The 144,179-nt window shown below is 44.6% G+C and overlaps 3 protein-coding genes across 4 annotated transcripts; 2 read left to right on the plus strand and 1 right to left on the minus strand.

Moving 5' to 3' along the window:
- The first annotated feature begins 11,033 nt into the window (after window positions 1-11,033).
- On the plus strand, window positions 11,034-19,662 carry ELAC1 (elaC ribonuclease Z 1). The gene is made up of 3 exons (XM_033164599.1): window positions 11,034-11,219; window positions 14,754-15,221; window positions 18,997-19,662. Exons 1-3 carry the CDS (start codon window positions 11,063-11,065, stop codon window positions 19,479-19,481), a joined length of 1,110 nt encoding a protein of 369 aa, XP_033020490.1. The 5' UTR covers window positions 11,034-11,062; the 3' UTR covers window positions 19,482-19,662.
- A 2,417-nt stretch (window positions 19,663-22,079) lies between these two features.
- On the plus strand, window positions 22,080-48,636 carry SMAD4 (SMAD family member 4). 2 transcript variants are annotated; one of them, XM_033164830.1, is made up of 12 exons: window positions 22,080-22,320; window positions 34,960-35,281; window positions 35,575-35,749; window positions 37,306-37,335; window positions 38,968-39,183; window positions 41,910-42,029; window positions 42,156-42,269; window positions 42,874-42,924; window positions 43,310-43,487; window positions 43,864-44,032; window positions 46,132-46,270; window positions 47,393-48,636. In XM_033164830.1, the coding sequence occupies exons 2-12, from the start codon at window positions 35,033-35,035 to the stop codon at window positions 47,602-47,604; spliced, it is 1,653 nt and encodes a 550-aa protein (XP_033020721.1). In that variant the 5' UTR covers window positions 22,080-22,320; window positions 34,960-35,032; the 3' UTR covers window positions 47,605-48,636. The 2 variants fall into 2 exon arrangements, with proteins under 2 accessions (XP_033020721.1, XP_033020720.1); XM_033164829.1 differs by having other exon boundaries at window positions 22,081-22,320; window positions 43,304-43,487.
- A 9,257-nt stretch (window positions 48,637-57,893) lies between these two features.
- On the minus strand, window positions 57,894-85,268 carry MEX3C (mex-3 RNA binding family member C). The gene is made up of 2 exons (XM_033163665.1): window positions 84,985-85,268; window positions 57,894-61,368 (listed from the first exon to the last, which is right to left on the minus strand). The coding sequence occupies exons 1-2, from the start codon at window positions 85,178-85,180 to the stop codon at window positions 60,140-60,142; spliced, it is 1,425 nt and encodes a 474-aa protein (XP_033019556.1). The 5' UTR covers window positions 85,181-85,268; the 3' UTR covers window positions 57,894-60,139.
- Between the last annotated feature and the right edge of the window lie 58,911 nt (window positions 85,269-144,179).

A 144,179-nucleotide genomic window follows, 5' to 3' on the forward strand; every position in this document is an offset into this window, starting at 1 on the left:
GCCTGGCCTTTTGGCATGTACTGTTTTTTCCACTTGCACAGAACTTGTTTTTTTATGGAGAAAACATTCAAACATGCAACCTTCCAGTATCCTGGACAGGTACAGCGCAGAAAAGGTTTTACCTCTTGATCCTGCTGCATGCATAAACCGGGCCTTAAGCTGGCTACCAAATCTCTTCACCCCTTTTTGTACTCTGGTTGCCTATTTTATATGTGGCCTGATGGCCCTTGCAGTTGTCTGATGTGCTGAGCTTTGTGGCCTCAATTGGGCAATGTCAGATTTTAGGACGGGCTGCTAGCTTCCTTTGCAGGAAAACATGGTGAGTTGTCTGTTCTGAGCTTCGAGTAAACAACTTTACCCTTCTTAGCTCTGCTACCAAAAACAAAACGAAACGAAAAACAAAAACCCTTGCCAGCAAGCATGGTTTAAGAGTGCTTCCACATGGCAGTTTATTGCGAGGTCTGTGCTGTTCACAAATGCAGCACCCACACAATGTCACAATGCCCTCCCATATTATTTCCCCATTTAATACGAGTTTACCGTTTCTGCAGAAAATCCAGCAAGTAACACCCTCCTCGCAAAAATAAATAAGAAATAAATAGAAGTGGCTTAATTGCAGTGGGCTAAATTATGGGATGGCATTATGATGAGGATGGTGTTTCAGGGATGCAGGGGAAAAAAACTTTTATGTGTGAACAGCACAGAGTCCACAGTAAACTGTGTGTAAGTGACCCAAGTCTCTTCAATCTATACAAGGGGTGTGAGAACCTTTGACCCTCCAGATGTTGCTGAACTAGAACTCCTGTCATCTCTGGCCATTGGCCGTGCTCGCTGGGGCTGATGGGAGTTGGAGTCAGGCAACATCTGGAGGGCCATGGGTTCTCCACCCCGTGTGCTAGTGTTGGCTTCTACAGTGTCTCATGCAACTTTGGGTTTGCGACCAAGATACTTGTGAGGTATGCATTCTACCCATTTTGCCTTTTCAAAGTTTTTCTCTGCAGGGTGCTTACACTCCATAGCCCCAAATCCTGGGCCTCCAGTGCATCCTCAGAGCTCTGTCCCAATGGCATCAGCATCGGGGTGGCCTTCCCATTTCTGCATTTCAGCCTCCTGTACACGGCATTCCCAGCTCCCTTGGAAATTCTACATTGGAAAACACATACACTCCCAAGCTTTGGATTGGGGCATGCATTTAGGAATTAGCTTGAACTCGCTTTATTTTACAACGCAATAGCAAGAGTTGTTGGGTACATTGTGCCTCTTAAAACAAAGGGCAGTTTCAGTGTGAGCTTCCCCAGTGCTAAGCTGCATTTTGACCTGACCAGATGCAAGGGGTTGCATTTGGCATGCAACGTGGTCGGTGAGCAGTCCTGCATGGCTTCCACCCAACCGAACCGCCCTTAACTATAGATTGCAGAGATCCTCTGTGTGTACAGCTGTTGCAGAACTGATTTTTCATCTGATACACGTAACATTTAGCACAAAGTCTTATTTGATGCCTGGCTGTTTTTTTGTTTTGTTTTTTTTCTTAATCTCTCAAATGAGTTATTACCTAAAATTGTTCCCTGTGTTTACTATGGAGAAAGCGTCTTCCGATAAGCACCAGGCTACAGTAACTCTAGTTTTAAACAGACTTGGGAAATGGATTAGGTTCTGCAAAGTGGTTTTTCTTGGCCGCCTCATTTTATGTAGAAGCAACAATGAGATATTGGGGTTTATATCTGGCACTCCACACTCGCTGCCCTTAATGGCTCTTCTTCTTACCAAAAGGGATGGGAGACATTTGTGATGAAAGAAATTAAACCAATTGAGGTACATACGGGGTACATTTCTGAACAGATTTAATTTGAATGTTCTCAGCAGACTGATGAGCCTCTGGACAAGCATCACTTAGTACTGAACTTTAGGTTGGCATTATGCCAATGTCTTCTCTGCCATTTCCCCTACTTTCACCTCTTTGCATTATTTTATGTCTCCCAAGATGATTGCATGCTCATACAGCAGAGAGATTAATTTTTACACCAGCGAAGGTTGTGGTTGCAAAAGGCATAATTTACCGGCGTTTGCGCAAGCTCCAGTAAATTCATGGGAGTTGTGCAAGCCAGCTACTGTTCTTTGGGTAAAGTCTCGTGGATTTCACTGGGGTTTGTGGACTATTCCTGCAGCAGTGCTTATGCCACACTTCTCAACAGAAAGCAGAACAGAAAGGTCCTCTTCTCCCATCCACGCCCTCAAGGCTTTAAGAGCTGGACCATACATACGGTATATGAACAGCCCAGTGTGTCTTGGACACATAGAAAATTCAAAGGAGTATTTTAAGGGTGTTTTCCATGCTACGGTTTTAAGATGCAGGAACACTCGCATGGTTTGAAACTGTCTACCCATTGCCCTTCATAGGCATAGCTAGCTTAACGCAATTGGGCACATAATTTGTTAGATTCTAGAAGTAGTTGTGTGGTCAGACTTGGATCCAGGTACACAGGTATTTAGTCTGAGAGATGGTCCAGCTAATGTTTCCCTTCTCCCCATGTTGCCCTTGTAAGAACTGAGTTTACACAACCATCAGACTCGGGTGATGTATCTGTCGCTGGATTGCACCATCTTCAGACTCCAGGTGGGGATTGCGTTCTTAAATGTTCCCCAGAATAAAAAGCGAGAGAGAGAGAGCTGTGCACATGCGAAACTAACATGTCAAGGAGAAAGTTGGCTTGAACCAGCCTTCCCCTTATACTAGTTCTGCGATGTGCAGGAAGGTGTTTTAAAAACTAAAATAAAATTGCGGTATTTGGATATTTATTTGCGCCCCCCCCCCCAAGCATGAAGTGGTAGTCCGGGAGCAGGTGAATCTTGTGAGTTTGCTGAGCGTAGTTCAATTCTGATCCACTCGATCTTCCTCCTCCAGGGATGTGAGCCTGGGCTGCCTTCCATTCAAGTCAAGCCTTGACGAATACCATTTTTAAAAACAGTACAAGTAAAATAAAATGTGGAAAACAAGGCACTATAATTTAGCTGTGAGCGTACGTTTCTCTTGTCCGCTTGGCAAAAAAACAAACAAAAAAACAACGGGGTGTCAACAATGCTATTTAAAGTGTGTCCTAGTTGTAATGTCTTCTTTTTTTTTTGCACACAAAATAGTGTCACCTGGCACCTCTTTTAGAAGGGATTCCCCCTCCCCTTTGTTTGCCTTATTACATGGCTTCATCATTGCACTTCCCCACTTCCTAACCCTTGTTTTCATTTTTGCGACGTTTATTTATTCTGCAAGTCGTTTTTAACAAATCTGTTTTAATGATTGCTCTCGAGGCTTTGCGCACGAAGATTGCTTTCCCCCGAGTGCGACAAAAGGTTAAATGCCGCTTTAGAGGGACTGAAAGCAATTCTTCAGAAGAGGGTTCGTTATGTATTTGTACATTTTGTTAGCTTTGAAAGGCTTAGAATTCTTTTTTGAGAGGTGAAACTCGTGTTTGGAAAACTTGACTCAAGTCTCTCCTTAGCTGTTGGACTTCCAGTGTCAGTGAAGGAGCCGTTCACACAACCGCCTGAACCCATGATGTCCTTTTGGGTCTGCGTAACCGCTACTCTTTATTGAATTCAGCCCAGATCCACTTTAGGCACACGCCACCAGAAATGTGTCAGAAGCTACATTTTTGGAGATGTGCCGAAACCCAATGTGGTCTGAATTTAAAGTGAACATATGCATGTGTACACAATGATCTATACAACAGGAATTCCCTGTTGACTGCCATGTGCTGGTTGGGCTCCTGGATTTGTCCCTGAAACCATGTACTGTATACAGAAACAAGGGACAGTTTTCTTATGGCTCAAGTAGGAAAACCCTTTCATTTTTCTGGCTCCTCTGCATGAGGAATCCTGATGGGAAATAAGAAACCCCAACTCCCTCTGGTAGCCCAAAATGTCCCAAGTGGAGCACAGAAGTAAGGCAATTCTAGTTCCATCAGCTGGTGTGTCTTGTATAAATGCTGTTTGAGCTGTTTCTAAAGCAAATCAAACACCTATGTGGGATCAATTATTGCATAGTCAAAATACAAATCCTCAGGATGCAACCTTTTTCAGAATATAGTTTATTGCGAAGTAGTCTCTGCGGCTTAAAAATGAACAAACAAAATGTGGGTTTATTTTTCTCCTTTGGTAATATTGTAACTGTACTGAGATATGTGTTATGGTCTTCTATTTTCATAGTAAAAGCCGTCCCTTTTGCCTACGTTGTGTGTGTGTGAAACTATTGTTTTGCCAAGTTGCACGAGCCTTCGACTCACGCACAAGGGTGCCCTCCCCCTCTCTACTCATTCATTCATTGATGCAGCTTTCCTACATCATAGAAACGTAGCTGAAAGGGACCCCAAGGTCCATCTAGTCCAACCCCTTGCAACGCAGGAATATTAACTAAAGTATCCGTGACTAGTGGCCATCCATCCTCTGCTTAAAAAAACCTCTCAAGGACGGAGAGTCCACAACTTCCAAAGGAAGACTGTTCCACTGTCAAACAGCTCTTACCGTCAGAAAGTTCTCCTTTCTTGTAACATGAATCCATTGGTTTGGGGTCCTACCCTCCAGAGCAGGAGAAGACAAGCTTGCTCCATCTTGCATGGGACAGCCCTTAAGATATTTGAAGATGGCTATCATATCTCCTCTCAGATTACTCTCTTTCCAGGCTAAACATGCCCGATTCCCTCAAGCCTTCCTCATAAGGCCTGGTTTCCAGACCCATGATCATCTCAGTCGTCCTCCTCTGCACACGTTCCAGCTTGTCAATATCCTCCCAGCTTGTCGATATGCCTTTCAGTCATCCGGATAGTGGTGGTGCCACAGGGCAACTGCAACACTTATTGGCATCAGTGGACAGGACCGATCTGGAATGGGCGTCAGGAAGGCTCTACATATGACCCAGCTGATGCATGTGATAAGCTGCTTGTGGGTGATGCACCCGTCTTGTCCATGCAGAAGCAGGTCTCTGTGGCTTCCACAGGGTGGCCCCTACAAATAAAGCTATATATGTATTTGGATAATGATATCAACACTTGCATACCTACATACTAGACAAGCATATATGAAATGGCAGCTGTTTGCATATATAGTGATACGTTGTACCTTTTCTTTTTAATTCTTAAGTTTTCCAAAACAAAAACAAAAAAACAATTTATACAACATTTTCCAATTAGCATTCCGTTAATGTTCAACTTCCCCTCCACCCTTCCATGGTTTCCCCAAATTTCCTAACACTGCTGCATATTAAAATTATACTATGCCAGGCATGTCCAACAAGTAGATAGTGATCTACCGGTAGATCTCTGGACGTCTGTGGTAGATCACCGGCTCCCTCCAAAGAAGCTAAAAAACTTTGGCTCCCTTAAAAAAAGCTCAACTTCTTTGCCCTACACCCCTAAAATGACCTGAACCACCAAAAACAGGGCTTTCCTGGAGAGCCAGTGTGGTATAGTGGTTAAGAGCGGTAGACTCGTAATCTGGGGAACCGGGTTCGTGTCTCCGCTCCTCCACATGCAGCTGCTGGGTGACCTTGGGCTAGTCACACTTCTTTGAAGTCTCTCAGCCCCACTCACCTCACAGAGTGTGTGTTGTGGAGGAAAAAGGGAAAGGAGAATGTTAGCTGCTTTGAGACTCCTTCGGGTAGTGAAAAGTGGGTGGGATATCAAATCCAAACTCTTCTTCTTCTTTCCTTCCTAAAAAAAAAAAAGCTCAACATCGCTTTCCTCTTCCCTAAAGCTCAACAACTTTTACGTGAACCCCCCAAAACAGGGCTTTCCTTCCTAAAAAAAAGCTCAACAACTTTGGGGGTAGATCACCGCCAGTTTTTAACTCTGAGTAGATCACAGTCTCTTGGAAGTTGGCCACCCCTGTACTATGCCATCTCAACTCCAGCGTATTCTCCGTATAGGGGACGCAGGTGGCGTTGTGGTCTAAACCACTGAGCCTCTCTTGGGCTTGCTGATCAGAAGGTTGGAGGTTCAAAACCCCCCGCAACGCGGTGAGCTCCCATTGCTCTGTCCCAGCTCCTGCCAACCTAGCAGTTCGACAGCACACCAGTGCGAGTAAATAGGTACCGCTGTGGTGGGAAGGTAAAGCGCGATGAGCGCTGCAACCTCATAGTCGTCTTTGACTGGACTTAACTGTCCAGGGGTCCTTTACCTTCTCAGTGTGTACACTTTGCTGCTGTTCTTACTCGGAACCGCCTTGCGTTTTAACACGTTAACAAGAATTTTTAAGCAATCTACAAACATTTCCCAGTCCTTAAAAAACTATCTCACCTTGCTCTCTAATTCATCATCAGAAGAATCTTTATTTGCATCAGCCACTAGCCGTAACAATAAAATAAAAATGTACTGAAGATAGAGGTAAAAACTCTATCTTTTACATCAATAATCAAATCAGGTTTACATCAATAATCAAATAATAGATCTTATTCTAATTGTCCCTGCTAAAAAATTTGCATATTTCCCCCCCCCCTGTCACCTGATTATCTTGATGTAAAGGACACAGTAGCAATGGTTGAGCGACCTGGAATGGATAGTAGTAGAGGGGAAATAACCTCACTCCTCAAATCTTTATAACGAGTGCAAGCCAGAAACACACAAGCTGATTCAATACAGTACTGCCATCTCCACAGGGACATAACCGTTTTTCCAGTGGAGTTTTTTTTTTTTAATCGACCCTCGAGTATAGTCTGTATTTTGGAATTGCTAAATTTTGCAAATAGGGTGCCAACGTGTCAGAATGACTAGGTGGGAAATAACCATACCATGGACAAAATTTCCTTATGTGGCCAAATCATTCTGTCCCTCAGTACCATAGAGGCGCTGCCTGATTAAATTATTTGCTTTCCTGAATCCCAGTGTTGTTGAGAAGTGTAGTGGTGATTAAAACCAGAAAAGTAAAAATTGCTGCTTTGGGTTGACCATTTTAGTCCGAGCGCTCTCTAATTTTACTAGTTAAGCTTGCTAATTCAGCCTCTTCCATCCGTTTCAACTGCCGATCGTACCTTTTCTTTTTTATGCACTTTTTAATACCCTTTTCCATAAAACAATGAAATTAGAAGCGTTCCCTATTTCCAGCGCCATTTCACCTCCAGACTCGCCAGCAGCCGCATCCCAAATGCCAAAGCGGTTCCTTTTCTTCCTCTGCAGCGGCTCCTCCTCCTACCCCTGAATGGACTCAACCCCGGAACCTATTGCCTTTCCTATTTGCTCATGCTCACTTCCTGAGCATGCGGAATAGCCACCCATCTCGCAGGAGAAGCGCGCCTCTGAGCTTGCGAAGAGGGCAGTTCATTCCTCCGCTTCCGGATGCTTGCTTGCAAGGCTCCTTTTGGACCGAGGAAAGTCCGAATGAGCAAAACTGATTTTCAAGCAGGGAGGCTTGCTAGAGCCCCGAAAAACCCTCCTCTTTAAACAAAACGCCTCTTTTTTATTTTCTCTCTCCCTCGAGCCAGGAGGACTCCGAGCGAGAAAACCCCAGGTGCGTAGGACGAAAACAACAACAACATACCAAACGCCCCATGGAACTGTAAACGAGCTGCTTTTGCGCTCAGGAGCAAAATCAGGTGGCGAACTGCATCTCCCATGAGCCCCAGCAATGACTAGGGATGATGGGAATTGTAGTCCAAAGCTATGGGGGGGGGGATTCCCAGGTCGATGAATGCCGTCTGCAGATTGGCTGAGGTTCTATGCATGCGAGGAAAGGGTTAAAATGCATGCCACTGTTTGAATGAGTAGGGAGTTACTGTTTTTTTAATGCTCCGTCTTAAAACAAAAAAAACACACCCCTGCATTCTATGAGAAAGGAAAGCTTGACATGGAGCAGCCTGGTTCTAGCATTGATCAATGCTGGTTTTCTTCGTGCAGCGAGAGTTTCATGTCGAGTAGCGTTTGGGAGCAATGCAGTCTCCTTTCCCTCTTTTGCAATCTGAAGTGGCACAGGCCATTCCACCTGGGGAGACGCGCTTTTCTTGCAGATTGCTTGATTTAGTTTGGTTGGTTGCAGTGCCAGATTTCGTGTAAGGCAGGGGTGGACAGATCCCAAGAGACCCGCAGTCTATTCACAGAGTTAAAAACTGGCAGTGATCTAACCCCTTTTGGGGGGTTCAGGTCAAAGTTCTTGAGCTTTTTTTAGGGAGGAGGAGAGCCCCGTTTTTGCGGGGTTCAGGTAAAAGTTGAAAGTTGTTAAGCTTCTTTGGGGGAGCCAGCGATCTACTCGTGATCTACCACAGACGTCCAGTGATCTACTGGTAGATCACGATCTACCTGTTGGACATGCCTGGTATAAGGTAAACAAGCTATAGCTTAGGGCCCCACTCTCTTGGCCCCCCCTTTCACTATTAATATACTGTGCTTCTTCTTAATTGTATTTCAGTTCAACAATTACTTTGATGAAATGCAAATAGCTTTAGATACATATTAGGTCCATAAATTACTATATAGCATATACTCAACACAAAAAACAGCAACAATTTGTTGTTGACAGCTGGACATATAAAGGGACTCATTACCTTCAGTGGCTTAGGGCCTCATCAAACCTAAATCCGGCCCTGGTTGGTTGGTTGTGTTTCTGTATTGCTTTTCATTCAGATGGATCCCAAAGCAGCTTACATATAATAAATAGCAATAACCATAATAGAACACCACAAATCCAGCACAAATCATGTAAAATAATGAACAAACCATTAATAAAACCATTACTATTTATAAAACACTATTAACAAAGCAAAAACTAAAAAAAGAAGAAGCTGGAGATTCTGCACTTAGACCAGGGGTCAGCAAACTTTTTCAGCAGGGGGCCGGTCCACTGTCCCTCAGACCTTGTGGGGGGCCGGACTATATTTTGAAAAGAAATATTAACGAATTCCTATGCCCCACAAATAACCCAGAGATGCATTTTAAATAAAAGCACACATTCAACTCATGTAAAAACACCAGGCAGCCCCACAAATAACCCAGAGATGCATTTTAAATAAAAGGACACATTCTACTCATGTAAAAACATGCTGATTCCCGGACTGTCCGCGGGCCGGATTGAGAAGGCGATTGGGCCGCATCCGGGTCCCGGGCCTTAATTTGGGGACCCCTGACTTAGACAGAAAGAACCAGATGCACAAATGTAGGATGGAGGACACCTGGTTTACTAGCAGTACATGTGAAAAGGGTGTAGGGGTCTTGGTGGACCACAAGCTTAACAGTGAGTCAACAGTGTGATGCAGCAGCAAAAAGGCAAATGCTATTCTAGGCTGCATCAACAGAAGTATAGTGTCAAGGGAAGTAATAGTACTGCTGTATTTTGCCTTGGTCAGACCACACTTGGAATACTGTGTCCAGTTCTGGGCACCACAATTTAAGGAGGATATTGACAAGCTGGAATGTGTGCAAAGGAGGGCAACCAAGATGGTTAAGGGTCTGGAAAATTATAAGGAGCTGGGTATGTTTAGCCTGGGAAAGATGAGACTGAGAGGAGATATGATCGCCATCTTCAAATATCTTAAGGGCTGTCACATGGAGGAGGGAGCATGCTTGTTTTATTCTGCTCTGGAGGGTAGGACTCGAACCCATGGCTTCAAGTTGCAAGAAAGGAGTTTCCGACTAAACATCAGGAAGAATTTTATGACAGCTGTTTGACAATGGAACAGACTCCCACGAGAGGTGGTGGACTCTCCTTCTTTGGAGGTTTCTAAGCAGAGGTTGGGTGGCCATCTGTCATGGATGCTTTAGCTGAGATTCCTGCATTGCAGGGGGTTGGACTAGATGAGCCTCAGGGTCCCTTCAAACTCTTCCGTGATTCTGTGATAGGAGTAAACCTGAGCTCCATGGAATTTAGGAACCTAGGAAGACCCCTGCCGTATCAGACCAAAAGCAGCGGTTTCTTCTTACAGTAGCAAACCAGATGCCTATGGGAAACTCACAAGAACTGAGCACAGCTGGTGTTCAGAAGCAAATTCCTCCAACAGTGAAGGTAGAACGTAGCCATTATGGCTAGTAGCCACTGAAGGCCTTATCCTCCATGACTTTGTCTAATCGTCTTTGAAAGCCATCCAACTTGGCGGCCATCAGTCATTACCTACGGTATTTGGGAGCCCACTTCTTTTGTCTGCCTTAAATCTTGCAACATTCAGCTTTATTGGGTATTCAAGAATTCTGGTGTTTAGGCCTTTATGTCTTTGTTGTTGTTGTTCAGTCGTTCAGTCGTGTCCGACTCTTCATGACCCCATAGACCAAAGCACGCCAGGCACGCCTATCCTTCACTGCCTCTCGCAGTTTGGCCAAACTCATGTTAGTAGCTTCGAGAACACTGTCCAACCATCTTATCCTCTGTCGTCCCCTTCTCCTTGTGCCCTCCATCTTTCTCAACATCAGGGTCTTTTCCAGGGAGTCTTCTCTTCTCATGAGGTGGCCAAAGTACTGGAGCCTCAACTTCAGGATCTGCCCTTCCAGTGAGCACTCAGGGCCGATTTCCTTGAGAATGGATAGGTTTGATCTTCTTGCAGTCCATGGGACTCTCAAGAGTCTCCTCCAGCACCATAATTCAAAAGCATCAATTCTTCGGTGATCAGCCTTCTTGATGGTCCAGCTCTCACTTCCGTACATTACTACTGGGAAAACCATAGCTTTAACTATACGGACCTTTGTCGGCAAGGTGATGTCTTTGCTTTTTAAGATGCTGTCTAGGTTTGTCATTGCTTTTCTCCTAAGAAGCAGGCGTCTTCTAATTTCGTGACTGCTGTCACCCTCTGCAGTGATCATGGAACCCAAGAAAGTGAAATCTCTCACTGCCTCCATTTCTTCTCCTTCTATTTGCCAGGAGGTGATGGGACCAGTGGCCATGATCTTAGTTTTTTTGATGTTGAGTTTTTTTATGTTGAGCTTTATATATTAGTAAGTGTGCTTAGGATTGCAGCCTTATCCTTGCCAGTACATTTTGATGTCACATAGCTTTTCTCTTTATAATACGTAGTTTGTGATTGGGGCCAGAAAACCCAAAAGTACCGTAAATCCCATTTTTTAAGTGTCTCCACTAGGGTACCACGCTGATTCGGAGCAAAATGGCGATGGATGTTACTTTCCTGGGAACCGGGGCTGCATATCCATCTCCAATGAGAGGAGCCTCGGCTACGGTGGTCCGTTTTGAAGGAGAAAGCTGGTTGTTCGACTGTGGCGAGGGGACGCAAACCCAGTTCATGAAAAGTCATCTGAAAGCAGGTCAGTGCGCTCCATTGTCTCTCGAGTCAGATAGATGCCAACACCCTCTTTTCTAAAGTCGTTGGTAGAAGCTGGAACAGGGGTCAGCAAACTTTTTCAGCAGGGGGCCGGTCCACTGTCCCTCAGACCTTGTGGGGGGCCGGACTATAATTTGAAAAAAAAATGAACGAATTCCTATGCCCCACAAATAACCCAGAGATGCATTTTAAATAAAAGGACACATTCTACTCATGTAAAAACACCAGGCAGGCCCCACAAATAACTCAGAGATGCATTTTAAATAAAAGGACACATTCTACTCATGTAAAAACACCAGGCAGGCCCCACAAATAACTCAGGGATGCATTTTAAATAAAAGGACACATTCTACTCATGTAAAAACACCAGGCAGGCCCCACAAATAACCCAGAGATGCATTTTAAATAAAAGGACACATTCTACTCATGTAAAAACACCAGGCAGGCCCCACAAATAACCCAGAGATGCATTTTAAATAAAAGGACACATTCTACTCATGTAAAAACACCAGGCAGGCCCCACAAATAACCCAGAGATGCATTTTAAATAAAAGGACACATTCTACTCATGTAAAAACACCAGGCAGGCCCCACAAATAACCCAGAGATGCATTTTAAATAAAAGGACACATTCTACTCATGTAAAAACACCAGGCAGGCCCCACAAATAACCCAGAGATGCATTTTAAATAAAAGGACACATTCTACTCATGTAAAAACACACTGATTCCTGGACTGTCCGAAAATTGAGAAGGCTATTGGGCCACATCTGGCCTCCGGCCCTTAATTTGGGGACCCCTGAGCAAGAAGTTCTAGCCAAGCTGGCAGCTTTGAAAAAGTACCGTATTTTGCAGCGTATAAGACGACTGGGAGTATAAGACGACCCCCAACTTTTCCCATTAAAATATAGAGTTTGAGATATACTCGACTACAGATTCTCCACCTGGCGTATGAGACGACCCCCGACTTTTGAGAATATTTTCCTGGATTAAAAAGTAGTCTTATACGCCAGAATATACAGTATGTGTTTCCAGTTCTATGCATAAGGCTGCACTCCTATACACCAAGGTGTTGCCAATCGTTTATTCATTTGATGTTTTATTTCATATAATATTTATTGATTTTGTTAAGAAGGGCAAACATAACCAAGAATAGAATAAAATGAAGGATCTGAAGCAGGCTTCCTCAACCTCGGCCCTCCAGATGTTTTTGGCCTACAACTCCCATGACCCCTAGTGGTCAGGGATGATGGGAATTGTAGTCTCAAAACATCTGGAGGGCCGAGGTTGAGGAAGCCTGATGTAAAGTGCAAGCCATGAAGCATCACAATAATAAAATATTGACTCGTTCAGATATTCCTTTTGCAAATAATTATGTAAAAATAAAAGTATTCTCTGCCGCTGGGTTCTATCCTTTATTGAGGTCGCCAACCTTTTAATGCCGGTGGACAGCTAGGGCGAAATCCCAGGCCGTTCTGACGCTGTTCAGGCCACACTGCTCCCTGAATTTGCTCTGCACCCTCTTGTAGCAATTTTACCTGGCTGGGATTTCAGGTTTTGGGCAGGTGGGCATGGCTTGTCCAAAATGACCTCATTAGGCACGCAAGAAGGAGGTTCTTCGCTGCTGCTTTATGAGTGTAAGGGCAAAAACAGACACAATGCTAATCTGCTGACTTTAAAAAAAAGAAAAACCAACAAATTTAAACCAACTGTGGGGTGTAATATTTATTGCAGCAGCGGTACAGAGGGGAGAAAGGAGGTGTGACATTTTCCAAGCACTATTTTCCAGATCCAAATCGTTCCCACTCAGCTTCTGAATCTGCTGTACCAGGCATATATATTTTTCTCTACGGGACTCATAGTAGTGAGGAGCTGCAGTTGTGGGTTGTGTATGTGTTGATACCCTCCTTAACACAAGCACAGTGATACTGCAGTGGAATTGTTGTTTTTTCAATTTTTTTTTAAAGCTCGCTTTAGAGTCGTGGTTCTTTTAAGTGCCATTTTTTGCGGTTTTCTCACTCTTTGGGGCCATTTTTGTGCCTTTTTGCAGTTTAAATCGATTTATTTAATTATTTCGAGGTGCATAGATGTGGTCATGCGCGAGTCAAACTCCCGTAAGTGAGGATTTGCATCCTCAGAACTGTACAGTGATACGTCGGGTTACAAACACTTTGGCTTACAGACTCTGCTAACCTGGAAGTAGTACCTTGGGTTAAAAACTTTACCTCAAGATGAGAACAGAAATCGCGCAGTGGCAGTGGTAAGCCCCATTAGCTAAAGTGGTACCTCAGGTTAAGAACAGTTTCAGGTTAAGAACGGATCTCTGGAACGAATTAAGTTCATAACAAGAGGTACCACTGTAGTTTGCTAAGGGTTTTGGGGATCTTAACGCTGGGGGGGGGGAGATAAACTACAATTCCCAGGAGTCTTTTGGGGAAGTCATTTGATTTAAAAGTTTAGCATGTAGACCTTGACTCCTATAGCGACCCTGTAATAGATGGCAGAGTGAGAGAGCAGTGACTCTCACCACTCAATTGACTTGGAAATAATAATAATAATAATAATAATAATAATAAGAAGAAGAAGAAGAAGAAGAAGAAGAACATTTTTATTTACTGGTATACTTTACAGGTTTAAACATTACATTAATTTTACAAATCATTTTAACATTTCAAACTTGACTTCCTTCCCTCCTCTTTCTGCAGTTCGTTAAAGGTATTTTAAAAAAATACCTTATGCATATCCTAGTTCAGTTAGTTTGCTCATTTATTTATCTACCTTAAATATATACTCTTATGAAACCGCAGGTTATTACAATAATCCTGACAATGTTTTTATCTGTTTGCAATTTATCTGTAAATATTAAATAAACCATTTCCATTCTTTTATTAAAAGTTTGTTATCTTGATTTCTTATTCTTCCGGTAAGTTTTGCGATTTCTCCATATTCCATAAGTTTTTGTATCCATGCTTTCTTTGCTGGGAATTCTGCTTCTTTCCATTTTTGGGCGAGTAGCATTCTTGCTGCTGTAGTAGCATACATGAATAATTTTCTATCAGGGCTATCTTAAGCATATGCGGCGCCGGGGTGCAAAGATCCACCCGGCGGCCCCGCTCCCCGGTTGCCCAGTCTCAGGTGTGCAGGAGGGTGGAGCCGGCCAGCTGCTTCAGCGTCTCGCTGGCTCGGTCGCCCCCAAACTCACAGTGCAGAGCCGCCCGCAGAAGAAGAGCCCGCCACAATGCTCCGACCGAAGGGAGGGCTCTCCCCCAGACTCAACTCTCGGGCCCCGGACTCTTGGCCTGGCGCCCCTAAGAGCCTGGCGCCCGGGTGCCCCGCACCCATTGCGCCCATGGACAAGATGGCCCTGATTTCTATACCATTTAGGTAGCTCTGTCCCTATAATTCCCAAATTCATTGTATTTGTACTTCTCTGGTGTGAACTTCTGTTGTCTCCATGTGCTGTTTCCAACGAATGCCTCCTGAATTCTCTCATCTCAAATCCATTGTTGTGTTTTTAGGTAGGATTGCCAAGATCTTTATAACACACCTCCACGGGGATCACATCTTTGGCCTCCCTGGGCTTCTTTGTACGATCAGCCTCCAGAGTAGCCCTGCCGCAAACAAGCTGCCGGTTGAGATTTATGGACCTCTCGGGCTGAGGAGCTTCCTCTGCAGAACTTTGGAGCTTTCCCACTCACAGCTCACCTTCCCTTGGGTCGTTCACGAACTGGTGCCTACGCCAGACCAGTGCTCTGCAGAGGAATGGAAGGAGCTGTCTCTTGTGGGCGGAGACAAGGTCTCGTCTGAAGAGGCACCAGGAAAAACCCTTCGCCTGGACCCGGTAGAAGACTCGTACACCTTGGTGGACAACTCTCTGTTTGTGGTGAAGGCGTTTAGGCTGTTTCACCGCATACCTTCCTTCGGATTTGCCATGGAAGAGAAGCCACGGCCTGGCAAGCTCAACACCCAGAAGCTGAAGGAACTAGGTAATAATGGGCTTGCCTCTTTCGACCCTTAGGAAAACTGTCCTGTAGCGGGTGTTTTGAAGTTTGTCTTAAAACAGGGACAACTAACAGGAACCCTTTAGAGTTCGTGGATAGCAATTCCAAGCAGCCACTTCCAGCATGGCCAATGATCATGGATGATGGGAATCTAAACCTCTGAAGGGCACCCAGTGGTTACCTCTAGTCTTTTTTTTTTTAGTGAGACCTGCAACAGAAAGTTGCAGCGTGGAGGTTTCCTGTTCAGGGTGCCAGCCAGCCAGGCCCTTTTCTCAGTGTACTCCATTCCATTGCCCCCCCCCCTGCCCAGCAGACAGTGTTCTCTGGCCACTGAGCATGCTCAGTCCTCATTAGAATATTTTTTTTGGGGGGGGGTAAGATTGGCAAACTTTGCAATTTCCCTGGTTGTGCCCTTTTGTGTGTGGATGGTTCCTGTCTTGGCTACATAAGGATTGATACTGGAAGAATGATTTTGCTGTTAGCATACAGTCATACCTCGGGTTACAGACGCTTCGGGTTGCGCACCGCGCTGAACCCGGAAGCACCAGAACAGGTTACTTCCGGGTTTCGGCCTTCGCGCAGAAGCGCTAAATCGCTGCGGGTTGCGAATGCTGTGAGTTGCGAACGTGCCTCGCGCACGGATCACGTTTGCAACCCGAGCGTCCACTGTATAGGATACTCCTGATCATGTTAATCCAGTGGTCCAATCTACATTAGCACACACCATGCCAAATCCTGGTCAATGTACTAATATTCATTGGATCCCAGTCAAGGTTCGATTTTACCTCCAGCGGGCTGGGACAAAGCAGCTTGGTTGTACGGCTCAGCTAAGGCGCTAGAGTGCTCCCGATCCGCAGCTGATACATCCCTGGTGCTCCCCCCCGCCCAACTCATGGACAAAGGGGAGAGCATCGGGGATCCTTGGTGTGTCTCTGCCGGGGATGGGGAAGCCTCCCCACCCCTGGTGCTCCCCCCGCTTGTGTGAGAGCCAGCGCCGGGCTGGGGGCTCCTTTAATTGCTCTGCCGAGGGTAGCAGCAACCGCACACTTTTCAGCCAAGCAATTAAAGATGCAGAGGGAGGAACAAACTCGCTAACGCAGCTTTTCTCTCCCTCTGTGCAGTATGAGGGCAGAGTGGGGTAGCGGTTTCACTCAGTGGTATATCGCTGGTGAAACTGCCACCATTCCCGAGTCCCTCTGCTAGCAACGCTCGCTGGGGGATATCGCTAGCAGAGGGACTCAGGAGCAGGTGGCCGGTTTCACCAGCAATGTACCGGTGAATGAAGCCGACATCGCGGTCTGCTCCTGGGCGATATATCAATATACGGGTGGTACCTTGGTTCTCAAACTTAATCCGTTCCGGAAGTCCGTTCCAAAGCCAAAGCATTCAAAAACCAAGGCATGCTCTCCCATAGAAAGTAATGCAAAACAGATTAATCCGTTCCAGACTTTTTAAAACAACCCCTAAAATAGAAATTTAACATGAATTTTACTATCTATCGAGACCATCGATCCATAAAATGAAAGCAATAAACAACACACTGCAGTTACACAGTCAATCAAACAGTAGCTGAACTGGGTTCCACACAGTCACAAAAACAAAACAAAAAAAGAGCCACAAAAACACAAAATAAATAGCAAAAAACAGACTTCAGTGTAACACTCAAAATGGAAGTGTGACACTCAAATCGGAAGCATAACACTTAAAACCCAGGGGCCAAAAGCAGATTGTGTTTTTTATTTTACAAAGAGAAAAGGGGGTGTTGAAAGGACCCCGCTCAGCAGCTGACCAGCAAGAGATCGGGAGAGAGATAAGAGTCCCCACCCTCCTTTGTTGAATGTGCTGCAGAGGGAGGTTGTTTGTTTCCCCAGGACATGTGACTGGCTGATTAGATTATCTGTCTGGAAACAGTAGAAACTGCTCCCTTTCCTTAAGATTTTTCAGAAATGTGAGTTGAATCCCATAAAAATGGGGCTTTTCCTCTTTGCTTTTTTCCCCCTTTGCAAAAGGAGCTTTTCTTTTCCCCCTTTGCAAAAAAAGCTGCAAAACTTTTAGCTGATCCTCAAAAAAACCCAGGGCTTTTCCCTTTGCAAAAAAAGCTGCAAAACGTTTAGCTGATCCTCAAAAAAAACCAGGGCTTTTCTCTTTGCAAAAAAAGCTGCAAAACTTTTAGCTGATCCTCAAAAAAACCAGGGCTTTTAGGGGAGGAAAACCAGAAAAATATTTTTTTCCTTGTTTCCTCCTCTAAAAATGAGGTGCGCCCTATGGTCCAGTGCGTCCTATGGAGCGCAAAATACGGTGCTTCCGGGTTCACAGTGTTTGGGTTCCAAGTTGCTTGAGTACCAAGGCGTTTGAGAACCAAGGTACTACTGTATCAGCCAGGCCTCCTAGTAAACAATGGTTGTACTTAGCATTTACTTCCCCTGAATTGTAGGTCGATATTGTGCTGCTGGCAGAGGTAACCGCGAGAGATCTGAGCAGAGGGCATCCTGGTACACAGCGCCACCTCTTAGCCACTGCTGTACACTTGATGGATTCAAATTCCCAAGCCCCTCTGCTGATCGTCGTGAGCGCTGACGTCACACCGCAGCTCCTGAGTGTGACTAATAACTTTCCGAGCAGGGGAAACGGCTTGCTTTTACCCATAAAGGAGAGTGCTGTGGCACCGTAGGGAACAATTAATTTAGCGCAGTGCTTGTTGTGTGTGTGTCTTCAAAGCCATCGGCCTGCTCCATGTAATCGCCTTTGGTTTCATGTGGGATGTGCTTTTGAGGCCAGTCTTTGAGATGCCTGCACTCTTCTTTCCCTTTGCTGTTACAGACTAATGCACATCTTTCCCTCTTTTAGAGACGCAGGTAATGTTGGTTAATGATTGTGATCAAATCTGAAAACTTTTAATGCAGAAATCTATGGGGGGGGGGGTAAGAGCGGAGCTCCTTCCACCCCCACACCCCCCAAAAAGCATTTCAAAGTCGAGCATCCTTCATGTAACAGGGAAGGAAAAATCAGTGTTGCATAAGATTATACCTCTACCCTTTTTATTTTTCTACCAAGGCTAACCGAGAGCTATCTAATGCGAGGGGTTATAGTATTATGCTGACCTTGGTTGAAGCAATGCAAATGTCATATTGCAAGTATTAAAATATATCATCTATAGGGCAAATGTCATGGGGCAATGAATGCAGTGAGAAATGGTTGAAAATGAATCTGAATAGGATGGAACTTTTTCATGTGTAAAACTTGTTAGGCAACAGAAACAATTCAGTACCTAAGAATGGAAACCCTGCATGCACTTTATTCTAAACTCAGTATTTCCCCTGCATAAAACGTTAAATCATACAGACTTGGAAGGGACCCTGAGGATCATCTAGTCCAACCCCCCGCAATGCAGGAATATGCAACTGCCCCTTATGGGGATTGAACCTGCAACTTTGGAGTTATCAGCACCACACTCTAACCATCTGAGCTGTCCAGCTAAATGGTCTTTAGCAGTGGTCACTGATGCAAGGGAAGGAATGGTTATGGATCTGGGACGGATCATTGGATAGGTACCACCAGAGGAAAAAAAATATGCTGTAGAAAATGCCTGCATATAAAGTGCATTCATAAGGACTAGAAACTTGGTGGCATGGATGCGTGATTTTTTTTTTTTTAAATTACTGATTGCTCAAAAGTGTGTTTAAATTTTTGTTGCAAGCCGAGCTTCTTGAAAAATAGCTCGGTGCTGATAACTCCAAAGGACCTGTGCTTTAATTTCTAGGAGTTCCACCAGGCCCTATATATGGCAGACTGAAAGACGGGGCTACAGTTGTCCTGGAAAACGGTACAACCATCTTTCCTTCAGATGTCATGGAAGACCCACTTCCTGGGAGAAAAGTTTGCATTTTAGGAGACTGCTCTGGCACTGTAGGAGACGGAGCAGCAACCCTTTGTTATGGAGCCGATCTCTTGGTTCACGAAGCCACACTGGACGATGCCCAAGCAGACAAAGCGAAGGAGCACGGTCACAGCACCCCACAGGTGGCGGCGGAGTTTGCAAAGTTGTGCAAAGTGAAGAAACTGGTTCTGTCTCACTTCAGTCAGAGATACAAGCCCGCCGGTCAGACTGGTGAAGGAGATGTGGATGTCATGGAGCTGAAGAGGCAAGCCGAGCGGGTGTTGGATGGCCAAGAAGTGGTGTTAGCCGAGGATTTTATGACCATTGATATTCCAATGAGAAAAGTAACAATAGCACCACCAAATTAATTTGCTGATAGGCTGAACCTATAGCTATAGTTTGCTTCCAAATTAGTTTCTTAATGCCCAGTTGGAGGGGGGTTACGGACCTGATCCATTGGACTTACTTATGGGCACTTTTCCTACTTGAAAGACATCATCCTTGCTTTCCTTTTGACAAATATATTAATTAAATCATCAAAAGACTGGGCCAGCAAGCTTATTTTCTGCTGAAGGCATAATGAGCTGGCTTAGCCTTTGATCTAAGGCAAACCATTACAAATTTCAGTTTCCTAAACTAAGCATTCTTAAGAGTTATAATGCATATCTGTTGGAAATAGGTTTGGAGTGAAGGGCAATATGGGATGGAATTATAATGGGGAAAAGGTGGGTAGACCCTAGTGCAGCCTTTCTCAACCTTGGGTCCCCAGATGTTTTTGGCCTACAACTCCCATCATCCCTAGCTAGCAGGACCAGTGGTCAGGGATGATAGGAGTTGTAGGCCAAAAACATCTGAGGACCCAAGGTTGAGAAAGGCTGCCCTAGTGCCTGCAAGTGATATCAGACTCCATGATCCATCTGCCATAACACAGACCTGTGCAATGTGGCAAAATCATAAAACAGGAATCGGAAATATGCGCAGTCAGAGAACTCAAGTGCATGATCTCATCCACAGACTGCACATCAACTCACAAAACCATTGTTCATTTATTTCATAAAATTTATATTGCACTCAACTGTCAGAAACCTCAAAGCGGTTTGCAAAAAGAACGCTAAAATTATCAGTCAAAACTGTTAAGAACAACTATTTTTTACATTTTGAAACAATACATAATCAGTGATAAACTAAAAGCAGGTTAAACACACCCCCCGACATGATAGATATCTATCTACATAGGCTTGTATAAACAATTATTTTTTAGCAGGTGGCAGAAAGAGTACCGTGAAGGTGCCTGCCTCATGTCAGTAGGCTAGGAGTTCCAAAGTGCAGTACCACCATAATCAATTATCAATTTCTTACAAATGCAGTTTATTTGGCACCTGTGATAGTACCACAAGAACTGGTGTTCAAATTACTGCTTTGTGTTGCATGGAAAGGAATGCAGCAGAAGGCAACTCTGTGTTGGATGACCAAGCGTTGGGGCTTCGCTTTAGCTGCGGCAATGCTCCATGCTGCTTCAGCAGAAGCCGCTGCATAGAAGCGAGATGCACAAGGGATTTCGAAATGTGGTTCATCTCCTCTGCAGCTTCTAAAATGTCACAAAACTGGATATCTTTTACTTCCCTTTTTGTTTTTTTGGATCCAAGCGTATCCAGAGTTTAAAAATACTTCTGCCTCCCCTGAGATCCCATCCGAGCTCAGATGTCCATGATCTAATTTTAAACTTGGCACGCACATTAGGTATGAAGGCTGAATCTTTCCCATGTTCAAACAAAGAGGGCGTGGCTTGGGCCGAAGATCCCAACTGCTGCGCACATTCTCCCCTTTAAATAGCATAGCCTGGCTCGGCTTCCCCAGGGTTTCCTCCTGTTCAGTGTCCCAAGCCAAGTCAAATTTCCTGCAACTAATCACTGCGAGTTCAACACTTTCTCCCTGCAAGCAGGTCCCTGATCCAATTTGCAATTACTGCAAATCTAATCACATCCCAAATGCTAGGTGCTTTTATGGTTGGCGGGGCCAGGATTCTGAAATGTGGAAATCCCTGGACTTTGGCAACCAGCAACCAAGCCCAGCTTTTTACAGTTGGATTCTCTTGCCTTGTTGACCCAAGTTGAAGGTGGGCTTGTTTGAAAGGGGTCCTGAGGATCATCTAGTCGAGCCCCCTGCAATGCACGAATCTCAACTAGGTCACCTATGATTTATGGCCATTCAACCTCTGCTTGAAAATGTGTGTGTGCCCTAAGCCCAGCGCTGCTAACAGATCAAGGCTGGTAGCTGTCGCCTGGTAGCAAGCAGCAATCCAGTACCGCGTGCAGGCTGCAAACAATCCAGTACCGCGTGCAGGTTTTTTTAAAAAGCAAAATCGGCGGTATTTCCGGGAAGGAATGGACGCCTTCTCGCCAGCCAGCAATTTCAAGGCAAAGAAAGTTTAAAAAAAAAAAACGCCCGCCCGCCCGTTCTGTTCGCACGCTGACGACGCTCCTGAAAACAAAAAAAAACCCAACTCCCCTTTCCTCTCCTGGTTCCTGCGGTTATTACTCCGCGCCCGCCCGCATTCTTCTCCAAGGAGGAAAAAAAAACACCCTAAGCTAGGGCGCCGTCGCCTGGCTTGCCCTCGACTGAGCATGCGCGCTGTGTGCACGCTTGCGGGAGGTGGTGAAAGAGCAGTAGCAGAGGGTGGCCGGAGGCGGCGGCGCGACAGAGAGAAGCAGCAGCAAGTGCGGGAAGGCGGGGGGGGGGGGAGGAGAAGGGAAGAGAGAGAGAAAAAAACCCGGATATGGCGCATGCGCTCTACGGCGCCTGCCTGCCTGGCCGTGTCTGCAGCGGCAGCAGCAACAGCGCAAGCAGCGGCACCAACAACAACACCAGCCAGCCAGCGGCACGACGTAGGAGGTGGCGGCGGCGGCGGCGGCTGGAACGTTCCTCCCTCCTTCCCTCCCTCCTCCTCGCGCCTCGGCCCCCCCCCGTCTGCGCGCGCGTGCGCAGAGCGAGAGGCCGCGGCGCCCCTCAGGAAGCCTCCCCCCTCCCGGCTCGTCTCCCTCAGGGCCGCTGAGGAGGCGGGAAGGCGATCGCGAGGGGCGGCCGAAGAGGTGGGTTAGGGGCGCCCAGGAAGGCCCCTCACCGGCGGGCAGGCGGGCAGGCCGCGGCGGCGCCTCTGCTGCTGCTGCTGCTGCTGCCGCCCGACACGGGGTCCCGGCCGAGGCCCAGGTAACGCCCCCTCAGCCCCTTCTTCTTTTCTCCTCTCCGCCGCTCGGGCTTTTGTTTTGCTTGCTCGCTTTATTTACTACTACTCGGCCTTGAAGCTCCTGCCTGAGTTAAGAGGCGAGTAGTAGTAATCTATCTGTGTGTATAAACATTGCGAAGCTGTGATTGTAATAAATCTGCCGGGAGCAGAGAAGGAGAGACAATGGGAGTCGGGAAGGTCTGTTTTCCCTAACCCCCCCCCCCGGGACCCCCTTTACAAAAGGAAACTGTGCACGTTTACTCACTTCAGTTACTCCCGAGTAACTCCTGCCTGGGATGGGATTGAAGCCCGAGCAGTGGCTCTGGGCTGGGAGGGGGGCCTCTCTGTGGAAGCCCCCTGCAAATCCGCTTCGAGACTTCATTATTGTATATATATATATTGCCCCCTTGCGCGGCGTAAGAGTTCCAGTAGTGTTTCTTTCATCTGTTGCTCTTGCAGCGGAAGGCGAACCCCCCCCCCCAAATGATACCCTTTAAAGGCTTAACGGGACTAGTTGGTGGAATCGTGAAGTTTCGGGGGTGGTGTTCCTCCCGAAGGTCGTCTAGTCCAACCCCCTGCAATGGCATGAGTGGTTTTTGTTTTTTGCTTGTTTGCAACGGAGTGAGAACACTTGCCACAGTAAACCTGCAAGTTTTTTAAAGTACAGTATTGTAAAGCTTATGGTGACACCGTTGTGGCGAAAAGAACAAAGAGCTTAGTGGCACTGTAAAAACCTAAAAGAGATTTATTGTTTGCATGAGCATTTATGGAATACCGCCTGCATCATCGGATGCAGGGAAGAAAAACTGTTGCCACCTTACATCTGCTAAATCTCTCATGGGCCACAAGGCTGCTGTTTTTGAATTATTGCGGTTAACAGTCCTGTGGCACCTTGGAGACTAGCAGTCTTATTGTGATGAGTTCTGCATCTGATGAAGCAGGCTCTAGTCGTGAAAGCTCATGCCATTTTTATTAAAAAAAACAAACAAACAAACCCACCAGTTAGCCTTTAGTAGTAACCATAGTAATGAAGTGCCTTCTGCAATATGAGACAGTTATGTCTGTGGGTATTATAAAATGCATGGATACCTCTGTTAATTTTCATTTAAAGAATGAATTCTGAAAACTAAATTTAATAATTAGCTGTAATGCTTCATATGCTTCTGTGGGTTGCTATATACCGGTACCTCTACAGTAAGTTAATGAAGAAGTTGGCTATAACCTGTAGATATTCATGCTGCATTAAAACTTGATCTGAAAAGTTGCTCCTGAATGTCATGTTTAAAAATTCTGTTATTATGTCTTTCTGGATAATAGCCCCCATCCATATTTAAAATATGGAAGGAGATTACACACCCACAAGAGGTGAATTGGTGGGACGAGAGAGAGAGAGAGAGAAGCTTTGTAAAGCATGCTGTGATTTGCCTGAAAAAAAGTGATCTGGAAGTGAATAATACTGGCTGAATCAGTGGTAGTAAGTGGGAAGCATTTTGTACAATCAATATAAGAAGCTTGTCTTTGTCATACAAGATAAAAAATAAAAAAAATTCCTTCCAGTAGCACCTTGCTAGTGGAAAGATATTTTTTTAATTATTTTGTTTTGACTATGGCTGACCAACACGGCTACCTACCTGTAACTTTGTCATACAAGGATTGTGAAGTACTGAAATACAAGGTTATAGAAGCTATTCAGTTCTTTAGTAAGTGTCGGAAGAAGTTCTTTATGTTTCTTCACATGGTTATTAAAACACAAAGCCTGGTGTAAAAGTACTGTAGAAATGTGAGTCAGTGTTGGAGCTAGGTTCCAAATCTAGATTTAGCCTTGGGGGTATTGCTAGCTATTGCCTTTCAGCCTCAGTTTGTGAAAAGAAGGGTGGGTTATCTATTGACTTTAATCTTGGTAGCTCAGAGTTGTGTGCAAAAGAACTTCCCCAATGCACTGTGTTAAAACTAATCTTGCCTCATTGCATTGCTCAGAGGTATATAAACCACTGAGTTGTTTTATTACAATCAAGCGCTGTATACATTTTGTTAAGTAAATAAAAAATACTGCATAGTTAAAGTGCTCTATTATAAATGGCAACGAACTTATAATAGCTAACAAGATGTTTTTCCATCACATATTAAGTAGGAATGGATTTGCTGCAAATATTTATTCTACTGTTCATCTGTCAAGTAGGGATGCATGTCATCCATCCCATGCAATCACACACATTTTATCCTCTTTTTACCATCATTAATGTGGATTAAGAACATAAGAGCCTCCTGGATAAGGCTGGTCTCACAGTAGCCAACTCGATGCCTGTGGAAATCCACATGCAGGACCCCAGCACAAGAGCACTGAAGTTTCCAGCAACTTATATTCATAAGCATTACTGTCTCCTGCCATGAAGGTAGAGCATCGTCATCATGGCTAGTAGCCCTTGATAGTCTTATCACCCATGAATTTGTCTAATCCTCTTCTAAAGCCATGCAAGTTGGTGGCCATTGCTGCCTTCTGTGAGAACAAGTTCCATATGGACTGCATGACATGCTGATGCCACTTACGTTGGTGGAATGGGAAAAATCTATATGTAAAATAAGCTTAAACTCAGAAGCACAAAAAAAATATCACTGAGATAGATAGCAAGGATTAGAGCGAATGTGTTGAACATGTGTCATGATTAGTGTGTAGCCTTGGGTGCTGGCAGGTGTTGGAAGGGAGTGGGTTTGAAGTAATGTGGGATGATAACACATCCTTGAACAAGTCCAGCAAACAGGAGTTGAATAAAGCTATGAGCATTTTATGAGCAGACAGTATTCTGGGAATGAAGGCCAACTTCAGGCAACCAGGCATTGGAAAAGGTTAGATACTGTGACTGCCATTGAAAGGGTTGATGGTGTGGTGGTAGCATTCAGTGGGTGATAGAGCTGGATGGCTATTTCCAATAGACTTGGTGGCAGGGCTGGGTGATCTGTCGCTCTTCAAATGTTTTGTACCAGCGTTCCCATTATTTCTGACCATTAGCCACACTGACTAGGACTGATGGGAGTTCAGAGTTCAACAACATCTAGAGGGCCAGAGGCTAGCACCCATGCTTTATGGATACATTCTCTTTAGATAGCTTTCCCCACCACAATTAATGCACCAAGGATTGTTTTCATTGACATTAAAAAACTGATCAGTTGCTTGTATGCATCATTGACTGTGAGTCCACCAGCCTGTTAGGAGTGGGCTAAGTCAAGCTGTCTGAGTCAAATGATGATTTTCATTAGAAGCAAAAACTACTATCCAGTCTGAATAGGATGATCCCATTTCCTAGATATCAGAGAATATGGAAATCTTGTAGGCATCTTTCTTTTTGTCTGTGATTAGATTCCCTTGCTATAGCTACACTTAAGCAAATTATCCTAACTGTTAAGTTAATTCTGTACACTTTTAGCTACCCTTACCTTGCTGTTTTCTTTCAGATGATAAGGTGATCTTCCATTCAGTTGTGAATGGCTTTTTACTGGGACAAAACATTTGAGAGTGTTTCCAGTAAATTACAGCACTCTTTGACTCCTGACAATCCCTCCTCCCCCCAATCCTGCAATTACATCTTTTATTTTCTTTGTATTGTTAATGGATAGGATGTTCTGGTTAGTAACAGTATATAACATTTTAGTGTACTCATTTAATGTCATCTGAGTATTAGGGACACCTCTGACATTATAATCTCAATTCCTTTATAGAAACTTATTTATTTTCTCTTATTCCAAGCACTTTGCATGCTGCAAGCACTCTCGCTGCTCTCCAGCTCTGTTCTTCCATTCCCCCCCCCCCGCATTATGTGGGATTTCTCACGTTCTTAAACAGTGTCTTATTGCTAGCCAGAGTTAAGTGATTCCTTTTGATTATTCAAAGCTTATTTTGGTTTATTTGTTTGTTTTTGCTTCTGACAGAAGTATCCATTTATATGTCTTAAGTCTTTGCTGTCCATTATCTCATTATTTATGTTGCTGTGTTGAAATCTTTATCATAAGTTTTACTGTTTGTATATACGCCCCATTCATTATTCTTTTGTTTTGATGCTAAACCATGCTATCACACAATGTAATTTGATGCTACTTTTTAATCAACCCAGAGCTGTTGACCCATGGCTAAACATAGATTGTTATTTATTTGGTTTTTTCCCCTTTACTGTATTGTTATTAACATGGATTTCCCCTTGATAATCAAATTCATATTTTGAATTTCCATTATGCCATCAGGAAATCAAATGTGCATACAGAACAGCATCACATAGTAGACCCGAGTTCCCATTTAATTAACAGTTAGGTTTTACAGAATATAAAAATTAGCTTTTAAATCTATGAGTTTTGAGATTTTTTCAGTTTATGAATTCACTTTCTGGGACTGGTGTGCCTTCAGACATTAAGATACTTGTCTTAGTAATGATCATTGATGTAAGCGTTCTTGCACACACTGAAGGTCACCCTAACCTCACACAATCATCATAAATCCCAGCAGCATTCAAGGTCCTCCCAGATAACCCACCTACCTTTAGACTCTAAAGTTTAGATGGAAGGGGGCTGGCTACATGGAACAGAACCTTCTCAGTAGTTTCCACCTTACTGTAGGATGTGCTGTCATGATATCCACTTCTCTCTGAGCTTTCATATGATGGTTGTGGCTTCTTTGGCAAGCTTTTTTTTTACTGTATGCTACTTTTAGCTAATTATGTAAAAAAAATTTGAGAGTATTGTGTGGCTGTAAAGTGAGATGTAACTTCTTGATTTTTTAAATAAAAATGTCACAGATTTTTAACAAGGATAAAAGCCACATAACTTCTGGAGTGAATAAAAAGATCAAATGGAGTTGGGTGCTTAGTTGATGGTTGCAGTGTTTGGCACAGATAGACAAATGCTGCAGTCATATTTTCATGATCCTTTTATACAACCACATGAAGCATTTTTTGAAAAACAAATTCTTGCTACTTAAAGGTAACAAATTTTAATTGGTGACAAGAAGAGGAGGTCTTTTGAGGTAGAAAGGGGACCGTGAGAGGCACACCTACCGTAAGTCTACTTCTTGTAGAATGCGTTTCATTGAAGCAGATTTACATCAGTCAATGAATAATCTAAATGAGCCTTCCCCAGTCTGGTGCCGCCCACATATTTTGGACCACTGAATTGAGGATTATTACTGTTATTTTCATTTCTATCAGTCATTTTCCTCCAAAAGAGACCAGGGCAGGAAACAACAAAATTGTGAAAACAATATGAACATTTCAAAAAACATTGGCAATGGTTCTATTAGTCATGTGGGCATCTCAGCTACATGAAAAAAACCCCTCACATATTTCCAATTTACAAGCACTGGGTTTGTTGGAGAGGTGACCTGTCAAGCGGCTATTTACAAGCTTGGATTAGTTTGTACATTTGTATAGAATATTCCTGTTTGACTTAGCTTCTATTTCTTCAGTTTTGTATGTTCTAGAAGCTCCTGATTTTTATTTTTTTGTGCTGTCACCATTTTTATTGTGGGGTTTGTTTGTTTTTTTGCATTGTTGGCTGCCTTCAACTGTAAATAGGTGCAATATAAATTCTTCAATAAATACATTTTGTTATGTTTATTTACCTAGGTTTACAGAGGTTGTTAACTTGTAAAACTAGCTTTTTTGTTTATTTGACCGTGGTCAATATCAGATTAGGCTACAATCCCAACTACCGGTACATATGCTCAGAAGTAACATCCCATTGAATTCAGTGGAGTTTACTCCTAGGTAATTGGGTTTGGATTGCAGTCTTAGTCACTCTGTTGTGGGTGCCTTTGAGAGGAAGGAGGATGTATAATAATGATTATATTTCTTTGAGAATTGATCACTTTATATGCCAACTATGGGCTTATCTACACTTACCTTTCCTCTGCTCTTTCCAGGCACAATTTGTGATTTAAAGCTTTATCTCTGAGCCTTTTTTTATTCTTCTCCAGAGCTTTCCCCACAAAATCCTACTCTTTAAAGCTCAATAAGAGCAAGCATCAGTCGGTGCGACTGAAAAGAGTGGGTTTTTGTGGGGAAAGCTTGTGGGGGGCGGAACCATTCTGCTTTTGACATGGAGCATTATACCTCTGCCTAGAAACAGCGGGAGAAAAGGGAAGTGTGGATAAGCCCCATTACAGTCCAGTCATGTATAGATAGAGATAAATTTGGAAGGAAGCTCTGTTGAGTTTAATGGAATTTACTTCCAGGTAAGTGTGCATCTGCAGATAAACCTGAGAATTAAACGTGTCAGAAAGAGTTAAATGTGAGTGTGCATGTGTGCACACAAATAAAAAACAGGTAGATTAAAAAAAAGACTAAGCAAGCAAGCTTAAATATCAGGAATTCCTGCGCTGCTCTCCTATCATATTGTATTTTCAATATTAATAAAGCATATTTCACCCAGGTCAGTAAAAGGAAATGTATAAATATATGATGTTGCAGGATGAGGTAGTTATGCACCACTAGGTTAAAATTGGGGGGTTGTATCCAATGTTAGTCCTGTTCAGAGTTGATCCATTGAAAAGGCCTGACGAACTTAGTCCATTAAGTTTAATGGGTGCTAATTGCTTTCCTTTGATTGACTGGCAAGGGAATATATCCCCCCCCCCCCCGGAATAAAAATTAAGAACCTATTTTTATTTGCTGAGAAGGCGGTGGCGGTTGCTGCTGCTCTCAAAAACTAGATTAAAACTTCAGTAGCCTCTTGTTGATTCAAGTGCTTGAATGGTTCCATTAGACCAGTGGCGTGATGATCTTAAAAGCATTATTGCTCCGCACAGTTGCTGAATGATTCACCCCTAGCCTTGAAATTTGCTGTAGCTGGTGTCACTGATTGTGATTATTGAATTTGTGCCACGTTTTCAGCAGTTAAGTATCACAGCTGTGTACTAGATTATTGGTCTAGAAATGAGTTGAGGTCACAGCTTTGGTACATTAGATGGTTTAATGCATATCTTTTGAGATATGTATTTATTGTTTTACCTTATATTTCAGTAGCAGCACCACTCTAGTGTTGAATATTTTGGCTCTTAACATCCTTATTATTTTATCCAGAAAATCTTTGCACACAAAAGACAGAAGATGCCAATTCTAGGAATATGTTTTAAAACAGTCTATTTAGCATCATCTATGGGGGAATTAGGACACGGGTGGTGCTGTGGTCTAAACCACTGAGCCTAGGGCATGGTGATCGGAAGGTCGGTGGTTCGAATCCCCGCGACGGGGTGAGCTCCTGTTGCTCGGTCCCAGCTCCTGCCAACCTAGCAGTTCGAAAGCACATCAAAGTGCAAGTAGATAAATAGGTACCACTCCAGCGGGAAGGTAAACAGCATTTCCGTGCGCTACTCTGGTTTCACCAGAAGCGGCTTAATCATGCTGGCCACACGACCCGGAAAAACTGTCTGCGGACAAACATCGGCTCCCTCGGCCAGTAGTGCGAGATGAGCTCCACAACTAATTTCTGGAAATTTTGAAGCTCAGAAAAAAACGGAATTTTCGGGAAAATTGAAAAAAATACTGCATTAGCACTTCTTTTTTCTTTTCCAGATTGAAAGTCATTCTGTTTCTTTAGAAACATAAAATGTAACTATAGACAATTTTAATGGGCATAAAATTATCACAACTAGCATATTAAAAATATAGTTATCCAAACAATTATTACAAACAGAATTTACTTTTAAAAGAATATTTATTTGTATTTGTAACAAATGGAGCAACAATCTCCTGAACTGTTTACTAGTTTATGTGGAACAAAAAAAAACTCCACAAAACAATTTTTAAAAATCTAGAAGTAACAATTATTCATATTTCGTCTCTACAGTATTTAAAAAAAACATTCTCATAAAAAGAACTGAAGTAGGAAGTGGGACTAAGTTTCAATGAATGGGCATGAAATTTAATCAGAATCATTTTCTGAGATGTAATTAACTATATACTTTCAGGCCCTTTTTGTTGCTCTATATTTTCTTCCAGTGCTTTGAGGCCTAATGAAGAGGAACAAAACCAATGCATACCACACACATGCAAAAACAAAACTGAAACCTTTTTCTTTTCTGGTGACAACAGCACCTCCTAAAGGAAGAAATGTATCTTGTTCTTGCATTGGAGAGTTCAGTTTGTAACCTAGGACTTGCTTGTCCTCACAGAAATTAGAATAATCTGATCCCATACATATTTTTTAGAAATGATTTATAAAATATTTGAAACCCTTATCTTAAAATATTTTATTCATCATGTTAAAATAAAACATGCCATAATCTATTTTTTATTTTTCCAATTTTTCCAATTCAGAAAAAAACAACAAATAAGGCTTCAGGAAAAAAAACCAGTCCCCCCCCCCCGAATTTTTTCGGGTTTTTTCCAGGCCTTCACATCTCTATCCGCAACCCCAGAGTCGTTTGCGACTGGACTTAACTGTCAGGGGTCATTTCCCTTTTTTATGGGGGAGTTGGGTATGTTTAACCTGGAAAAGAGGAGACCGAAATATGATAGCGATCTTCAAATACAGTGGTACCTCGGGTTAAGAACTTAATTCGTTCTGGAGGTCTGTTCTTAACCTGAAACTGTTCTTAACCTGAGGTACCACTTTAGCTAATGGGGCCTACCGCTGCCGCCACAGCGCCGCGGCATGATTTCTGTTCTCATCCTGAAGCAAAGTTCTTAACCCGAGGTACTATTTCTGGGTTAGCGCTGCGGAGTCTGTAACCTGAAGCATCTGTAACCCGAGGTACCACTAGTTACGAACTTAATTCGTTCCCAAGGTCCGTTCTTAAACTGAAACTGTTCTTAACTAGAGGCGTGCTTTCGCTAATGGGGCTTGTTGCTGCTGCTGCACCGCCGTCACACGATTTCCATTCTCATCCTGGGGCAAAGTTCTCAACCCAAGGTAACTCTTCCAGGTTAGCGGAGTTTGTAACCTGAAGCGTTTGTAACCCGAGGTGTTTGTAACTCAAGGTACGACTGTATAAAATATTTCACATACATGTGGGTGTATTTTTGCTTCTCTAAACCACATGTGTCTGCCTGGGCAGAAGAAATACTGTGTATATCAGGCAAAGGCAAACTCGGCCCTCCAGATGTTTTGGGACTACAACTCCCATCATCCCTAGCTAACAGGACCAGTGGTCAGGGATGATGGGAATTGTAGTCTCAAAACATCTGGAGGGCTGAGTTTGCCTATGCCTGGTGTACATGATTAGAAAGAGGAAGAGTTAATGGCCTGGTTCTGGTCTTTATGAATCACATAGGGCAGCAGTGAGGAAACTGGTGCAGTTCCCATGTTGTACTTTCACTCCCATCAGCCCCTGCTGTCTTGGGCAGTGCTAAGAGGTACGGGAAACAATGAAACCCGGAGGGCCACAGTTGTACCCTAAGAAATATAGCCCAGAAAGCCAACTGAAGACTGGCTGAGTAAGTGTTGTGATAATGCATCCATCACATCAGTCCTCTTATAGTGATGATAAGCATGATTCCAACTCCCAAGACTAACAGTCAGGTCACTAAGCGATTCAGCAGGATGCCAATCAACATATTGGTCTGAGCTTCAGTTTGTCCATTTTGCATATTGAACCCGGGTCAGACTGTAGCTAGGAAGGGAAGAGGAGGAGCAAGGGTGGAGATCATTGTGCTGGGTAGGGTTGGTGGGAGATATGAGCCCAATGACATTTGGAGGGCCAACCCTGATGTAGGAGGAAAAGACTTGTGAATGTATCGGGTGCCTGAAGCAAGGAGGAAAACAAAGCAACCAACAGGAGAAGGGTGTTAAAGAGGGAAACATGTAGAGCAATGAGACCTGCAAACATGGAAGACAAGTTTGCACTTGTGTTGCCCCACCTTGCTACTTTCAAGTCTTATATTGCTCACAAATAGATGCAGTGGCAGCTTGAGGCCTCTAGCTATTCTTTATTAATGAAGTATATTATTAATTGGATGCCAGCCAGGGCTTGTGGAACAGATGTCACAGCAATCTAAGCTGAAGCACCTTGCATTTGGTGGCCACATCATGAGAAGCACTTTACATTTCCATGTTTCCGCTTGTGCCAAATGTATAATAATGGTTTTGTATCTGTCCTTATGAGGATGTGGGTGATAAGGAATTGGACCTGGTAGTGTAAGATTGATTAGGGTCTCTTGGCATGATGGATCCTGCCCATCCTTGATGAATCTGTCCCCACAAGACTACTGCACCCTTGCAATTAAGCATCAAGACTGAGGGGATGTGCATTTACTCACACATACCCGTCAACCCTGAGAGTAGATAATAGAGGTCCTTTGAGAAGAATAGGATACTGGAAGGACACCTGTAGATGGAGATTTTACATGCATGCTGTAGTTAAGCCATCTAGAATCACCACTAGCAGAGAACATTTTGCCTGTTGTCTTTTCTGTTGGAACTCTAATAATAATAATAATAATAATAATAATAATAATAATAATAATAATAATAATAATAAAGTGCACAGTTCTTCAACTTTGGGTTCCTAGCTCTGGACTCCAGCCCTGATAATTGCCAGGTAGTTTAGCCAATGATCAAGAGTGAAAGGAATTGTAGTCTAGCTGCATCTGGGGACCCAAAGTTCAAGAAGGTTGATGCAGGGGATTTTGGCTTTATGGATGTGCACCTTCTGAATCATGCGTGCCCCGGCACCACAAGGCAGCAAACGGCAGCAAATTAGGGCTATTCCATCAGTGACTGAGAGAAAAGCAAGCGGGTGGGATGTGTTAAGCTGAGAAACTAAAGCATTCAGCCCCAACCTGGGCTCTCCCGTTGTTGGACTGCAACTCTCCTTGTACATGACATTTGGCTTGCCAGCTGAGGTTGTTCATGGCTGTTCAGCAGCATCTAGAGGGAACCAGGAAGTGAAGGAATGAATTTCTAACTTTTAATTGACGCATCAGAACATCCTGTGATTTTTCACAGATCCCTGTTTATATTGTTTTCTTTGGCGTAAACACCAGCAAATAGAAGAGATGCTAAAGCAAGCTATGCAGTATCCGCAATGACATTTAAAGCATGCAAGGCATTATCTTTGCAATGCAGCTTACAAATGTTGTCTCTTAATTGTTCAAATACCCCTTTGGGACAGAAATATCCCGAGGAATGAAAAGAGGCAGCATGTTGCACCATAATAGCAATGTTAATTGGAAGAACTGCCATCTGCTTTGAATTCCTACGCCTCTGTTGAAAAGACATATTCCCATACCAAATCAGTGCATTGGTCAGCTCAAAGTGGCATTTTTGTGGGGACTACTTTAAGCCACACATGCATAAAATGTATTCTGATGATAGCTCTGTGATTCAACAGGACATTTGTGTGTTGCTAATGCTTTCTTGGAAGTGATTTTATAACTTCCTGGCTGCTCTGAATGTTAAATGTCAGTTTGTACAATAAGTCTTAATTGGAAAGAATTACAGCTACTCTGTTGACAGGGTATAGTGGATTGGATACAGACTAAATGCTCAGAGTAGACCCATTGAAATCAAAGGAACAAGTTATGACTAACTCAATTCTCATTTATTTCAGTGAGTCTGCTGTAAGTATGACTAAGTCTGGATGCAGCCCATTGTTGAGGCCATCCAGGACTTTCTGTTACCAGAGAGCGGAGTTGCACATGGACTTCCGCAAGGGGAAAGCCTATGTGCATAGGTTTCCATTAGAGATGGAATCCATCATGAAGCATGCCTAATATGTGAATACTGTGGAATAGAGTATGTAGGAGAAGCTGTATATCTTCAGGGGCAGAGCCAGGGGCATGGACTTGCACTCTGGTAATTGTGTGATGATACATGAAAATGCCTGTGTTATATTCTATTGCAAAAAGGGGTTAGTGTGTCCAGGAAACTTAAATATTGGTGCAGATGTGTATGTGTGTGGAATGCTTGGCACTTTTCCTTTGGACTGTTTCTCAAATCAGAATTGGCTTCCCCAGCTGCTTTCGTGTCTCTGTCTTTCCCCCTTTATAAAGAAAAGCAAAAATTGTGCATGAGGAAAACTTTGAACACTCCCTCTGCCCTGCTGCTTTGCCAGTTAGATTTGGACCCCCCCCCATCTCTGCTTTGGCATCGGTAAAGTATTAAAAAGCCAACATAATTTGGAAGACACTAAATGTATCCTCTGCTTTGATGTCTAGTGTGGCTCTTGAGAGCGGAACTAGACATTATAAAAATATGTGTGGTGATTACTGAAAATGATGGGCTCTTCCTCACCCCCTCACTCAATTTCTTACTGATACTAATTTTAAAAATGAGATAAACTTACATGCATGATTGGCTCCTATCAATGCAGCAATCCTATTACAGTGGTTACTTTTTGAAAAACAAAGTGCATAAAGGGTTAAACCAGATAGATCTGCTGAGCTACATTTTTGGGGCAGGGAACAGAATAAAACATTGTCAAATATGTATAGATAGTTGTGGGATGGCTGTTACATAGCTGCAGAAGAACAGGAGTATGCTTACTTCCTGTTGAATAATCGTCTCGAAAAATAGCTTGAACGCACTCAAATATTGCACATGGAAAAAACATGTTGATTTCTCATAACACGATACTTCCTGGTGGCCCAGACAGTAAACATTTTGTGGCCATTCTTGTGATGTTTGTGCTCTATTCCTTCTAGGTGCATGTTGGAGACAGTTCTTGGTCCACTGACTGGCAAGATTATTTGGTCTTGGAAGTAAAAGCTGTACCAAATGGACAATATGTCTATTACTAACACACCAACAAGTAATGATGCTTGTCTGAGCATTGTTCACAGTTTGATGTGCCATCGACAAGGAGGGGAGAGTGAAACATTTGCAAAGCGAGCAATCGAAAGCTTAGTAAAGAAACTGAAGGAGAAAAAAGATGAATTGGATTCTTTGATTACAGCCATAACTACAAATGGAGCTCATCCTAGCAAGTGTGTTACAATTCAGAGAACATTGGATGGAAGACTTCAGGTTGGTAGAAGCACATATGATACGTTAATGTCCTTACTCAGTGCACCAAGGTATGGGACATTTTGTAGCAGGGAGTGTAGTGGTACGAGAGCATAATTTGCTTTGTGTCATGGAAATCAATTTGGGGTTTATAAATGGGGTTGGTTCCTTGTGGTGGTATTCACAGGGTATAAAGTGTTGTGTTGCTACCGCTTAGTGACATTTGATTCTGATCCTTGTCATCCTTTGTGATTTTGTGGAGGACACTCTTTTCTATTCTCATTTGAAATTTTCATGATCTTCAATCTTTGTAGGTGGCTGGTCGTAAGGGTTTTCCTCATGTAATTTATGCACGGCTATGGAGGTGGCCTGATCTTCACAAAAACGAACTCAAACATGTCAAATATTGTCAGTATGCTTTTGACTTGAAGTGTGATAGTGTCTGCGTGAATCCATATCATTATGAGCGTGTTGTATCACCCGGCATTGGTAAGTATGTTCATACTGTATGTGGAGTTGCATTTCATTAATGTTTCATTAGGTTGAGTATTGCAGGTTCTTCATTCACCCGGCTCTCCTGTGCTTTTTCATGATACCTCATGTAGCCAGTTGATCATAGATTATATTGCAAAGCACCCTTGGGGCTGGACAAGGGCCCATCCCTCCAAAACCCAGTTGCATGTATTTATTTGCTTTTTGTAAGGGATGAAGGAATATACAGTTTTTTAGTCTATAGGTAAGCTGCTGCTTACCATGAATGCACCATGAATGCTGTGCTGGTAGAAGCAAGGTTGCAGCCCTCAGGTGCTCTGATCTTCACCTCTGTCACTTAAGCCAGGAGTTCTTTCTTTGTGCCTTTCCCTCAAAACAAAGTAACTTCAGCGCTTGGGGAGATCTGCTTGGGAGAACAGGCTTTCCTGACAGTGAAACAACCCAGACCTTTCCTTCCCACATCAGTGGGGATGCAGGCCAAATCTTACACCTGGGAGTGATGTTCTGTATTTCTCTGCTCTTAGGGAAATCAATAGGAGGAAAGGGTACAACAGCTGTGGGGTTAACATGAGTAGATAGTTCCTGCCTCTCTTTGGACAGGGTTATTTGAAATACCATATCACAGAGCAGTTGTCTTCACCATTTTCTGACCAGAGACCCAACCTAACATTCATCTGGTGACCCATATATGGATGGCCATATATTTGTATGGTGGTAGTCCAGCCACCTTAGATTAGGCCATGACCTGGAAGTAGGTCCTATGCTACCAGTTGATGTCCAGTGCCATAGAGGACCTTGGGAATTCTTCTTTGGCTTCGGTTACTGTGGTATTCTGGCATTTTTTTGTCCAGCTGTGTTTTAAGTTCCTCTAAGATGGGTTGGATGTTTTAAGTTCCTCTAAGATGGGTTGGATGAGAGTCTAAACACCAAAGGGGGGTGTCTTTCATGGTGGAGAGGAAGGGTTGGTTCCTTGTCCAGGTTTGGGGATCTGTTAGGGTTTTTATTATTATTATTAAAGCTACCACACTGACTGAGCAGGGAAGACCTTAATCATGTAATTTATTCATTAAATTCCCTTTATGAATTGCTTTCCATAGAAATCTCAAAATGATTTCACATGAAAAGCATCAGCTATAACAACAATTACACAATTTCCTATCTAAAAGCAATTATAACAATTCAAAAAAAAGGAAAACATTATAATGGAAAACATTATCATATATAAAAACAACTAAAACCTTTCCATGTTTAGAAACATTCCACATTTAACTCCAGTATTGGTGGTAGAGGGAAGTGAACAGGTAAGGAGACAGCTTTCCAGTTTGGTATAAAAGTTGTGATAGAAAGTTTTTTTAATGAGTATTTTAAGAGTAAAATTTCACTTCTCCAGTTTTCCACAAACATTGAAGGAATGTTTAATTGTGCTTCACTGACATAACAGTATGCCTGCAGTTATTTACCCACCTGTTTATAGGCTTTATAGATAGTAAAATATTAGTTTATTGGTATTTAAAACTGAATTAGTGACTTTATATGTTATTTTCTCTTTAAAGATCTTTCAGGATTGACACTGCAGAGTTCAGGTAAGGTATACGTGAAATCATATGAAGTATAAACAGCAATATCTCTTAAGGTGAATGCCTCTTCAATTTAAAGCATATGCAAAGCATTGCTAGGGAAATTACTTTGAGAATACTCAAGTTAACATCTTCCACTTGTGTATAGGCATGGTGCCGGGAAATAGTAAAATAATTTAATTCATACCTGGAAATGGAGGAAGAGAGATAGAGAATCCTTGTGGCTTGCTAGGAGACCCTCCCCAGAGTCCAAAGAGGACCGAGGACGAAAAGAAAGGTCCCCAGGGCTTTGTTTATGCTGCTCAGCCTCCCCACCTAACAGCTGATGTGCGGGGTAGTGCAGCAGTAGCTGCCACTTTCCTGCACTGCCTGCAGCCAGTCCCAGAGCTTCAATTCCAGTTGTGGATATTTTGGGTACAATATTTTTGATTTTTGGATCAAGCACGTCAGAGAGGGCATTTAAAGGGTGTTTAGAGGGTGTTCCCCATTTACGCAATTTTCACTTATGCGCAGGGGGCTCTGGAAGGTAACCCTTGTGTAAGTGGGGAGTTGCCTGTACTATGGGTCACACAAACATGTACAAACATGAGGGTAGAGAGAAAAGGGTTCTTAGGCTGGGGTCTACTGACATTTTACACCAATGATTTCAGTGCTACTGGATGTAGCTAACTAAATTAAATCAACTAAAGTTAATTTAGCAATCATAATAAGATATTGCATGTATCTAAAATGTTAAAATTCTACTTATATTTGTTCCATGTGTTCACTAACAGAAGATGATTAGGTGGGATATCTTCAACTCTTTTTCTGTGCAAAGTGTTGAAAACAAGCTCAGGAATTGTTGATGGTTTCTGCTGGGGAAGTGAAAATACCCCCCCCCCCAAAAAATGTGTAGGAAGTATGATCTGTGTTGTTTTGATTTTCTAAAGCAGTTGAAATTTTTAGGGGTTCCAAGCAGGCCCCAGAGATTTCTGATTTAATCCCTAGAGCACAAATGTGGGATGGATCGAAGGGATTAGGAGGCCCAACAAAATGGAGTGGAATAGGCATAGACAAGGCAAATAGGCTTTGATTTGAAAAGGATGTGAATTGCTTTGTTTGCTCACCTTTCCAAAACTACATACATAAAGCATAATACCAGTTCTGAATTTTAAGAGTTTTGGCCCCTAAAACGTTTTTGTTTAGAGAAGCCAACCCAGATACGTAGAATGCTGATGAGTGTTTTTGGTTTCTTGCTGGTCTTAATTGTTGAATGTTTCAAATAGTCACTTTTAAATACAATTTTATTGTTTTACTCGTTTGGTACACTGCTTTGAGGTTTTCTTTTACAGTCAAGTAGTGTATACATTTTATGAAATAAATAATTGGAGGGGGGGATACATCCCTAAAGGGGTTGCCTGTCCAACCTTATTTTGAATATCTCACCAAGCAGCTTACTTTATTACAGATCTGCCCTTATAGTTAGAAGACTTTCCCCAATTCACTTATCCTAAGTTTCTCTCCTTGTATTTTAAAACAGTATCTTCTCTTTCTAATCTGTGGATAATGTCAACAATTGATGTCCTTTCTGAGATTTTTTTTTAAGTGTATTCTTTCCCTTAATAATTTCTTGTAACTTAACCTTTTATCTTATCACAGCACCCTCAAGCATGTTGGTGAAAGATGAATATGTTCATGAATTTGAGGGGCAGACATCGCTGTCAACTGCTGAAGGCCATTCAGTTCAGACTATCCAACATCCGCCTAGTAACAGGGCATCTACTGAAACCTACAGCACCCCAGCCATGTTAGCTCCTTCAGAGTCTAGCACTACCAGCACCACCAACTTTCCCAACATTCCTGTCGCTTCCACAAGTAAGATAACTCTGTTTATTTTAAATATTACAAAACTTGTTTCAACTTCTTTAAAACTTGGCAAAATTAACTCCTATCACAAACTGGCGAGATTACAAATTAGAATCCTAATGTGGTTCAAAAAGCAACGCAAACCTTGATCTGCCGTATTGGAGGGGGTTTGGATGAGGTGGTGGTGCTCCTCCACCTGGCAGTGCTGGCACAGGAGCTTTTCCACTGGAGAACACCCCACGGCACCCGCCCAAATGGAAGCTACTTCCAGTGTTCTCCCTGCTGGTTGTTGCCAGTGGAACACACCAAAATGGGACATTGAGGGGGGTGGAGCCGGCTGTGCTGCTGTCACATGATGGTGGCCCATTCTGGCCTCTTCACTGTGTTAGCATGGGGGCTAGTGTAGCATACAGACATTTCCCCCCTCTTCTCTCCTTGCTTCCCTTCCACTCTGGTCAGTGTGAACTGCAGGACTGTGGGTGCAATAATGGTTGCACCACTCCTGTTAAGCCCCACTGCTGCTGGTCAGGGGTTTGGAATGCAGCCACAGTCTCAAATGACCTTATATGTTTTCTCCTCTTCACATCCTTGATTGATATTTTGTTATATTTCATTATTGATTTTACTGCAATTTAATTAGTGGGAAAATTTGATATGCTTTGTAATTATATGACATATGCTTCTTAAGTAACCCTTAAGCTGAGTAGGAATGTAAGTCTCGAAAGCTGCTATCATTTGATTCCTGGTGTTGTGCAAATGATTGGATTGAAGAAGATAATTTAGGAGCAGTGGAAACATGGCAATACTTACACACACACACATACACATACACACACACACACGCTCACGCTCACAACTGTATAGATTGTGTGAGTGCAGATTTGTTTGTGCAAGTATGTGGACAACAGTTTAGCATTAGAAAACATTTTGAAATTCGGTTCTAGTTCTCATTGTAGAGAGAACTTGTGTATGCAGTTATCTGAAGTAAGTACAGAAGTCAGAAGACTTGAGAAATGCTTTAGTGACTTGATAGTGAAGAGTTAATGGAAGACCCCCGGGATATAAAGGTAAAGGGACCCCTGACCATTAGGTCTAGTCGTGTCCGACTCTGGGGTTGTGGCGCTCATCTCGCGTTACTGGCCAAGGGAGCTGGCGTACAGCTTCCGGGTCATGTGGCCAGCATGACACAGCCACTTCTGGCGAACCAGGGCAGCGCACGGAAACGCCGTTTACCTTCCCACCGAAGCTGGGACCGAGCAACAGGAGCTCACCCCATCGCGGGGATTCAAACCGCCAACCTTCTAATCAGCAAGACCTAGGCTCTGTAGTTTAACCCACAGCGCTACCCGCTGTGTTAAACCGCCCTATACCCGGGTTAAACTGGGTATAGGGCGGTATATAAATTCAATAATAATAATAGTAATAATAATAATAAATGCTTTGCAGTGGTCCTGTTTGCTCATCTGATTAATTTTACTCTGTGCATGCTGGATAACACTGTTCATGAAAGTATCTACTATTGAGTATCAACATGTGAAAGTTAATTCTTTATTCGTTTAAATAGTTTTCTTGAGTTTTCAAGAAGTTGGTAAATATGAAAGCAGAGGAAGTTATCTGTTCAATAAAGTATGTTAGTACAACTGCATTACAGGCAATGTCCAATTTACACGGGGGTTATGTTCCGGGGCCCCCTGCGTGTACCAGAAACCATGTTTATTGGGAGCATCACGGAGGGGCAGTGGGACTTGCACAGCCCCCACGCATCAGCTGAGCTGCTCAGCAAGCCCCGTTCTTCCTCTGCTCACATGAGCTGAGTGGCTCAGCTAAGTGCCGCTGCCTCTCTGGCTCTTGCACAGCTGACAAATGGGGTAGTGGCTGTTGTTGCGCTACCCTGCTCATCAGCTGTTAGGTGGGGAGGCCTTAGCAAAGCCCCACTGGGCCTCCAGCTCACGAGAAGACCCTCCCCAGAGCCCAAAGAGAACATGGTCCCCATATCCAAGTTCCACTTCTGAGATCCCGGCACCACATGTATGCAAGGTCATACACAAATAGAGCGAACGTAAATGGGGAGTTGCTTGTACATCATTGCACTTCACTTGTTCAGTAAACAAACAGACACAGAAGCACTATGACGAATAAACAAACTTATGTGAAAGTTAATACTAAGATTTTCAGGCTGTCATTAAAAACCTACCCAGAGGAAGAAAATAAGCCCATGCACCTCCAGGTATAGCTAAGAAAAAGGCTGTCAATGAGTGTCTTTTTTGTCATTAATCCATACACATGTAAATGAAAGAATAGGGAATCAAACAAGATCCACTGCATTACAGTTTGTTGGGGTGGGGAAAAGGTGTAGACCATACTTCTATCAGTCTTTAGCACTGATGTAGTTTGATCCACAGCCTTCTCTTACCTGGTATGCTAGAACTCTGTTTCCTGGCCCATTCACACACACTGCAGAGCACCAACAAGGAATCTCCTTGTGCTAGTTTGTCTCTTCCTACCTTACAGGTTTGGGGCATACAGAGCAGTTCCGTTTATAAGTTATTTGGCATTAAGCAGCTGTGTTAGTAATGAAACAAACATATTTTGTACCATGGCTTCCTGAAGGTGCCAAAATTAAAGAAGTAATTTTACAAAATAAAGGGCAAAGAAGCATAATTGTGATGCTACATTTGTCTAATGAAATGACAACTCACTTTAAGGCAGGTATTAACTGTTTGACATTTTGCCAGGTCAACCTCCCAGTATGCTGCCAGGTAGCCACAGTGATGGACTTTTGCAGATTGCTTCAGGGCCTCAGCCAGGGACGCAGCAGAATGGCTTTACAGCTCAGCCAGCTACTTACCACCACAGTAAGTGTTACTTATACCGTACATCAGTGTTTTAGGGCACTGCTAGTTTTTCAAATGTAATGGAGCGGGGAGGGGGTTTCCTAGGTAAAGCAAATTGGTCAGACTTTTCTACTCTGCGTTTTTAAGACAGTACAACAACTTGGACTGGGAGTCGAACTGCTGCCTACACACCTACCATCCCTCACCATCAGAATGGACATCTTCAACATCATCCGCCTATGCCCCATCCTGGACATTACTGTAAGCACCTTTTTATTACCGCATTGAGACTTTTTGTGCAGCATCTTGGTGGCTGCAGGAGAGGCAGTAATGGTGCAGTGGATCTGGACCAGAAAGATCTGACTTCAGATGTTTGCTCAGCTACAGAGGCCCTTGTCTGGTCTCGGGCAGGTCACTGTCTCTCACCCGAACCTACCACACACGAAAGGAAATGATATAGGAAGGGTGGGATATAAATGTAATGAAACAAAATAAGGAAAACTCCACACATGTTTCAGGTAGGCATGCTCATCTCTTATTCTTCTGTTTAAAAAAGCTGCAGGTGTTTGTACAAACAACACTTTGAACAATTGTTGGGGTACTATTCCACAAGTCGTTTCTGCCTTATACATTTGGGCATTCTCTATGTGTGTCTATAAAGGCTGAATTATCTGAGTTTATGTTTAAAATTTGCACTGCACACAATCACCCCCCCCCCCCCCGATTTCTACTGTCTGCCCTGTTTACTGTAACTAATAAATCCAAATATTTAGTGGTCATTGATTTTTCGAGGATGCAGGTACTTGTGAGGAGAGTAGACAAAGAATAAGCACCATGACTGTATTTATTTTGCTTTTTTTTTTAGGGCCAGTTCATAATGAACTTGCATTCCAGCCACCTATATCAAACCACCCTGGTAAGTGCATATAAAGAATGTTCAGTTGAATTGGTGTTCTTCTGTGAGCTAAGAATGTCAAATTGAAAGCAGCTTCATGCTCCCTTTAAAATCTCTTCTATCATTCATTTGATGTATGGGCAACCTTTAAAAAACCATATGTAAGCTTTTTTTAAAGAAACCTGAGAAACACATTACAGTTTTGAAAGCTTTAAGGCAAAATTGAATAAGCTCCCTATTTCTAGAGACACACAGTGGAGAGATTTAGCAAAAGCTTGAGCAACTATGTTCTAGAAGCTGATTCCCTGTGCTCCTTCTCTGCTGCTTGTTTGCCTGGTGCTCTGCATTAAGTTCTCTTCTCTTTCTCCCTCCTCCCTACTCCTGGGGGGGTAAAAATCAGCTCCAGAGTACTGGTGTTCAATTGCCTATTTTGAGATGGATGTCCAAGTTGGCGAAACATTTAAAGTACCTTCAAGCTGCCCAATTGTTACAGTTGATGGGTATGTGGACCCTTCAGGTGGAGACCGCTTTTGCCTTGGTCAGCTCTCCAACGTTCATAGAACAGAAGCCATTGAGAGAGCGAGGTATGTTTTGTTATTTCTGGAAAAGTAAGCAACCAAAATGAACAAGGGGCTAGAGCAAATCCATGGGGAAAGGTTGCAACATTTGGGGAGCTTTAGTTTAGAAAAAAGGCAGAGGGAAATTTCATGTAATGAAGTTAAATGTTGGAATATTCAAGACAGACAACAGTTGTTTTATGCAGTATTAAACATGGAATTGTCACTTTAAGGTACCACAAGACGCTTCATTGTTTTTGCTGTCAACAGATTAGCACTGCTGTCCTACTGGAAATTGATGTTTTTTAAGTATTCCTCCCCCTGAAGGAGCTGCCTACAAACTGAACTGATTTTCTACATAACTGTTTCCCCTTCTTGCATTGAGTGGTCTGGTCTTTTTCAGGTTGCATATAGGCAAAGGTGTGCAGCTGGAATGCAAAGGTGAAGGTGACGTGTGGGTTCGGTGCCTCAGTGATCATGCGGTCTTTGTTCAGAGTTACTACCTAGATCGGGAAGCAGGGCGTGCGCCAGGCGACGCAGTCCACAAAATTTATCCAAGTGCTTATATAAAGGTTTGTGTGAATCTGTTAGGTGGCAGTCAATATTTTCTAGAAGCCTTTCCTGAGTTGTTTTTTTTCTTTTTCTTTTTACTGTTAGCACAAACAATGTAATTGTGTTTGGCATTGCAAGTAGAAGGGAAACAAGTTTTTATTTTCTAAGAACAGCCTATAGCCAAAATAAGAATTAAAATATAAGCTTGTGAGGAGCAGTCTTGGGAACGGGTGGGAAGATGGAGACCATTCCTTTGAGGTTTGCTGCTGGGCTCACAGACATTGGATTCATTCATTTTCTCTGTAAGCCATGATGCCCATGATCAGATTTAAAACCCTCAATTAGGCTCGATGACTTCAAACATCAAAATTAATCGTTTTTTGCAAGTTGATTTTTGTGAGATGTAGACAGGTTGTCATTTTAATTCTAACTATAATGTGAGTTGTTTTAAGAACTCAATCCATGCTCATGCCAACATGTATTTGTGGCCTTTCTCAAACTTCATGAAATCAGGTTGAGCTCCCTTAATTTGTGGAAGGAAAATAGATCTGACCCACGTGTGGGTATTTAACTAAAGACTTGGCTGGGCGCCTAGATTCTAAACATAGGGCTTTGCACGCTCTCCGGTTAGCTAGCAGCACAGTGTGGAATATTGGTTGTTAAACCCTTTTGCATATCCCGTTTTGTCTACCATAAAATGCTTGCCCCTCTTTCTACCCTTCTTGCAATGAGCAGTCCACACACTGTTATGAATAAGTTTAAAATGTTTTAATTACTAAATCCAAAAGTGGTTCGTGTATTATTCCATGCAGCAGCAAGGAGAACACAGGTAGATTACTCTTGGGTGCAAAATACAGCATATAATTTCAAACATGCGGTCGGAACATTGACCAAGTTCAGGCACATCCATCCTGGTGGATTACATGGTGACGAGAGTTTGGGAAAGGAATAGAAACATCTTCCCTTGTGGAATAGAAGGAGTGTGACCTAGCTGAGACTAGGAACAGAACTCTGTGGTCTTAAATCCTTCTTGTGCTAACTAGTACTCGTGCATGCTTGTGTTGGGCTGCAGTTTCCCACATAATTTACTATAGATCCTAACTCTTTCCCCCAAATTCACTTCCACCCCCTTCAGCACTTTCCCCTTGGTTCGTTCTTCTCCTATACCCCCACCCTTAATGCTTCCTCCCCAGGGGCGGGTGTGTGTGTGCTTTAACTTTCCAACATGTCACTTCTCCAACATTCAGTAGCTTCAAACCATGTGGTGTAAGCATGTTTATGTTGTTGCCCAGCCATACATTATAATTCTCATGCGCACAAACAGTTTGGTCTGATTTGGCACCTAAGTTGCCCGTGTGCCTTTTCACAGAAGCCGGAGTTCTTGATTGAAGCTCACACGAAAATGGTACAAGGGCAAGAACTCAGGCCACAGAAGTAAAATAATACTGGATAGTAATTCAAATGATACAGTTGTTTCAAATAACCTCTTCTGTAGATGGATTTATTTATAGAAGTTTATATGTCAGATGAAGTATATACACCAGGACAGGGCCCTGTACACATTGACTCTAAGACTATCTGTTGAAGAAGAATTTTCGAAACAGGGCCTGTCCTGGTGTAGTATTATTGTCCAGTATTATTTTACTTCTGTGGCCTGAGTTCTTTCCTTTGTACCATTTTCAAAGAAGCCACCATCATTCAGTCTGGTCCACAGTCTTCTGTTCCTAAAGCATGTGGCAGGAACTTAACAAACAGTTGCCACTCTATGTAGTAGCAAGAATCCCTACACAGAAGACATTTATGTGGCTTCTTCTGCGTGATTCCTGGTGTCTGCCTTCGCAGTTCGCAGAGCCCTTGTTGTGTTTTCCACAGTGCATACAACCAGTGGCGTCAGAATCTTAGATGGAGATTCTTAGAAGGAGAACAGCAAAGGGAAGGAACAGTCAGCTTTATGTTCTAGAAATAAACTTAGCCAGACAAGTTTGTCCTAATTTTTTGAGTTACCTGCACTTTCTGCATTGTAAAAGCCTTAAGTGGAGGGAATTCCCAGTTGTTTTTATTTTGGTGGGTGTTCTTTCGAAGACTGATTCGTAATCTGTGCTGTTTCTTTTTTAATAAGGTGTTTGATTTGCGTCAGTGTCACCGTCAGATGCAACAGCAGGCTGCTACAGCACAGGCTGCAGCTGCTGCTCAAGCTGCTGCAGTTGCAGGAAATATTCCTGGGCCAGGATCTGTAGGAGGAATTGCTCCAGCCATCAGTAAGTGGCATATAAAAGTAAATCACCAGCTTTTCCCACCTCTCTGCTATTATTCACTTTTGAAATGATTTTGGCAGGGATAAATTAAATTTGATCATGCCAAACTGTGGTTTGAGCTTCCAAATGTGTAAGCAAACCATGAATTTTAGTTGTTCACTTGTTTCCTTTACTTCTTTTCTTCGTCACTCCCGTTTCCGGATGCAGTGACCTCTGGAGGCAGACAAATTAACAGCACTGCTGTTTGTCAGTTCAGACAAAACAAACTGTGGTTTGCGACCCTATTAAACCATAGCTTTGCACGATGTATGACTAGAGCTGTAGAATGTCTACCTTATTTTTCATCAGGGAATTTGTTTTGCCCCTTTTCAACATGACATGCCCCTATGGTGAGTTGACAGGAGTGCTGGGTGTGAAAGCATTTACAGAATTCCTTTCCCATGGGAATTCACAGGGTGCAGCAGTTTTTGATAAATGCTTGGGATATCATGAAGCAGGAAACTGGAGGCTGCAGTTCAGATGAGACAGCTATATCTCCTACTGCTTTTTAAATTTGGAAGATGGTTAAAAAAAGATCCCTGCAGGGCAGAAGCAGGGGTTGGTAAGCACCAGCTACCAAAATTGGACAAAAGAATCATGGATTCTGGGGGATAGTGTAAGTTTCTTCTGAAATGCTGCTGGAATGCTAGGCTCTGTTAAATTGAGCTTTGGCATCAGGATTTAGGCCTTGAGGATTATAATAGGACAGTAATAGCTGGTACACGTATGTTGCATATTTTCCTTAGCCATTTTGAGACTACAGTGGTACCTCGGGTTAAGTACTTAATTCGTTCCGGAGGTCCGTTCTTAACCTGAAGCACCACTTTAGCTTAATGGGACCTCTGTTCTTAAGCAGAGTTCTTAACCTGAAGCGTACTTAACCTGAGGTACCACTGTATTGGAAACTTGCTTCTCACCCAGCAAACAAATTTTAAATCTTTTCAGAAATCTGGGAAGTGTTTGGCGGCAAGCATTGTTGCTGTTAAAGCACCCAAGCCACTCAAAAGCTGGGTTGAGGCTGGCAAATTGCTTAACTGAAACCGAAAGCTAAGAAGGGTGTTTAATGTAGTCCCTGGCTCTTTTTAGGTTTGTCAGCCGCAGCTGGAATTGGCGTGGATGACCTTCGCCGCCTGTGCATCCTCAGGATGAGCTTTGTCAAAGGTTGGGGACCTGATTACCCGAGGCAGAGCATCAAGGAGACGCCATGTTGGATCGAAATCCACCTGCATCGGGCCCTGCAGCTCCTAGACGAAGTTCTTCATACCATGCCTATTGCAGACCCCCAGCCCCTAGACTGAGACCTTGCTGCTGTTCTTAGCTGTTATAGAGTGAGGATGGCGGATTGTAAAATACAATTTTATTAACCGGAAGATATATTTTGCTTCCGTTCTGCTTAATCTTTTAACCAGGTTTTAATGAGAAAATGTCTTTGCCACCTTGCTCTCAGCAGAAAAAAACAAAAAACCAGAACCTGCAGGAACTCTGAATAGTTTCACACCTTCGGGCTTATTCTGTAGTTGTGGGAAGCTGACGCCAAGCAGCAAAGTTTTGATTGTGGTCTTGGCGTGATCGCTGCTGTGCTTAAGCCTTGGAAATCTCACTTGGCTTTATTGAGGACAACCCCCCCCCCCCGCTCCATTCTCTTGGCAGCATGGGTTTTGGGGGGCTCCGTTTAAGCACTTACTCAGCCTGCCCCTTAGCTGGATCCACCCCAAATGAGCAAAATCATGTTGATTATTCTAAAGGGATGGTTTCTGGTGCTGCACTCTGCTACAGCACTGGGGCATGTCTCATAGTAAGGCTCTGTATGTGAAATATTTATGTACACATAATCATTTGAAACACACTAGAAACGGATGGGCTTCGAAGCTGGCACTAAATGTAAATGCAACATAAAATATTCAGCAAGGAGAACTGCCAGCTGAATTATGTAACCAGTGTGCAATGATACATATTTTCATTACTATTCCCAACTGATTTCCGCTACAGTAAAAACGCTGTAAAACCTGGACAGTTGAGATAGCATTAATATGTGTTTTACTGCACTTGGAGTGCCATCTCAAAACCTCGTAATCCTGTTGATGGTTGCATCGCCGAGAATCCAGATTTTATATTTTTTAACATTTCTACTCAGGGCAAGATGGCAAACTTGTTTTTATACCTCTTGGTTATTTTAAGCTCTTTATCCCATCAATGATTTTATCTATTTGCATTGACTTTGTATAGAGAATTTCAGGTAGAAGTTGCAAATGTATTGGCTGTATGACAGATGAAATATTATGCTTTCTCTAGTTAATAAAACTACTGGAAAAAAAGCTTCAGAACTCTGATAGAAATTTATCTACAATTTTCGTAAGTATTTTCCTACATTTTGAATCCTTTCATCTGGAGTCCTGGATAAAGTTTCTGCCTGAAAATTCTGCAGGAAGCAATGCAAGGATTTCTCTCCACTTTCCGGCTTGCTTTCAAACCCTGTGGTGTCAGCTGTCTTTCCCCTTTACATAGATCCAGTATTATAAGAACAAACGGTGGCAGGAATGGACACTGGCAGTTCCCATAGCTAGCAGGCATACAGAACAGTGAAGAGCACATTTGGCCTGCAGCATCTCTCCCCTATGGCCAGCCCAGCTCATCTGAGTCTCCTGCCTGTATTAGTCTCCCTTCTCAATTCAGCCAGACTTATTTTCTGCCTTGCCCTCCAGATTTCTATGAAACCAAAGGATTATAAAACTTTTGATCATCTGAAAAGGTGTCCTGATTAATCAGGCAACTTTTTAATTTTATTTTTAAAGACAATAATTTTCAGTAGAAGTATGTACATAAAACTGTAGGTGGCAACCTCCAATTTAGTGGAGGCGTCCTCTCCCCTGCTGCCTGAAAAAGGAGTGCTCTGTAAGATGGTGCCTGTTTTTATAATCTAAAGACAAAGCATGGTTTTTCTTCAAAACTATGTTATTCCTATGCAAATGTATGCAGACTTAATTGAGTAATTAATTAAAAACCATACAATTAATCAACGAAAGAGTTCTTTAAATGAGCGACAGCCCCAATGGAAGTTAAGTAATTTTATGTACTCAGCATTTTTTATTCTTCATGTAGAATTTCTTCCCCGCCCCCACACTTAAGCAAAAAAAATAAAATAAAGTGGCTTTGCATCTTGTGGGTGGGGTGTGGGTGTTTGAAACTTTGCAATTCCTGGAAGAGAATTTTTTGCCCTGCCCTTAAGTGTTGAACTGAAACACAGGGGCTGCTCTAAAGCAGGTTCAGCAGAATGGTTAACCTGGCCCCAAATGTAGCCTCTGAATGTTAGTCATCAGTGTAGGGCCTGGCAAGCACACCGGAGCACCAGAATGGAGGGCAACTGGAACCCAATGTGTGCTAGAGCTTTCCCAAGTCTGTAAATAGTGCAAGAAGCATCAAAGCAGTCAGACAGGTTTTCCTAGGTGAATCTCACTTCAGAGATGCAAATGTACCAGTTGCCTTGGCTTTCTTTCAAAAAAGAAAAAAAGCATGGGAGGCCTTGTGGGGAGAGTATGTGTGAGTGCCAGATTTTGCTCCCCTCCCAAGTCTATCCTCAATATACATCCTGGTCTACCTTAAATGGTCAGTGATTGAAGGAGAGCCCTGTGTAGCCCCAGTTCCAATTTATGTAAAGGGAAGGGGGAGCCAAACACTTTCTTCCAACCTGGAGACTATGTATATCATGAAAACCCAGAATTGTGAAGAAAAATGGAATGCTTCAAACTGTACGAATGATAGAAATAAAGCAAATTTGCATACTTGCCTATTTTGCATAATTCCTCCTGTTGTGACGAGACTGGGCATGTTGGGAAACCTGCAAAGGACACCTCCCTTATCCCCCGTTTCTGTTTACAGTCTTTGGGACAAGATACCTTTTTCTTTAAAAATAAATAAATAAGCGAAAGTTGAAATTCTCAGGCTGAATTCTGCTTCCAGGATCTATTATGTGCTTTCATAATGCAGCTGCAGAATTGTGAGTTAATTATGGTCTTGGCACCTTCCCAGTTGTGAAACTATTGCCTGAGAAATAGCTCTGCTCTAGGTCTTTGAAAGTTGAAAAGGAAACACTCCCCATTTTCAAAAACCTCCGGAGCTGATGTCACTCCTGTTGCAAAATAAAATATAGAGATAGGCTGTGCATAATTGCCTGCTGGGATATTCTTACCAAGCAAGAACGCCCCCTGGAGCATACACCCATTGCTTGAAAATAACAGTTTGCAGTGCTGCACAAAGGAATTGGTAAGAGATGCATATTTGGGGGAACAGTCCCACTTCTGCATTATTTGATCACGAACAAGAAACAAACACCTTACCTGCTGTAGATGTTGAGCTGCTGTGATAACTTGCTTTTTGTCTATAACAGCCAAGGTATTTAGTCTTTGCAGATTTCAATACGATGGTACCAAGTGGTTTTAATTTTAACCTTTGTTCTCGGTGGGGAAAATGGTAGTTGTGGGTTACGTGAGTTTGCAAATTCTTAAAAGGTGCAGCTGTGTCAAGTCTGTCTCAGACCACATAAAGAACAAGCATTCTTGTAGCCACCTTTAAAAAACGTTAAAACGTTTCATTGGCTGGTTTGAGCTTTGTTGTTGTTCAGTCGTTCAGTCGTGTCCGACTTTGTGACCCCCTGGACCAGAGCACGCCAGGCATGCCTATCTTTCACTGCCACCCGCAGTTTGGCCAAAATTGGGAGCTCAAAAAGTTTGGTTTGAGCTTATGCCCACATTAAAATCTTTTGGTCAAGAGCTGCAGGATTAATGCCATGAAATGGATCAATGAGACCTGTGGTGAATGTTAACTTGTCTCCCAGAGTTTTCTGTGAGCCGTATTCCAGCTGGTGGTGGCCAGGAAGTTCCTGTTTAACCACAAATGTCCGGAGGGTTTGGGATCTGTCTTGCATCTACTAGAATAGAAGCTGGCCCTGCTATGATTCATCAGGGCAGATTTTAAATTTTGATGATAATTGGGCTGCTTGAAACAACTCTTGACAGTGCAAGTAGCCACTAGGTGTCCTCACTCTTCCACATTTGGGAGGAAATGTCTCATAAAATGTGTGCTTCATCCTTTTCTGATGAAGAAAGAAAGCTTTATTTGCAATAATCTAGTTTGACCCTTAAGACATTAATGTATTGGGTGCACAGATGCCATTTCTTCATCCAATTGTTGGCTGCGTCTTCAATGCAAATAGAAGCATTGCAAATAAAAATTTATTGTATTTATATCCCACCGTTTCTCCAAGGAGCTCAAGGTGGTGTACATGGTTCTCCCCCTCATTTAATCTGCACAACAGCCCTGTGAAGTTGGTTAGTCTGAGAGGCAGTGAGTGGTCCAAGGTTCCCCAGTGAGTTTCATGGCCAAGCAGGGATTCGAACCCTGGTCTCTCAGGTCCTAGTCCAACACTCTCGACCACTGTACCACACTGGCTGTCAATGCACATTAGAGACTTTGAAGGCTTGGGAAAAACAGCAGAAGTCAAGCATGCCCATTGGACATCAACATGGCTTGTGTTCTGCAGTTCAGTTTCTTTCCTTGGGATTTTTACATGCCTGGCTCTTATTAGATGGTATTTTGGGCTGCTGGTGAGAGGGGTGTGTGTGTTGCACATCTAAGCACTTCCACTAAAAAAACACACCTGTGGTCAGCTCCCAAAACTGCAGTGAAAAACCCCACATAGCAGACTTCCCTTGACAGGTCGAATTTCCAATTGTAGCGACCATATTCTGCTTTAGCTCCCTGGTCCATAGTTGCCAGTCTTCCAACTCTCCCTTGCTTGCTCACTTCCTAACAGCACATAACTCCATTCCTCTGTTCTTAGCTCCTCCTTTCTTCCACTCCTGTCTTCACCACATACTTCTTCCCTCAGGTTCTTGCTTTTCAGATCACTGCCTACTTTGTCCCACTTTCCTTTGCTGCTGCAGCTCTTGCCCAACCTCCTAAGTACTCTTCCTTGCCCCCTAGCATGCAGCTCCTTTTCATCTTACATGCTGTGAAGTTTCTTCAGCTCTCCCTCTCTGATTTAACACCTTTTCTTTTCAATTCCCTATCTGTCCTTACCTGGCAAGTCTCATTCTCCACCTATCCTTTTTGCAAGTTGCTGTGTTCTCATCCTTCATCTGTGTTGCCTAGAAATTCCCTTTCTCTTAATTTCCATAGGTCTTGAGGTCCTCTCCTGAGTTTCCAATCTGCCTGTGTTGGAGGTTTTCACCCCAGCCAAGCCAAACTGACAATGTCCCCTTCCCTCAGAGAAGCTGGACTGCCCAACTGCTCCGTGAGGAGCTAAACGTTTTCTAATGACACCAACAAGCAGCAGCAAAGGTTTCACCACCCTAAGTACTATACTAGATAGCCACTTCTTAAATCTGCAGTGTTAAGTAGGCCTTGTATATTAATTTTAACAATGAGCAGGCCCTCTCTGAAGTCTTTGCAGTCTTGCGGTCCCCTCCCGCCATTCACATTTATCAGCCACAAAAGCAGACAATTATCCAGATGTTGCAATATACCATTAATTATTACCTTTGGGCTCTTTTTATTTGCAGTACAGGTGAGTCACTGGTGAAATTATCCCACAGACTGTTTTCAAGGATGCTGGCCTTTCTGGAACAGCAATAGCCACACCTTGAAAAACAAGGCCCTAGTTGGCTGACTCACCCCCATTTCCAACCTCTGTTGTATTCTCAACAGGAAATATGCACAAAACAGCACTGTGCTTTGACAAAGCAAGATAGGAAGAAAACCAGTGTCTGACTCCCATGACACTGGAGATGCAGTCATGCTAACCAATTATGGGAGTTGTTTGATGTACGATGGTTCTCATTGTACATTCTGTCCTCAGGTACACCTGCCTGAATTCAAAATACTATTGCCTTGGGACTAGTAAATGGTCTGGATGCTGCAGATGCTGTAGATGGTTGAGCAAGGCAGGTGTAGCACTCATTGGGATTAAGAGATCACTGGAAGCCTCTTTTGTAAGAGCCCAGACAGAAGCACAACATGAGAATAACCTTCAGGAAATATTAGACCTTTAAAGCACAGTCCAAGCCCATTTCCTGCTTCAATGAATTCTGGGCACTGTAAGTTTGTTAAGAGTTGCTGGGAATTGTAACTACGAGGTGCAAACTACATTGACAAAATCTCTTGGAAGGCTGGAGGATGTACTTTAAAGGCATAGTGTGTGCACAGACTTAGTCTTCCATAGTCTGCCTTCCATAGATTAAAAAAACCAGTCGGCATGTGCCTTCAGTTCAAACTTTTTTTTTCAAATACGGTTGCCCAATTATACATGAGCAACAGTTCACCATAGACTTGAGGGTCTGTAGTATGTGAAATATTATTATTATTATTATTATTATTATTATTATTATTAATACCCCACCCATCTGGCTGACTTTTCCCAGCCACTCTGGGCGGCTCCCAACAGAATATTAAAAACACAGTAAAATATCAAACATTTAAAAACTTCCCTAAACAGGGCTGCTTTCAGATGTCTTCTAAAAGTCAGATAGTTGTTTTTTCCCTTGAAAATCTGATGGGAGGGTGTTCCACAGGGCGGGCGCAACTATAGTTACTTATTTCCTTAATATCTGATGGGCGGGCATTCCACAGGGCGGGTGCCACTACTGAGAAGGCCCTCTGCCTGGTTCCCTGTAACCTCACTTCTCACACTGAGAGAACCGCCAGAAGACCCTCGGAGCTGGACCTCAGTGTCCGGGCTGAACAATGGGGGTGGAGATGCTCCTTCAGGTATACTGGGCCAAGGCTATTTAGGGCTTTCAAGTTCAGCACCAACACTTTGAATTGTGCTCGGGAACATGCTGGGAGCCAATGTAGGTCTTTCAGGACCAGTGTTGCATGGTCTCGGCCACTCCCAGTCACCAGTCTAGCTGCCGCATTCTGGATTAGTTGTAGTTTCCGGGTCACCTTCAAAGGTAGCCCCACGTAGAGCACATTGCAGTAGTCCAAGCAGGAGATAACCAGAGCATGTACCACTCTGGCGAGACAGTCCGCGGGCAGGTAGGGTCTCAGCCTGCGTACCAGATGGAGCTGATAAACAGCTGCCCTGGACACAGAATTAACCTGCACCTCCATGGACAGCTGTGAGTCCAAAATGACTCCCAGGCTGCGCACCTGCTCCTTCAGGGGCACAGCTACCCCATTCAGAACCAGGGAGTCCCCCACACCCGCCCGCCCCGTCTCCCCAAAACAGTACTTCTGTCTTGCCAGGATTCAACCTCAATCTGTTAGCCGCCATCCATCCTCGGCAACTGCAGCAAAGGCATGAGGCCTTATTCTTCATCTGCATATATTTGCCTGCATGGGCACTAGAGACACGAAGCAACTGTGCCCTTTTACAAATGGAGAGTCCTTTGGTTCGCAGAAGAGTGGGTGGATTTTGAGGAGTCATAAACATTTGTTTCTGGAGATGTTAGATGGTGTTGGATGCAAGTAGCAATTCCTGTACTTTCCCCCGTCACTTTTCCTTATCACATAAAGTCTGATCCTTGGGGGCAAGTGGGCTTCTTGCGCCCAATCAGCTATAACTGCACAACCTGATATTGCAGGTATGCGATGGATTCCCAATCCTTTCAGGTAATGGATCTCTGATAACAGGCCAGGGGAGGTGATTTTTGCAGATTTCTATTTCCCCTAACACCCTCCCCCAAAAGCATTCAATGCAGAACTGGAAGGGCCCCCAACCCCCCCTGGTCCTGGAGCAGATGGGGTGGGGGGAGGCCTATAGGGTAAATTGATGAAAATCCTCTTCCATTAGTCTCTGGATCAAAAGCCTTTCTGTGAATGGAAAGGTGTAATTGGATTTGGCACTTCTGCAGATGAGGGACAGCCAACTGAAACCTGAAGAATAACAACTTGCACTAACAGGTTTTTAAAAGAGGCTGCGCCAAGTGGCAAGGAACAAAATAGGTACTCTCTCTATTGCTCTCCACCGTCCATTCCAGCTGGGTAAATAGTAGCTGGGGGTAGAAGAGCAGGATTTAGACCCAGGAAATGTCATAGAGGAAAAGGTTCGAAGTACAGTGGTACCTCGGGCTACGACCTTAATTCGTTCCGGAGGTCCGTTCTTAACCGGAAACCGTTCTTAATCTGAGGCGCGCTTTCACTAATGGGGCCTCCTGCTGCCGCCACGCAGTTTCCGTTCTCATCCTGGGGCAAAGTTCTCACCCTGAAGTACTAATTCTGGGTTAGCGGAGTTTGTAACCCGAAGCGTTCGTAACCTGAGGTAACACTGTACCCCAGCACTGCTGTGGCTCCAATCACAGATCAAAGGTCCCTGCAGCCAATTTGAACCTAAATTATGCCAAATCCCATATGCTTCAGCCTTCCAGTATGATATTGTAAACACACACACACACATGCCTTGTGTTGAAGAGAGCCTGCTGCATGCAACTCTGCAATTCGTTCAGATGCCGCAGTGAAGCTGTCGCTGAAGATGGTCCATTCTGCTGTGTCCCAAGCATGACTGAATCAAAGGTCTAGCACACCACCCTGGTGCCCTACAGCTATTTGGGGCTAAAAATCCAGTAAGTAAATGAGAACAAAAAATGGTAAATCTGAATTAAGTGTGTGTGTGGGGGGGGAATATGGGATAACTTTTTGTTGTGGTCTCTGCAACGCCCCCCCCCCCCAAATGTGCACACATGCATGATTTCACAACAAATTTGTGTCAAAGCACCTTAAATCACACTGGACTCAGTGGGACTTTGAGTAGACAGAGCATTGCACTGTCAACATTCCAACAAATATGCACAAACACACACAACTATCAGATGCAATTTCCTATCCATCGGTTTTTTCCTGTCTAGAGTCATCTCTAGAAAAATCCCTTCCTTCTAGGCCTTTCGTTTGTTAATCTATATCCTTTTAAACCGTGTGTGTGCGCAAGTGCATTGTTTTCGTTTATTACGCTATGTATTTTTGTGTTGTTTTATAATAAACCGCTCTGTGATCCTTGCATGAAGGGTTGTACAGAAATTTAATACATAATGAGTATGGAGCAGCCGGTAGATTTCGTTAAACAGTTAATGTGCACACGTCTAGATCAGTCGCCTTTTCTTTCGAAAAGACAATGTATGCATGCAAAGACATGTTTCTCCAGTTTGCAGTTTTAAAAGCCTGAAAGAACTTGAATCCGACTTAATATTCCTCTTCCACAGCTGAGATAAAGCAAAACGTTGCTAAAAGGTAATTAGTCTCAACTGCTTTGAATATAAGCTGTTACAAAAGAGAGCTGTGTGTTGCCTTAGCAGCAGCAGTATCAGGTATGGCAATTCATGAACATTTGAATGACTTCCCAAGTCCTGTTTGAAATGCGTTTCTCATCTGCACATGGCAACACATAGACACGGAAAATAAGTCTTGGAAGAAAACGAAAATTAGGTCACTTGCAGATGTCTCTGATATTGATGGGACTGAGAAAAGATGCTCACCTTAGCAATCTGGCCACAGCATTCTGGACCAGCTGAAGCTTCTGAACACAAAGGAAGTCTCACTTAAGAGCACATTACAGTTGTCCAGGTAGGATGTAACTAAGGCATGCATAGCCATGGCCATATCCAACATTGCAAGGAAAGGGCACAGTTGCTGCATGAGCTGTAATTGTGCAAACACATTCCTGGCCAGCACTGAAAGCTGGAGAAATCCAGAACATTCAAACTACAAGCCCGAATCTTCAAGGGGAGTGTAAGCCCAGCCAACACTGGTTGAAGCCTTATTGTGTCGAAGTGGGGCCATTCCACACTTACCACTGCTTTCCCTATCAATTTTCTTCTCACAAAAATTTCCAGTCTTTGGGGGAAAGTGGGTTTGTTGTGCAAGCCCTCCCAAACGGGACTATGATTGGGCAGCCTGAATTTGCTGATAATATGACTGAATCCCACGCTAAAATGGCGATGGTCTTCCACAACAATGCTTCCTTTGCACAACTCACATAGCTGTGGTTCAGACACATTGTTGAGATATTATAAAGTGGCTAAGTCTGCTTTCCGCCTTGGTATCGGAAAGCGGCTTACAGACCCACGGAAGCAACGAGTGGCACCTGGTTTTCCATTCTGCAGGGCATTTTGCAGGGCTGGCCCAGCCATGAGGCAAGGTGACTGCCTCAGGCGGCAGGATCCACAGTGGCAGCAGCTCCTGCCCCCTCCAAGGAATGTATTTCCTACATGGTGGCAGCAATGGCTGCAGCGGGCACCTTGGAGACCTCTTGGTGAATAGGCACTACTGGTCTCTTCCCACTGTGTTTCCAATGCAGATCTGTATTTCCCTCTTGTTTCTGATGCAGATCTTCACTTAGCCCTTCTTCCCTGGTGGGAGGCACCATTTTGTGGTTCACCTGAGGTGCCAATATGTCTCGGGCTGACCCTGGCATTGGGAGGTAAATGGCCCTGAATTGGGACATGTGTGCAAGGTAATAGTGTAGCTGTAGAAGTTTTCTTTGCTTGCCTCCCTTGTTTTCTTTTCAGTGCACCAGTTACCCTCCATGAATTCTTCAGTTACAGGTTTCTAATGTGTCCTTTGACATGCAAACCATGAAAAGAGCGAAGTCAAGAAAACATTCAAGTTAATGGAAACAAGTCTTTATTAAGTAACTTTTAATATCAGAAAAATAAAACTCTTATAATTCTCTTTACAGCAAATATATAATATCAGTGCTTTGGCCACCATAAGTTAAAGGCCCTTTATCATAAAATATATGGTTTGTTTTTTTTAAATTTACTCAAATTGAATTTATAATCCCTATGACCTCCCTACATATACATAACAAAAAGAGTGTAGTAAAATTAGCAAATACTAAACTATATTGAGAGCTTTGTCATTCTTGAGTCTGTGGTTTATAGAAACGGTACACGCACCTAATGTCTGTCGACTCCTTGGCTTATTAGTTGCAGTGTACAATGCAAGAGTACAAAATACATGCTCGGTGAACGAGATTGTTCATATCTACAAGACTGCAGCTAAAGATTAAGGTTTCAATACTGACATTTAAACTATCCTACAAGCTGTTAGCGTTAAAGTTATGCATTTCATAATATAATATTATAATAATAATATGCCATCAAGGCAACTTTTATACTGAAAAAAATCATAAAATAAAAACCGTTATCTGTAAACTTTTTTTTTAATACGAAATGTAACCCTTTCAAGTGGAAATAAAAAATAAAGATTTCTGTATATTTACTAGTTCAATACACATAAGAGTTTGCTATACTGAGGGGAGGGGGGAATCTGTTTGTTTCAACTCGGGAAAGTATTGCTCCAAAAGGAAAAGAAAAGAGAGAAATAAAAAAATAAAGAAATCCATCAGAACTTCTGAGTGTTCTTTTTTCAAATGCCAGCACAGATTTGGGAACATTCTGAGTATGAAGAAGCAAGAAAACATCCACAGGTTGAAATGTAAAGAAAACACAAAGGAAAGGAATGGGGAGAAGCTCGTATTGACTTGCAAAGGGGAAGATGGGTGGCTTTGAAATGAGATAAACCCCTCGCTGGGCCAGAGTCACAGCTGCTCTCATGAATGATACAAGAGCATGAATGTGACTGCTTCTCTGTCGTCGTCGTCGTCCCCCCCTTTTACATTACTAAAAATAAAATACATGCTTCACATAATGTGCAAGTTATGGTTGAAACATAAAAATGATTCACATTTTTTGAACTCTGATATTCTCTAAAATAGTTAATTTAAGAACAGCTTGATCAAACTAGGCAATGGAATGTTAGCATCCTCGCTATCAGCTACAAAGGGTGCAAAGACCCGACAGCTGTCCTCCCACCAGACGCCCCCTCCTCTGAAGCAGATTGGGGAGGGGGAGGAAAGGACACTTGGTAGGCTGCTCGCAACACCACAGTTCTTCACATGGATTCCATGTGTGGTGTGGGTCGAACACAGAGTGCTCCAGTGCAAGCAGAGGGGCCCCCCTACTCTCAATGGGGTGAGCCAATCTACAAAACGCAAGACTGACACCCTTCCCTTGAAATGAATGGGGAGGCCAGCTACTTGTGGGGGGACGGACTCTCTGCTTGCGTTGGGGAGCCCCCCGCGTCCCTTAGCACTGATTGAGGCAAGGCAGACTTTCCCACGCTTCAGCAATGGAAGACCCGCACATTCCTGATTCTCTTAAGATGCCCCATTTGCATATTGGAGGAGAAGGTGGTCAATTCATACCATTTTGCCCTGTCCTCTGTCCCCTTATGAACAATGATCACATTAATAAAAGTTACCGCTACGCTACTTGCTGAATGCCAGGAAATCAAATTGTGCATCATAAAATTATTTGCAACATTAGGTAAGTTAAGCCTATGTTGTAAAGGGGGGGGGGGGAGGAAGCGCCCCCAAACCTGTTTTGAAAAACTGGCAGTGTAAAGAAGGCAGCATTGGAAGTGTGTTTGATACATTGATAATCCTTTGTACCCTTTCTCTCTTATAAACCGACAGTTTCTACATTCACGGCTGTGTCAGGCTTTTGCTGTCACGACCTGCGAAGCCTCACGCTCCATTCTGTTCTGAAACTGTTCCAAGTTCCTGACCCTCCTATCATCTCACAACTTCATTCCAGAACTTTGCTACAGGTGCCACAGCTGCAACCAAAATGGACAAAGACTGGCTAGGCTTAGTGTTAAACTGTACATACCTTTTCCAAAAAAGAAAAAGAAAAAAACAGAGTACATGCCTTTCAAACAACATTAGCCTAATCTCAAGAAAGCCCAATAACAGTCTGAGTTCATTATAAGTTTACTTAGGGGGTACCATTACATCCAAGCCATTAAGAGTTTAAAAAGTCCATATATAATATCTCTATATATTTAAGAGTGAATTTGAATCGCCTGAGTAACAGCTGTCTGGCAAACTGGACACGTGGGTACGTCTTTTTCACAGATCTTATTGGCACATTCCATGCAGAATAGGTTGTGGCCACACGGAACCAGGGCAGCGATTACTTCGTTCTCAAAGCATATCACGCAGTCATGCTTCCGTCTCAACTCTGGAGGGGAACTAGATGTGGAGCCACCATTGGAAGAAGAGTAGCTGTTGGTACCATTGGAAAAAGCAGGGATGTAGATCGGAAGGCCAACCTGGCTGACTGTACTGGGTGGATCGCTTCGGACTCTCCTTGCCAGCGGATGTTCCAAGGTTTCGGGAAATGTAGGCGACAGGCGAGGAGTAGATGGCTGACTCCCTCTCCGTGGAGCCTTCACGTTACTAGCAGGTTCGTTACCAAAACTGGAGAGCGGGTTAACGGGTTCAAAGGGTGTCCAGATGGTTTGAGAAGGCGTCGGCAAGGAGTCATACGCAGGAGAGTCAACTGCAATGTCCTCTGCACCTACAGAAGGCAACGTTTCTCCAAACCAAAAGTTGCCTGTGCTGAATGGACTTGTTGGGCTGAAGTCAGCCAGCCTATTGCTTCCAAAGTAGGAATCAGTGGAGCCGCTTCCTAAAGAACTGGAGCTGTCATTTCTGTAATTAGAAATCATCCTAGTGCGGCTTGGAGGAGGTACTGGGTTGGAAGTAAGCCAGGCAGATCCCAGGTTCCCTCCTTCAAAGCTCACGTCCGTACCGTTATAATGGAAATCATTTTCTTCGTTCAGTTCAATGTAGTTTCCAGTGCGCATGGCGATGTGCATTTCTATCTCTTCGCGAGCTCGATCTACGTTTTCAGGCATACCGGTAACCTCAAAGACTGGCTCCTTGTCTCTACTGGGAGTAACTATGTAGGTGTGGGTCTGCTGCTGGATCCGCTTGATTGTAGCGCCTTTGGGGCCAACCACCAGCCCCACAACACGGTAAGGCACCCTGACCTGGACTGTAGTTTGGCCTGGTAGGTTGGGGTTACAAGACAGTCCTCCCAGAGCTGGGCCATTTTTGTTGCGTGAAGCTCTAATCATGGAGAAGTGTTCAGCAGCAGAAAGAATTTCCCTTTTGGCCATGGCTACATCTTCTTTGCGCCCAGTGACGACAAAAATGGGTTCTTCTCCACGGACAGGGGTCTTGATGTAGGTATTTGTCTTGGCTCGCAATGCCTTTATTTTGCAACCTGCGTGGAGGAAGCACAAATAAAAGTGCTTTAGTGAAGAATCTTGAATGGAAAAAGATGCAAGAAGCACTTAGCCTCTAAAAATTGCTTTGTGCCGACACTCTGATCCTCAACATCTCCCTCTCCCCACTGTTAGATCAGTGCAAAATCACACCATTACAGTGAAAACAGCAATTACCCAATTAAAGAAGGTTGCTATTGAGAACAAGCGCTTAGTAAGCCCGGCCGTTAAGTCACAAAGTAACTAAACTCACAGAAACCTTTAGCAACCTACCCATCCATACCAAGCTGCAATTTGAAAGACAGCTAACTTTTTGAAAAAGCCTCCTTGCCTGGCTAGTGACTATTTACAAGCCTCTTCCAAATCATTGTCTTAAGCTAACAAATGTTGTTAACTTCTGTATTTGTTCTGTTCCTCCGCAGAGTGCAGAACAACCCCTAAAGCCAGTGCACTATATCAGCACTTAGGTTTTCAAAGAAATCTTTTCCAAGTAATTAGCCGAAGCCAAAAACACATTGATCAATGGTGTAGCAGACAGTTTCATTCCATTCCGTATATAGCAATTAAACAGAAGCTACATGAAGGTTATTTAACTGAACAAGAGATTTAATTTTCTTCAATATGCTGCTTTTCATCAAAGAATATAAAAGCTGTTTACAATAAAATGAGTAAAACCCATATAAGGTCAACAGAAGCAGAAAATGCAACACAACCACATATAGTGAGCAACAAAAAGCACACCCAGAGAAAACTCACTGAAATTAATAAACAAAGACAGTTCGGTCCATTAATAGTATGGTGCTGCCTTCTATCAATAAAAGAATAAACATGGTATGGAGATCTCATTAAAGGTGTTAAGAAAGGTATAACTACACTAGATGGTCATCGGATATCTCTGTTAATTATATGATGTAATCTTTTCTTATTAACTGGGAAAATGTTCAGTTCCAGTTGAGTGCAGATATTGCTTGGTGGCATATATATTGTAACTAACATTTACAATTTCATAGCCTAGGAAAATGTGCGTTTTTGTTAAATATCACCCCCCCCCCACAAAAAAGATGGTAAGTCTTACAGTATTTGATAATTTTCCCAAGATGGAATTATAGAATTCAATGGTTTGAATGTTTTCAATTAATGTGCCTGCTAGAAGACCTTATAAGGCAGAATGAAATTAAGAGACAACAGGGTTTGAAAAATTAACTTTACAATTAGAGAACTCTAAAGAATAATTATCTAAAATATATTGGAGCATAATGATTGAGGAAAGAAAAGCAAATATAGATAGGTTTAAAAGCTAGATGGAATAATTATTGTGGGGTGGTGAAGCTATTTTCATAAAAGACTCTAATATCTCAGTTCCTACTGCTTTAAAGGAAAATCATTATAAAGTTTTATACAAAAAACATTTAACTCCTTTAAAATTAAGCAAAAATGAATAGGGTAATGACAGAGTGAGTGCATTTCCAGCATAGAGTATGTGGCTTTCATATGTGGCGGGGTTCTCAAGGACACTGGATGGAAATTGTTGAGATTAGAATCACTGCACACATTTCCATTATTGTCATCACCAGTAAGAATTATTCTAAGATACATTGAGGATATACCATCTGAAGATGACAGAATTGGAGGGCAACTTAATATTTTACAACTCCCAACTGAGGTGGCAAATAAATTTTTAAAAAGTAAAAAAATTCAAGGTGTGCAGAAATATAATAGGGTGAACAGTGTGGAATACACTATACTTTACAAAGTTTACCCACTTAGCTTGGTTTAGAAGTTAGGCAAAGGGTTTACTTGAAATTGGAATTTTTGGAATAGAGATTGCTAAAAATGAGAAATTTCTACTGAACTCAATGGGACTTACTTCTGAGTAGGCACATGCAGGGTTGTACAGTAGAGTACAAAATTAAGCCTCCGAAGCTGAAGACACACTATTTAGTGGCTTTAGGTTTCTCATTGGGAGAAATGCATGCGGTTTGGAAAATCACTGAAAAAATGCCCAAGTCCCGATCTATTATGTGAAAAGCCAACACAACAAGACCATTAAAAAGTTTTTCTTAAAGTGACTTTTACAGGAAAGCTGACTCTACAGACTCCAAGGTCAATCTCTCCTTTGTTATTTGGAGAGAAGAAACAGCAATCGAGAGGAAGCCGCAGCCTCCGACACCTGAAACTTCTGAATGCGTCATCAATCAATGCTAAATGAGTTTAGTTTGTAAGGAACTGGTAGCAAGATACAGATGCAATAGACTACTGTAAAGGCAGCCAGGCCAAAACACAGGCCATTAACCTTCTTCTGTAGTTCCACTGGCTGACCTTCATGTCTGCTGCCTTCCTTGTCTTCTCCATTAAATCACGTCTTCAACATGCCATCTAATAGCCTGGTAAAAGTATTAAGCTTGGGTGAGTTACATTTTATGCTTCTAACACACTGTCCTGGGTGCTGAGGCCTAAAGCTATAAAGGAGGGAAACTTACAATCTCCCACACCTTGTTTCCAAATCCCTGGACATGTGAGAGATTGCCACATGCATTTTCTGTTGTGATGACAGAATAGACCTGATGCTTGGAAAAATTGAGTTAAACTGTGCAGTGCTGATTTGTTAGCAAGATATTGTCTCCAGACACGCTCAAAAACAGATGTTGAAGAATACACACAGATCATGAATAAAGCTAGGGTTACTGATCTAGAACTACATAGGTGATTCCTATTTACTGGTACAGGGTGGGGTAACTATATGTACAAACAAATAAACCAACCTCCACCTATGGGAGGTTGTTTTTTCTTATCTGAGGCCTTGAACTACATGCTCGCTTCTGGATGCGGAACACCAAGAAACTACTGGAAGTTCCATTGCCCATGGAGTTAGCACAGGCTCATTTTTCACCACTGACCACTAATTAGAATTGGACAAGAATTTCTCTACTCAGATTGACTGTTGATCCAGACTACTTTTGTTAGCTTTTCTGCTTCACGTGGTTTGACTACGTGATTGGGTCAGCTTGAAGCTGTTTAAGTAGCTTTCTGGGAACCTTGTAAGAGTCACTTGGGTAGGACCCACAGACAAATCAAGTCCTGCATTTTGTTTCCAACTATGGCTGGCATTATAGGTGCGATGCTTTGTGGCACATAAGTTTTGGTCTGGTTTGCTTGGGTGGATCTGTGGTGAATTGGTTGAAATGCTCCTGCATCAAGTGTGTGAGATAGGGAGGTTATGTATGGAAATATGTGTCCACGCCCTGAATGTTTGGCAAATCCCTCTTTCCAGATTTCCATTAGCAGCTTCCCCTTTTTCCAGAGTCTCCAGAAGTTTGGAGAAGAAGCAAGGCAGACTCTTATTTACTTTTAGCCTTCTCAGGTGGTAAAACAGACCCTGGTTTCCTTCCAAGAACAGTGCTGCTTCTCCCTACTGTCCAGTATGACATGCAGCAAGATCCAGGACCTCAGATTCCTCTGGAAAATGGCTCAGTGAATGGTGTCTAGGCTGCTGGTGAGGGCAAAAAGCAGATCCCTCAGTACTATTAATTTTAATTATATTCTACCTTTCTGTAGAATACAATTACAGCTGATAAAGTACTAAAAATAGCAGCACTATTAAAAAAATCATGTTAGAAGCGGCAGCTCATAGAGATCCCTAAAAGCAGCAAATTGTTAAGCATTAAAAGCTTGTGATGAAAAGTTTATGGGTAGATGAATCTCCACAAGGGCACCCCATAGTTTTGGTGCTTTCAGAAGAGCCTGTGTCTTGTACCTGCCTGACCAATCTCACATTGTAACAGAAAGGGAGATGTCCTCTGACATTTATTTAAAAACCAGGCACCTTTACACAGAAATAGATAGTCCTTGAGGTAACCTAGGTCGGCAGGGGCTTTAAAGGTTAACACCGGCATTAAAGTGATCAGAAGCAAATAAGCAACCATTGTAGGTGGAATAAGATTTAAGATGTGATCTGATTGTCCAGCTCTAGATACCATGCTGCTAGCTGGTACTATCTTGCTGTTTCCTCCACCTTCTCCTTGAGCCAAGGTTTCCCAGTGCACAGTTCCAGAATTCATTTCAGTGGTGGGAACTCTGGAAGCTATACAGAAGTACCAGTTGATGGAAACCACAGTGCTAAGATCCTGCTGGATTAGATGAGCGACTGGCCTGGTCAGTAGGCTTTTCTTATCATTTTCCTTCACTGCTAAGTAGTCCTAGCCAGAAAACACCTGGAGATAATTTCCAAGAGCAATACTTGAAGAGAAATTGGGGTTGGGGGGGGGGGAGAATAAGATAGAGTAGGCTCCTATTCCCTAAATCAGTTCTCTTTCTGCCTATATCTCTTCCTCCAATCTATCTCCTAAGTTTTGCAAGACTGTTCACACCCCTAATAGTGACTTGAAATAGTTGCGAGCCTTCTGTTTCCAGCTCTCTTCTACCACCACAGGTACAAACAGGTAAAAGCTTGGCCAAATTACATACTAGGGCTGTCCTTATTGTTTGCCAGCTTCATGCTCAGGGAGAAAATGCTGCTTTGGGAACAGAGCTAAATACTGTAGCACCTTCCTCTCCCCCACAGTGCTGTGAACATTTTTTTTTTAAAAAAAACAACCCTGCTTATTGCCATTCAGTCCGCTGCTTCTTACTAGTCTCCTTCAATGCCTTTAAAAAAGAAAACATTCAATTTAATCCACTCAATTAAAAGTTGGGCTATAAATCCTGAAAATGAGTAAGTAAACAGAATCTTCTTCCTGGCAATGATCCTTGCCTAGTGGGTATCATATAGTGAGGAAGATGGTGCCAACATGCTGGTGTGGCTGAGATGGAACAAAGCAGCACTGCCCTCACTCTCAATGGATTTTTCTTTTTGCCCTCTCTCAAAGCCATGTCCAAAAGGTTACTGCGCCGAGCGAGGTGCTTTTTGCTGCTGCTAATATTAATGAGATGTGCCCACCCTTCTTTCTGGCCGAGTTTCTTTTATACATTCCTTAGGGCTGGAGCAGTACTTCCTTGATAGATGGTTATTATCAAGCTCTTCACCTCACTACGAAAATCTAATGGTGGAAGCTGCTTGCAATAAATGAGGGTTGTTCCTACCACAATTTTGAGTAGGTTCACCGCTCCTCTCCCCTCACTGCCCCTGTATCTGTGCAGTATTTGTGGTTTTAAACTTTTCTACATGTATCCTGGGTTATATTTCCATATTAACAGATTTATCCTTCAAGTCAGCTAGTTCAGTGTTTTTCAACCACTGTTCCGCGGCACACTAGTGTGCCGTGGGAAAAATTGAAAAATTACTTTATATATAGTCAATATAGGCACAGAGTTAATTTTTTTTAACATTTTCTAATGGTGGTGTGCCTCGTGATTTTTTTCATGAAACAAGTGTGCCTTTGCCCAAAAAAGGTTGAAAAACACTGAGCTAGTTAATGCCTTCTGCATCTGTTGGGCTGATCCTGCTCTCTCTCTCTCTCTCTCTCTCTTTCTCTCTCTCTCGTACTGTGGATAGGTTGCATGCAGTGCACAAATGTTATTTGCCAGGAAAATACAAACTCTATGTTAGAATACATTATTTTAGCTAAGCAGATTTGCATGCATTTGTTTTACATAAACTCAGCTTTCAACATAGATGCTTTCAAAAGATTTTGACATTTAACAAGGCTGTCGGTGGAAGCAGAGGATGATGGAAAGAGAAAATACAAGTAGATGATGATAAATTTATTTATACTCTGCTTTCCCCCCTGATGGGACTCAAGTCAGCTTGGATAACTGGCAATAGTCATCTATCGCAGAGTGGGGTGCTGAAATTCCCTACTCTAAGCTTGACCACCATGTTATTTAAAACCTATTATCATTCCATATTATTTGCATGTTTGGGTGTGAGGGATCCCTCTCTCTGGAGGGGAGGGATAGGGCAACGACACGAACACATTTTGGTTGGGTACAAAGGCATGCCAATATCTCTGAACCCAGTATCAAGCATAGAAGGAATTGTTCCTGGAAATGTAGAAAGCAAATAACTGGCTGCTATGTAACTAGAGGAACTCAAGAAATGAGACTTTCTATTTTGACTTCACATCAGAGAAACAAATTACAATACACCAAAAATACCTGTAAATATTTTTGAATACTATGTAGCCAAGAAAAGATCTATTCAAAATCAAGCATATCAGGTTTGGGGTCAGACGAGAACAAAGTTGATGTTTCTTCCATCTGTTGTCTCTCCTCCACTGCAGAATGAAATGTTACTGAATCTTCACTGATTTTCAGAAATGTTTCTCTGCAGACTCGTTGCCTGTGCCTAAGTTATCACACTCCTTCCATTATAGCTTACTTATTTCCCATACAAATGGCCACATTTGAAAAGTGGCTGAGAACACAAGAATGCATTTCACATTATCTAACTCAGTGTGGTCCAACATGTGGCCCTCGTGCTATCTTCCCAAAGCTGGGTAAGGAGCCAGGCTTTGGGAAGGAGGTGGGAAGGCTTTAGAACCCTGCCAGAGCCTTGTGGCTCCTTCCTAAAGCCCGACACCTCACTTAGCTGGCTTTGAGAAGACAGCACAAGGGTGGAGTCATCGTCCCCCCATTTTGGCCTCTGTGCAACAAGGCAGTGTGTGGCCTGCAGGTATGAAAAGTGGACCGCCCTGATCTAACTCACTGCTTCCTTCTGAAGAGTATATCCCAAGATCTTTCGAAAACAACCCTCGAAACCCAAAAGCTAAGCAACAATTCAACAACCAAAACCTTTCTAAACCAGAATCAGAATTTACTTAAAAATATATATATATATACAAAGATGAGCAATTTTGCAGCAACGCTTACCAAAAGTATAATGGATTAATTAACTACCGTTCAGGATATTTGCAAGGCAGCGGAGTGTGAAAATAAGCTTGCTGCTGAACAACCAAGAAATTATTTCCTATTCAAAGAAAGGGAATCTCTGTGTCAACAGGTGATGTCCTCAGGAACAGCAAGGACATGGCAGAAACTCTCCAAACAGCCTAACTGAGCATATCTCAGTCATTGCTTTAATCTCCAGGAGTCTATGCCTGCTTGCATGTGTGTAGCAACGTCACACTGTCTGCTGAAATGTACAGCGCTTCTTAGCAGACAAGCCCACCTGTTTCCTCTTTACATGGAAAAGAGGCACCAAATTAAGGAAGTGCTGCCGATGTCACTGCAAGTGCTGGTCTTTGAAGAATAAGGAACTGAAACAAGAAAACTTGTGCTTACCCGTCAGTCTCTGGTCTGGAACAGTGGCATTTCAGAAGTCGGCTGTTCCACTTGCCCTCTCACCTCTCTTGCTGACATCTGTTTAGACTTGGCACACCTTAAAATCTGCTAGCTTCCCTTGGGATATGCAGGCCAAAGACGTGACTTCTGTATATAGCTTAATACAGCCTTCATCAGTCTAGTGTCGTCCCTATCTTTTTGGCGGCAATTCCCATCAGCACCAGCATCAATATGGCAGTGTTGGCTGGGGGTTGGTGGGGTTTTAGTTCAAAACATTTGAAGGCCACCAGGCTGGCAAAAGCTGGCTTAATATGTAACTTGTATAGAGGTTAAGAAGTGCCTGAATTCACTGAGTCTCTAGCTACAGTCAGGGCAACCGCTAAAGTCTCTGGACATCTAATTAGAGCAGGCATTTTTTCTAGCTGCACAAAAAAGTGTGCATGATAGGAAGCTCCCACATTTTGGAATACAGATCCAACAAACCTGTCTCCTTGCATTTCTGCACCTCAGTAAAATGTGATGCGCTATCAGGCTTATTGTATGCCAATAAACTGACAGACAACAGTCTCAAGGAGGAAAAGCAGGGGGCTCTCTCTCTCTCTGTGTGTGTATACATACACCCCCCCACCCACCAGTCTGTTGTATCATTGTAGCCTTGTCTCCGATGCCTGTTTTGCATGTGTTTTTACCATTCTCTCCAACAGCAAAGGCTGAACAAAAGTGACAATTATATGATGGCCACCCATAAAACGGATTGCAAGATGCACACAACCACATAGGGAGCCGGTTGTCTGCACCACATAGCCACATGAAAAGGCACCCCATATTCCTCCACATTTATGATTGGTAACAGGTATCAGGGTGCAAAAGACTCCCCACAAAATTGAAGTTTGCAGGCAGTCAAGCACATGGCAAATGCCATAGATATTCCAATCCCGCTCCAAGAGTGGAGTCTGGACCCTTTCCTGTGATGAGAAAAGCACCACTAACCAAACCAAGTGTGAAAACTCACACATTAAGAATTGTTTTAGTAGTGGCTAATGCTTACAGTAGTACTGCTAGCACTGTTACCAACAAAATGGTCAGATTCAGGTGGGTAGCCGTGTTGGTCTGACGCAGTCGAAATAAAAATAATTTAAAAAATAAAAAATTGTCCAGTAGCACCTTATAGACCAACTAAGTTTGTTCTGGTATAAGCTTTTGTGTGCATACACACTTCTTCAGATATGGTCACAGTCATTAATACTACGCCAAGTGCTCCCAAGCCCATATCTCAGGCATTGCCTCCTTGAAAAAGAAGCAGAAGACAGACTTGTCCTTAATCCCCCCCCCCCCCATTATATAGGCCCAGTCCTGGTTTTAGCATTACCCTCTCTTTGCTTGGCCCTGCTAGTTTCACAGTGCATGTTATTTTATACAACGACGAAACTGTCTGTTCACTGGCAACTTTGAGTAGCCAAGGGAGAGAGAAAAACAATACCCAAGGGAACTCTGGCAGTTACCCCCATATGCTGATGCAAATAACAAGCCTGTGCTAGTCTCTGCAAGGCATGTCTGCTATGTAATTACTATTACCATTTCCATGTTGAAATGCGAAATTTTATAGAGGACACTACAGGGAATCAGCACATATGGAAATACTGCCGAGGTAAACTATAAGAATATACAGTCATACCTCATGTTGCGAACGCTGTGGGTTATGAGTTTTCAGGTTGCGCTCTGCGCCGAGCCCAGAAGTGCCAGAATGGGTTACTTCTGGGTTTCGGTGCTTGCACATAACCACTAAATCGCGCCCCACGCATGCGCAGACATGGGACTGCGGACGCTGCGGGTTGGAAACGCACCTCCCGCACAGATCGCGTTTGCAACCCAAGTGTCCACAGTATGCACATTTCTTAAGTAACTAACAATCCTCGAGAGCTCCCTCTCTCTCTCTCTCTCGCTGTAGGCTGCTGAAGACAAAGTACTTGGCTCCAAATCAGGTCAATTTGGAAGAAACACTACAATAAAGCACACTGAAAGATACATTTTTTGTGGGGGAAATGCATAGCAATTAAAATACTGGATCTTGAGATATATTAGCAGAATTCCACTCACGTGGCAGGGCTTTTCAGGCACCTATCTGCACTGCAATCCCAAGGATCTCTGGAAAGCCACTTCTGAAGGGTGAGGGACTCTCTGGAATGGCATGTGACTGGGTATGGGGGACTATAGCAGGGTAGGGTAACAAGAGAGAAATTGGCAGGCGACTGCCTTGCGTAAGTGCTTTTCTGCTTGTGCAAGACGTCTCTGGTTCCAAGCTCTTGTAAATAAAATGTGACTTCCATATAAGTTGGCAGGTGGAACATATACACAAGGGCCCAGGTTCGATCCACGGCACCTTCAGCTAAAGGAAGCTAGGTAGCATAGCTTTGAGAAGCCTGCTGTCTAAGGCCTGGAGAACTAAGTCCATTTCAAGAGATGATACTAAGGTAGGTGGACCAGTTCCTTCTATCTCGTTTTAGAAGGTTGGTTTTTTAAAAACAACAACTGTGAGTTTGCTTGCCACCCTAGGCACCTTTTGGAAGGAAGGGCAGGATAATAAATTCATTAAACAATAGCCCTACGCCCAAAAATGAACTTTCACTATTTTACACTGATTCAAAGGCCAGAAGCCAGTTTATACTAGCTCAACTAGTCTTACAGTGAGTATATTTTAATCAAAGGAGCAATTAATTCATCAACTTTAATTGCACAAAACAAGGTGGAGCACTTGTTCAATGACACCTGTTAACTGGTCTCCAAAACCTCAACTCAAACTGGTGGGGATGCGGAGAAAGAACCATGCAATTCTATAGTGTAGATTATGTACAAAGACTGATCTGGGCATTATAGTTTATTCATGTTTAGCAGCTTAAAAGTCACAGCTGCAGAAATGGTAGGGGTGAATTCATTTATTTAAGAAAATGGACACAACCACCTGATAGTAAAAAATCTCAACCTTAAACATAGTTAACTAGCCTGTGGGACACATTATCATATCCTCCTTATCTCATCCACCCACTGCCAGGTATGGGTAGGAGATTCGAATCAAACTGGTTCTGAGCCAGTACAAAAGTAACTCCCCCATTTGTACTTGCCTATAAGTAGATATTATTTCACAGTATAAAAAACACAGTGCTATTTTGCTTGTTACAGCTGCAAGCAGGAGGAGCACAGAGGAGCACTGAAATCCCTCCTCATGTGGAAACTACACACATATGAAAAACACTGTGGAAATGCTTTTTAAAAAAATGTTTTGAAAAAAAATATACTGAATTTGCCATAGCTCGCCATTGCCATCTAGTGTCACATTTGCATGTTGTATTTTACAACACATTTAAAACGTTTTATTTGCAGCTGTATAGCTGAGTCCTCAGTAGCACATTATTTGTGAGTACTGATGTGTTTTTGAAGCACTACCTTAGCACTGATTTTAAACAATTTTATTTAAAGAGATGCAGAAATAAGCCTGAAATACTAATGTATCACAAATGGGAAAAACTATTCTAAAAGCCAGAATTCACCCAGCCTCTAGATTTCCACTGCCAAGACTTTTCAGTGGCTGACACAAATCTGTTCACCTTCAAAAGGTAACCATGACATTGACATAAGACAGTTGCAAGGGGGTCCTGGGGGAAATGTTGCAAAACTTCCTAAGAACTGAAAGGGAACTGCAAGTTACTGAACTTTTATTTAATAACCCCCAGTAAGAATGATAATGGGAAAAAATAACATGCCATATCAATATATAACATGCTCACTTACATTTGGAGTTCACAACTGTATATTAAGAGAGACTATCTGCACTGGAGGAAGCGTCTCAGTATTTTTTTATTTTTTTGAGCCCAAATGAGCTTCATAACTTGCCCTCAGTTAACAGTCACAATCATTCTGCATGGAAAGGGCACTGACTGCCATTAGTCACAAAGGTTATGGAACAGAGAGAAGAGTAATAAACAAAACCTCCATGGCTGTGATCAGATCACTTGGCCTTGGCCTCTTAGGAGGACTCTGGGAACTCAGCTTTCATTAAAATAAGCCTAACAAAAACATACACAGAGAAGTGCTTCGAGCCCTCACAGCTGTCAAGCAAAACTAAAATCACGTGCGGACAGTGCCTGCCAAAAGACTCTGAAACCAGAGAGGATGTGAGCAGGAGGCACAGGCAGAACTTCCTTAATCATCAGAATTCCCTAACCCACAACACAGCCTCTAGCCTGTCTTCTTGTCCCATAATCTACAGCCTTGAGCAATCCTCCCACTATGTTTGCAGGACTAACAGAGTTTTGCAATATCTCTTAACCCCCATCTCTATTAAGGTGACTATTATGTGTCTTTATGATTATTGTTGGAAAAATACTTTTTAATTTTGACAAATCCGCATACCCTTTCTCCCAGAGAGCTCAGATTACCTGTAGAGTAGGTTACGCCCAGGGTTACCTTGTGAGAGTCACAGCTGGATGTTGATTTGAACGCCCACCTCCCTGAGTCAGGTTTAAATGTTCTATTACACCAAACAAAGCAACTAAGTCCCACACCCCTTCAAAAGCGCCAGATTGGACAATTACACAGAAAGCTTCAAGGGCTATACAGCCTCATACTCACGGAGTCCTGGATGTCTGCATTTCAATGCTTGTTTATTTATTTTAGCAAATAAAACAAAGCACCATGAAAAGGAGGGGGTCCATTGTATCACTGCTTCTCATATGTTTTAACTAATACCATGCACATATATGGTAAAGGATTAAGAAATGGGTCCCCCAAATGCATGTTTTAGTTAAAACTGGGTGCTGGGTCTGAAAAGATTGAAAATGTTTTTACACTACATACCTTTTCGTAACCCAATTAGCATATCAAGTATATTCAGGTTGACTCTCATCTAGGGAAATGCATGAAGAGATTTAAGCATGCAATATGGGACTCTCCCCCTGACTTCTCTGACTTTGGAGTTCATGTGTTTGGAAAAGCACTCCAATATTTTATTATTACAGTGGTGCCTCGCTAGACGAAGGCATTCGTCTAGCGGAAGGCTGCCCCGCAATACTAGTTTGTCAATGGAGCTGCCTCGCAAGACGGAAAATATATTTTTTTGTCTAGCGAAAACCGCGGTTTGCATTGATGCTTCGCTAGACGAAAAAACCGCTAGACGAAAATACTCGCAGAACGAATTATTTTTGTCTAGCGGGGCACCACTGTACTCCTAACACTTTCTAACAACTGTGTCACGAGCTGAAGTGATTTCTTATCCTCTGAATGAGGAGCTCCCCATGCCCACAAAGATAAAGAAATTCATTTTTATTTGTGGCAGGGTCAGAGATTATTTGCTTTGCATGTTGAAGGTCCCTGGTTCAATCTCCAGGTAGAGGCCCCAGCTGAAATCCTGGAAAGCTGCTGCCTTCCAGTGTAGAAAATACTGAGCTCGATAAACTCAATACAAGACAACTTCCTATGTTCCTACTCATTCAGGAGTCAAATACCAACAGCTGCCTCTTGATGTTGGCACTCAAAAGGCATAATTTATATAAAATACAAACAAACAAACAAAATAAAAAATTACTTCCAGTAGCACCTTAGAGACCAACTAAGTTTGTAACCTGTAACAAACAAACAGACAGACAGACATGACAGTATTTTCTTTAGCAGGTTTATAAGTTTGCCTCCTTTTAAATTTTTGACCTCTGTTCTGGAGATTCAATAAACCAAAGGCTAGGTTTGGGGGTTTGTTTCTTGTTTTCCTTCTGACCTTCCTATTCTTATCACAAGGTATGGAGTTGTACAGACTCCAAGAAAGCTTCGATTGGGGGCTGCCTGGCCCTCCTCTTTGGAAATGGTATTACAAGTTTCTGTGATGTCATCACATGCAGCAGGTGAGACCAGTCACCAAATTTGGGCTGGAGACAAGGCAAGCCAACCAGCAGCGGTCACCAACCTATTCTCAAGGTGGTCATTGAAACTTGCTCTTGGCCTGAATTCTCTGCTTGCTGTGCAGTGTGCGTAACAACTGTCCATTTCTGGCAGCAAATCATTCTGGATGACTCTGTGCCTCATAACACAGAGCAAAGCTTGTAGTGAATGGAGTTGTGAGATACTTACTGCAGCCCTGAAAGCAATGGCTTCAGTACCGACGGTGCTGAATGTAAGGCTGTAAATTTGCAGGCAGCTGAAGAAATGGAATGCACACACATAATGCCCACCCACTGAAATCACACAAAGGCAAAAAAAAGACCTAAAATACCTAACACATTCCAGTTTCAGACTCTGGGAACTCCGATGTATTAATATTCCACAGTGGAAGTTACAAGAATATGCCAGTAGCATATTTTAATATATACTAATTCTGGATGGAAAACATCTGTCATCAAGATGCATAATTACCTTGCTTGGTTAGGTTACCACATTTCTGTTAAGTTACTACTCTTCAGTAACTCTCTCAAGAACTGTAATCATTATGTCCATCTGGCCCTGTTTTCAGAAAGCTCACAAATCTTTCACCATTGTAAAGTTTCCTTGTCTTAAAAAATAAATCGAATCACTCCTACTGCAGCTACTCCACCCCAATTATTAATGCTCTGGAATTCAGCTTCTTGCAGTGCAAATTTCACAGGAGTCATTAGAAGTATATAAGAGGTACCCTACTGTATCAGATCAAGACCCAGAAACTTGTTTCCAACCATGGTCAACCAGATGCCTCCAGGAAGCTCACAAGCCGAAGAGGAAGACAGCAGCCCTCCTCAGCGCTGCCTCTGAATCCAGAGGTTCCATATAACTAACGGCTAATACCAGTACCTGTTGATAGAGACTTGATTTGGTTTATCCTCTATCCCAGTGGTGGCGAACCTTTTGGAGACCGAGTGCCCAAACTGCAACCCAAAACCTACTAATTTATTGCAAAGTACCAACATGGCAATTTAATATGGGATAATAATTAATATACCGTAATAAAATGAGTGGGGGGCTGCCCTGAGTTGTTGAGGGGGGGGCTTGGAACACAGTTGTTTTTTTGGGGGGGAAACACTCACACGCCTTATAAACGCTTCCTATGGCACGCGGAGCAGAAACAACACATAGAGATGGGGGGACATTGCCAGAGTTTTTTTGGGGGGGTTGGATCACAGTAGTTTTTTGGGTGGGGAGAAAAACACTCACACGCATTATAAACGTGGAGCAGAAACAACACATAGAGCTTGGGGGGGCATTGCCCAGAGTTTTTTGGTGGGTTGCCAAGACTAGCAGAGCTTTTGGGGGGGGGGCTTGGATCACAGTTGTTTTTTGGGGGGGAGAAGAACACTCACACGAATTATAAACGCTTCCTATGGCACAAGGAGCAGAAACAACACATAGTCTCAAGGATCGCAGGCAGCAACCAATCAACGAAAACCCTTGACAAAGCCACCAATCACATGAACTACAGCCCGCTGGCTGTAAAAAAATTCCACCAATGGCGGGGAGGCAGGAATATAGCTGCTTTGGGGAGATGAACTGCCTCTAAGCTGCTGCCGGCCGGGTGGGAGCAGTTTACTCATAAGGAGGCGTGGGGGGAAGCTGCTGGCCAATTTGAAAACCCCAAACAACGGCACTGCTGGTGTGATGGCGCGTGCCAACAGAGAGGGCTCTGCGTGCCCACTCTGGCACCCGTGCCATAGGTTCGCCACCACTGCTCTATCCCAAATGAGGAGTGTACAAAAGATTGTTTGAAGAAATGCAAATTTACCGGTAAATGGCGATTTCCAGCTGAATAAATCAGCTTTATTGTATTTTTCGTTTTGCCTTTATAAAGCACAGAGCTCCTCCCATATTACCTCTATTAAAATTTCAAGTACTTTTTAAACCTAACACTTTTCAGTCCGCAAAGAATGAACAAGGTAACAATGGGTGAAAATGAGCAGCCTAGTTAGCAGGGGAGCAATTTACTGTTCTTAAAACCTTTGGAGTCCCCCCCCTTGTTAACCATCATTTAACTAAATCCATTTTTCATAAAATTACTATTTATGTCAAATGAGAACTTTAATAGCATGTAATGTACCTTCAATTTATTACCTTTCTATAGCATTATAGAAGCTAGACTTGTCTTCAAAGAAGTGTCAAATTGGGTTGGGAGAAACAACTTACATTGGCCTAGTTTGCACACAACATAAACTATTCTTTCTAGTAGCACCTTAGAGACCAACTGAGTTTGTTCCTGGTATGAGCTTTCGTGTGCATGCACACTTCTTCAGATACACTTCAGTGTATCTGAAGAAGTGTGCATGCACACGAAAGCTCATACCAGGAACAAACTCAGTTGGTCTCTAAGGTGCTACTAGAAAGAATTTTCGATTTTGTTTTGACTATGGCAGACCAACACGGCTACCCACCTGTAACTGGAACATAAACTATGTACAGTAATGTAAATAAAACACGAAAGAGCTTTTGCTCCTCCCCTGCTTGCGACTTTGCCACAATGGAGAGGAAATGAGTCTGAGTCTGGCTTTTTAGATGGCTATCATGTCTCCTCTCAGTCTCCTCTCATGAAGGCTACCCTACTTCCTCAACCATTCCTTCCAATACTTGGATTCCAGACCCTTGATCATCTTGGTTGCCCTATTCTGCACACATTCCAGCTTTTCAATATTCTTCTTAAACTGCAGTGCCCAGAATTGGACACAGTACTCCAGGTGTGGTCTGATCAAGGCAGAATAGACTGGTACTACTGAGTTCCATTGATCAGGACACTGTACATCTGTTGATTTGTCCTAGAATAGCATTAGCTTTTCTTCCTTTTTCGCTGCTGCATCACACTGCCAAGCTAAGTGTCCCCCATCTTATATGTGTGCATATTGAAATTCTTATTTTTAGTGTGGGTCCTGTTCTCCAATCTGTTAAAGTCATAGTGAATCCTGTCTTCCGTGGCATTAACTATCCCTCCCATCTGCAAATTTGGTGACCACCTCCTCAATTTCTTCATCCAAGTAGTTAATAAAGATGCTGAACAACAAAACTCTGCACCACACCTGTCACTTTTTTCCAGGATGACGAGGAACCATTAGCGAGCACTCTTTATGTATGGTCAGACACCCAGCTCCAAATCTTTCTAAGACTTACATCACCCAACCCACAGATTACCAGCTTCACTGCAAGAATATTATGGAGCTGATCATACAAAATGGGACCAATAGCCCTTTGCCCATCCATATCAAAAGGGATGGAGCTCTACCTGCTATGGTAATACAAGCTCTGACTTTACATGGTGTGTACTATTTTACTGTACAATGTAAGCAAGGATTCTAACAAAATATTTTTTCTGAACAGGTATTTTTCACCATTCCTCAAAATGTTTTATGACAACCACATCTTTAAGTGGAACAAGCCATTCACTTTAGGGAAGTTTTAAATGCTTGATGCTGTATTGTTTTTAATATTTGGTTGAAAGCCACCCAGAGTGGCTGGGGAAACCCAGCCAGATGGGCGGGGTATAAATAATAATAATAATAATAATAATAATAATAATAATAATAATAATTATTATTATTATTATTATTATTATTATTATTATTATTATTATTATTATATAAATTGGTGATAACTCTCCCCCAAAACAAAACTACAGGGCAGTTTGTTACCTGAGGTTATATTAGCCAGGATTAACTATGCCTCTTATGGCAACTTTGTCACTGAGCATGAATGGCAAAGCAGGTATCATGTGAGTAAGGAAAATCCATTTAGCCCCATCCATTTTTAAAGGCAAATTCTACTCAGAGTCCTTCATGTATTAGGGGTTTGTTTTTTTGCCTCTGGATGAAACACAGTTCTTATGTCCCACCCACTTGGCCTTCGGAAGGCTGCAGAAATGAGAACCTGGGCAACTGTTTTAGGTACTTTCAGAAATGTTAAATTCTACCCTGGTGGCATCTAATGCTGAGCTGGCCGGGTGTAGTCTTGAATGCAGAACTACTCAGACATCTCAACTGGCCAACTTTTGCTTTCTAGGTGCAAATAGCACAATATAATTTTGAGAACTGTTTAATATGTACAGATGCACTAATTGAAACAAAATAGAAAACTCTTTCCAGTAGCACCTTAGAGACCAACTGAGTTTGTTCTTGGTATGAGCTTTCGTGTGCATGCACACTTCTTCAGATACCAGATGCACTCATGTTTGTTTATTCCTCTCCTCACTCAGGCCTCTTACAGAAAATATTTTTTTAAACAGGAATTTCTTTGTGGAGTCGCAAATCTATTTATGACATGTTCTTTGCTATGCTGACTCTGTAGTGGCATCAGAAACTAAATAGCAGGAACATGTAGTACAAAAAGTAACTGCAATAAACAACAATAGCCTTTGGTGTGTGGGGGTGGGGGTGGGGAGGGGAAACAGAACAGGACTCAATTCTTATGCAAATAACATTTTCTAAATCTGGTCTAAAGGAACCGAATCCCTGAGAATGTACTTCTGGGGAAGAGCTACTTGTTCAACATTGAGGGGCATATCAGAAGCATATACCACAATTGAGGATCGTATCTTGCAACGTTTAATTGCAGGTAGTTAACATAACTTGCATACCAGCCTTTATGACAGATGCCAAGCAACAGATCCTATAGTGTGCTTGTTTTGCAGTAGCTCATGCCTCACTGTGAAAAGGTGGTTCAACCACTTGTTATGAACTGGGAACGGAGATTGGGGAAACAATGTATTTAGATTGGCTGCTACTTCTTTCCTTACTTCTTGGTATAATCAACAAACTAGTACAGTCATACCTCATGTTGCGAGCTCTGCAGGTTATGCGTTTTCGGGTTGTGCTCCGCACTGAACCCAGAAGTACCGGAACGGGTTACTTCCGAGCTTTCGGCGCTCGTGCATGCACAGAAGACTAAATCATGACCCGCGCGTGCACGGCGCTGCAAGTTGCAGGTGCTGCGGGTTGCGAACACGCCTCCTGCACGGATTGCATTTGCAACCCGAGCGTCCACTGTATTTTACAATCCAGGCTGCAGCTACTGGCCTAGCAAAGCAATCCTACGCAAGAATTTATTTCTAGGCAGACAACTCTTAAGTTCAATGGGACTTACACCCAAAGTAAATTGTGCATAGGATTCTAGCCTCCAGAGAAATACTAATGAGGCAGATAAACCAACCTATCTTCTGTGCAAATTAAACTAAATCCTAACTTCTTCATTTTCTGCCCTTCCATTGATGCCTATGGGATGAATTTTAGTTACATTAGTATTTTGGTGGTGTATATTACACCAAGCAGGTGGGCAGGATCAGTGAATGGAGTCAGGATGCAGTGTCCTTTTATTCCTCTCCCCACCCCAGCACACTCATTTCCCACACTTGACACAACCCTTTTTGCCCTAATCTCTCTCTCTCTCCACCACTTTGATTTGTACCAGTATGGCTTTGACACAGACAGTTCTAACACTAAACAAATTGTGTCAAGTTATGTCGCCAGCTTAAGAAGAGCTCAGCCGGGGTGAAAAATATACCAGCTAGAATAGTGGGGGTGTGCTGTATGTGGGAGTCATGATTGCACTGTAAATGGTCAAGCAATTTCTTAAATTCTCTTAATGCCTGCGATTCTCTTAACAGGAGTAACTGTGAACACCCCAACACATTTCTTCTGCTTTTCTTTTGTTTGTATAAAAGGTCCACATTTAAAAATGCATTTTTCTTCTTTGAAAGTATGATTTTCTGCTTTTGTGCAATGTAGCAAGATCCTCAGGACAGCTATAAATAAAGAATCCAGAGTAAATAGGGTATAAATTTGAGAGCAGAAGAGCCTTTTTGTTATAAACATGAAAATAAAAAGCAGGCACCCACCCAAGAAACTTCAACATAAGTCACATAAGAAACGATGGGACAGCTATTTATTTAACATATAGTTTGTAATGGGTTTTTAAAAAATTTTATTACTTCAATAAAGCCTTTTAGGGAACTACAGCTAATTCTGGGCATCAGAGTTTAAGAAAGATGTTGACAATCTAGAATGTATGCAAAGGAGGGCAACCAAGATAATTAAAGGCCTGCAAACCAAGCATTATGAGGAATGGTTGAGGGAGTTTGGCATGATTAGCCTGGAGAAGATAATACCAACAGGTTATAGGACAGGATAGCCATCTTCAAATATCTGAAGGGCTGTCACATGGAAGATGCCGCAAGCTTGTTTTCTCCTGTTCCAAAGGGCAGAACCCAAACCAATAGATTCAAATAACAAGAAAGGTGATTCAGACGAAACATTAGGAAGAACCTTCTGATAGTAAGAGCTGTTTAATGTCTACATCAGAATGTGGTGCACTTTCCTCCTTCAGAGGTTGAATGGCTATCTGTCAAAGATTCTTTAGCTGTGATTTCTGCATTTCAGAGGACTCGACTAGATGACCCCTTGGATCCCTCCCAACTCTACAATTCTATGATCTGCCTCTGAGATTTAAAATAGAATTCCATGGCAGCTCTAATCTCTAAATAGTGCTCTCCTTTGCCAGTTACCAAGGTAATAAAAACCACAGGACTACATGCCCCCAAAGGCAGTCTATTACGTGGAGAGAAGTATAAGCATGCATGCTCTCTCCACTTAGTCTCTGATGCCCCCAACCATGAGGATGTCATGTTCAGATACTATCCAAGTGCAGAATTTCTTATGTGCGCAAGCTAAAAGTGTATATTATTCATCAGCAAATTTTGTCAATAAATTGATCACAAGATTTGACTTACACATGTTGAATTTTATGCGCATAACAGTGTTCCCTTCTGGATGCCCTCCAGATCTTTTTAGACTATAACTACCATTATTTCCCACCACTGGGTGGGGATGATGGGAGTTTCAGTCTAAAATACACTGGGTTGTGGAAGGATGATTTAGGACATAAGTGGGAACAGGATCTGGCTGGCTGGTGGGCTTCTTACCTCCCCAAGCCTTGTGGGCTAAGTTAAACAGGTGGACAGGGCTATCTACCTGTCAATCAGCTGGCATCACAATGACCAGTTTTTGCATAGCATGTGCATGGAAGCCTTAACCCTGTGCTCTGCAAGCTCCAACAATCAGCTGATTATTGAGCTTTCATGCACAGGACTATGCAAGTCCCGCTGATCAGCTGACTGACGTCCCTGCAGCCCCACTGTGCCTTTATCTGCCCATACCTGACAACATATGAAGTTAGGTGTATGGCAAGTGGGCATGGCTTGGCCAAAATGGCCTGCCAGGCATAATTATGCCTGTGGGCAGGAGAATCCCCACCACAAGTGTTGGATATATTTGAATTTCCCCACATGGACAGCTGAGGATGCTAGAGATGAAGGTCAGTGGGCCAGTCTCCTCTCCACATGATGGACACGGGTAGGAGGAAAGTATAGTCCAATCTGCCCTACTGAATAAGCACATCATGTGAGTAATCTTTAAAAGGTTATCTAGCCTAAAGCAGAAAAGATGTTGGTTCTGGAATGTTATTGTGACATGGAATGAAATACAGGGAAAGAGGATTGTTAATATTTTCTAATAATGAGCAACAAGTATCGTTTATGAAATAATAAATGACTTTCAGTGTCATAAATAATATGCAAATTAACCAAATTTAAAGTAGCTGATTAATCAGTTAAGAAGCACGACTGACTAAAAATACTTTAAAAACACAAAAGACAGACAAACTTTTGAAGTGTTTATCAAAAAACAAAAAATCACATGCTATATAGTACTTTGGTTTAATGGAAATGCTTATATCACTGACCACACCATCCACAAAGAAGTGATAACTTGATTTTATGACATCACAAGTCATGTCCTTATCAGAAAAGTACAAACTGAGAAACAGGGTACTTGGTAGTAGAAGCAACAGCAGAAAGCAGAAGCTGGAGGATTGGAGACATTGGCCAGGCAAACATGAAACAATACATGTATTCCCTCCTTAAATCTGCTCACTGTAAAACCCATTTCTCTTTATTTATGGCCTGATTCAGCACAAATGGAAGCATGTCAAAGAAAAAGTCACAGTAGCATAACTTTGCTCATCTGAGTCAGTCCCTAACAAGTCAGTTGACTGCTAACAGAGGTAGTTAAAAGCTTGGTGGCAGCATCTGGCCTGAGGTTAATAGGTTTCATATTCAGTTATAATCAGAGCTAACGTTTTTAAAAAACAAAATCAAGTTTTTTGGGGGAAAGGATAAGCACTTAAAATTCACAGCAGCAAATGATGCCTATCCTTGTATCTGCAAAGCCAGCTATGTCTGCTTCAGCTTTTTATTTATTGCTTCACAAGTCACACCAGCGCTTTTGTTGTGTCCTTGAATACGCTTTCCCACCAACTTCAGGTTATTGTGCTCCCAGACAAAAAAGGACAGATGGGGGATCACTCTGAAGAGAAGGAGGGGTGACAGGAAAGCATCTGACAATTAACTGACAGAGAATGGGAAAGGATGAGTGGCATTAATTCGACTGGTTTGTTTTTGTGCTTTTATGAAACTTGGAATACAATACTCTACACTGTAGATGGGGGAGGAGGGGGACAAAGAAAGCACAAGCTGTGGGAAAAGTGGCGGCACCTCATCTTTATTTGCATGTTGCTTTACAAAGGGGCTCTGCCAGTTAACTTCTAACCCACCCCTCTTATACTGCACCAGCTTGGATTATGCCAACCCTTCAACTATAAATTATTATATTCCAGTAGATCTGTTGCCAGAGTTCTCCCTTCCCACACTTGTATTATCACTGACAGCGTTACAGACCACCTACAGCAACAAAACAGCATCTTCCCAAGTGTATCCCCTGCAGATAGCAAATCACCACATAGCGTGCAGTTAAGATATATCAAAGCCTTCATTGAAAGAGCTCTCAGAATCATACAACTGAAGTGGCCCTTTATTGTGGTAGGAGTCCTTTACCACAGGCTATAAGGTGCTTGTGTATATTAGCAATGGCTTCACACCACATTACATGTCTATCTTTCCAAGGAAAATGGGACCTATTCTCACAATGAAGACTGAGCAGGTAACAAGTGCATCATTAAGTGACCAGGTCGGGGATTGAACTCTGGTCTCCCTAGTACTCTGACATCACACCAGCTTTCTACCAGGAAGTCATCTCAATATTCATGCCACTTGCCAGCCCCAGGCATTGAATTCATCACCTATCCCAACTCAATTCTTTCCTAACCTCCCCCTGGCCTGAAGGGTGGAGATTCCACCACACCCCAGGCAATCTTTTCCACTGCTAAATTATGCTTACTTAGAAAGTTTTTTTCCTAACAACAGGCTTCAATATCATCCATTCCAAACTCTGCAACAATAAGACTTTGTGCACAGTTCTACCTGAGATAAATGTTCTAACCATCTTCTCCAAAATAACGCTTCCTGAAAGATCTCTGATCCTTTCTCTACGAGCAGTACAATATACAGTATTCCCATCCCCACATAATGGGAGCAAACATTCTTTCTAAGTGTCTGTTCTTCATAAAAAGAAAAAAACTCAAAGGCCCTACTCAGTTCTACCACCCATACAACTAAGTTGTTACTGTCTGTGAAAACTTCAAGTCACCAAAATCTGCTCATGCTTTCTGTGGAACATGCCCAGGCCTGTCCAAAGGCCTCCTACATTTAGTTTTTAAAAACCTTGGACCTTTCCTTCCCAATCCAGCTCATAACTCTTGTGCAGCTTCCCTTTCTCTACAGGTCACAGAAAAACCAGAAACCACCCCACATTTCGGAATGCCACATCCTCACCCACCTGTTGGTATTATCCCCCCCACACTCACCACCAAGGTAACCCATTCAGCAACCCTGCAACCGAGAAAGACCACCTACCAATCCCAACCCCCAAGTTCCAAAACCAACTTCCCAACTTCCAGCACATGTCAATCATGCATCGCCCAGAGGTCGTCCCCCCCCCCAACCCCTTATCCTCCAGACAATTTCCCCCTCCTCCCCATTACCCCCACCTGGCAATCCCAAGGTTCAGACCCGACTTCCTCCTGCTCCGAATGCAGTTTTCCAGCCCGGGGGTCTCCTGACACGCCCCCCCCCCGGAACTTCGCCTTCGCTCCAAGTCACCCCGTGTGCATCCCATTCCATCTGAGCCAGCCCGTCCCAGTATCCCACTGCACTTACCCTTGGCTTTCCTGGCCTCGTGCAAATTTCGTGTGTGTGCATTCAATGGGCCATGCTACTCGCCCGTCCCGTCCGTCCCCCCCGTGCTTCCCATGCACAAGGGAACAGGGCAGCCTCCAACAATTACAATAATAATAATTAGGGAGGCCTCGCCCAAACCCAGTTTATCCAGTTCCCCCCCCCCAGCACCAGCCTCTCCTCTTCCTTCCCTAGCGCCCACCTAATTTCGGGGTCCCGATCCCCGATCTACTCAGCCTCCCCCACATCCAAGGCCTCCTCCTGCTCTCCCCACCCCCGAAGCACTCACCCTGCCGCCCCACAATCTCGGCCACATGCTCGGAGCTGGGCACCGGCACGCACTCGGTGGTGTTGACGCTCTTCCTCCTCAGCAGCGCCGCCTGCTCGCCGTTCAAGGCCGGCACCGGAGGGATCCCGGCTGCCGCCGCTGCCGCCGCCACACCTCCTCCGGGCGGCCCGTAGCCCTGCGAGAGCATCGCCGCCATCACGCCGCCGTGGTGGGCATCGTCGCCGGGTCCGTACAGCGCCCCGCCGAGCGCCGCCTCCTGGGCCTCGAAGGCCGAGCCGGCGGAGAGGGGCGGCGGCGGCGGCAGCATGACCGAGCCCAGCCCGGGGGGCAAGGCCGGCGGCGGCGGCGGCAGTAGCAGGAGAGAGGCCGCCGGGACGCCGCCGCCGCCGCCAGACTCCAGCAGCAAGTCCTCTCCGCCGCCGCCTCCTCCTCGGTCGTCGTCGTCCTCGTCAGGCGGCTCCTCCAAGTCCAGCTCCAGGTCGCCGCCGCCCTCGGGGGCCTCTTCCTCGCCGCCGCCGCCCTCCTCTTCCTCCTCCGGGCGCTCCAGCGACGGGGCGGGCGTCACCTCACCGAGGCCCAAGCCGGCCAGGCGTTCCCTCAGCAGCGGCGCGTCCGGCAGGGGCGGCGAAGGCGGCGGCGGCGGCAGCAGCAGCGGGTGATGGTGGTGGTGGTAGTGGAGCAGCAGGCCCGGCGGCGGCCTGGGCGTCAGCAGCAGCCCCACCAGTTCGGGCGGCTCCTCCTGAGGCGACGGCGAGGCGCTGCCGCTCGGCATGGCCTCGGCTAGGCCGCCGGCAGCAGCAGCGGGCGGAGACGGAGGAGGAGGAGGAAGGGGCGACCCGCTCCGGCTACTGGGCCCACCTGGGCGACATGCTGCTGCTGCTGCTGCTGCTGCTGCCGGCTCTCCCGCGGCGGCGGCGAGGACGACGGCCTCCTCCTCCTCTTCCTCTTCCTCCTCCTCTTCTTCCTCCTCCTCCGCCTCTTGCGGGGCTTGAGGCGAGGCGCTGGCAGCAGGAGCGGCGGCGGCGACGGCGACCACGGTGGTGCCGCCGCCACGGCCGCCGCTCGGCTCAGCGCTTCTTTTGTTCCATGGCGGCTTCCCCCCGCCGGCTCCTCCAGCAGCAGCAGCGGCGGCGGCGGCCGCAGGCGGCGGCGGCCCAGGCAGCTCCAGCCCCGCCCCGCGCCGCTCCCCCAGCCGGGCGATTGGGTGGTGGCAGCGGCGGCTCAGCAACAGCAGCAGCAGCCGGCGCTTGGGCAGGGCCCGGGCAAGGCGGCGGCTGCTGCGGCCGCAGGAGGCGGAGGTGGAGGGGGAAGCGGCTGCTCCGGCCGCGCCTGGACGGGGAAAGGGGCGCGGGGCGAGAAGAAGCGGCGGCGGCGGCGTTTGCGGAGAGGGCGGCGGCGCCTCCTGCTGCTCTTCTCCCTCCTGCCCTCTGATCTCCTCAGACACCATCCACGCGCCCGCCCGCCCTCGCTCGCTCGCCTCAGGCCCAATCTCGCCGCCAGGCCCCGCAGGATTGTTGGGTCGGCCGGGCGGGTATTGTGACGGGGGCGGGAGGGAGGCTGAGGCGACGCCGGCCGGTTGAGCCGAGGCCTTGCCCTGCTTGCCCTCCGCGGCCTCGCCTGGCCCGCCCCTCACTCACCCCGGCCTTCGGTCAACTTCCCGCTTCCCCCCCTCATCCCGCGTGGGAAGAGAAACGGAGGGAAGAGGGAGAAAGGCAGAGGCGCCTGAGGGAGGGAAGGTTGAAGGGCAGGAGCCGCGGTGAGGCGAGGAGGGAGCAGGAGACAAAGGAAGGGCGCCCGGCCAGAGATAATATGCCATTTAAAATATGAATAAGAATAATAAATTCAACAGGTTCACACACAAACACCCCGCAAGCGTGCTTCTGAACATGCACAGAATGCACGCACTGCCCGCGCACACAACATTTTAATTTTAATTTTTTGTAAGTCTCTCTCCCCAGATCAAAGGCATGGCTTCCACCCAGGAAAGCCTGAGCCTCCTTTTTAATAAATGGCAGGGTGGCACCAGCCCTGACAAAGAGAGGGAGTCTGGGGAACTTGCCCAGTTCCTTCCAGAACAAGCTTCTGCTGAAAATCTGCAAATGCGCATGTGAATTTCTTTCTTTCTCCAAAAGGAAATGGGGTGGGGGTTTTTTTTGTTTGTTTTTTTGTTTTGGTTTTACAGTACTTTGTGGAGAGTTGCCTGGAAAAGGTTTCTTGGGTGAGCAGGCCAAGTTGCCTTTTACAGGCTGGGGCTAAGTTACCCCTTGTCAATTTTTCAGCTGCTCACCATCAGGGTTCTTAAAAGTGGAAGAAAGGAGAAATTTCTTCCATCTTTATTTAATTTGTAAAGCATCCTCCATCTGAAGATCCCAGGGTGGTTCACAACTTAAAAATTAAAAACCAGAACTCGAAATACATAATAGAACCAAACCAAACCAATAACACCCCCCCCCCGGCTGCCCATCTAAAAAGGCAATAGAATGTTTTATCAGTCAAAGGCCTGTTTATAAATGTTATATGTAATGAAAACACCAGGCGAGCCGCCCTGGGGAAAACATTCCACAAGTGGGGAGCCACTGCAGAAGTGGCCTGTTCTCATGTTGCCCTTCTCCAGACCTCTCATGCAGGAGGCACACAAAGAAGGTCCTCAGGATGATCGTAGGATCCATTCATATGGGGAGAGGCGATTTTGAGCCATTTTAAGGCTTTATATGCCAAAACCAGCACTTGGAATTGGCCTGGAAACTTAACTGGCACTGGCAACCAGTGTAGTCGGGCCAGGATTGTTGCAATATGCTCAAACTAGCGAAAACAAAAGGAAAACTCAAAGGCCAGATGATGTGGATTAGGTGTGCAACCTGGCCACTGATTTCTGCAGCAGCTGAAGTTTCCAAACCACCTTCAGAGGGAGCCCCATGTATAACACATTACAGTAATCTAACCTATAGGTTGTCACGAAATTAGAAGACGCCTGCTTCTTGGGAGAAAAGCAATGACAAACCTAGACAGCATCTTAAAAAGCAAAGACATCACCTTGCCGACAAAGGTCTGTATAGTTAAAGCAATGGTTTTCCCAGTAGTAATGTACGGAAGTGAGAGCTGGACCATCAAGAAGGCTGATCGCCGAAGAACTGATGCTTTTGAATTATGGTGCTGGAGGAGACTCTTGAGAGTCCCATGGACTGCAAGAAGATCAAACCTATCCATTCTCAAAGAAATCAGCCCTGAGTGCTCACTAGAAGGACAGATCCTGAAGTTGAGGCTCCAGTACTTTGGCCACCTCATGAGAAGAGAAGACTCCCTAGAAAAGACCCTGATGTTGGGAAAGATGGAGGGCACACGGAGAAGGGGATGACAGAGGATGAGATGGTTGGACAGTGTTCTCGAAGCTACTAACATGAGTTTGGCCAAACTACGAGAGGCAGTGAAGGATAGGCGTGCCTGGCGTGCTCTGGTCCATGGGGTCACGAAGAGTCGGACACGACTGAACGACTGAACAACAACAACAACAACAAACCTATAGGTTATCAGAGCATAGGTGACAGAGGTTAGGCTATCCCTGTCCAGATATAGGCGTTACATATCTGCACCTTCAGAGGGAGTGTAACCCCATCAAGAGCAGCAGGCAACATCCCATCTAGCTGATCTAGGGAACGGTCCACTAGGGTTGCCACCTGTCCTTTATAATACAGGGTTGTCCTGTATTTCAGTGGAAAATGCAATGTCCTGTGTTGATACACTTTTGTCCTGTATTTCAGGTTGTGTCTCTCCCCCTGTGTGTGTGTGTGTGTGTTTGTGTGTGTCAAGTTAGGGTTCCTCTCCAAATGCATGTGTTTGAAAGAGTGTGTGAGAGGTCATGTCTTTAAGCTCTGGGTAGCCAAGCACAGAAGGATTTACAAATTCGTGTGCACACGTGTGTATGTGACAAATTCCAGAGGGGCCATCCTGTTAGGCTGAAATAGATTGTAATGGGTTGAAGTCACTTCAGCAACAGATGGGGGGGGAGATCACATCCCCAACCATTCCAGCCTGTCCTGCATTTTGCCAGAACAAAAGTGGCAACCGTACCACCCACCAAGAGTGCCTCAGTCTTATCTGGATTGAGCCTCAGTTTCTTAGCGCTCATCCATTCCATTACTGAGACAAGGCAACGATCCAGCACATCCACTGCCCTATTTGCAGATGTAAAGGAGAAGTAAAACTGTCTTCAGCAAATTGCTTAGAGTGTTCTCCATAGATCTGTACCACAGCAGTGGTTTTAAGACTTTGTTTTAGGGACCGCTGGGATTCTTCAAACGTAAAACGGGTTCCTTGAGGAGATCAGTAATGGAAGGCAAGCTTCTTCGAAGGACAAGTTGCTCACCAATCTTGATCTTCCTCTGCAATGCGCAAGGGGTGTGTGTGTTGGGAGCAGCACATGGCGACCCATATGGGTCAACACAGACTCCAAATCTCTACCCTAGAATATACCCCACGTCCTCTGCAGTACACAGAGGTTTCATGGCAAACGTGGCGTTCCACAGTGGAGAAACCAACAATGTTTGAAAACTGGTGATTTAGAGTGGTGGCTACTTCAGACAAATTGTTTTCCACTTAGAACAGCTCGCATTTTCAAGCAGCTACCATTAATGGATTGGTCTGTGTGAAGCAGTATCTGAATGCTGCCGATGGGAAGGTAGTGCTTGTGGGTCCAAGGGAGAAGGCACCTCAAGCAGTATGATTGAAAATGCCCCCCACTAACCCCCTCCCCAAAAAACCACACTGTCCATTTGGCCTTATGCAAATGTGTACTGCGAGACAAAAGTTGAGATGAAATGTGAGTCTGAGGGCCTATTACTTAGGCTGGCAACCTGAGTCTGCCGCTCAATTTGAGAGTTGCAACATTCTGAATAATTTTACAATTAACAAAGTTTGAGCTGATGATGTGTTTTTAAACTGTGAGGGTAGAAGAACTACACCTTAGCTCTCCCATAAGAGCTGTTTATCCAGTTTAGGTTTTTTTAAAGTCTTCCAGTGATAAAGTATCACACAACCTCCCTTGTTAACTTGTTCCACAGCCTTTTTTTTTAAAGTTACTGTTACATAGGAGAATATTAGAGGGGAAAGTAGGTCATAGAAGACTGAATTTTCATCCTTTTCCTGTGGACACATGCTTTATGGAGAAATCCCAATATGGTGTGAGCTTAGACTATTTCCAGACTATCTGCAAGGCTCTATTTTAAGCCACCCTTCATCATTTTCCCCTGGAAAATAAATATTTATTCAAACTTTATGTGATATAAAACAGTTAGGATGACACACATACTGCCTTTGCTATGTGTCTATGTTTCCTGCATGCCTGAAGCTCTGCAAATATGCTTTTGAGTCATCCTGGCTGACACCCACAAGCTACTTAAGAAGGCTTTTAGCCCCACTGACATCAATAAGACTAATAGCCTAATTCTAAGGATTGTTTTGCTATTAAATAGTGAGGACGGGTTCGGAAGGGGTGTAGTGATTTCTGTGCCAATGTGTCTCAATGGAAATTGGGGTGTTACGGTGTTGCTGCTGGACTGTGGATTTCAGAGTGCACCACTTTCCTGGCTTAAGTGGTTTGGCAATTCCACAAATGTGGGTTTTTACATGAATAACAACGTTAAGTAGAATCCCCACAGAATTCAGAGTGGCTTTGCATATTACCAGGAAAAAGGATGGTGCTGAAGGAAGAAGGGTTTGCATCAATTTGACCAATGCTTTAATGCTATCCCTACAATAATGTGGGGAGGAGGGATTAGAAGACAGGTTAAAAAAAATGGAGTGAAAGCTTTTTGAAATGATGGTTCAAGAAGGCATGCTGTGATGTCAAGGGCACTGTCCAATGGACAGAAGCTGCCTTGGAGCATGAGTGGCCATGGAAAGACTATTAGTCCTAAACTTGATAGTTGGACTGAGGGTGTGTCTGTCCTAGCACTTTCATAGAAAAAATATATATAAAGCTAGATATGTGCTTTGCTATCTGCACAAAACATGAAGACATTGTTCCATTTAGTATTACCGTTTGGTAGGAATCATAGGTGGGTCCTCCTTATGGGCTTCTCATGGGCATCTGCTTGGTCACCGTGAGAACAGGGTGCTGGACTTGATGGGCATGATCCGACACGGCTCTTGTGCTCATTAGAATTTGCCTCTTGAGACACTGCTGAAATGAAACAAATGTTGACACAACAGAATAAATAGAAGTGTGCCTAATTGCCTTGGACGATGACAGTGTCTCCCCCCCCCCCCGCCTGTTAACTCCTTTTTCCGTTTGCCTACGTCTCTCCCTATTTCCCTTTAGTCCAGCTGAGATGCTTGTCTTTTCATCTTTTCACTTGTTTGTGGTGGGTGGGTGTATATCTGTATCTGAAATGTCCAGAGAATGTACAAAATTCAATTGATATATGCACATTCTCCAAAGTCAGTTGGGGATTATGCATAATGACCAGAGAATGTACAACATTCCATCTTCATGAATAGATCATGTGCACATTCTGTACGTGGCCTGGTGAATGTGCACCATGGCTGGCTGTGAATGCACATAAACAACTCAGCTTACACATCCCTTAAAATTATATACACATGTATATAGACACACTCCCCACAACCTGGCGGAGCATCAAAGGCATTCTTGTAACTCACTTCAAGGCCACCTTTTGGAGAGAAAACAGGATGTATATTTTTAAGTGCATAAAAGAAGTCTGGCTGTTCAAGTCATAACTAATTGGTCTCTAAGAAGCACAGAAATTGTTGGAGGAAGGTCCTAAGAAAGAGTAAAACACAGAGAGAGAGAGAGAGAGGGAGAGGCGTAGGGAGGGGGGGTGAAGGGGGTGGGGAGCCCCAGGTACCACCCTGGAGAGGGTGAAACTCTGGGCACTCCTCCTTGGTTCACCTCCGTCCGGATGGGCTTGCTCGGGGAGTGCTGCTACGGAGTGCTGCGTGCCAGCGGCAGGCCCCGAGCAAGCCCGTCCCGGGCTCTCCTGCCGGCAGCGCACCGTGCGCAGCGTGCATACGACGCATGTGTCATATGCTGCGCCTGCGCACTGGGAGTGGTGCGCTGCTGTTGGTTGAGCCCTGGATGGGCTTGCTCGGGGCTCGCCTGCCGGCAGCGCACCGCTGCGGAGTACTGTGCGCCGCCAGCAGGCCCCGAGCAAGCTCTGGAGCAAGGCCACCCTGCCTGGGGCTCGCCTGCCACCGGCGCGCCGCTCCCAGCACGCATGCGCAGCTGGACGCACGCGCATGTGTGCTGGGAGTGAAACCACTCCCCCGGGTTTGCTGTCCCGTGTAGCCGGGCAGCTTCCTCTGCCCCTGAACACACACACACACACACACAAGAAAAACTGCTTTCTCCATGGTTGACTGGAGAGAGTAGCTATTTCTATCACTCAATCTAATACTGAATTTAGGTGCTGAGTGCCGACAGGCCTGGAGTCAAAATGGGGCCACTGGGGAAGAAAGATATTCCCATGCCTCTGAGGAATAGTATGTTTTGCAGAACTACAAAAGGAAAAGCAGTAAAAACAAAACCCCAAAGGAGGCCACCCCCCTCTTCAGGTTGCAGAGGCTGCTGAGAACATGCTCAGTCCTAACTGAACTGTTTTGGAAAGGGGAGTGGAATGCCTTGCTGGGAGGAAATGGCTTGCTGGCATCCTGAACAAAAGTATGCTGGGGGGGGGGAGAACAGACTGCAGCATTTTGTTGCAGTTGCCACTTGTGACTTCCTATTGTATAACTGTTCTAAATTTGTTTGCATTCAAACCCCTGCTGCAACAGCCGAACGCTGTTTAGTATCTCAAGGGGAAAATGCAGCTGTTGGGAGCACATTGGGAATCCTGGGAAACGTCCACAAGTATTTAGGAGGCCAGGATTATGTGATCTGCCTCCATAACTAGCCTCGGATGACCTGGAGTCTCTCATTTATAAATCTTTGCAGACTGTTAACAGTCTAAAATAATACTCAGCTGGAGGTCCTGGAATTTAATTGATTCATCTGCATGGCTAATCCATTAAAAATTTAATTGCAGATTATAAAAGCTTACTGGTTAATCAGGAAAGTCAGTAGGCCCATGGAACAGGCTCTTAGAGCCCAGCTCTGACAATATTTACCTAAAATAAATATCCAGGCCATGTTTGTGTTCTTTTAAAAATGTTTAGTGCTGCTGGACAATGCTTGATAGTTTGCACCATTGCCTAACTCCTCTGATAGAAGCACAAACTTTGCTAGCACCTTTCCTTATCTATATGTTTTTAATATTGTGCTTTAATACTGTAACCCACCCTGGGACCTTGAGGGAAGGTCATTCTGTGCCAGCTTTTAAACATCCGAAAACTTTTTCCTATTCTGCCAGCCAGGCCTATGCTGGCAATGAAGAGCACATCACTCACAATGGTCTGTTTTTTAGTTCTTTTGCTTTTAACTTTTCGTGATTTTACTATGTGGGGTTTGGGTTTTTATATTGCTGTAAACCACTGATATATATATATATATAGAGAGAGAGAGAGAGAGAGAGAGAGAGAGAGAGAGAGAGAGTGAGTGAGAGTGTGTGTGTGTGTGTATAGAAATAGGTTTTAGTGGAGTGTATAGGCCTGTAACTGAAGGGGGAAAAAACAAAGATTTTTTCATGCTATTCGTGGAGCATAATGGGTGGTTTGGCCTTCAGTTCCATAGTTATGGTCCGTGGTGGCTGGTATCTAAGATAGAAGGCAGACAGACCAATAGCAGGTGGAGCCAGAGAACCAACAAATTCTAGTTTCGCTCCTGTTCTTCTTCAAGCTGAGTTTTGCAGTGGAAGACCAAGGAAGAGGAAGATGATAGTCTGTGCTCCTCACTCTGGACTGGTTGCAAACATGAAGGCAGGACAGGTGGAAGCTGGCTGAGGTTGGTGGGGCAGTGCCCCATTGTCCTCGTGGATGTGCATGCACACGAAAGCTCATACCAAGAACAAACGTAGTTGGTCTCTAAGGTGCTACTGGAAAGAATTTTTTATTTTATTTTGTTTTGACTATGGCAGACCAACACGGCTACCCACCTGTAACTGCATCCATAATTAGTTATGGGTCAACAACATTGGCTCCCAGTACATTTCCAAGCACAATTTAAAGTGTTTCTGCTGACCTTTAAAGCCCTAAATGGACTCAGCCCATTATATGTGAAGGAGCGTCTCCACCTCATCGTTCAGCCAGGACACTGAGGTCCAGCTCCGAGGGCCTTGTGGCGGTTCCCTCAATGCAAGAAATGAGGTTACAGGGAATCACAACCATTTTGGTCGGCATGATCTCGCGTCATTTCGTGGTGTGATTTCCCCCCGGGAACAGAGTGAATTGTGGCACGAAATCGAGCAATTTCACAGCGATCAAAATGGCCGCCATTCTCTTGCATAAAAAAAAAAAATCAGGAAGGTGGCATCCATGAAGATTGTGTCTCAGTTTTCACAGTCCAGTTGCTAGAGGGTATGTGAGTGCAGAAACCTGTGAGCTAGATGGGCCAAAAGTCTGACTCAGTATAAGGCTGCTTCCTATGACTATTACTCTAAAAGATCACAAGACCTATCCAGACTCACAGAGTGGTTCTATCTGTTCCACCCAAACTTCTGCATCAAAACCATTTTGTGGAAATGAAGGCTGTCAATTCTAGACGGCAGCTGGACACAAGGAACTGTTTCATGTTGACTCAGGTTATTGGTCCATCTAGGTTATTGGTCCATGTATTTTGTCACTGCAGCTGAACACAGCGGCTGAGCAAGCTGATCGGGCACCTGGGGCGGCTGCCAAGGGCGGGGCCAGCTGCTCGCGGGGGCGGGGCTAGCCAGGGCAGGATGCTCTGCAGGGCCTCCAAGGAGTCTGCCTGCCTCCTCCAACTCAGTCGCCCTACAGCTGAGGGGGAGGCTGTGGGTGGACCATTTGAGGCAGTGCGAGGCCTGGGGGCGCCCAAGCCACCGCGTCACTCCCAGGAGAGATGCGTGGCTTGGGCGCGCTGCAGACCCTGCGGTGAGTGCCGCCCGGCATTTTGTCACTCCACTCAGCGGTGACACCCGGTGTGACCCACTCCCACCGCATCCCCTTGCTCCACCGCTGGCTGAACAGCCAGCAGAATGGTGCTTTTCTATTTGAAACAGAGGCATGGCTGTTCTGCCATGTGACTGGCTAACACTGCTACAGCTGAGTGCGTGGCAATCCTTGCTACGTTGGTCTCGGCGTCAGACGTATGCTGCTTTTGCCATTTATCTTTTTTTTATCGACTGCAGTAGTAGGGGTGGTTAAACTGCTGCTCTCCAGATGTTTGACTGCTGCTCCCATAACCGCTGACCATTGGCCAGGCTGCCCGTGGCTGATTGCAGTTGGAGTCTTAACTTTTAGAGCACCAATACACAGTAGTTTGGGGGTGGGTGGGTAACAGTGGCATGTGGTGAAACTTTTCGTAGGGCCAGAGGTGCCTGCTTGCAAGGGCGATTGGGGCAGGCGGCCAATGTTGTGTGTGTGAGCATTGCTGGAGCCCTGCTGCCTCCTTCCCAAAGGCCGGGCTTTGGGATGTTGTAAGAATTTTAAGGTATTTTATTTATATGTAATAATTGTTATTAATGTACCAAAACAAATAAGGCCACATGTCTGAAAAACAGCACAGGAAGACAGGCCTCACTCCATTTTGACTCCCAACTGACCAAGTATTTCTTTGTCTCAGGAACAAAGGGGGGGGGGGTTGCCCCTCCAGCTACTCAGCAGCCCTCTGCCTGAGTGATAATCTCTGGCATCCTGATACCTGAGTGTCAGACAAAAGGGTGTGATTAACTTGGCTGGGATATAGGGCAATGTAAATATCTTTTATTTCACTTGATGGGTTTTTGGTAGAGGGCAAGAGGAGACATGGGGGCAGGGTCCAAGATGCTCAGATCACTGCTACCAGACCCTCCCAATTTTTGATGTAATTCTGATGTATGGAGGGGTGGTCTTGAGCTGGAGGGGGGCAATTTCAAAAGTCTGTATAGGAGCTTGCGCGCCTTTGTTCGTGGTCTTTTGCTTGCAAGACGCCCTGCTGCAGCAGTTTCTAATAAAGGGCTATCGCTTTGCTTTGGGAGATTCTGTATCACCTCTATTTATTCATACGTGCTGTTGAGAGGAGGGGAGCCCTACTAAGGCTCTCCCCCGGGTTCGTGGACTCCCTTCTGGGGTTGAACCTAATTTTTATAACAGGGAAGGTGGCGGGAGGGCTCTTGGAAGCATAAGGACAACATGCCTCATTCCCTAAGCTGGGCAGAAGCTTCCAGGGCTTTGGGAAGGAGGCACTAGGGCAGGGGTAGGCAACCTAAGGCCCGTGGGCCGCATGTGGCCCAATCGCCTTCTCAATTCGGCCCGCGGATGGTCCGGGAATCAGCATGTTTTTACATGAGTAGAATGTATCATTTTATTTAAAATGCATCTCTGGGTTATTTGTGGGGCATAGGAATTTGTTCATTTTTTCCCCAAAATATAGTCCGGCCCCCCACAAGGTCTGAGGGATGGTGGACCGGCCCACGGCTGAAAAAGGTTGCTGACCCCTGCACTAGGGGAATACTTAAGAGACTAGCCTAAGCCCCCGGTCCACTGACTGCACACCACTGGTGGGTCAAGAAAAGAGAATTTAAAAATATGCCCATTGCTCTAATGAATTCTGCTATTGCTTTGGGAAGCAATAGATCAATGTGTTTTTCACGAGCTAGATTACTCTCTGGCATCTCATTTGAACTGAATTTATTTATTATTTGATTTATTTCCTAAGATTTCTATACTGCTTGATTGAAAAACAAACAAACCTACCTCAAAATGGTTTGTAAAAAGATTAAAACAATAAATTTATTGGTAAAAACAGTTAAAATATTCAGAAAATTAAAACAAATAAACTAATAATAATATAAAAAATAAAAATAAAAAACCCACAAGGAATTCCCTGTGCCTGAGTTCTCTCTCTCTCTCTCTCTCTCCTCTCTCTCTCTCTCTCTCTCTCTCTCTCTCTCTCTCTCTAGCTTTCCCCGTGAAAACCTGTTCTTTACTGCTGAATCGGAGCAAAAAAACTGAATTGATATCTGCTGTGCTTCAGCTTTAAGGAGCGGGTTTTCACAGAGAAAGCTCAGGGGAGGGGAAAAAAGGAGCTATCAGACATGGAGCTTTAAATGTGAACCTGGAAAGCATAGGGCAATAGTTCTACCTTTAAGTGTGCTTTGTTTTGGCTGGCCGATGATCAAGATAATCTAAATTTGGAAAGGTGATAGTATTTTTTATATTGCTTTTAAGTTCATCAGAAAGGTTCCCAGTTTTGCATCCCTTTCCTTGGTCTCTCTCTTTCCCACTCACTCATTCACTGACTCAGGTCACTCACTCACATATGCGCGCACACACACACACACACAGCCACAGACTTTACCTTACCTCGCAATCTTGTCCTTTGCACACTCCCTTCTGACTTCCCTTCCCTTTTTCTATGAAAAGTTTCTTGTCCCTATTCCTTCCAGCCGACTTCCAACTGCCATGGGGCATTCCAGAACTTTCTGAGTCCAACATTCAGTGCCTTTTGTTAGATGGAGTCCACACGAAAGCACCCTTCTGGGCATTTTTATAACAAAGGGATCTTTCCGTGAGCTCTAGGAATGGCATCTTAGATCTTTTCCTGGAATTTCTGTAATAGACTGGAAACCGTGTGGACTTAACTGTTTGCAAATCTCCTAAAGTGATTTAATGGTGTTCTATATCTGTTCCTGCTCTAACCGTAGGCATGGGGAAAGAACTACAGAACCTCTAAAAATGTTGTCACCTCCCAGCTGCTCACGAGAAGCGCAAAAATGGGTTTATTGCCCATATGAAAAAGAAAAGATACAGCGCTATACTTAGAAAATGCTATGCCCTATGTCCAGTGAAATGATTGCCTGTCGTGGACTGGCTGGACACAGAGGAATGGTGAGAGGCACTAGGTGGGGAATGCCCAAGGGAAGAAGGCTCAGAGCCCGGGGACTTGCGGTGGGATGGCACAGAGCGGTCAGAGGGAGCAGAGGAGGAGGAGGAGGTCTCGGAAGCTGAAGAGGTAGCAGGGCTTAGTGAGCAGGAAGAGGCTGTGGTAGAGAGCGGCCCAGATGGAGAGGCAGAAGCAGAGGCTGGAAAGGAGGGGAGTCAAAATGCTGCAAAATTCTCCCCTTCCCTCTGATCTTCTAGGAGCAGAAGAGGCATGAAAGGTTGGGGGGGGGGATTCTATTAATAAAGAGTTAACGTCATGTGCTCCATGTGATTTATTTCTGGCTGCCTGCCTGACATTGTCCTAGTTCTGCAGCTCGAGATCCTTTGAACTGGTATTACTGGGGACCGAAGCTGCGTGCTGGTCATTTGCTGCACTGTTGGGCTGCACTATATCAAAGTCCTGGATAGCTCAGTTGATTAGAGTGTACTGCTGCTTCTGATTATTTTTTTAAATTATTATTAGAATTTATAATCTGTCCTATACCTGGGGGGGGGGGGTCCTCAGGGCGGTTCACAGAATAAAATCAAGCTATAAAACCACAAAATACCTAGTAAAAATAAAAATAACAACCCAATAGCACCCCCCTCACACACAAACCCACACAAAACACATTTTAAAAGGCATAGGATATAAATTGGATCAACCAAAGGCCTGGTTAAAAAGGAACGTTTTTGCCTGGCACCTAAAGATGTATAATGAAGGTGCCAGGCAAAGTTCCCTGACGAGAGAATTCCACAGACAGGGAGCCACTGCAGATAAGGCCTGTTCTCGTGTTGCCACCCTCCGGACCTCTCAAGGAAGGGGGAACATGAAGGAGGGCCTTAGAAGATGATTTCAGGGTCCGGGTAGGTTCATATGGAAAGAGGCGGTCCTTGAGGTTGCAGGTTTGATCCCCTTTTGGAGCCGCTGCATATTCCTGCATTCCTGGGGATTGGGCTAGATGATCCTCTGGGTCCCTTCCAATTCTGGAATTCTACGATTCTATGAATTCTTGCACAGGCTGAGTTTAATCCTTGGGCGCTTAAATTGTAAATTTGGATACGAGAGCATAGAGGGTCTTATACTGTGTACAAGAATTGTGACATAATGAAATAGATTCATCAAAGGGGCATTTGGGATGTAAGAGTCACAGAGGAATGTGGCATTTTGTTCTGATGTCTGCTAAAGTATACCAAACTTTCTGGTTACAGGTAGGTAGCCATGTTGGTCTGCCATAGTCGAAACAGAAATAAAAAAAAACAACCTTCCAGTAGCACCTTAGAGACCAACTGAGTTTGTTCTTGGTATGAGCTTTCGTGTGCATGCACACTTCTTCAGATACACTGAAACAGAAGTCACCAGACCCTTATATATAGTGGGAGGGTGGGGAGGGGTATTATTCAGAAGGGTGGTGGGAATGGGTGATTGGCTGATAGGTGTGGTAAACCTGTTGACAATGTTAACGACTGCAATTGGTCTTACAGGAAAAAGCAAGGGGTGAGATGGCTAAAAATAGCTATATCATGTATAATGAGATAAGAATCCAAGGTATCTATTCAGAACTTTCTGCTTATTTTATTCTACATGCAACAAGGTACAGCTGTTGTTTGTATGTTTTCGTTTATTAAGTTTTCAAAACCAAAAAAACACAAACACATCTTGGGAAGAGAGAGAAAAGAATTTTGACATGCACGGCAATCCATTCCCCAGACAGAATTGTGCACAGGAGTGTGTAATTTCTCCCCCTGCTCTGAATGGCGACCAAAAAACAAAACAAAAAACCCACTCTCGCACAGCTGCAGTTTTACATCTGTGGCTTTCATTTTATGAATGAGCAGTATCCTAATTATTTCAGCATTCAGGGGAATGGGGTTTGTTAGGCAGGCTAGCCATGCTTGGAATTCAGGTTTATGTAATTCTCTGCTCGCTGTATAATAGATTAGAGGCATGCTGCTGTCGGAAGCATAAAACGTGCCCCTTGTCAATAAGCATTTGATATCATACTCTGACCTGCTTCTCTCTCTCTCTTTAATGTACTCTTTGCAGCTGCAGGAGCCGGTGAAGGGAATCATGGAGTCCCCGGTTTGAATCTTGCCTCTGCCATGAACTCATGACAGAGTTAGGCAAGCCACTCTTGATAACCCCAACTCCATCCCATAATAGGCTGAATAAAGATGCTGACTTACCTTACAGGTGGATTATTATTTATTCATTTATATACCGCTGAATGCCAACATAGGCTTCTAAGCGGTTTACAAGTATAAAAACCAACTGTGCAGTCATGAAAATATAAACACCCACCATTAAAATACACAATAAAACAAACCCTTTAAAACACAGAACATCCTTATTTATGTATTTATTGCCAGCAGGGATTGCTTGGCACCACCCAGGAATTTGTAGGAACCAAGAAATACCTGGAAGGTGAAATTTGCAAGTTTGGGCTGGTCATGGCGAAACTGGGCAAAGTCATGCCAAAGTCACATTTTGGTCTGCCACCTTGAATCAAAATGGCGCCAGGCACCCAAATATTGACAAAGACCTCTGCTTGCACCTTGGGTACCCTCATGCTAAGTTTGGCGAGGGTATCTTGATCGGCAGCCAAACCTATACGAAAAAAATGGGGTGAAGAGGCTGGGGAGGTTTGTTGCTGTTGGTTTTCTTTGTATCTGTATTTTAAACTTTGCTGTGATTTACACAGAAATTGTTCAGTTTAGTGTTTTGTAATGTTTCATTTATTGTTTTTGACTACTTTTCCCTTCTGTGACGGAACTCCTATTTTGGGGACTTCCCTGGCTTTTTTTTTCTGGCCCACGTAGGACCAGTCTGGATAGTTGGCCTTGGTGAAGATTTGACGTTTTCTTCCCCAAACAGTTTTTGATTTGAGTTTCTACTGAAATGAGGCTGCATTCTAATGTTGTATTTTAATCTTGTTTTTAAGTTGTATTTTAATCAATTGCTTTTATACCTGGTGTTAGCCGCCCTGAGCCCAGTCTTGGCTGGGGAGGGCGGGGTATAAATTTTATTATTATTATTATTATTATTATTATTATTATTATTATTATTATTTTATGTTGTAGGTTTTTTTTAAATTTGTTCATGTTGTGGGCTGTCTTGAGCATGATCGGAACTGTGGGAATGCAGCATACAAACACAATTATGCAAGTATGGATGCATTAAACCCTGGAGAACTGCTGCAAGACAGTGTAGCCTGACTCATTATCAGGGAGCTTCCTGTGTTCCTACCAGCAGTGGAGCAAGCCGATCAGGCACCTGGGGCAGTATGTGCACCCTGCGCCCAGGGGCAGGGCCAGCCGCCTGCAGGGCAAGCTGGGGCAGGATGCTCCATGGGGACTCCAAAGAGCCTGCCTGCCTCCTCCCACTTAGCCACCCTACAGCTGGGGGTGGGGAGGCAGCGGGTGGACCATTTGGGGGCAGTGTGGCGCCTGCGGGCTCCCAAGCCACCGTGCCACTCCCAGGAGAGATGCATGGCTCGGGTGCACTGCAGGCCCCGTGGTGAGTGCCACCCACCATTTTGTCACACACCCCCCCCCAGTGGTGACACCTGGGGCGTCTGTAGATACAGGTGCATCTGTAGATAGTGTGTGGGCTGTCATAGCGATCTGTTTGATAACGAATGAACCGAGAGCCAGAAAGATGATAAAACTCAGCGATGGGCACTGTTAATCTATATTTAATTGAATAAGTGTCTGGCCGTGGAAAAAAATATATACTCTCCAACTTGGGAAGGGTGAAAAGGTTAATTGCTAACCCATTAATCACTGACCGATTCTAAAGCTTGCTGATAAAAATTTTTTAATTGGCCAACATTGATCCTTAATTGGCGTTTTATAAGCAAGGATATAATTCTGTGTCTGGCAGCAGTTTTTTTTTTTTTTAAGGAAACATTCATTGATGGGTCAATACACGGGCAATGTCTCTAGTTATGCTGCCTGAAAGAACCAAATGTTAATTTCTTGGATCCCTGCAGCACAAATTTAAGCCAGTGCAAAGAAGAACAGCAGAAACCCAGTCTTGGGGATATTGGTCCTAGGAGATTCCCTTCTCTAAAGCAGGGATGAGCTTGCTATAGTCCAGCATGGTTCTGCTTTTAACATATATAGGATGTGAAGTTTCTAATGAGGTTTTTATAGACATATATATTGTACAGTTTGTATCAGAAACAACATAAAGGAACAGGGCCACGAATAAGGCTCAGAAGCAGATTTTGCTAAAACCTAAGAACGTAAGATGAGCCAGATGGATCAGGCCAATGGCCCATCTAGTCCAGCATCCTGTTCTCACAGTGGCCAACCAGATGCCTGTGGTAAACCGTCAAGCAGGATTTGAGCGTGAGGGCACTCTCTCCTCCTGAGGTTTCCACAACAAAATTAAAAATTCTTTCCAGTAGCACCTTAGAGACCAGCTGAGTTTGTTCTTGGTATGAGCTTTCGTGTGCATGCACACTTCTTCAGATACACTGAAACGGAAGTCACCAGACCCTTAAATATAGTGAGGGAGTGGGGAGGGGTATTACTCAGAAGGGTGGTGGGAATGGGTGATCAGCTGATAGGTGTGGAAAACCTGTTGACGACTCTTAAGGGCTGCAATTAGTCTTGCAGGGAAAGGCAAGGGGTGAGATGGCTAAAGATAGCTTTGTCATGTATAATGAGATAAGAATCCAATGTCTTTGTTCAGACCAGGTTTCTCCATGGTTTTAAGTTTGGTGATTAGTTGCAATTCAGCCACTTCTCTTTCCAGTCTATAAGGAGGTTTCTATGAGGTTTCCAGTCTATGAGGTTTGCAGCAACTGGTATTCAAAAGCATTGCTACTTCTAGCTGTGGAGGCAGAGTAGAGCCCTTATGGCTAGAGCCTTTGATAGCCCCCCTTTCCATAAATTTGACTAAATCCTCTTTTAAAACCATCCAGGTTGGTGGACATCACTGCTTCCTGGGGCAGGGAGTTCCATAGTTCGGCAATGCGCTGTGTAAAGGAAGACTTTCTTTTATCTGTTATGAATCTTTCAACCATCAGCTTCATTGGATGTCAATGAGTTCTAGTGTGTCAGGAATGAGCCAGCGCCTAGTGGAATGTTAGAGCCTGCGGCAGAACAGAGAGGCTTAAATTTGACTCCTCCAAGCATTGGAATGCTGGTTGCCAAGGGAACAACTGAGAGCGAGTTGGAACACAGCCAAAGCTCTCCGGAAGTTCAAACAGGCGCGAATAGAGACAGGGGCAGTCTGTCGAAGAGGGAAGAGGTTGGACGTGATCCAATAAGTCCGAGGAGCTGGCGAATGGGAGGACTGTTAGACTGGAAGCAAATCACGAGACGTAAGGTTCGTAAGTTCAATATCTTCTGTTGTAATAGGAAGGAGTCTTCAGAAGAGTCATCTTGAGTAATGATGCCGGAGGCTTTGTTGGAGCCGTCTGGAGTTATCTGTTTGTTTTTGCAATAAATCCTCCTTTTTAATTATCCACGCTTACTGTGTTATCAAGCTCGGAACCTGGACTCCCGACATAGTGTTAGGAGAGATGGAAAAAAACTTTTCTCCACACCATGTATATGTTTATAAACTTGTATCATGACACCTCTTACTGTCAGGGACTGGACAGAGGAAGAGTGGTGGAGACCACCTCCCCAGCCTGAACCTTTCAGAGAAGAGGAAGACAATATAGATTTACAACAGTGGTTTGCGGGAGGTCACAGCTCAGAGGCAGATGAAGGGCAAAGTTGGGAAATAATGGGAGAAGAGGAGGAGGCTAAGCTGGAGCAGCTGGCTGACACGTTATCACTAGAAAGCATTCCAGAACCCCCCTCCCCGAACCTGGCGGGCATTGAAAGTAGGAGAGCAAAGGGCTTGGAGACAAATGACCCTAAGCGGCCGCCATAAGGTGGGTGGTGCTGTTGACAATTGAGGAAGTGGAGAGAAGGTGTGTGTGTGTGTGTGTGTGTGTGTGTGTGTGTGTGTAGAGTTACTCAGAGCAACACCATTACTCCAAGAGTCTGCATTTCTAAGCCTCTCTCTGTGAATATTGAATAAAATACACTGGTAAGAATTTATCCCTGTCTTTTCTATTCCCGGCAGCCTACCGTGGGCGGATCAGATTCCCTGACGCCTGACACTTACTCTCACTTACTCTAAACTAAAAATTCCCAAATGCTGCAATCTTTCTTCATAGAAACGCCACCCCCTTGATAATTTTGGTTGACCGTCTATTAACCTTTTCCATCTCTGCGGGATCCTTCTTAACATGAGGTGACCTAAACAGAACACAGTGCTGTATTCCAAATGCAGTTGCACCATAGATTTGTAAAGAAGCAGTCAGATGAGTGGGGTAATAATAATAATAATAATAATAATATAGAATAGGACATTCCTATTATAATCGGAGAAATGTTGGCAGGTATGGTGTTGCATGGGAGGAAGGACTCAAGATAAAAACTGTTCCTGTCTTACATGTGTGGTTCCTTCACCAAGAAAGGAAAGGAAGTTTGTGCCCAGGGCACCTCCTGTTTCACAATCAAAGGCCTGTAATAATGTGAATTAAACACACTTATGTCAGCATAGGAACCTCCAGAGAAGGTAATTAAGACCTGCAGGTGTGCTGACTACACTGAGATGGCATGACAATGGCCTCCCATTAAGGAAGATGCCAGCTTCTATGGGCCATCCAAGAAACCTCAAAGATTAACCTTCAAGTTGCCATGTGTTACTTACACCGTACACCTTTAACAGCAGCCTGGCACACAGAAATCTATCAGCACAAAGCTTTGGGGCAGAGGCAGATTTAGGGAAGTGTGACTGGTTCCCCAGCCAGGGCCGGTGCGTCCATTTAGGCGAACTAGGCAATAGCCTAGGGCGCCAAAATGGAGGGGGCGCTGGCCAGGCTTGGGCGGGACAGGCTAGCCAGCCCAGGCCGTCTCGTCCATTGCGGCTGGTGGCACGGTGCGCCAGGGCGCCCCCGTGAGCCTGCCGGCATACCGGGCGCTGACTCCGCAACCCGCCTCCATGGGCGGGTGGGCGCTCGCGCGCCGGCGGCACAGCCGCTGCCGCCCATACTGCTCCCGGGTGGGCTGCGAGCCGGCCGCCCAGCCCTGTCTTCGAGCGCGCTCTCCCCCGGATGCCCCGGACGCATGGGGGCACCGGAAGGATCGCCGCGCCACAGCGGTAGATATGCCTGAGATGGCCCTGCCCCGGCTAGCAGCAGTTTCTCCGCTGTAGCGGAGGGGTGCTGCTTGCCCCCTACACCCCTCCGGCTCCTGCTAAAGCAGGCTTTGGCGGGGGGCGGGATGGGCTTGCCTCTCCACCACCCCCACCTCCCGCTAAAGCAGGCTTTGGTGGGGGGGGGCGCCAGAAGGTGGTTCGCCTAGGGTGCAAGGAGCCCTAGCGCCGGTCCTGTCCCCAGCACAGGCTGCAAAGGCAAGGGGGCGCCTTTCCCCCAAAGCCTAATAAGTGCTGGGCTTTGGGGAGGAGACGTGAGTGCTCCGGCAGGGTCCTGGAATCATCCTGCCTCCTTCACAAAACCTTGCCCAGCCATGGGAAGGAGGAGGCACAGTTATCCAATCCATAGGGTTGCCATATCTTGAAGAGCAAAAAAGAGCATAGCCAGAGCTGCTGCCAGCTCGAGCCGGGGAAAGTGGTGGGTGGGTGCGAGCGCGTGGGGCCGCTGCTGCCATGCCTATGTGCCTCTTTCCCCAGCTCAAGATGGCAGCTGCCATGGTGTGCAGAGCAGCCTGAACCCGAAAACACCGCCCAAACCCAAACATTACATTTAAAATGTAAAAATCTGCCTGGATGGGCATGTTGCCCCCCCCCCCAAAAGGGGACATGTCCGGGTTTTCCAGGATGTATGGCAACTGTGGCAACAGGTGGCGCTGTGGATTAAACCACAGAGCCTAGGGCTTGCTGATCAGAAGGTCGGCGGTTCGAATCCCTGCCACGGGGTGAGCTCCCGTTGCTCAGTCCCAATTCCTGCCAACCTAGCAGTTCGAAAGCACATCAAAGTGCAAGTAGATAAATAGGTACCGCTCCGGTGGGAAGGTAAATGGCGTTTCCGTGCACTGCTCTGGTTCGCCAGAAGCAGCTTAGTCATGCTGCCACATGACCCGGAAGCTGTACGCCAGCTCCCTCGGCCAGTAAAGTGAGATGAGCACCACAACCCCAGAGTCATCCACGACTAGACCTAATGGTCAGGGGTCCCTTTACCCTTTATTACTTACAAATATTGTTGTGACGGTGGCTTCGGATCAGATGATTAACTGTCCATAGACCTCATTTTGGCTCCTCATTTAGCCTACCTTTTAGAATTCAACGGACAATGAGAACATAAGGTACTGTGGATTCAACTGTAGGTTTGCTTTTAAAAGAGTGAAAAATCTAAGTGTTTTCTTCCCTCTAGTGGTCGTTTCATGTAAGAGAGCAACAGTTACTGGATTTAATTAAACTGTAACACCCCTGTTTTGCTCATCGGAGATCAAATTTTAATACCCAAGTAATAGTGGCCAGTGGTTATAAAATGAATTTTGCTACAAATAATTTGAGAAATTATTTACTGAAATCCCAACACCAACACTGAACATTTATTTCTATATTATGTAATTGTTTAAATCATATAAGCTATGCTAAGAGCTGGATCATATATGCCTGAATAAGTACTTGATTATTCTTTTAAAACTGTACTTTTATAAAGTATATCAGAATTGCAAATTCAAAGAGGGGGGGAAAAGTCCTTCAAAGAGACCGAACAAATACAATAATGAAGGAGCACATACTTTGCTGGAAAGTATGCACAGAAAAGAGTTGGATATGAAAAGTATACCCCAGCCTTTATCAGAATACCAGCCTTCAGATGTTTTGAACTCCCATCACCCCAGCCAGAATGGGAGCTGTAGTCCAATATACCGTATTTTTCGCTCCATAAGACACACTTTTTTCCTCCTAAAAAGTAAGGGGGAATACCTGTGCGTCTTATGGAGCGAATGGTGGTCCCTGGAGCTGAATTGCCCAGGGGCCAAAAGAGGATCATGCTTTTTTATTTTACAAAGAGAAAAGGGAGTGTTGAAAGGACCCCGCTCAGCAGCTGATCAGCAAGAGATCTGGAGAGAGATAAGAGTCCCGGCTCCCTTTCAGCCCCGCCCTCCATTGTTGAAAGTGCTGCAGAGGGAGGTTGTTTGTTTCCCCACCGACATGTGACTGGCTGATTAGGTTATCTGGCTGGAAACTGTAGAAAAGGCTCCCTTTCCTTTAGAAGCTGAAGAAATGTGAGTTAAACCCCATAAAAATGGGGCTTTTCTTCTTTGCTTTTCCCCCTTTGCAAAAGGAGCTTTGCTTTTCCCGCTTTGCAAAAAAAGCTGCAACAATTTTAGCTGATCCTCAAAAAACCCAGGGCTTTTCCCTTTGCAAAAAAGCTGCAAAACTTTTAGCTGATCCTAAAAAAAAACAGGGCTTTTAGAAGAGGAAAACCAGAAAAATATATTTTTTCTTGTTTCCTCTAAAAACGAGGTGCACCCTATGGTCCGGTGTGCCCTATGGAGCAAAAAATACGGTACTTTTTATATCCAGCAATTTTGGAGGGACCCAGATTAGCAGAGGTTGGTATATTAATTAGATAATCTTCCTGACTATTAGAAACAGGCCACGTCCTTCCAGATTCTGGTGTGAATGGCTGGATTCCTGCTGCCATTTGACATAGATCTGGGAACCAATGCTCAAAAAGGTGTTCATTCTGCGTCACACCATAAAGAACATAAAATGGGTGAGTAAACTGGTCTGTGATGTTCTGACCGCGATGCTCAGCGATCAGCTCATTCTCCACAAGTATAGTTTGGACGTTGCACAAATCATGACCCAGAGCCTGAAACACACAACTTGAGCCCTCCCTAAACCTTGCGGGGACGTCATTGGCTTGTACCCTGTGCCCCGCATCCCCCCGACAATGTTTTGTAAAACAAACTTTTTGAAGATGTCTGGCTAACTAGCAAAGCACAGGGGCAGGAACCCTGTGTCTGCTATTCAGCACTGAGCTGCAGCCGTAGGCATCCAATTATAAAGCATGGTTTCACAATGTCTTTCATGAATTCATCCCAAACCGGTGACAAACGGCCACTTTTAGGAGCATCCGCGAGGTTTCCTCCAGCGCGTTCTGCATAAATGCCCTTGCAGTAATCTCTCTCTCTCTCTCTCTCTCTCTCTCTCTCTCTCTCTATTACATCTCACTGACGGCGCTTTCTTCGTTATTGCAAGCAAGACCTCACCTGTCGACTCGGGGACTATGAAACTTTAAACATGTAAGATTGCATGTCAGCTGTAATAATGGGGCTCTGGCACAAAATCTATTTTGACCGGGCAATGAATCCAAGCTGCAGCCTTGTAAATCTATGCAAGATGACACTCTGCAAGGAAGGAGGGCCATATTCTGCTAAGGGATGGCAACACATTACATCACTGCTCCAACATCTGCAGTGGTTCTCTGTTCTTTTCCAGGAATAATTGATGGCAATAGCTTTGCAGAAGCCCTAAATGGGTCAGCCCCAGCATAACCCTAGAGGTCACCCTCTTATATTATGTCCTCTGAGCTCCAAAACAAGGGTGCTGTTTTAGAAGTGCTTCCCCCCCAAGAAAAATAGGTGCCGGAACTCACCATGAAGTTGTTAGAGGAAGTCGCCCAGTGACTTGGGCAGCACTGAATGGATGCTGGTTGGACAACAGATCTGTTTATCGCCTGTGGAGGGGCTAAAAACTACAGCAAGCTGTCTCCCTAGCTGGTTTGGGGGAGTCCTCCTAGTTCTGGTGCAGGTCAAATAAATGCACCCCATCTTCCTCATTCTCTTAGATTTAGGCTGGTGGCTAGGACATCTTGGAAGGGCCCTCACACAAACACGAGGGTGTGCAATGGTAGATGTCTGGCTGGAAAGCTTAAAGCCCACCACTGCTATACGGGGGAATGGATTGAAGAAACGGAAATATGAATTGGCCCTGCCCTGTAGCTTGACCAATCGCAGCTAGGAGCTAGGTGATGTCATAGAACTAAAAAAAGGTGTAGATTTGCACACTGAACCTCTTGGGCTTGCCGATCAGAAGGTCGGTGATTCGAATCCCCACAATTGGGTGAGCTCCCATTGCTCTGTCTCAGCTCCTGCCAATCTAGCAGTTCAAAAGCACACCAGTGCAAGTAGATAAATAGGTACTGCTCCACCAGGAAGGTATACGGCATTTCCATGTGCTCTGGATTCCATCATGGTGTCCTGTTGCGCCAGAAGCGGTTTAGTCCTGCTGGCCACATGACCCGGAAAGCTGTCTGTGGACAAACAATGGCTCCCTTGGCCTGAAAGCGAGATGAGTGCCACAACCCCATAGTCACCTTTGACTGGACTTAACCATTCATTGGTCATTTACCTTTTTATTTACCTCTCCTTCCAGTCTTCAGTTCAAATTCTTCACATTTTTACATCAGTTTGCATTTTATAAAGTTCTCGTGGCAATTCATTAGCATCTGAGTGCATGTTTGTCCTAATATACACATTTTTGAATGCAATTTTGCTTAATACACACAATTTGGGGGGGGGAGCTATTTCCCCCAATATGAAGCATTTTTATGCACTCTTTAGTTCATGCATTTTTGTTGACATTGCTGGGTTAGGAGAACTGCAGTGCAAAATTCAGAGAAGTGTGAATTCCGAAGGACAGATACGCTTCGGTTTGCGTATTGTTTCGGAAAGTGTGAATCAGGTACGCTCACCTTTAAATGCGAACTGAATCTGATTTCTCTGCCATCTTTAGTGGTGTCCCATCCAGGTGCTCACCAAACCCCAACCTGCTTGGTTTCAGCGAGGTGGTGGCATCATGCTCCTTCAGACCATTCCCTGGGACATGATTTGAATCGGGTACTCTTCCACTAATAGCGGACTTTGGATCAGTGCATTGCTATATGAGCTGCATCCCAATGCAATCAACATCTTAAGTTGTCCCCTCTCCTCTCCAGGCTGCAGATATATGCAATGCTGGCCTTTGCATGTCTCAAAAATAAAAGAATTGATTTTGTACAGCAGTAAAACAGAATGCGATCGCCTCATTTTTTAAATCACAGTTTTGAGTAACGACATGCCAGTTTTGTAACAAATGAGATAAGGGTATATATATATATAAAAGGCTTTGACCTTTTTCTACTCGTTTCCCATGCTGCTTCTCAAAAGTGCCTTTTTCTTAACGCCAGACCATGCAACAGTTTTGCATTTCAGAGAACTTTTCCTTATGTATTTTGCAGCAGAATTGATGGACGGCAGTTTCGTTTCCAAACCACAGGGACCTTTCATAAGTCAAGTTTATTTAACACCATCCAAGAATGTGTGTTGGAAGCAATATAAGCCAAGCGCTGGAATTCGTGTTCAGCACTTGCCTTTAGAATAAGCTAGAAGATTTGGGGAGTAAGCAGCTGAACCCCAAAAGACATGTTACCCATCTCAAGGGATTATGATAGAAGTGGAACGAAACTTGACTTTTACAGCTGTTATTGCTGGCACAAAGAGTGGGCTGAGTCTATCAATGGGCTCTAGTGATGGGTTCAGAGGCTCAGGTTTCTCCAGATCTGCTATTGCCAAACTGACCACAGAGGTAAATTGCTCTGCCCACTTTGGCCTCAGGCATGTGGCTCCTGAAAGACTGCACAGAAGGGAAAGCTGGAAAATGGATGCTTTAGCTGAGATTCCTGCATTTCAGGGGGGGTTGGACTAGATGGCCCCAGGGTACCTTCCAACTCTACAGTTCTATGATTCTATGAAAATGTTTTCCAGTCCTGGTCTCAGCTCAGCACCTTGCTCTTTAGTAGAAGATGTAGGGATCCATAGCCTTCAACATTTCTCTGATGAAAATAGGGATGTCCTGTTCAACAACAACAACAACAACAACAACAACAACAACAATTTCACTATTTATACCCCACTCATCTGACTGGGGTTGCTACTCTGGGTGGCTTCCAACACATATAAAAGCATAATAAAACATTAAAAAGCTTCCCTATACAGGGCTGCCTTTGGATAGCTCAGGGGTCAGAGAACTCCATAATCTCCAACATTTCCCTGATAAAAATAGGGACGTCCTAAGGAAAAGCAGGACATTCTGGGATCAAATCAGAAACTGGGATGGCTTCTGTAAATCTGGGACACCCCTGGAAAATAGGGACACTTGGAGGGTCTGGGGTTCACAACGCAAGAATGGGCAAATAGCATTGCTGACTTTCACTACTGAATAGAATTTGAACTGTTTTGACCAAGTAAATACCTGCTAGCAACCCGTCTGAAATTCCTGGTTTTTACACGCACAGTTGTGGTAACTGCCCCAGAGTAGTTAACCCACCACTTTCAAACCCACCACTGAAACAAGCCAGGCCAACTCTGCTCAGAGGAGATAGCTTCAGCCTAGGTCTAGCCCCTGAGATCTTACTCCAACTGCATCTCTGCTTCCTTATCCTGGAATTGAACAGTAATGGAAAGAAATGGGAGAATAAAGGGAGAGAAGTGGCAGGGTGGGGGTGGGGGAGTGTGTCCCAAGACATTTTGGCACCTGAGGCAAACCCGCAAAATGGTGCCTCCCCGTTCAGAGAAGGAGGGTTGAGTGAAGAGCTGCATCAGGAACAAGGAGGGAATAAAGATCTTGAAATATACTCGGAGTCAAGTCTGAATTTCATGCTCTTTATTCAGCTCATTTTAGCAAGGAATGAGTCTTTCCCCAAAACGTCTGCTATATATACATTATTTACACAATGGGCCCCACGTGATTGGCTAATTACGGGCTACTCCTGTAGGCCCATCAGGTTGTGGATTCACTTCCTCCAGGAGCCTGATTGGCTGCTCTTGCAGGCCAATCAGGTCGCTGATTCACTTCCACCTGGAGCTGGATTGGGTGGCTCCTGCGGATCAATCAAGCTGCTGCATTCTGGATCCTATTGTTCTCGGACCAATCAGGCTGCTGCATTCTGAATCCTATTGTTCTAGGATTTAGCTCAGTACATCACAGATCTACATCGGGAACAAGGGTGAGAGGAGACCAGCTGCACAACCTGTTCGCCATTGTGCATTGGAAATCACCAATGCTATTTTTCTACAGGTGCTGGCACTTACCATGAATGCTTCCCTTGGTGATGGCACCCGTCTGAGAGGTGCCGGAACTGAGTTCCGGTGAGTTCCGGTTCAGAAAAAGCCCTGGAGACAGCTGCCAAAGCGGTGGCGGATCCAGCCTCTAAGGAGCATGCTGCAGCCATTGCTGCTACTGTGGCAATGGCAGCAACAGGTGACAGTGCATTCCTTGCAGGCTGAGTCTGCTGCCACCGTGGATCTTGCCACCTGAGGCAGTGACCTCAGCTTGCCTCATGGGTAGGCCACCCCTGGCGATGCCTATTGGATGCTGAATGTGCACAGGCTATAGGAGAACTGGGAGAGAGCATTGTATATGCTTGTCAAGGGCCTCAACTATTCTAGGTAGATTCTCATTGCAGCTAAAGTTGGATTGTGAATAGGTATGTACGCGGGTGGCGCTGTGGGTTAAACCACAGAGCCTAGGGCTTGCCGATCAGAAGGTTGGCGGTTCGAATCCCTGCAACGGGGTGAGCTCCCGTTGCTCAGTCCCTGCTCCTGCCAACCTAGCAGTTCGAAAGCACCTCAAAGTGCAAGTAGATAAATAGGTACCGCTATTAGGTAAGTGGCGTTTCCGTGCACTGCTCTGGTTCAACAGAAGTGGCTTAGTCATGCTGGCCACATGACCCGGAAGCTGTACGCCGGCTCCCTCGGCCTGTAAAGCGAGATGAGTGCTGCAACCCCAGAGTTGTCCACGACTGGACCTAATGGTCAGGGGTCTCCCTTTACCTTTACTATGTTTTCCATGCGGGTAAGCCAGACCCATATTCCAATGGCAAATGGCTTGTAAAGCAGCCAAATGTAAATTATAACCAAAGGACTACAAACTAGTTCACTGCCTCCTAATCAGTGCTTTCATTATTTAATTCATCATAATAATAATAAGAAGAAAAGAAGGTTAAGATAAGCGTTGACCTTACTCTCAGTGTATACCACAAAACTGCTTCTACTTCCGCAGTCTCTGTGAAGTTTTAATCTCAACAGAAGTCAGCCCTTTTCTCCTTTCCTGACAGAAGCTGAACTGTAAACACTTTGAAATATTTGTTCCTTGAGCTGGCATGTCGGCTTCTGCCCCACATTGGGGGTGCCCAGAGAGCGTGGCATCCTGTGCTTTGCACACAGGATGTCACACGGCACAATGGGCCCTCCCGTGGCTGCGACAAGCCCCATCGGGACTTGACACACCCTGTGATGTCACACACGTGAAGCATTGGGTCGCCCAAATTCTGTGGGTCCCTTGGCACCCAGGGACCCCCAGAGATGGCATCTGTGTCCCTGAACCGTTGGAATGTTTTGGGCCATTACACCAGTTCAGTCAATCAGTGAAAGGAGCTACACAGCGACAGCCACAATGCACTGCAGATAAAGTCTGCATTGCTTGCCCACTTACCTGGGAGTAAGCCCCACTGAACAAAGAGGGACTTGCTTCTGAATTAACATGCTAAGGATTTTGCTGCTATTTATTCAGTTGTTGCAGCTCTGCATACTTTGGAGTTCGCAAATGCCTTCTCATCCAACAAGAAGCCTTGAGTAATTCCACTGAGGGATGAATCCTGCGCTCCTCTTTTTGAGCAACTCCTTGTGACCTATCTGTGTGCCATTGCATTCCGTCTGTGTTTGCTAAAGTTTCATTGTGATCTATAAACGTCTCTTGAGAGTGGCTTCTGCATATTGGAGTATGAAACATAAATCTTCCATGGGTAATTACATTTTGGGGATGGGAGAAAGATTTCATTCTTCGTCAACAGCTTGCCACCCATACAAACTAGGGAAGCTGGAAGCCTTTCATGTAGTTATCAATTGATTTGTTGGATGAAAATGTCTTTCCCAAATTGCACTGCTTTTACCACAAGATGGAATGGAGCTGTTATAAAATGCAATCTGATCCTTTTTTTTCTTTTTGTAGTCTTGCTTGAAATCATTCACCGATACTTTTCTGCAAACTACATGAATAGTGACAGATTTGTCAAAAAAAAAAAATAATAATTCTGGGATCTGACCTTTTGGATTCAGAACTTCCCACTTCTTGACACAAATCCATAGGAAGTTATTTATGCTTAAGACACATTGAAACCCGTTGGTCTCAGAAATACCAAGAGATCTAAAAAGATTATTTATATATGCGACAACAGCTGTAAGAATGTTGTTGGCCCAGATGTGGAAGGAAGAGAAGGCCCAACAAAAGGAGAATGGATTACCAAAATGATGGACTAGGCTGAAATGGTAAAGATAACCTTGAAGATCAGGCACCAAGATGACGAAAAATTTAATCAAGAAAGGAGAAAATTTGTAGAATACCTTAAAAACCACTGTGGTTACTTAGAAACATTAGCAGGGTTTTTATAACATTTATGAAGTGATATGAACTAAAGTAAAAATAATAAGATGAATTAGAATGGATAAATATAATTATACGCAAGAAAAGAGGGTAAAATTTGTAAACGGGGGGGGGGCAGAGGGAAGTCTGAGGGGTTTGTTTAATCCCAGTATTATATATATATATATAAAATGTTTGGCGTGTATGGAAATAACGTTATCATAAAAAACTGATTTTTTTAAAAAAAGAAGAAGAAGAAGAAGAAAGAAACCCATTGGTGTTGGATGTGACTAATTTCTCCATTGTTTTCAGTGGAACATAAGCATAATTGGGACTCCTGAAGGGAACGATCTTGTTCTCTGAGAGGCAGGAGATCACTGCAGTGAGACCACACCCACAATTTCTGTCTATCAGGTAGATGATCATACAGGTGTCATCCTATGCAATACACTGGGTAGCTACATCTGACACCTCTCCAGGCTTTCTATTCACAAAACTTGAGTTTACTTGCAAATTTTGTATTTGTAAGATCCAAAATCCAAATTCCACATTTGGCCCTCAGGGCAGAGGTTCCTCACTCCCTCCAAACTGAGTTGATAGATACAGAAATCACAGGGAAACTTTACAAATCTGAGGATAGTGGGAGGTGATTTTAGTCAGGCAAAATTCAAAAGTCACCTCTAATGTGCTCATTGCTGTCTCTGGCAAATAACCAGGACTTTCAGGAATAAATGGGTGAGATAAAGATTCCTAGAGATAATAAAGCTACCAGGGCTGGGATTTTTGAGAAACAGACTGGCACTGCAACATCATTGGTTGAAGAATATTAATGAGAGAAAGTCAAAGGTGCTAAGGCCCCAGACATCTCTGCAGGTTAAAGACAGCTGTAGCTTGCCATGCCGCACGGTTGGAAGGCGTCCTGGCCGCTCGCGCCTGCCATCTTGGGTGGACTGCGCATGTCCACCCAAGATGGCGGGGGTGAGCAGCCGGCACCTCTTCCGTGCTGCTGTTCATGCACTGCAGCCTTAAAACTTGCCGTGCGCCGGCAGCGCCAATCATGGGGGTGGGGTGCCGCCCCGAGTGTCACCTCCCCCCAGGGCGTCTCCCCAACATCCTGGAAACCTATGGGAAGTCGCAGAAGTCACACCCCTCAGCATCCTCTGTTCTTGAATGCAGAGGGACAAGCGCGCCCTTGGACTAGGAGGGTCTTCCATAATCTTCAGGGAGGTCTCTGCTGTCTGCTTTCTAACTTCCTCCTCCTCCTCCTCCTCCTCCTCCTCCTCCTCCTCCACTATCTCGCAACTAGGGGTTTCCTCATTCAGCTGTACATCATCCCTGTCTCCCTCTCCTCCTGAAACTGCTGGAGACAAGGGGGGAGAAACTTCCCACTCCTTCTCCTCTTCTGAGAGGAGCCAATCAGACCAAGGGCTCACTTCCCATTCCTCCTGTTCAGTCCAGCCCCTGACAAGCAGTCAGCTCTGAGTCACAGGGGCGGAGCAAGGTGGGGCGGTGGGGTAGACCGCCCTGGGTGTCATCTCCGAGGGGGTGTGTGACATTCGGTGCACTGCCCACCCATGACTCCCGCCTACCCCGATCCGTCTGGGGAAGGGGGGGAGCTGCGGCGTTCCCCCCTTCTCCCTTCATTTTGACAGCCCCGCTGGAGGAGGCATGCAGGCATGCAGGGAGAAGATGTCAAGGAGGCAGGCGAGCAAACAAGCGGAGGGTGGAGGGAACTCTGGACCCAAACCCTGGAATCCCCCCAAAAGCTCAACAACTCCTTTTTATACTGTGAGTAGATCGCAGTCTCTTGGGAGTCCAACTACATTTTTTTAATATAACAAATTTTTATTATTTTCTTCCTTTAACATCTTTCAACAATACAAAGTCCAACAATACAACACAACAACAACAACAACAACAACAATTTATTATTTATACCCCGCCCATCTGGCTGGCTTTCCCCAGCCACTCTGGGTGGCTTCCAACAGAACATTAAAATGCAACAATCTATTAAACATTAAAAGCCTCCCTAAACAGGGCTGTCTTCAGATGTCTTCTAAACGTCTGGTAGTTGTTTTTCTCTTTGACATCTGGTAGGAGGGCGTTCTACAGGGCGGGTGCCACTACCGAGAAGGCCCTCTGCCTGATTCCCTGTAACTTGGCTTTTCGTAGTGAGGGAACCGCCAGAAGGCCCTCCCACCAGATGTCCGGGCAGAACAATGGGGGTGGAGACGCTCCTTCAGGTATACTGGACCGAGGCCGTTTAGGGCTTTAAAGGTCAGAACCAACACTTTGAATTGTGCTCGGAAACGTACAACCATTAGCTCTGCCGAGCTTTTGACTTCCCTCCCTCCCTTCAACAGGTAATTTATTTCAATCCACTCGCACACTTTAATCTTTAATTATAGTCCACATTGTAGGATTTATTTCAATCTTGCTAGTGTCTTCAAATTTTTACAATTATCATTTAAATAAACAATAAATTTACTCCAATCTCTATGGAATTTCGAATCATCCTGGTCTCGGATTCTGCAAGTCAGTTTGCCCATTTCCGCATATTCCATCATCTTTGTCTGCCACTCCGCAATAGTAGGTAACTCTTGTAACTTCCATTTTTGGGCCAACAAAGTTCTCACCGCCACTGTGGCATACATAAATAATCTTTGATCTACCTTTGCAATTTCATTGCTCATCAAACCCAGCAAAAAGGCTTCAGGGTTTTTTTTTTTGGGGGGGGGGAATCTATACCTAAACATCTTCTTCAATTCATTGTAGATCAACTCCCAAAATGCTTTCACTTTATCACAGTCCACCACTTATGGTAAAAGTCACCGTCTGATTCCTTACATTTCCAGCATGCGGGAGTCCAACTACATTTAAATGTGTATGTGTGTGGGGGGGGGGGACAAGAAATTTTCCGCACCGGGTACCACCTGACCTTGCTATGCCACTGCTGAGACCTGAGCCTGCCCTGACACACCACCTGGTGATCCTGTAGCCTGTGATTCCATCTCCCTACTAGATTTGGGCGTCATGACAACTATGGGCGGAACTTAAGATGACCCAAGGGATCGTATACAGAATAATTGCACCCTTTGTGCTCTCTCTCTCTCTCTCTCTCTCTCTCTCTCTCGTTATTCAATACTAGAGTGATGATAGGAAAATATTTATCCCGATGCTTGTGTTTCTCTCTCTCCTTCCCCTTTTCTTTTATTCTAAATGTTGTTTTCAAAAGTAAATCTGAAAAACATTCACACTCCCATTCAGAACTAAATTGAGGAAAATCAATCACCAGCGTGAAGGAGAGATCCATCCACAGGTTATTTTCCCTGCCCTCTTTTAACAAATTTTTCATTTATTCTCCTTATTAATCCCACTAAATCTCTTTTACGTTAGCAGCATGTACAAATAATTCAAGTGCTCGGTCACTGCTGTGAGTGAACATTATGCCTTGCAGGTGGCAAGGAAGATATTAATTTTATAGTTGCAGGCAAAGAGGAATTGACTGGAATTAAGAACAAGAGAAAATGACTTGCTGCTCCACGGTAGTTTATGAAGGAAACGGGAAGAAAAAAGAGATGAAGAGGACCAGAGAACCACATTTCATTTAGCCATTGCTTAATTTATCGGCTGTGCTCCCAAATGTTTGATCTGTGGGACACTTTAAAGAAAAAACAAAAACAAATAATGATGATGATGATGATGATGATGGAGGCTTATGTGGTTCTATGGGATGCGGGTGGAGCTGTGGGTTAAACCACAGAGCCTAGGGCTTGCCGATCAGAAGGTCGGCGGTTCGAATCCCCACGACGGGGTGAGCTCCCGTTGCTCAGTCCCAGCTCGTGCCCACCTAGCAGTTCAAAAGCACATCAAAGTGCAAGTAGATAAATAGGTACCGCTCCGGCAGGAAGGTAAACGGCGTTCCCGTGCGCTGCTCTGGCTTTGCCAGAAGCGGCTTAGTCATGTTCGCCACATGACCCGGAAGCTGTACGCCGTATCCCTCGGCCAGTAAAGCGAGATGAGCGCCGCAACCCCAGAGTGGGACATGACTGGACCTAATGGTCAGGGGTCCCTTTACCTTTACCTTTATGTGGTTCTATGCTCTCTCTCTCTGTGTTTCTCATTCAACTCCCACAACATATATGCAACCTCCATGGAACTGCAGGATCACATAGTACATATTTTGCCAACCTGGTGACCTCCAGATCTTTTGGACTATGATTCCCATTAGCCCAGCCAGCACAGCTATACTGGGTGAGAGTGTTGGAGCTGGAGGTTTCTGAATTTGCCTGTTTTGCTCTCTCCTCCCCATCCGCTTTCCTTTTTTTAAATGTGTCTATTGCATGGTAAACCTTTACGGAAAAGACTTGCCTCTTCTGCTCTTTGTATACTGCACTAGCCTCTCGAACCCTGCTCAGCATTTTGAGCTTTAAGACAATAATAAAAATAAATAACATGCTACTTCCATACTGCTGAAGCTTGCTTGCTCAGAGGGGCGTAGAACGAAGGACACACCTGACAGAATGGGTTATTTTTTTATTTTTTTATTTTTGAAATACACACTTCAGCTCACCTCACTTTGATGGCACGCAGTTTGGGAAATAGTACATTAGAGAGCACCGGGCTGAATAAGGCTCTTGCTGTCAGACACTTGTTGGGTACATAAAGCAGGAACAAATTCCTTTTATTGCCTGCTATTTATTTGGTGCCATCAAGTTGCATGGCATTTGACCAGGTTGTTATAAGAGCCATGCCCTGACTCCATGGGCTTTAAAAGCTTCCCCGATGCCTGCTGACTAAACATTTTGCTGGTTATGTCAAATCAATATGCGCTTTCTCACCTCTGCAACTCCTAGTCTGCTGATCCTCTGCTTGTTTTCTCTCCTAGTTCCCCCATTCCAACTTTCTGGATTAAGATGGCCAATTAGAAATTGCTGAAAAAGAGGACCAAAGAAGATAGATTTGCATAACCCCCCCTCTCTCTCTCTGTGTGTACGTAAAGGTAAAGGTAAAGGGACCCCTGACCGTTAGGTCCAGTTGCGGACGTCGCTCATCTCGCTTTATTGGCCGAGGGAGCCGGCATACAGCTTCCGGGTCATGTTGCCAGCATGACTAAGCTGCTTCTGGCGAACCAGAGCAGCGCACGGAAACGCCATTTACCTTCCTGCTGGAGTGGTACCTATTTATCTACTTGCACTTTGATGTGCTTTCGAACTGCTAGGTTGGCAGGAGCTGGGACCGAGCAATGGGAGCTCACCCCGTTGCGGGGATTTGAACCGCCGACCTTCTGATCAGCAAGCCCTAGGCTCTGTGGTTTAGACCACAGCGGCACCCACGTCCTACTGAGCGAAAGCCATGGTTGGTCTGGCCTGCCAGAAGGAAGCTGGGGTTCGGAGTCTCCGAGGAACACTTGCCTGAGAGCAGAATCCACATAGAAAGTCAGACAGTCCAGAGATCAGGGAATCCAGATTATCACAGAGCCAAGGGTTGAGATGGAGAGCAGGAAGCAACTACGTAGGGCTTGAAATGCATTAAACGTATAGTGCAGATGGGGGGGGGCATAATGTGCACTTCTGCTCTAAACAAACTTCCAGCTTTTAAAATATGCTCTATATTCAGTTCCTTTCCAGGAGATTCATTTAAAAACTTTCCTCTGTCTAGGTTTCTCTGCCTTAGCAATAATGCAGCCCTTTCTATTGTTAGCAAATCTAATTAACAAGGATAGCTCGGGGTTACTTGTCTGAAGCATTTTATTGATCTCAAGATGATCAGAGCAGGAGGAACTGTCAAATGAAGTACATAAGCAACAGCGGCAAAAGAGAAACCCCATAACCACTAATTCCTTTGCCACCTTCGCAAAGCTTATCGTAAATCTCTCTCTCCTAATTGAAAAGGAGAAGCCAGAACTGTATTGTTTCTCGGGCATTGACGGGAATTTCAGAAAGAACTTTAACTGATGGAGAACATTTCTTGCAGTATTGCTATTAATTTTTCTAGAACCAAAGAATTGCTAAGAGACTCTGAACCAAGAAGTCTCCAGGTCATGTCTCACCTCAGCCATTCATTAAAAGCCATTCCATGCCTGATAATCAGTAGTTAGGGTTACACAAATAAGTTTGTTTCAGTTTCTCATTTTCCCAATCTTCTGTTTGGTTTTCCATATTGCCACAGCAGTTTGTGATGATGATGATGATGATTTTAAAAAACTTTGTTGACATTTTAGTGTACATTTCTCATAATACAGTATGCACATTTTTGGGTGCTATTTAAATAAACCCTTTTTTTGCAGCGAGTTTCGCCCAGTATAACACATTTTTGTATCTTGATCAATATATGTTGCATTATGGCACCTTGCATGCCTTCTGGTGTCAAATGTATTGCTCTACTTTCCTTTGGCCCAGAGGGGGCAGGCCTGGGCAGAGGAGGAATGGTGGAGACCGCCTCCCCATCCTGACCCTTCCAGGGAGGAGGAAGAGGAAGACCGTATAGATTTACAACAGGGGTTTGAGGGAGGTAGCAGCTCAGAGGCAGATGAGGGGAAAAGCTGAGAAATCATGGGAGAACCGGAACAACACCCAGCTCACACGTTGTCATTAGAAAGCATTCCAGACCCTCCATCTCCCAGAACCTGGCGAGCCTTAAAAGTAGGAGAGCAATGAGCTCAAAGACAAAGGGCATGTAGCAGCACCCGTAGAAGAGACGAATGAGGAAGTGGGAGAGATGGAGGGGGTGGAGATTCACTCGGAACAATGCCATTATTCAAGAGTCTGGGTTCTATAGCCTCTCTCTATAAAGATGTATACATAGAATCATAGAATCATAGAGTTGGAAGAGACCACAAGGGCTATCCAGTCCAACCCCCTGCCAAGCAGGAAACACCATCAAAGCATTCCTGACAGATGGCTTTCCTGGGCAACTTTTCTGGGCAACCAGCCGGGAGCTGCTGACGGCATCCTGACACCTTTCAAGAGAGCCAGTGTGGTGTAGTGGTTGAGAGCGGTAGACTCGTAATCTGGTGAACCGGGTTCGCGTCTCTGTTCTTCCACATGCAGCTGCTGGGCCTTTGAAGTCTCTCAGCCCCACTCACCTCACAGAGTGTTTGTTGTGGGGGAGGAAGGGAAAGGAGAACGTTAGCCACTTTGAGACTCCTTTGGGTAGTGATAAAGCGGGATATCAAATCCAAACTCTTCTTCTCTTCTTCTTCTCTTCAAGGCTTGCCTGAATAAAAGTATTGCACCGCTTATGGAAGGTACTTAGAGTCCTTGGCTGGATCTAGACACATCCAAAAAGCATTTCAGGAAAACGTGTTGTAATCCTCAAAGTGGGAAATCACACTGGCGAAAGACGGAACTGCACAGTGCCATTTGGTGTCACAGATGCATATAATGTACAGTGGCACCTTGGTTTATGAACTTAATCCGTTCCGGAAGTCCATTCTTAAACCAAAGCATTCTTAAACCAAGGCGTGCTTTCCCATAGCAGCGGGGGACTCAATTTACAAATGGCACACACTCAACAGGAAGCGGAACATGTTCTGCTTCCAAGGCAAAGTTCACAAACCAAAACACCTAATTCCGGGTTTGCAGCGTACTTAATCCAAGTTGTTCATAAACTAAGCTGTTCTTAAACCAAGGTGCCACTGTATATAAAACACTTTTTCTTTACTAATGTAGCTGAATCCCTTGATCTTTGGATGAATAAAGCAAGCATAGCAGGGAGCCTCTCTCAAATATGGTTTTCTGTGTGCCAGCTTTGAATGGTAGGGCACACAGAGGGCACTGCTGAGTCTTCGTGCTGGGTCTCAAATTGGTGGTGCTTGAAGCAACTCTCTAGGCACCAACCCTTTAAATAAGGAAGCCATCCTTGATTCAGGACCAAGTTATTTGAAGGATTGTCTGCACCCATATGAACCTGCCTGAACTCCAAGATCAGTTTCAGAGGGCTACTACTAATGACCCCAACGTCTATAGATGAAATTGGTGGGCACTAAAAGCAGGGCCTTTTGGGTGTGTGCCCCTGTGTTTATGGAACATCTATGGATGTTGCTCCCTAGACAGGTATGTATTCCCCCCCCGCCACCCCACACCTTGGAACATCATTGGTTTTTAAACAGGCTTTCCATTCCAAGCTGCACTTAATTAATATCTAGCACTCAGCTGTCTAAACTGTTGCTACTCCAAATGCTTATTTTTAGCTGTGCTGATTTCATTTATCTAATGTTTGTACTGTTCTAAACAGCTGCTGGTGCAATAAATAAATGTTTAAATGCACTGATGAATTTTATGGTTTTGATATACCGTATTTCCCCGCCTATCCGTATTTTCCCCGTCTATAAGATGCCCCCGTGTATACGTTGCCCCCCTATTTTTGGGGACTCAGATTTAATAAAATGGGGGGGGGGAACATGTATCCATGTATCTTCTTTCTTGTAGTTTGAATCCATTGCCCCGTGTCCGCTTCTCTGGAGCAGCAGAAAACAACCTTTCACCCTCCTCTACATGACATCCTTTTATATATTTGAACATGGCCATCATATCACCCCTTAACCTTCTCTTGTCCAGGCTAAACATACCCAGCTCCCTAAGCCATTCCTCATAAGGCATTGTTTCCAGGCCTTTGACCATTTTGGTTGCCCTCTTCTGGACACATTCCAGCTTGTCAGTATCCTTCTTGAACTGTGGTGCCCAGAACTGGACACAGTATTCCAGGTGAGGTCTGACCAGAGCAGAATATAGTGGTACTATTACTTCCCTTGATCTAGACGCTATACTCCTATTGATACAGCCCAGAATTGCATTGGCTTTAATAGCTGCTGCATCACACTGTTGACTCATGTCAAGTTTGTGGTCTACCAAGACTCCTAGATGTTATATATCAAGCCATGCTAGGAGTTGTGTCTACCAAGACTCCTAGATGTTATATATCAAGCCATGCTGGGAGTTGTGTCTTTTTGTTTTCCATCAAAAGAAGGCTCCAACTCTGCTCACTGGCTTATGAGCCTGCTCTGATCAGTGCTGCTCATTCCCAGTTTAAAAAAATCACCCCCGATAAAAGATTGCCTAAGTGTGTTTCACTGCAGGTTGGGGTGTGGTATAAAGAACCAGCCAGTTGTTCACAGAGATGCTTATCTGCCAGCCTAATTCAAGTTTCACCCAGGCAACCCGCACCCTTATTTATTTATTTTTAATTACAAGGGCATATGTGGGCATGCCCCTTTGTCTAACGAAAGGCTGCAGTAATTAAAACGGCAGCAGCCTAACCAGAACCAGCTTGCATCCTCTTAATGCCGGATGCAACGAATATTTGGAGAGAGGACGAAAATTGCACTGATTGCTATTAACTGCCAAATCGCAGAGCCTACTTGTTACAGCAAGGAGGAGTGTAATTATGCGTTTAAGCATTGTCTCCTCGCTCGCTCAGCAGAATTGCCCTTAATGTTGCGGCTTGCTCTCTCTCCCCCATTCCTTGTTTCTCCGCTGAAAATTTATTACTGATGTGTGAGAGAGTCATCTTCCCTTTGAGTCAGGATGCCAGCTTAATAGTGAAAGATATATATATATATATATTTTACACTGGGCCACCAAACCCTGACTCTCTATTAACACTGTCCCCTCTTCAAGACACCCCCCCTCTCTGAAACACATAAGAAAAGTTATGCTTAGTGGGAGATTGAAAAGAGTGCAATTTCCAAACAGGGTTAGAATCATAGAATCATAGAACTGCAGATTTGGAAGGGACCCTGGGGGAAGCGCAGTCTTTCGCATATGCGCCGCCGGGGTGCAAAGATCCGCCCAGGGCTCCCAAATTTACTTAACCCCCCCCAAATTAACTTTTATTATGATGTAAGAGTTAATTTCGCGTGCGCGGCGCTGTTGAGAATGACTAGCGCCGTTGTTGAGTCTGACAAGCACCGCCGTTGTGAATGATAAGTGCTGCCACTGTCACGGCACATCTTTGGTAAATGAGCGTGCAAAGTCGAAAGTCCGTTAGCGAAACAGTAGGTATACATTTCGGCAATACCAAGGTATATATGTATTTTGTTTTTCTAGCTTGATCAAAATTATTTTTTATTTCATAACAGGTGCAAGAAGATCAAACCTATCCATTCTTAAAGAAATCAGCCCTGAGTGCTCACTAGAAGGACAGATCCTGAAGTTGAGGCTCCAGTACTTTGGCCACCTCATGAGAAGGGAAGACTCCCTAGAAAAGACCCTGATGTTGGGAAAGATGGAGGGCACAAGGAGAAGGGGACGACAGAGGATGAGATGGTTGGACAGTGTTCTCGAAGTGACTAGCATGAGTCTGGCCAAACTGCGAGAGGCAGTGAAGGATAGGCGTGCCTGGCGTGCTCTGGTCCATGGGGTCACGAAGAGTCGGACACGACTGAACGACTGAACAACAAAAGATAGTTAAGAGCTTATGTGGCTTCAGCAGCGATTGCCTGGCACCTCCCAGAATTTGGCGCCCAGGTGCCTCACACCCTTTGCACCCCCGGGTAAGGACGGCCCTGGTTGGGGGTCATTCCCTGAAATGCAAGGAATATGCAGGTAGTTTCTATGAGGATTGAACCCATGACATTGGAGTTATCAGCACCATGCATAGAATTTTAAGTAGGAAGAGGTCCAAGGAGTCTTCTAGCACAACCCCTTGCAATGGTTGAGCTCTGAAAATTGGCACTTAATGTTGTCCCCCCCATAACATGAAGGTTGCCCTAACAGTGTTGGGTTTGCCAACCCTTGACTTAGACGAGTGTGCCTGTGCCTTTAAGAACTGCACGGCAGCTTTGGCAGAGGCAGCTTTTTCAGCACCGCACAAAGATTTGAGAAGAGAGACCCGCCCAGGCCTCTTCCTGCCACTCAACTGTTAAAGGCACAGGAGCCTAATTTGAACCGGGGCTACATTACTTGCATAGTTGCTGCCATGTAAGAGTGGGATAAGGAAGTTCCTCACTGGCTCATCTCTCAGGCATGCTCTCATTAGATTCCCTGCAGCAAACTCCTATCTCCTATATTAAGAAAGCCCACACAAAAGATGCATGGCCAGGCTGTGACGGTTGTGTCATCTATTGAACTTCAACCCATAGCTGTCAACTTTTCCCTTTTCTTGCGAGGAATCCTATTAGGAATAAGGGGATTTCCCTTTAAAAAAGCGAAAAGTTGACAGCTGTGCTTCAACCAGTGCCAGATACCCGGTCTTTATCAAACATCCAATGTGATTTGTTTACAGGGAGGTTCCATAGCACTGAGCATTCATCCTGATTTGCTTGCCGAGTGCTGATATGTCCTCCTGTTAATCATTCGTTCGCGCCACACTTTTCAATGCATTTCCCTGTCACTTTCCTAACTGCAAAAATACATTTTAAAAAGTGGATTTGTGGGACTAGGGCAACAGAGTGCTTTGATGGCTCAGTCGGTAGAGCACGAGACTCTTAATCTCAGGGTCGTGGGTTTGAAGACCACGTTGGGCAGAAGATTCCAGCATTGCACTGGGTTGGACTGGATGATCCTCTTGGTCCCTTCCAGCTCTAACAAATGCAAGTTTCCCAATATCCACTTCAATCCCTCCTGCAAAATATGGACAGTTTAGGATGCCCTTAAGCTCTGTGTACGGGAAGCATTTTTAACACTGAAGTGGGAGGTAAAACGAATGACCTCCCCCACCTGTAATTTGACTAAAGTAGCACACATCCCAGGACTCATCTGACTGTGTGATTCAGTTCCAAGTTAATAAGCGGTCATCTGTATTCATAAGCCCATCTGTCCTTTGATGAGTGTGTGACCCGACGCTATGCGGGAAAGAGAGAACATTGCCATATTATGTTTTCGATTCATTTGTTCGTGTACATTTTTAAACAGGTCAAATAAAAGCCATTTGGATCTATTATTTTCAATTACAAGGCATTCGTGGGGTGGGAGGGTGAGAGAAAGGGCCATTTCAGGCTATATAATAGGGCAGTAAAACATTTCTCTCTCCCCCCCCCCGAAATTGGATATTAAAACCCACAAGCGTAGCTTCAGACACCAAAATATCTCTGCTCTAATACCCTCAGGGCAAATGGACACACAAAGGAGCGGCTGTTAATAATATAGTTCAATAATGCAATTAAGCGATGCATAAAGAGATGGCCTCAGCGTTAGTTTTGGGGTGACAGCCTTGAGCTGGTGCACGGGAGGATTAATTCCGCTACATTAGCACTAAATAGAAATAATTAAATAAAAAACGCCGCCGTTCCTAATTTGGCTGCTCTTAAAGCTGAAGGCAACTGTGATGTAGGGTATAATTCAGAACCATGAGAGAAGAGACTCTTGTGAGGATGAAGTCTTCCAGTGTGGTGTAGTGGTTAAGAGTGGTAGACTCGTAATCTGGGGAACCGGGTTCGTGTCTCCGCTCCTCCACATGCAGCTGCTGGGTGACCTTGGGCTAGTCACACTTCTCTGAAGTCTCTCAGCCCCACTCACCTCACAGAGTGTTTGTTGTGGGGGAGGAAGGGAAAAGGAGAATGTTAGCCGCTTTGAGACTCCTTCGGGTAGTGAAAAGCGGGATATCAAATCCAAATTCTTCTTCTTCTTCTTCTTCTTCCTCTTTTCTAATCTGAAGGGCAGTGAGAGAACCAGTGTGGTGTAGTGGTTAAGAGCGGTAGACTCGTAATCTGGGGAACCGGGTTCGTGTCTCCGCTCCTCCACATGCAGCTGCTGGGTGACCTTGGGCTAGTCACACTTCTCTGAAGTCTTTCAGCCCCACTCACCTCACAGAGTGTTTGTTGTGGGGGAGGAAGGGAAAGGAGAATGTTAGCCGCTTTGAGACTCCTTCGGGTAGTGAAAAGCAGGATATCAAATCCAAACTCTTCTTCTTCTTCTTCTTTTCTGGAGTTTCCTGTGTACCTCAGGTTACAGATGCTTCAGGTTACAGACGCTTCAGGTTGCAGACTCCGCTAACCCAGAAATAGTACCTCGGGTTAAGAACTTTGCTTCAGGATGAGAACAGAAATTGTGCAGTGGCAGCGGGAGGCCCCATTAGCTAAAGTGGTACCTCAGGTTAAGAACAGTTTCAGGTTAAGAACGGACCTCCAGAACGAATTAAGTTCTTAACCCGAAGTACCACTGTACTCCAGTTCTGTAGGATGGCTGTGCTTCAGTTCCCATATTGCTTCAGAAAGTGTGGATTTGATAGCTTTGCTTTTAAATGCGAACCGAATCAAATTTCTTCTCCCTCATCCTTAGTGATGTGTGAGTGGGGGAATGGGTTGGGCAGTCGTTGCAAACTGCCATGGACATAAGTTCACATCAAAGTATTTAACTGTATTACTTCTTAGGCCACATCCACACCATTTTTCAAACAGCCATGGCTCCCCCTCAAGAATTCTGGGAGATGTGGTTTGTTAAGGATGCCGAGAGTTGTTAGGAGACACCAGGGGTGCCAACTGGATTAAAATATTGGGGGAGGGGGCAGGTAAGCCCCACCCTGTATGATCAGTCACATGATGTGGCGCATGCACACCATTTGAATGTCAATGCCCATCAACTTTGGCAGCTGATATTTTATTGGGGGCCCTAAAGGGATCTTGGCCCCTAAGAGTTGGCTGTTATGGGATTCTGCAGATCCCAAGATTGGCTTAACAATCAATCCCGCCTCCCAGGGAGCTCTGGGAATTGCAGTTCTGTGAGGGGAATAAGTTTAGGGTTAGGGTCTATTCTGGAAGCCATACTTGCCTGAGTGTTCCTCTTAGGCTATAAGCATCTTATAACTAAAGATACCGACTTTAAGGTGGGATCGCTACTCTTTGGGAGATATTTCCTCTCTTAGTCTGAGTGATTTGCCACGTAAATGCCAGCAAGTGTCCTGCCTGAATTTACTCCAGAAGGTAGATACCCCGTGTGGACTCTTAATTAGGCAGAATGCATTAGTGTGTAGCCAAGTTGTCATGACAATCACTAAGAAGCAATTTCCAGCCTTGAGAATCCAATCACCCATCACTTGCAATCCATCAGGCTGACAAGCTTCTTCCTTGTTGATTTTCAGCTGTGCTGGTGGTTGGCCGGTCCATGGGGAAGCCTTGGGAGAAATCTCCCTATGTTGTCTGTGCAACTTTATTAAGTACGCTCAGGCTCCCCACATCACCTTTGCTTGGTGATTAGGTGACAGCCGAAAAGGAAAACTGTATTCAGTGGTGATCCACTGAAGGAGCTTCTCCACCCCCATCGTTCAGCCCAGAAATTGAGGTCCAGTGCTGAGAAGTCAGGTTACAGGGAACCAGGCAGAGAGCCTTCTCAGTGGTGGCGCCCGCCCTGTGGAACGCCCTCCCGTCAGATGTCAAGGAAATAAACAACTATCTGACATTTAGAAGACATCTGAAGGCAGCCCTGTTTAGGGAAGTTTTGGCACCCTTCTATATCAGGGACCAGGGAGTGTTGGGAGCAGCCCAGAGTGGCTAGGGAGGCCCGGCCAGATGGGTGAGGTATAGGTAATTTATTATTATTATTATTATTATTATTATTATTATTATTATTATTATTATCCTCTATTAAAGCCACATGATATCACAATGGTAAGAGTGGTGATGGGACAGGTAGGGTGGGAATTAGGAAGGCTACAGCCAGGAGGAGACAGAGCCTAATAATACTAGTTTTGTCCTCAATCTCCTCCCTGCTGTGGTCTGCAAAGGCATCACTGAGATTCCTCTGAGGAGGAAGCTGACAGTCAGTGCAAAACTCTGGATTGGTTGTAAGTAAGAAGGCAGACAGGTGGGAGCAGCCTGAGGTTGGTGGGGCTATGCCCCATTCACTCTAATGGACTAGCCTCCCTGGCTGCAAACCTCCACCCAGATCACCTGGTTTCCCCACTTTCATCTTCTCACCTGCATTCATCCTCATCTTGTTCATCCCCATCCATCCCGAAACAACCTCCAGGCACCACCCCAAGAGTTCCCCAGCCTTCCTGAGATCATAGAATTGTAGAGTTGGATGGGATCCTGAGGGTCATTTAGTCCAACCCCCTGCAATGCAAGAATTTCAACCTCTGCTTAAAAACCTCCAAGGAAGGGGAGCTCACCACCTCCTGAGGGAGTCTGTTCCTTGATCGAACAGCTCTTGCCACTAGAAAGTTCTCCCTGAAGTTGAGTCAAATGAGCAGATCGAAATGGAGGTAGAGCTATCTATTACCCTGCAAAGCTCCTGTTATATAGTCTTATGGGATGCGGGTGGCGCTGTGGTCTAAACCACTGAGCCTCTTGGGCTTGCTGATCAGAAGGTTGGTGGTTCGAATCCCCGTGACGGAGTGAGCTCCCATTGCTCTGTCCCAGTTCCTGCCAACCTAGCAGTTCAAAAGCACACCAGTACAAGTAGATAAATAGGCACCGCTCCGGCGGGAAGGTAAATGGCGTTTCCGTGCGCTCTGCTTTCCATCCTGGTGTTCTGTTGCACTAGAAGCGGTTTAGTCCTGCTGGCCACATGACCCGGAAAGCTATCTGTGGACAAAAACCGGCTCCCTTGGCCTGAAAGCGAGATGAGCGCCACAACCCCATAGTCGCCTTTGACTGGACTTAACTGTCCAGGGGTCAGTTACCTATAGTCTCACATTTTTAAAATGCAGGCTGCAAGAATCTTCAAATGCGAAGGGTTTCCGCTAGGCATTAGGGTCCAGTATGAGACTGCGTCCAGGAGGGGGCAGCAGGTCCATGAATTAGAACAGTACCAATGCTGTGCTTCTTAGAAGGGAGCTTTTTCATTTGGGTGGGGGAGGGGGAAATTTGCAAAGGCAGATCAATGAGGCATATGCTGATTGGAATTATCCAACACCCTTTGATGGCTCTGGCACTCCCTGCAAGAGAACTCATTTTTCTATAAAAGGAGATCTGGACAAATTGCTCCTGAGTGGTTCTGGACCCTCCATGCAGTTATCCAACTGCATATGTATGTTTTGCAGCGAGTTTGGGGGAAAAAACCCTCAAGCCTGACTATTAAAAAGGGGAGGTTTCGAACACATCGGTCCCTTTTTTGGCTCATGAATAATGATAACGAATTCTTTATCCTCTGCCAGATCAAGGAAACACACATCATGATCTCCCCAGATGTTCTCAGTGTCGGACCTTTCATATGTTCCTTCCTGAGCTTTGGGAGTATCAAACGCAGCATGACCCCAGCATGAAAAACCCACTTAAAAAGGAGAGTGATAAATATGTAACTATTTTTGAAAGGCATCAGGCCCTTCATGTATATTTCATAATGAGTTAGTCGCTGCGTCTTTGCTCTTCCGTCTGAAATCACCCAAATTACATTTCAATGCAATTTGCATTAATAGTCTCATTTTCATTTAATTACAAGCCTCTTGTTGCTGGGATGAAAGGCATTTTCCAAGGCACAATAGATAACTCTCCCAGAGACATTTTGCCGTGGCGACTGCTGTAACCAGTCCCATGGAACCCAGGTGGATTCGTAGGAGCGCTTAACAGTCATTGTGGCATTAAGTTCTTCCCATTTTCCTTTGCTCACAGTGACCACTTTGGTTCTTCTGCCTGTAACCCAGGTGTTGCAAATAGAACTTTTCACCCATTCTTCGGGTTTCCAATGGAGAGAACAACTCTGAAGGGGTTATGTGCAGCTCCCCCATGTGGTGAACCATTGAGCTGCAGCTGATAAGTACCTCGAGGCTCTGGCATGACTTCCATCTGGACAGAATGGTGTATATAACAAGGTCTTGCAAAACAAGGTCTTCCTGTATCTTTGGTCCTGACTTCTGGCTTACTCCTTCTAGCTTTGTCCTTCGAGCCCACCCATCTGACTGGGTTGCCCCAGCCACTCTGGGCAGCTTCCAACGAAATATTGAAACACAGTAAGACACCAAACATTAAAAACTTCCCCACACAGAGTTGCCTTCAGATGTCTTTTACAATTTTTGGAGTTTATCTCTTTGACATCTGATGGGTGGGTGTTCCACAGGGTGGGCACCACTACTGAGAAGGCCCTCTGCCCAGTTCTTTGTAACCTCCCTTCTCGCAGGGAGGGAACCTCCAGAAGGCCCTCGGCACTGGACCTCAGTTCCCAGGCTGAACAATCGGGGTGGAGATGCTCCTTCAGGTATACAGGCCAGAGGCCATTTAGGGCTTTAAAGGTCAGCACCAACACTTTGAATTGTGTTTGAAGATGTACTGGGAGCCAATGTAGTTCTTTTAGGACTGATGTTATATGGTCCAGCAGTCGCTTCCAGTCACCAGTCTAGCTGCTGCATTCTGGATTAGTTGTAGTTTCCAAGTCACCTTCAAAGGTAGCCCCACAAAGAGGACATTGCCGTAGTCCAAGCAGGTGATAACCAGAGCATGTACCACCCTGGTGAGACAATGTGCAGGCAGGTAGGGTCTCAGCCAGCGTACCAGATGGAGCTGATTGACAGCTGCCCTGGACACAGAATTGACCTGTGCCTCCATGGACAGCTGTGAGTCCAAAATGCTCCCCAGGCTGTGCACCTGGTCCTTTATGCAATATTTGGTTGGAGAACTGCATTGTTAAATCCAGAGAAGTGAACATTTTGAAGGATTTTGGTTCGTTTATTGCAGGCATGTCCAACAGGTAGATCGTGATCTACTGATAGATCACTGGACGTCTGCGGTAGATCACTAGTAGATCATTGGCTCCCCCCAAAGAAGCTGAACAACTGTGGCTCCCCTAAAAACTCAACAACTTTAACCTGAACCCCCCAAAAGGGGGTAGATTGCAATAGATCGCAGTCTCTTGGGAGTTGGCCACCCCTGGTTTATTGGTTTGTGAAGCGCAAATTACGTTGGTTTGCACTACAATGCAAACTGAACCCCCCATCCATGCTTTGATTAGGCTCTAAGATCCAGAGGACCTAAAATGGCTATTGACATGGAGAGAGCCTCAAAGAGGAGACCTGACATTTGCAGTCTGCAATAGTCCAGCTTCCAATCTCCTTTCTTGCAGATGTTCCAATATTGGCAGCTGTGCGTAGCACTAACCAAGAATGGCTGAGACGACGGCAAATTCTTGCAAGTGAAAAGTGGAGCTTTTCGCATCCTTGTATATTAGATCAGGTTTGCTCAACGAAGCGCAGTCTGATCTGAAGGAGTAATGGAGGATCTGGAAGGGGCTAAATCACAGCCCTGTCTATCTTCATTGAAGAGCTAAGTCTCTCTGTCTTGGAGACTGTTTTGTGGGTCTTTGGTTGAAGTGGGTAAGTAGCAGTTACTGTCAATGGGGAAGGAAAGCATGGTGCCATTACAGGAAGGGAAGGGAAAATGGAGTCAGGGATAAAGAAGCGATGACTATACAATAGCTTCATTTACATGAACTTTAGCTTAATTAAAGTAGGGTATGGGAGGTAGTAGTAGTAGTAGTAGTAGTAGTAGTAATAATAATAATAATAATTTATTATTATTTATTATTTATTTATTTATTATTGTTTATTATTATTTGTACCCTGCCCATCTGGCTGGGTTTCCCCAGCTGGACTTCCTCTATTCTGAACTTAAAAACAGAAAGCGTAATGTCAGTGGTCAAAAAAAGAGGTTTAAAGTCTCTCTCAAGGCAAATCTAAAAAAATGTACTACATAAACACCATCAACAGGGGAACACTGACCTGCGAGCACTCCAATTGGAGAACAGCCTTTACCAAAGGTGTCAGGGGGTTTGAATAATAATAATAATAATAATAATAATAATAAGAATAATATTTTATTTATACCCTGCCCTTCCCGGTTCAGAAACCCGGGCTCAGGGTGGCTAACAACAAATTTAAAACACTTAATTGTAATACAGCATAAAAGCAGCATAAAATACAGTATAAAAGCATGAATAACAATAAAATTCAAAGTTCAAAAATCAGTTGGGGAAATCCATCCAATAAACATTAGATAGTCACCAGGGCTAGCTGGCTAAATTAGTCCTGCTTGGGCCAGCGAGGAGGCCAGGGGAGAATTAGCTGTGGGGTCCCAGAGCGGGTAATCTTCATAAAAAGGGGAGGGGGGAGAGAAGGGAAATAAAAGATCAAGCTGAGTTCAAATTAAAGGCCAGGTGGAATAGCTCTGTCTTACAGGCCCGACAGAAGGAGATTAAGTCCTGTAGGGCCATAGTCTCATGGGACAGAGCATTCCACCAGGTCGGAGCCATCACTGAAAAGACCTTGGCCCTGGTGGTCTGACTTCCTTAGGGCCCAGGACCTCTAAACTATGGTTATTCATGGACCTTAAGGTCCTCTGTGGGGCGTACCAGGACAGGCGGCACCGTAAATATGAGGGCCCTAGGCCACAAAGGGCTTTAAAGGTCAAAACCAGCACCTTGAACCTGACCCTATACTCCACTGGGAGCCAGTGCAGCTGGTAAAGCACTGGGTGAATATGCTCCCATGGCAGGGGCCCCGTGAGGAGCATCACTGCAGCATTCTGCACCCGCTGGAGTTTCTGGGACAGTTTCAAGGGCAACCCTGCGTAGAGTATAGGCACTTGAACTCAGGACGAAAGGGAGAAATGTGCTAAGAGGAAGGCACACTTGGCAAACCCTTACTGTGATCAACTCCCACCCGGAAACCTATGCCCCCACTGTGGAAGGATGTGTGGATTCAGAACTGGCTTCCACAGTCACTTATGGGCCCACTGCTAAAACCGTGTTTATGGAAGGCAATCTTACTCAGCTTCGAGTGATCGCAGAAGAGGAAGAAGAGTAAGAGGAAGAGGAAGAGGAAGAGGAAGAAGAAGAAGAAGAAGAAGAAGGGTCTCTCTTGCATGGAAGTGCTTTCCCTGTGCATAGCTGTGGAGAGAATCATCAATTTTCTTTTTAGGCAGTAGAAGGCAAGGGCACTCTGCACATGTGCAATGGCACACTGCCCTGAATAAAAGTCCTGTTGTGATGAAAACAGCAAGGTTAAAAATGGCAGCCCTACCAAGTCCAACTGTTGCTAGTTGCCATTGCATATGCGGTAAGGAAGACCCAGGAATTTTGTTTCAACGGCAGTCTGAAGTGGTGTAGCTCCAGAAGGGTGAAATGAATGTTTAAACGTTCCAGAATTAGTTCTGTTTGCACCAGAAAAGCATTTCACGCATTAATGTTGTTGTTGTTCAGTCGTTCAGTCGTGTCCGACTCTTCGTGACCCCATGGACCAGAGCACGCCAGGCACGCCTATCCTTCACTGCCTCCCGCAGTTTGGCCAAACTCATGTTAGTAGCTTCGAGAATACTGTCCAACCATCTCATCCTTTGTCGTCCCCTTCTCCTTGTGCCCTCCATCTTTCCCAACATCAGGGTCTTTTCCAGGGAGTCTTCTCTTCTCATGAGGTGGCCAAAGTACTGGAGCCTCAACTTCAGGATCTGTCCTTCTAGTGAGCACTCAGGGCTGATTTCTTTAAGAGTGGATAGGTTTGATCTTCTTGCAGACCATGGGACTCTCAAGAGTCTCCTCCAGCACCATTAATAGAAACCAACAATTTACATATTGCAGATTTCAGCAATGCCAAGTTAATAAGCAATACAGTAAATAAAGCCTGAAGTCTTAAAAATGATAAATTCTGCTGGCTATTCCAAACACAAGTTTCCTGCATTCTTTAAAATGCTGTACCACACAGAAAGCCCTATATGCAAAACCATTTATAATTTGGCATATGAAAGCTATTACTACAGTGCAAAAATCCTTAATGGTAATGTATATTGTGCACACAAATTATTTACTGTTGGACTTGGAGGGAGGGGGAAATGTTTTGTTTTTGCAGAAATCTCTAATGGAACTATTTAGTTGCTCTGATAAAAATATTTAGATTCTCTCTACCCCTCCCTTTGCCCACACTGGTATTATTTAATAAACCTTTTTTTTTTTTTTTTTAAAAAAAAATGTACACCCTGGATAATTTTTCCTTCCTGCACCTGTTTATATGAAATACCATTCTGTGAACAATTATACTGTAGGAAATCATCAAGTTTAAACACAAGAAGCCTGAAGCATATTTATAGAATAAGGGGGAGGCAATCTCAGAATCATAGAATTAAGGAGTTGGAAGGGACCCCATGGGTTATCTAGTCCAACCCTCTGCAATGCAGGAATTTCAACTAAAACACCCGTGACAGATGGCCATCTACCTGTTGCTTAAAAACCTCCAACGAAGGAGAGTCCACAACCTCCCGAGGGAGTCCATTTCACTGCCAAACACTTCTTAACTTCAAAAAGTTATTCCTGACGTTGAATCGGAATCTCCCTTCTTTTAACTTGAAGCCTTTGGTTTGAGTCCTACCCTTCAGAGCAGGAGAAGACAAGCTTGCTCCATCTCCCATGGGACAATCCTTTAGATATTTGAAGATGCCTGTCATCTCTTCTCAGTCTCCTCTTTTCCAGACTAAACATACCCAGCTCCCTCAACTACCGTATTCCTCATAAGACTTGGCTTCTAGATCCTTGATCATCTTGGTTGCTCTCCTCCACTGCACATGTTCTAGCTTATCAAACTCTCATCTCCCATAAATACTGATCATACTAACAAAAATTAATCCAGATCACGCTCTCATCAAGGACTACACTGGGCAGTTCACTTTCGGAAAACATTTCGTGGGATTTTGCACACTGTTGCTCCTTTAATTTTCCGCTCTGTGAAAATGTTGTCCTTCATTCAATAGCTTTTCTGCCCAGTTCTTTTGAGTATATTGAACTCAGAGTATGGTTGCCAGATCTCAATGAAGTCCACCAGGACTGCTACAGTCAAAGACTACAGTCAATTGGTGCTATTTATGTATGTGACCACTGCTGCTCTGATGTTACTAGTCCAGAGATGGAAAGAAGACAGAGTCCCAACCACAGAAGAACGGCAGATTAAGTTGATGGACTATGGCAAAATGGCAAAAATGACGGAAAGAATCAGAAATGAGGAAGACCAAATTTTTAAATAAAAAATTGGGAAAATATATAATTTACCTTCAAAACCATTGCAAACAATTAGAATTATTAGCAGGACTGGAAAAACACATGTAGTTTAATGTTGAATTTTGCTTATCAAGGAGATTTAATAGATTTATGCAGGAGGAAAAGGTTAAAATAAGGACCCACAAAGGGGAGATTCTTTCGAATACTCTTTCTATGTTGGTTGGTTGATAATTATTCGAAATTTCAAAATCTCTCTCTCTCTCTCTCTCTCTCTCTCTCTCTCTCTCTCTCTCTGTGTGTGTGTGTGTGTGTGTGTGTTGTTGTTTAGTTATTTAGTCGTGTCCGACTCTTCGTGACCCCATGGACCAGAGCACGCCAGGCACTCCTGTCTTCCACTGCCTCCCGCAGTTTGGTCAGACTCATGTTGGTAGCTTGGAAAAACTGTCCAACCACTTCGTCCTCTGTCATCCCCTTCTCTTTGGGCTCTCCATCTTTCCCAGCATCAGGGTCTTTTCCAGGGAGTCTTCTCTTCTCATGAGGTGGCCAAAGTACTGGAGCCTCAGCTTTCACGATCTGTCCTTCCATTGGGCACTGAGGCCTGATTTCCTTAAGAATGGATAGGTTTGATCTTCTTGCAGTCCATGGGACTCTCCAGAGTCTCCTCCAGCACCATAATTCGAAAGCATCAATTGATTCAAAAGCATATATATATATATATATATATATATATATATATATATATATCGTGTGTGTGTGTGATATATATATATATAGAGAGAGACAAGGAATTGGTGGCCCATGAGCACACCATCAAGCATTCCTTGATCAAGACATTCAGTACAATGTTGCAGTGTGACTAATCACTTGGTTTTTACATTGTACATATTCCTTATGGAATTGCAAACACTATTGAGGACATTGTTGTCATTCATCATTGCTATTGGGACCTGCAGCATCATGTTGCAATAGGAGTTCTCCTGTTAAGAGTTCTAACCAGCCAGCCTCACTTCATTCCAGGATACTCCTCTCTCCCAGTTTTCCATTTTTCTTTCCAACAGGCATTCAGCATCCTGTGGCTACTGAATACGTTCAGTGTTTCAGTCCTTGCCAGCTTGTTCCTGGCTGAAATGGGTCATTGAATGGTGATAAGGCCTCTTTCGAAAAGGGTGGGAGGTGGGTAGATGTGTGTGTTGAAAGTGAAGCCTGACTTTGATGTGGTTGGAATGTAGCCTGCTGTGCATAGGTAACAGTCATATTTGTCACCCCTCCCACATTTTGCCCTGGCCCCACCCACCACTGGCTTGTGGCCCCAAGAATATCCCCCCCCCCCGGTTAGAAAGCTAGGCTAAGACTATTGCTCCCAGAGATCTAGCTTTCTGTGCTGCGGGCTGAATCTCGACTTGTTCCATGCAGGTTTTTCAATGCACAAATCGAGAAAGCAGCTGATATAGAGTCGTATAAAATAAATAAACAGCACTTAGCATAGAGGTCTCAAAATAAACAAGCATTTAACACTATCTATACTTAAAAAGAAAAAGAAAACCACGTTTGGGTAAAATATGGCGATTGTCGCCCTTCTCAACCCGAGCTTATTTAAAGGCCAAGCAACAACAAGCTGCTCTTTATTTTGTGAAAGTAATACTTGATCTGAGTTACAAGTTACAAAGCTGTGATGCACCAGAAGAGCAGAAAGCAAAGAGGCCCTATTATGGAAGCAATTATGCAGGCTTATCTGCAGTGGCGTAAATGCACCGCCGGAACATGAGATACCAGCTGAATGAAGTGTCGGTACAAGTTGCTACATTATGCACAATCTGTCTTTCGACAGAAAAAAGCAGGAGGCTGGAGGATCAGATCATTTATTATTATTATTATTATCAAGACTGACCGGCGCTTTATACTCAAAACAATTTCCTCTTTCCTCTAGGATTTCCAGCAGCTCTAGAGCCGAGGGCGCATGCATGGTGGTTCCTTGGCTCTAGCGAGGAGCCCGGGTGCGGCCAGGGGCGGAGGAAGGAGGGTGTGGTTGGGGCAGTCCGCCCCGGGTGTCTTCGCTGAGGGGGGTGACATTTAGCGCCCCACCCACCTGCGACTCCCAAGCCTACCCCGAACCGTCGGGGGAAGGGGAGGAGCTGCGCTGCTTTGCTGGTGGCATTCCTCCCTTCCCCCTTCATTTTGACAGCTGGGGGAGGCTTGGGATTCACGGGCAGAGTGCCGAATGTCCGCCATCGGTGGCTTGCTCTGCCCCCGTGGGTGGCTCACTCCGCCCCTGGCTGCAGGGTGCACATGCCGCTCCCTGCTTCTGAGTGGCTATCCCACACCTGAGAGGGCACCCTCCGCTCCCCGCCCCCCCCGAGAGTGCGCCTGCTCTGGGCAACGTGGGCATATGCTCTGCCGCTGGATGCGGAGATTCTATTGCAGAGGAAACCATTGGCCTAGGTCATTCCCCATGCCTGGAATGTGTCCTTGCACTGCGATGCTTCCTGGAGGATAGAGATCTGATTGTGTGACTAGATGAGTGCTCCAAAGAAGAAGAAGAAGAAGAAGAAGAAGAAGAAGAAGAAGAAGAAGAAGAAGAAGAAGAAGAAGAGTTTGGATTTGATATCCCACTTTATCACTACCCGAAGGAGTCTCAAAATGGCTAACATTCTCCTTTCCCTTCCTCCACCAGAACAAACACTCTGTGAGGTGAGTGGCGCCGAGAGACTTCAAAGAAGTGTGACTAGCCCAAGGTCACCCAGCAGCTGCATGTGGTGGAGCGGAGACGCGAACCCGGTTCACCAGATTACGAGTCCACCGCTCTTAACCACTACACCACACTGGCTCCCAGTGCAGAAGGCAAATTGCGTGATGCTTCCCCACCCTAAACAGGAGGGGGAAATCCCACAAGTCGCGGCTGTGTGATAACTATGAGCTCTACCCATGATGCGGGGGTGGACCGTAGCTCAGTGATGCAGCATTTGCCTTGCATGAAGAAGGTCCCATGTGGAATTCAAGATGTCTACAGTTAACAGCTAGGAAAAACTGCTGCCTGAAAATTTGGAGGCTCATTGCCTGGCAGTGTAGCGAATACTGAGCTCAATGCACCACTGGTCTGATTTAGCACAAGGCAGCTTCCTGTAGTTCTGTGTTTCAGCAACACACATTATGAGGGATTATGCATGTGTTTGCATGCTAGGGGTTGGGGAGGAATCCAGCTAAATCACATTTAGAGGAGGACTTCCTTCATTCGCACAATATTCAAAGCAAAATGTAGCTGTCCTTTGAAATCCACGCTTCTCCTAATTGTGAAATGCAGTTCTCACACACCTATAAATGTGCACACAAATGCATGTATTGGTGAAAATAACCTCCAAAATGCATTATTGGGGAGGGGGGGGACATTGCTTTTGAACAAAGTGTGTATTAGGCAAAATTGCACATGAATGTGTGTCAGGAGACATTCACACTGGAAACTGTGGTGAATTTTCATGCATACTTCTTCTTTTCCTTGCAAACTGGTATGGAATGTGGAGAACTGAAGAGGGGGGGGGGAAAGGGAATCTGAGATAAATCAAAATGGACAAACCCACCATTTCCTAGTAAACACCCAGATATTCTTGCACTAGCAGTGTGCTGGGGTGAGCGGCCACCTGAATCAAGGTCTATAAGAGGAGATTAGTTACTCTCTTTCGCCTGATTGGTTAACATACTCCTTTGCCTCTTTATATCCTTTAATTAGCTGTCTTTTGTGTCTCAAGAAACCTGGTTAGTAGTCATGAAATTATGCAGGCTGGTTTTAAAAGCCAAGCCAAGTCTTTGACACCGTGACCTCCTGCCGCCTTTCCTCCTGTGCCTAATGGAGTAATTTCTGACAGAAGCAGGCCAGGGCTTAAGTCTTCCTGTCAGAGCAGGCCTCTTGGAAATGTTTTATTTATAACGGATGAGGTTAGCAAATTAAAAACGTTGTTCAGGTTGAACCTGTTGGGCCTGTAGAGCTGTCCTTTTCCTGAGAAATAAGCGTAGCCCCTCCTCAAGAATTGCAGAGGATTTTAATTCAACGAATTGAGGCTGAATCTTCTCACTTTTAATCACTTTTAAGCCCATTTATACCCGTGCATCTCGATGTGAGAGGCTACATGAAAACTAGATTATATGAGAATGTGCAGCACGAACAATATAAAAGAGCAATATGATTGAAAGGTGGTACAGATGTTATTGAAAAAATCATAGAATTGTAGAGTTGGAAGGGGTCCAGAGGGTCATCAAGTTCAGCCCCCTGCAACCAAGGAATCTCAACTAGATCATACATGACAGGTGGCTATCCACCCTCTGTTTAAAAACCTCCAATGAAGGACAGTCCACCACCTCTTCTGGGAGTCCGTTCCACTGTCAAAATGTTCTTCCTGAGGTTTAGTCGGAATGTCCCGTCTTGTAACTTGAAGCCATTGGTTTGGGTCCTATGCTCCGGAGCAGGAGAAAACAAGCTTACTCAATCTTCCAGCCCTTTAGATATTTGAAGATGGCTGTCATATCTCCTCTCAGTCTCCACTTATCAGAGCTAAATATATCCAACTCCCTCAACCATTACTCATAAGGCTTGGTTTCCAGGCCCTTGATCATCTTGGTCACCCTCTTCTGCCCATGTTCCAGCTTGTCCATATCCTTCTTAAATTGTTGTGCCAGAACTGGACACAGTACTCCATGTGTGGTTTGACCAAGGCAGAATAGAGTGGTACTATGTTTTCCCTTGACCTGGATATTATATTTGTGTTGAAGGCACACGGCTGAACCTTGGCAGCTGCAGCCTCTTCTCCTCTTCTCCTCCTCTCCATCACCTGCTACAAGCTGCCCAAGGGAGGAGGCCAGCAGTGGCAGCCATGGAGAGGCAACAGGATTCTCCCTCGCAGCTGTCACCGCTGCCATTGTCATCATTCGGGTCAAGCGTCCTGCTCGCTGCACATGGTGCTGGCGGGGGAAATAGGGACATTCTGGGATCAAATCAGAAGCTGGGGTGGTTTTTGTAATTCTGGGATTGTCCCTGGAAAATCAGGACACTTGGAAGGTATGGGGGAGTCCCTAACTCTCCAAGGGTTTGAGACTCATCAGCTACCCTCTCCTGGTTTAGCCGGCCAGTTGAAGCCATATGTAAACACTGTCTAGAAACGTGTGACTAAGCCACAGGTCACAATTTGTTGTTGTTTAGTTGTTTAGTCATGTTTGACTCTTTGTGACCTCATGGACCAGAGCATGCCAGGCACTCCTGTCTTCCAATGCCTCCTGCAGTTTGGTCAAACTCATGTTAGTCGCTTCGAGAAAGCTGTCCAACCATCTTGTCCTCTGTCGCCCCCTTCTCCTTGTACCCTCAATTTCCCCCATCATAAGGATCTTTTGCTGGGAGTCTTCTCTTCTTATAAGGTGGCCAAAGTATTGGAGCCTCAGCTTCAGGATCTGTCCTTCCAGGGAGCACTCTGGGCTGATTTCCTTCAGAATGGATTTCCTTCAGAATGGATCAGGACTTCTTGCAGTCCATGGGACTCTCAAGTCTCCTGTTGTTGTTGTTGTTGTTCAGTCGTTCAGTTGTGTCCGACTCTTCGTGACCCCATGGACCAGAGCACGCCAGGCACTCCTGTCTTTCACTGCCTCCCGCAGTTTGGCCAAACTCATGCTAGTCGCTTTGAGAACACTGTCTAACCATCTCATCCTCTGTCATCCCCTTCTCCTTGTGCTCTCCATCTTTCCCAACATCAGGGTCTTTTCTGGGGAGTCTTCTCTTCTCATGAGGTGGCCAAGATATTGGAGCCTCAAGTCTCCTCCAGCACCATAATTCAAAGGCATCAATTCTTTGGCAATAAGCCTTCTTTATGGTCCAGCTCCCACTTCCATACATCACTACTGGGAAAACAATAGCTTTAACTATACAGACCTTTGTCAGCAAGGTGATGTCTCTGCTTTTTTAAGATGCTGTCTAGGTTTGTCATCACTTTTCTCCCAAGAAGCAGGCGTCTTTTAATTTCGTGACTGCTGTCACCATCTGCAGTGATCATGGAGCCCACGAAAGTGAAACCTCTCACTGCCTCCATTTCTTCCCCTTCTATTTGCCAGGTCACAATAGGCTATGGGTAAAATGAAGTTTATATCAGGAGGGATTGGCAATCAGACAACAGGCTAGCATCAAGGAATTGTGCTTTATTGTGTACCAGTTGCAGGAGGAGAAATTGTGTGTAAAGCTGTCATATCCTGCATTGCCATTTATTTATTAACTTGTTGGAAGAATTTTGATGCTGACTTAACTTTTCTCATTGTGGCAGAGTGCACGGCGACTGGGAGTAAAACACTGGCAGTTCCTGGGCCACTAGATGGCGGTGTCTCACAGGTTTCCGGCAAGGAACGAACCCCCGCCTGGCTTTCAGCAGATGGCTCTCGGAGGAGAATTAACAATTATTCAATTAATGCCCACTGTATTGGCCAAAGCCAGTGGAAAGCATGTTCCGTTCCAGAAACTGCAGACAGCTGGAATAGCCCCAAGCACATCGCCTGCCAGTTCACTAGCCAAACACAGCCTTCCAGCCAAAAATATAATCTGACTCGGGCCAAAACCGATCTGAAATTAGCCACCAGAAGAAGACACCCATCACTGAGTATCAATGTGTATTATAAAGGTCAATGCCTGTACTGGCCTGCATTATCCTTCTTTCAAAAATGTTGATTGCAGCAGTGTGACAGCCTCGAAAGTGGAAGAAGATGGTTATGGGGATAATGCACTAGGGAATTTCCACACATCATCCCTGTTGGAACGAATGGGAAAAGTGCAAAGGCACATCACATTTGGGGAATGTTTCCATTGACACAAGGGACACAGTGCTGCCCCAAATTATTATTTTTTCAAATGCTATATTTTTGGACCAATTAAAATATTGGATGGGATTCAACTCAGTAGTTGCCTGCATGGAATGAGGTCCATGTGTGTACCCCCCACCCTCAATTCTAGGCCATCCTCTCCCTTGGACAGCCCTGGATCACTCTGGGTGGACCCGATCTGACCTGGGAAAACCTGGGGCTGCTTCCACCCCCTCTGGCCAAATCAGAGGTAGACCCAAATAAGCCTGGGACCCAGGATTTGGACACAACAGGCACACCTTGTTGATATTACGATTATTCATGCTAATACATTTTGCATTGTTAGATTTATTGTTCATTCCGGCACCAGGGGTGGAGAGCAGGCGGGGGCGTGGATGGTGCTTGTCCTGGGGTGTGTGGCACGTCGCCCGTGGGGGCATGGCGTGCATCCTGGGGGCATGGCGTGCATCCTGGGGGCATGGCATGCTGTCTGTGGGGGCGTGGTGTGCGTTCTGGGGGGTGTGGTGCGCCGCCCGCAGGGCGTGGCATCCAGCACGGTGGGGGTGCGCGCACACGGTATGTGTCCGGGGGTGGCGGCTGTGATGGCACCCCCCTCCCCGATGCTGCGCCCCCTGCCCCCCGCTCCTTAGCCAACGAATAGGAGCACTCTTAACAAACCACTTCTCCTAGGATTCTTTGGGGGGGGATCCCTGTTTAAAGTGGTACGACACAGCTTTAAATGCATAGTGCAGATGGGGCCTGTCACTCTTTCGCCATTGGCCATTGTTATGGGCAGTTCCTTAATTCTTAGCCCCACTGATTGAAATTGCTCCCTGCCCACTAATCAAACAAATCTCTTATTGATTCAGTTGCGTCAATTAATCCTGGCTGCCTTAAAATAAACAAGGGACCATGTCCTTTTATGTTCCTGAGGGCAATCATCCAGGCCTCGTCTGCCAGCCTACCCCAGGTGTTCGAATCCCAAAGAATATCTCCTCCGCTCCTCTCGTCAAAGTGCCCATCGCCAACAGCACATGCGGCAAACAAATTGGATCCAAATGCTCTCCTTGGCGCTTGGCGACTTGAAATGCCCCATGTGCCGCATTAAA

Source organism: Lacerta agilis, chromosome 11, assembly GCF_009819535.1.
Source record: "Lacerta agilis isolate rLacAgi1 chromosome 11, rLacAgi1.pri, whole genome shotgun sequence".
Lineage (NCBI taxonomy): Eukaryota > Metazoa > Chordata > Lepidosauria > Squamata > Lacertidae > Lacerta > Lacerta agilis.

What these genes read in the sequence shown, in the direction of transcription:
- MEX3C (XM_033163665.1), bottom strand. Translation starts at nt 85,180, where the DNA reads ATGGCGGCGATGCTCTCGCAGGGCTACGGGCCGCCCGGAGGAGGTGTG. An exon ending in CGAGATTGTGGGGCGGCAGG is followed by an intron (nt 61,369 to 84,984) that starts GTGAGTGCTTCG and finishes TCCTCCACGCAG; the next exon opens with GTTGCAAAATAAAGGCATTG.
- SMAD4 (XM_033164829.1), top strand. Translation starts at nt 35,033, where the DNA reads ATGGACAATATGTCTATTACTAACACACCAACAAGTAATGATGCTTGT. An exon ending in CATTGGATGGAAGACTTCAG is followed by an intron (nt 35,282 to 35,574) that starts GTTGGTAGAAGC and finishes CAATCTTTGTAG; the next exon opens with GTGGCTGGTCGTAAGGGTTT. An exon ending in ATTGACACTGCAGAGTTCAG is followed by an intron (nt 37,336 to 38,967) that starts GTAAGGTATACG and finishes ATCTTATCACAG; the next exon opens with CACCCTCAAGCATGTTGGTG.
- ELAC1 (XM_033164599.1), top strand. Translation starts at nt 11,063, where the DNA reads ATGGCGATGGATGTTACTTTCCTGGGAACCGGGGCTGCATATCCATCT. An exon ending in GAAAAGTCATCTGAAAGCAG is followed by an intron (nt 11,220 to 14,753) that starts GTCAGTGCGCTC and finishes TTGTGTTTTTAG; the next exon opens with GTAGGATTGCCAAGATCTTT. An exon ending in CCAGAAGCTGAAGGAACTAG is followed by an intron (nt 15,222 to 18,996) that starts GTAATAATGGGC and finishes TTTAATTTCTAG; the next exon opens with GAGTTCCACCAGGCCCTATA.